General features: G+C 36.0%; 1 protein-coding gene across 5 annotated transcripts; it reads left to right on the top strand.

Annotated features, from left to right (window-relative positions):
• Positions 1-1,798: 1,798 nt before the first annotated feature.
• Positions 1,799-85,918, top strand: nup93 (nucleoporin 93). 5 transcript variants are annotated; one of them, XM_039762986.1, is made up of 22 exons: positions 1,799-1,928; positions 3,242-3,422; positions 7,862-7,979; positions 45,594-45,656; positions 53,853-53,981; positions 54,599-54,673; positions 57,130-57,222; positions 57,310-57,449; positions 60,895-61,027; positions 62,623-62,780; positions 65,246-65,411; positions 66,684-66,777; positions 67,604-67,795; positions 69,594-69,720; positions 76,468-76,540; positions 76,784-76,828; positions 77,233-77,349; positions 80,760-80,878; positions 80,986-81,103; positions 84,759-84,842; positions 85,132-85,257; positions 85,689-85,918. In XM_039762986.1, the coding sequence occupies exons 2-22, from the start codon at positions 3,244-3,246 to the stop codon at positions 85,797-85,799; spliced, it is 2,460 nt and encodes an 819-aa protein (XP_039618920.1). In that variant the 5' UTR covers positions 1,799-1,928; positions 3,242-3,243; the 3' UTR covers positions 85,800-85,918. The 5 variants fall into 5 exon arrangements, with proteins under 5 accessions (XP_039618920.1, XP_039618921.1, XP_039618919.1 ...); XM_039762987.1 differs by having other exon boundaries at positions 1,799-1,933; positions 3,237-3,422; XM_039762985.1 differs by having other exon boundaries at positions 1,800-1,928; positions 3,237-3,422.
• The last annotated feature ends 19,844 nt before the right edge of the window (positions 85,919-105,762 follow it).

Below are 105,762 nucleotides of genomic sequence, written 5' to 3'. Positions count from 1 at the left end.
TAGTGTTGACCATTTCCTACAGTTTAATATGGTAAACTCTTTGACAAGGACTGTAAGCAGCCAGAGAAAGAGTGATGTGCACCACTCCTAAAATTATTGGTTGCCATCTGCAAATTGATCATTCACTCAAGTCTTCCAGAATGAAACGTAAAGATATTATACTTTTTTTAAAACTATTACACCCAGTCCATCCTCCGTTCACTCCACTTTTAATTTGAATGCTGTACTGAAGTAATGGCAATAAAGTTTAAAATAAAATGTAATCCCCTCTCACTGGAATATGTAGAATTTGTACTTACTCCCATTGTTCATGTAAGCTTTCTCTGGTTACTTTGACTTCTTCATGCATCTTAATGACATCTCCATTTTTAAATGACAAAATGACCTTGTGTAGCACACAGACCACAGTCAATGTCTATATGAAGTTTGCATGCCAGTCCTGTGTTCATGTAGGTTTTTTCGGGTCCGTCATTGTTTATTTTGCATGGAGAAATGAACAGATTACGATATTTGCAAGCACTTGTTTTGTAAGTCAAACATGGATATATTGCAATATCAAAAATATATCAAACCATTTTCGATAACATATTACACTTAAATGCTAAGATGTACATAAAAATAAACTAAATTGTGGAGTGGAGTAGATGAACACCCTGAGAAGAAAGCTTTTTTTTTATTGTAATTATATTTTATGTCATAGCTTACAGGATTAAAATGGGGCCATACAGTCTTTTTTTTTCTCCTTTTTTTAGTATCTCCCTTATTTTGCAGATAGCTTGCTTATAAAAATTATTCACATTTTATTATTATACAACATTGAATCAAATTGGATTTTTCCACACTGCTCAACAGTGAAAGACTGTTTAGGGTCAAAATTAAAGCATTATAAGTATAAAACACACAATAGTTGATCAGATCAATGTTATGTAACATCAAACTAGCAACTACTATAGATATGCATTTCTAATTTATAATAATCGTAAAAGCTGTCTATGAAGCAAGTGTTTGTAATTATGATTGCTTTGTAAAGTGGGTCTTTCTTGAGATATGATGAATTCAACTATAATGAATATTTTATTATGGAAGCACAGAATGTGATGACTTCATCACTACTTTCAATGATTTATTTTTTTTCTAATTTCCCTATCCTTTACTTAAACTATATTAAATACAAAGTTCAACAAATTACTTATTATAAAATATATAAATATACACATACGTACGCCGTGACATAGTTTCTGGGAAAGGAGAGTTTAAAAAATGTTAATGCCGTTTTAAAGTTTATACTTTTATGATTTGTAACTAATGGTTAGTTTTGAAGGATTCGGATATATAATTCAAAAACGAATTCGTTGAGGTTTACATTTTTTCTGCTTGAATATAAATGATTAGCTAATACAATGTCAAGACCTATCAAAAACAGTAATACAGAAAGTTCTGCCATTTCAGTAAGGTATTAATGACAGAACTAGATGCCCAACGAATGTACTATGTCATTTCTCCCCAAACATTCAGTGAAAACGAATATTGCAACCGTATAAGTTGTATCAAACGTCCAAATGAATTATTATCATATAATTACTATAAAATAATTAGATACCAGTAAATACTTCGAAGAGTTTAATGAGATTTTTTTCTGTTTTAACAATCGTAATCGCACTTCTTCTAGCTTTCCAGCCATCAAAGTTCCACAGTGTTTTTAAGATTTTGTCTATTTACAGTACAGTATCTTCATTCGTCAAGTGTTAATAAAGTTTTTCAGAATGCCGCGGTGGCCTATGGGAAGCGATTTTCACACCAATCAGAAGGGGGCTTGTGACACGGTGCTTGTAGGGCGGCAATGTGCTTTTTCAGGAGGAAGTAAATAAACATCTGTCTTGAAATATTCACTATATTGGAGATCTGGGAGTTCGGAGCCCGACGACAAGGTGAGGTACACTGAAGCTTTTATCTGGAAGTACTCTTGCATACCATCGATTATTGGAAAGGCAGGGCTCCTCTGTGCATGGGCGCTCTGACACACACCTGATGGGTATATTAGTCCTTAAGGCCCTGCTACTTTGTAAGAGAGACTTTTATCCACTCAAGTTACAGTGTAACACAATTTTCACTGTTGCCAGCAGCTGTATTGTTGTATTTAACAATTTAGCCGTTAATGGGTCAGTCCCCTTTTCATTCCTAATGTAACGGTCCAGTTAACCAGGATGTCTAAAGGTTAGTAAAGATGTCAGGGTTTTTTCAATTGTATGTTATGTGCACTGCCGCAGCATTTATATCTTTCCGCTTTTCCTTTTTAAATTTTAGATCGAAGGGTAAATTAAAATCAATAACAACCGCAAGGTAATGAGCGATGATTAACATGTTAGAACACATAATCTGTCACGCTTTAATTATTTCTAGAATGGAGACATTTCATTGCTTTTGTACGAATATGTTAATAACAAAAGGTTTGACTAAGAGGTCAGTTACGTTAATTAACAGGGGACATCTTGCATTAGCATCTCTCATCGGATTTTTGCTCTTAACAGATTATCTTGTATTGAAAGATCGTGTATTTTTTATGTTGTGTATCTGAGGTGTCCTTTTTTTCCAAAGTGACTTGTGATTGTTCCAAAACAGCATATTGTGTAAAGAGTGATTAAGTATTTAGTCCAGCCCTATTTGCCCCCCATTTAACTGTAAAGTTAGTTATAAAACACAACATCGTGCCCTTTAAAATAGATTACCTTCCTACAGGTAAAGTCCTATGACAGGTGCAGAAGCCTGTGTACAGAGCCAGCAAACCAATTACTTTAAACCAGTGATCTTTACCTGTAGCAATAAGGGTAGGAGCTTTTGTGCCTGCATGTTGATACAAAGTAGATTTGATAAGGCATGTTTACATTTGTTATGTTCAAATCAATACTGAAGATCATAAAATTGTATTTTAACTATTTAAACTTAAGGCAATGAAAGCAATGTGAAAACTGTATGCACCAAAGTTGCTACCCCTTTCTCACATAAAATATCTCACAAACAGTTGTTTAGGTAAATACTGAAAACATACACTTCTGGAGAGATGATAATTTTATAAATATTAAACGTAGAAGCTCCCTGAAATTTTATTGACATTCCCTATTGTAACTAATATATGAAAGCACCATTTTTTTAAAATCCAGGGTTAGCTACTCTGTCCTGAGATGGTTCACATAAGTGCATTGATCTGATGTAATGTGGTCAATTTGTCTAATTTCTAGAACAGGTATGGATGTGGAAGGCTTTGGGGAACTCCTCCAACAAGCAGAACAGCTTGCTGCAGAGACAGAAGCAATCTCAGAACTTCCCCATGTAGAACGAAACCTCCAGGAAATACAGCAAGCAGGAGAACGTCTGAGATCTAGAACTTTGACACGTACTTCACAGGACACGGCAGATGTTAAAGCGTAAGTGTAAAATATGCAGCACTGTAGTTTATTGAACAAGATGTCAACTTCAGTCAACAAACAGACACTAAAAACTGTTTTAAAAGTAGTGTATAGAAATAAATTACAGAAAATGTAGTGATGAAATTGTTAACTAAGCTTTTGAAAGGGCTTATGACATCATTATTTATCCATTTAGATTATTCCTGGTTTTGATTTACTAACACTATCAAGCAAAAGAGAAATGTGTGTATGTATATATGTATATAATTATATATCAGCGGTTCTCAAACTTTTTTAGAATTTCTTGCGTGGCAGTCCCTTTAAAAACTGTTCGATGGCTTGCGGACCCTTTTATTAAAAATTGAAAAATCAAAATTATTTCAAGAAAATTTGGGGCGCCAAATACTTTGCACAAGGGTGCCACATAACCACTGTGCGGCACTTCATAGGTACAGGCTGCTGTGAATAAAACATTTTTTGACAAACAATTATTTATTCAGAAAATATTACGTACATCTTAGTTATTAAATTTAAGTTAAAATTTTAATGGGATGGATGCAGTTGCGTTGCCTTAACGAGTTCTTATATGTTTGGCTTTGTTTTGGCCAGTGCAACTCTCATATCATTTATCATGTCTAATCTGTTTCGAGGTTTTGTTTTTATAATAAGTAGTGTGGAAAAAGTCATCTCGCACTCATAGATGGTTGCGAATGGAATCTGCACTCTTAGAGCCATCTTTGCAACATTGGGATATGGCTGTGCCATTTCAATCCAAAAATCAATACAACACATTTCACGGAAAACCATGTTTTGCACTCCCATCATTTATCAAATCAATAAACTGTTCTTGAATTAAATTGTCTAAAATATACAAAAACTGTTCCCGAGTGTTTTGATTCTACAAAAGAACCTATAATTTTTGATTATGATAAAAATAATAAGGGCTGGTTTGTGCTGAGCGATAACGGTGGGAAAACAATGCAGTAGCAGTGAATAGCAGAACAGCGGATTAGTGGTTGGGTCTAGGTGGTGGGAGTAACGACAGAGCTTAATCACTTACTTCCCCTCGGATGGTAAAGGTTAATAATTATAAAAAATATAAATAGTATAAATATGCAATCATTTCTCACAGTCCCACCGAAACTGCTTAGGGGACCGCAGACCCCAGTTTGAGAACCGCTGTTATATATATATATATATATATATATATATATATATATATATATATATATATATATATACACAAAAACACATGCATACAGTGGTTATGGAAAAGAATCACCCCTTTAAAAATATTAACGTTTTGTTGCTTCACAGTCCAAAATGAAAACACACACAAAAATATTAGTTTTATTTACTTAATGCAACCTATAATATCCAAGTCAAAGATATAATAGCAACAGTTCAGACAGATAAATAAAAAACAAGAATTACTGAGATTGATAAAGGAAGAGAGGAAGGAGATTGTAAACTCAGTAAGGTGGAAGTAATCACCTTCTCCATTGCACACCAAGGTAATTGGGTTCCACCTGTGATCATATGTAATCACTGTGATTAGTTTAGCATAGAAACGGCTATTGACTGGAGCATTCTATTGCTTGATAGTGCAACTGAAATCAAATTGTTGATTATGGGTGGCAAGGCACTTTCAGAAGATATCCAGGATAAAGTTGTGGACAGGCACAAGCCAGGAAATCAATACAAAAGGATTTCAAAAGCTTTATCAATCCCTAGCAACACAGTAAAGTCCATTATATATATATATATATATATATATACACACAGTATAATGTATATACTGTATAATATAAAGGTGGATATATAATTGCCGTTAACCATTAGTTTGACATGTTAAATGTTTCTACGATTAAATTTTTTAACGCAACTACTGAATGTGTTAATTTAGTGACTTTGCAACAACGTGTTGTTACTGAAACAGTGTCAAATGAATCCAAGTCTGTTAATAGTGATAGCAGGTCACCAGGGTTAGCTTCACTTTCCTGTGGTATTCCTTGATGATGATCTTCATAGTGATCCACACCCACCTAAATAACCACCGCAAAAGAAAATGTGAATGCACAAACTGTCATAATACTCTGAAGATGAGCTACTGTCTCACTCATCCTCCACCAAATCAGTTGTTGAGTGATACAGACTTGGGCAACAAATTGACATTAACTTGGTCCACTACAGTGGGCAAAGCTACAGGACAAATACCCAGCACTGGCTAAATTAGCCCGAAAATGATTTTGCATCCTTGGCCATGACAGTCCCTTGCAGTGTTGGGGATAACAGATAGAAATATAATTGTGTTATACAGTCAAATTACTTTTTAAAGTAATGAGTTAACTGATGCAATACTTATTTTATTGAATACCTGTGCTACTTAAAAAAAAAAAATAAAATAAAAATATAATTTTTTTTTACTGTGTTTTATTTTTCAGAAGTTTTGTTGGTTTTCCCAAAGATTGCATGCTGTTAGGCATGTAACATCGTGCACACAGGTTTTGCAGTTGTCTGGTGATAGCTAGTAAGGAAGAGATTAAGTACGTGTGTAGCATTCAATTGAGTGAAAAGAACAGAGGAAAAGGTATAGGTCTTGCATGTGCCGAAAGCTAAATTTTTCCTGCCCAGTTTAGGATCACATGAAATTAGTGATCACCTCAAGACAGCATGCTGTGTGCAATCCTGTAACAGAAACCCTTTAATAAATTGTCAGTTTAGTTTTAATCCAGCTGTTTGCTGTAGATGTATTGAAACAGTGTGATCGGAAACATACCTCTCAAAGGTTAGAATGTCTGTTTTTTAGCAATTGCATGTTTCATGGGTTCTTTTAAAGTTAAAAAATTTGTAAGAGTTTTTTGTTGGGGAATAACCATCTGTTCTAAAGTGAAATGTTAACAGTTAAGAATGGTTGAGTAATCTTGAACTGCTATTTTCAGTAATTGAAAGCATTTTTTTTTGTTTTGGTAGTTAAAAATGACTGTGACCTGATCTCTGAAGCTATAGTATCTACTTCACATTCCCATAAAGTGCTTATTAGTGCCAGTTAACATTACAGGGTTTTTTTACGCAAATGAATTTGTGTACTTCCTATATCAAGACCAGCCTGCATCCTCCATCCTCCCTTACCTGTTTAAAACATAAAAAATGGATTAAAAAATTTGTTTTAGTGAGGAACATAGTTGTCTTTGGTAGATATTACTTTAATGGCTTGCATTTTCACGCTAATGAAACAGAATGCACCAGTTACTAAGCAAAGGGAAAAAGTGAAAATTTAGGAGTGCTATATACTGCTATGAAAATGCAAGTCATATTTAATAAGTGCTGTTTTCTGCTATTTGCTAGCATTTTATGTCAGAGTGTCATAAAGAAAACTTTAACATTTACACACTTGAAACTCCAAGTTTGTATTCATTTTATTTATTCTTAGTTTTGTTTAACTCTAAAATAATTTTTCAGCCATAAATAATGCCTGTAATTTCACATGTTGTTTTCAGATTTGTAAAGAGTTATTAGATGATCAGAAGGAATTATCCTTCTAGAGTGACATGTTACCTCTCTGCCGCATTGGTGTTAAGTAACATAAATATTAACTTAGAGTAATGATATTTCTTGTGTCAGTAGTGGGTATAGCAATATGCTTTATTAGTGCGTGCATAATTACATAAGTAATAAATATCTGTGTATGTACTGTGTATTGCTACTAAGAGTGTCCAGTTTAGGCTTGATGTTAAATAAGTTGGCCACAAGCAAGTATGTTAATTCTAGCTAGGAATTCTGACTTTTTAAACTGTGGAACTAAGTTTCATGTATTGTATGTATTCTGACGGCTATAATACTGAGTGCTAAGTGTCCATTCTGGGTGTGCCTCTTTTCTGAGAGTCTAACGTTTGAATTCTATATTAGTTGTGAAGTTGTAACCCAGTCTCTCTTTGCTGAATTGTAGTTATTGTGTAACACTGTTTGTTAATTTTATTGTGCACCAGAGTGAGGCAGGCTAAAACTGAAGTGGTTGAATTATTGCAGCAAACAAAAATAATCCAATACTGGTTTCATAATGTGCTCCCCTCTCTTGTCTTTCCTGGCAGCTTTCAATGAACTAAACATTTGTCCTTCGGTTTTTCATCTAAGGTTTTCAATCTCATCAAACTCAACATTTGAAGGTGTCCAGTATGCCACTTTCAAGTACTTGGTCCTTTTTGTGAATAACTATTTTCTAATACTTAGGCAAATTTTACCATTGACAAACATCTGTCTGTGGTCTTGTGTCCTGGTTGAACACAATGAACTTATCCTGAAAATTGTTAGATGTTGCTACTTGCTAAGCCTGATATCGTCTTTAGTATCAAGGTCATAGTGGCGTTTTCCTAAATTAGTTCATGAATTAATGAATGATTTGTTGACTGCTGAATGTTTAATTGCTGTTTGTTTTAATCTTTTTTTTTTCTTTGCAGCTCTATTCTTCTTGGATCTAGGGGATTAGACATCTCTCATATCTCTCAAAGGTTAGAAAGTCTGAGTGCAGCTACAACATTTGAACCATTGGAGCCAGTGAGAGATACTGATATACAGGTATAACATCTCTGTTTCTCTGTGGGCTGTTACTTTTTAATGGTATTTCTTTGGCATAGTTGATTTTGGCTTGACAGGATATATTACATTTCTATATTTTTAGCACCTTTAAATTATGCATACAGCTTTTTGTTCTGATTTATTATCATCTTTGTGGAGTCAACTGTCTACTTACATTTTTCTCTAAAGCATGTGAGCTGCTCATTCAATAAAGGCATCCTGCAGACCTGAAATATCTTGCCCTCTTGTCATCTCCTGAGTGCTGCAAGCGAGAAATTGATGTCTTAAGCAAATGTATTTTATTAATTAAGCTTTTTGAACATCAGTGTTTCATTTTTGATTTTTATTTTTCTTTCTGCGTCTGATATTAGTATCACTGCAGTTTCGAAGGATGGCAATTTTGCCTATGTAAATGTGCATTTAATTCTTGCCAGTAGGCCTTGTTGTTGAAATCTTCATTAGTTAATAGGACCATTTGGTGCAGGTGCAAGTTCTCATTAGATGCTTGTTGTGTAATACATGAAATATGCTTATAATATCTGACTAAGAGGTTCAGAAAAATGCATACTTTTTGCATAAATTGGGGGGGTGGGGTGAGACAAACAATGGCATGTTGCAAATACCCATGCTTTGCATATCTTGAAATTAGTTTTCTAACTACGTTTTTCTATTTTTAAGTAAATTCTGCCATTGTGTATGGATATGGTATTATTTTATATAAAAAAAGTTATTTTTTTATAGCTGTAACACTTTGTCTTATTTATGCAATAGTGTCAGCATTCAAATATTTTGTTTTACATTTTATTATACATTAGCAAAATACCTGCGCTTCGCAGCGGAGAAGTAGTGTTTTAAAGAAGTAATGAAAAAGAAAAGGAAACATTTTGAAAAAAACGTAACATGATTGTCAATGTAATTGTTTTGTCACTGTTGTGAGTGATGAGTGTTGCTGTCATTATATATATATATATATATATATATATATATATATACACACACATCCACATATATATATATATATATATATATATATATACATACATATACATACACACACACACACACACACATATATACACACAAATACATATATATATACAGGTGTGTGTGTGTATGTATATATATATATATATATATATATATATATATATATACACTCACCTAAAGGATTATTAGGAACACCTGTTCAATTTCTCATTAATGCAATTATTTAATCAACCAATCACCTGGCAGTTGCTTCAATGCATTTAGGGGTGTGGTCCTGGTCAAGACAATCTCCTGAACTCCAAACTGAATGTCAGAATGGGAAAGAAAGGGGATTTAAGCAATTTTGAGCGTGGCATGGTTGTTGGTGCCAGACGGGCCGGTCTGAGTATTTCACAATCTGCTCAGTTACTGGGATTTTCACGCACAACCATTTCTAGGGTTTACAAAGAATGGTGTGAAAAGGGAAAAACATCCAGTATGCTGCAGTCCTGTGGGCGAAAATGCCTTGTTGATGCTAGAGGTCAGAGGAGAATGGGTCGACTTATTCAAGCTGATAGAAGAGCATCTTTGACTGAAATAACCACTCGTTACAACCGAGGTATGCAGCAAAGCATTTGTGAAGCCACAACACGCACAACCTTGAGGCAGATGGGCTACAACAGCAGAAGACCCCACTGGGTACCACTCATCTCCACTACAAATAGGAAAAAGAGGCTACAATTTGCACAAGCTCACCAAAATTGGACAGTTGAAGACTGGAAAAATGTTGCCTGGTCTGATGAGTCTCGATTTCTGTTGAGACATTCAAATGGTAGAGTCAGAATTTGGCGTAAACAGAATTAGAACATGGATCCATCATGCCTTGTTACCACTGTGCAGGCTGGTGGTGGTGGTGGTGTAATGGTGTGGGTGATGTTTTCTTGGCACACTTTAGGCCCCTTAGTGCCAATTGGGCATCGTTTAAATGCCACGGGCTATGTGAGCATTGTTTCTGACCATGTCCATCCCTTCATGACTACCATGTACCCATCCTCTGATGGCTACTTCCAGCAGGATAATGCACCATGTCACAAAGCTCGAATCATTTCAAATTGGTTTCTTGAACATGACAATGAGTTCACTGTACTAAAATGGTCCCCACAGTCACCAGATCTCAACCGAATAGAGCATCTTTGGGATGTGGTGGAACGGGAGCTTCGTGCCCTGGATGTGCATCCCACAAATCTCCATCAACTGCAAGATGCTATCCTATCAATATGGGCAAACATTTCTAAAGAATGCTTTCAGCACCTTGTTGAATCAATGCCACGTAGAATGAAGGCATTTCTGAAGGCGAAAGGGGGTCAAACACCGTATTAGTATGGTGTTCCTAATAATCATTTAGGTGAGTGTATATATATATATATATATATATATATATATATATATATATATATATGTATATATATATATATATATATATATACTGTATATAGTGGCTTGCAAAAGTATTTGGCCCCCTTGAACTTTTCAGTTATTTATTTGTAAAAATTGTTTGGAATCATGTATGATTTTCGTTCCACGTCTCACGTGTACACCACTTTGTATTGGTCTTTCATGTGGAATTCCAATAAAATTGATTCATGTTTGTGGCTGTAATGTGACAAAATGTGGAAAAGTTCAAGGGGGCCGAATACTTTTGCAAGCCACTGTATATACATACACACACACACATATATAAACATATATATACATATACATACAGTGGTGTGAAAAACTATTTGCCCCCTTCCTGATTTCTTAATCTTTTGCATGTTTGTCACACAAAATGTTTCTGATCATCAAACACATTTAACCATTAGTCAAATATAACACAAGTAAACACAAAATGCAGTTTTTAAATGATGGTTTTATTATTTAGGGAGAAAAAAAAATCCAAACCTACATGGCCCTGTGTGAAAAAGTAATTGTCCCCTGAACCTAATAACTGGTTGGGCCACCCTTAGCAGCAATAACTGCAATCAAGCGTTTGCGATAACTTGCAATGAGTCTTTTACAGCACTCTGGAGGAATTTTGGCCCACTCATCTTTGCAGAATTGTTGTAATTCAGCTTTATTTGAGGGTTTTCTAGCATGAACCGCCTTTTTAAGGTCATGCCATAGCATCTCATTTGGATTCAGGTCAGGACTTTGACTAGGCCACTCCAAAGTCTTCATTTTGTTTTTCTTCAGCCATTCAGAGGTGAATTTGCTGGTGTGTTTTGGGTCATTGTCCTGTTGCAGCACCCAAGATCGCTTCAGCTTGAGTTGACGAACAGATGGCCGGACATTCTCCTTCAGGATTTTTTGGTAGACAGTAGAATTCATGGTTCTATCTATCACAGCAAGCCTTCCAGGTCCTGAAGCAGCAAAACAACCCCAGACCATCACACTACCACCACCATATTTTATTGTTGGTATGATGTTCTTTTTCTGAAATGCTGTGTTCCTTTTACGCCAGATGTAACGGGACATTTGCCTTCCAAAAGTTCAACTTTTGTCTCATCAGTCCACAAGGTATTTTCCCAAAAGTCTTGGCAATCATTGAGATGTTTCTTAGCAAAATTGAGACGAGCCCTAATGTTCTTTTGCTTAACAGTGGTTTGCGTCTTGGAAATCTGCCATGTAGGCCGTTTTTGCCCAGTCTCTTTCTTATGGTGGAGTCGTGAACACTGACCTTAATTGAGGCAAGTGAGGCTTGCAGTTCTTTAGACATTGTCCTGGGGTCTTTTGTGACCTCTCGGATGAGTCGTCTCTGCGCTCTTGGGGTAATTTTGGTCGGCCGGCCTCTCCTGGGAAGGTTCACCACTGTTCCATGTTTTGCCATTTGTGGATAATGGCTCTCACTGTGGTTCGCTGGAGTCCCAAAGCTTTAGAAATGGCTTTATAACCTTTAGCAGACTGATAGATCTCAATTACTTCTGTTCTCATTTGTTCCTGAATTTCTTTGGATCTTGGCAAGATGTCTAGCTTTTGAGGTGCTTTTGGTCTACTTCTGTGTCAGGCAGCTCCTATTTAAGTGATTTCTTGATTGAAACAGGTGTGGCAGTAATCAGGCCTGGGAGTGGCTACGGAAATTGAACTCAGGTGTGATACACCACAGTTAGGTTATTTTTAACAAGGGGGCAATTACTTTTTCACACAGGGCCATGTAGGTTTGGATTTTTTTTCTACCTAAATAATAAAAACCATCATTTAAAACTGCATTTTGTGTTTACTTGTGTTATATTTGACTAATGGTTAAATGTGTTTGATGATCAGAAACATTTTGTGTGACAAACATGCAAAAGAATAAGAAATCAGGAAGGGGGCAAATAGTTTTTCACACCACTGTACATATCCACATATATACATATACATACACACACACTCTTTGGGGTGCAAGCAACTGTTGCTGGGGGTGCCAGAATCCATCAAGGAAGAAAAATGAAAAACATTATTTGTACAAAATCTTCATTTATTTATCCGTTCCTAAATAATTAAATGGGCAGGCTATTTCGTATCAGTGCAATACGCTCTTACGTGCAAGTCTGCGTGGATATTATGAACTATCGTATCTGTTCAAGTTCTATTTAAATTTTAAATAGAAGGAATTTTTATTTAGTCGACAGAAATATCTTTGGTAGGAATGTAAGTTAAATGTAGGCATCCTTGCATAAATTTTTCTTCACCATACAAATGTAAAGAGTAAATTCGCCTTGCATTCCAACCAAAGATATTTATGTCAACTAAATAGAACTTGAAAAGATATATTTTTTCGAATGTGATCGCGCAATTCAGATCGAGTTGACGCACATCGAGCCGGCGTGCTATTGTGGTTTCGCCTGCGTGCCTCAATAAGTCACCCTCCCCTCGCTCTTACTTTTTACCGTTCATCTAATGAATACACTGAGTATGGCTTTACCAAAACAATCATTGATGGCGAATAAAGTATCCATTATTCATAAAGCTTCAATTGGTGATCTGTCTTTTTGCGTTAACCACGTATTTTTTCATACGTCTCAAACCAAGGGGATGCGAGGGTAAAATGAATCGGGAAGCGCGTACATACTCAGTGCACCCCCTCTCGGGAATCGAACCTCGGACGTCGGTGCTAGAGGCAAAGCCTCTACCATTGCGCCACGGCGTGTGGTTTGTCTATTTGAGAGTATGTAGATCGAGGTATATATATATATATATATATATATATATATATATATATATATATATATATATATATATATATATATATATATATATATATATATATATATATATATATATATATATACTGCTCAAAAGAATTAAAGGAACACTTTTAATCAGAGTATAGCATAAAGTCAATGAAACTTATGGGATATTAATCTGGTCAGTTAAGTAGCAGAGGGGTTGTTAATCAGTTTCAGCTGCTGTGGTGTTAATGAAATTAACAACAGATGCACTAGAGGGGCAACAATGAGATGACCCCCAAAACAGGAATGGTTTAACAGGTGGAGGCCACTGACATTTTTCCCTCCTCATTTTTTCTGTTTCTTCACTAGTTTTGCATTTGGCTACAGTCAGTGTCACTACTGGTAGCACGAGGTGATACCTGGACCCTACAGAGGTTGCACAGGTAGTCCAACTTCTCCAGGATGGCACATCAATACGTGTCATTGCCAGAAGGTTTGCTGTGTCTCCCTGCACAGTCTCAAGGGCATGGAGGAGATTCTAGGAGACAAGCAGTTACTCTAGGAGAGCTGGAGAGGGCCATAGAAGGTCCATAACCCATCAGCAGGACCAGTATCTGCTCCTTTGGGCAAGGAGGAACAGGATGAGCACTGCCAGAGCCCTACAAAATGACCTCCAGCAGGCCACTGGTGTGAATGTCTCTGACCAAACAATCAGAAACAGACTTCATGAGGGTTGCCTGAGGGCCCAAATGTCTACTGCCCTGTGCTCACTGCACAGCACCGGGAGCTCAATTGGCATTTGCCATAGAATACCAGAATTGGCAGGTCCACCACTGGCGTCCTGTGCTTTTCACAGATGAGAGCAGGTTCACCCTGAGTATATGTGAAAGGCGTGAAAGGGTCAGGAGAAGCTGTGGAGAATATTATGCTGCCTGTAACATCGTTTAGCATGACTGGTTTGGTGGTGGGTCAGTGATGATCTTGGAGGCATATCCATGGGCGACTCACAGACCTCTACAGGCTAGACAGCGGCATCTTGACTGCCATTAGGTATCAGGATGAAATCCTTGGACCCATTGTCAGACCCTACGCTGGTGCAGTAGGTCCTGGTTTCCTCTAATGCACGACAATGCCCGGCCTCATGTGGCAAGAGTATGCAGGCAGTACCTGGAGGATGAAGGAATTGAAACAATTGAATGGCCTTCACGATCCCCTGACTTAAACCCAATAGAACATCTGTGGGACATTATGTTTCGGTCCATTAGGCGCGCAGGTTGCTCCTCAGACTGTATAACAGCTCAGGGATGCCCTCATACAGATCTGGGAGGAAATGCCACAAGACACCATCCGTTGTCTCATTAGGAGCATGTCCCGACGTTGTCAAGCATGCATACAAGCTCGTGGGGGCCACACAAGATACTGAAAAGCATTTTGAGTAGCAGAAATTAAGTTTTTGAAAAAATGGACTAGCCTGCCACATCTTCATTTCACTCTGATTTTAGGGTGTCTACACAATTGAGCCCTCTGTAGGCAGAAAACTTTTATTTCCATTAAAAGACTTGGCATCCTTTTGTTCCTAAGACATTGCCCTGTTGTTATTTGTATAGATATCCAACTTCATATTGAGATCTGATGTATCTAATGTGTTTCTTTAAAGTGTTCCTTTAATTTTTGTGAGCAGTGTACATATATATACATATATACCCGCGCTTCGCAGTGGAGAAGCAGTGTGTTAAAGAAGTTATGAAAAAGAAAAGGGAACATTTTAAAAATAACGTAACATGATTGTCAATATACAGTAATTGTTTTGTGAGTGAGAGGTGACATTCCAGCTCTTCACCCTTAGCAGAGTCCTGGAGGGTGCATGGGAGTTTGCCCGACCGGTCTACATGTGTTTTGTGGACTTGGAAAAGGCATTCGACCGTGTCCCTCGGGGAATCCTGTGGGGGTGCTCGGGAGTATGGGGTACGGACCCTGATAAGAGCTGTTCGGTCTCTGTACAACCGGTGTCAGAGCTTGGTCCGCATTGCCGGCAGTAAGTCGAGCCTGTTTCCAGTGAGAGTTGGACTCCGCCAGGGCTGCCCTTTGTCACCGATTCTGTTCATAACTTTATGGACAGAATTTCTAGCGCAGCCAGGGTGTTGAAGGGGTCCGGTTTGGTGGATTTAGGATTGGGTCACTGCTTTTTGCAGATGATGTTGTCCTGTTTGCTTCATCAGGCCGTGATCTTCAGCTCTCTCTGGATCGGTTCGCAGCTGAGTGTGAAGCGGCTGGGATGAGAATCAGCACCTCCAAATTCGAGAGCATGGTCCTCAGCCGGAAAAGGGTGGAGTGCCCTCTCAGGGTTGGGGAAGAGATCCTGCCCCAAGTGGAGGAGTTCAAGTATCTTGGGGTCTTGTTCACGAGTGAGGGAAGAATGGAGCGTGAGATCGACAGGCGGATCGGTGCGGCATCCGCAGTGATGCGGGCTCTGCATCGGTCTGTCGTGGTGAAAAAGGAGCTGAGCCGTAAGGCAAAGCTCTTAATTTACCAGTCGATCTATGCTCCTACCCTCACCTATGGTCATGAGCTATGGGTAGTGACCGAAAGAACGAGATCGCGAATACAAGCGGCTGAAATGAGTTTCCTCCGCAGGGTGTCTGGGCTTTCCCTTAAAGATAGGGTGAGAAGCTCAGTCATCTGGGAGGGGCTCAGAGTAGAGCCGCTGCTCCTCCGCATCGAGAGGAGTCAGATTAGGTGGCTCGGGCATCTGATCAGGATGCCTCCTGGACGCCTCCCTGGTGAGGTGTTCCGGGCACATCCAACCGGGAGGAGGCCCCGGGGAAGACCCAGGACACGCTGGAGGGACTATGTCTCCCGGCTGGCCTGGGAAGCTTGGGATTCTCCTGGAAGAGCTGGAAGAAGTGGCGGGGAGAGGGAAGTCTGGGCCTCTCTGCTTAAGCTGCTGCCCCCGCGACCCGACCTCGGATAAGCGGAAGAGGATGGATGGATGGATGGTTTTGTGAGTGTTTTGAGTGTTGCTGTCATCAAGGATTTGATTATCATTATTTCTTTCAATCAGGTTCGTATTTGTAGGATGTGTTGTGTTCAAGTTACATTCTGTGTTTGTCAATCGTTGTAAAGATAACAGGTTTCATTCATCGATTCGTTTCTTACTGCATCAATAAACAGCTCGTCTTCCTCTTTATCTGAGACATGACACACTGCATGGACGGGACGGGTAAGGAATGAGTCTGCCAAATTTCAGCCTTCTACCTACACGGGAAGTTGGAGAATTAGTGATGAGTCAGTGAGTCAGTCAGTCAGTGAGGGCTTTGCCTTTTATTAGTATAGATATTTGTAAACTATAATTTACAAATTATTATCTTTAGTAAATTATCCCCTATATGGTAACTACAGCTCTAAATGCTTATATGCTTGGAAAGAACATTTCAAGGATTGTATCTGTCTTAATGTGGTATTTTATAAGTTCAGTTTCTAGGGACTGACTTAAAATATATAGCAAATAGTGTGCTTGATGTCTGTAGCAGTAGTAATGCTTTGGAAATCATTCCATGCAAGGTTTAGGGAATCACTAATGTTCTGTTCCATATTATTATTGATTTGATGATGTTCTCTGGAAAATGAACTGTGTAAATGATATTTTCAATTTAAGGAATTAAAGGCTACAGTGCATCCTTAAAGTATTCACAGCGCATAACTTTTTCCACATTTTGTTATGTTACAGCCTTATTCCAAAATGGATTAAATTCATTTTTTTCCTCAGAATTCTACACACAACACCCCATAATGACAACGTGAAAAAGTTTACTTGAGATTTTTGCATATTTATTAAAAATAAAAAAACTGAGAAATCACATGTACATAACCTAGCTGTTGTTGGAATGCTTTTGGTATACACACTTCAAGCAAGCCAGCAGATGATCCGACCGCTTCTTTTTAGTCTGCATTCAGCTCCCCTCCCCCCTTTCACAATGCGAGCAACATAGACGCAAAGTGGCAAAAGGACAGCTGCTGTACAGGCTTTTAAATGATTGATGCGCAGTGCAACAAACAGAACAGGCAACTCACCAGCAGCAGCAGTAGAAAGACAGTAGCTGATCCGACAGCATCTCCTTAGCGTGCGTTCAGCCACCCCCCTTCACAACATTATACGTCCTGCAAGAAAGAGATTTAACCACGCCCGGGGCTGGAAAATAAAGGTGAAGTATTGTTTTTACAAACGTTTTAAAGTAAAAATAATGCATATGTAACAATTCCCATGAAAATAACAATCTCTTTAAATTGTATATCCAGTAAACCAAACCCAGGGGTGGGTGAGCGAAGCCCCCTAGTATACATACGATATAAATAAATCTGTAAATATTTGCAATTAACCAAAGAATATTGTGCAATTTCACACTGCTGTCAATATAACAGTGCAACATACAATACACATATAGACAGGACATTTGTAAACAGTCAAGTATGTTGGACATGAGGAAACAGAAGCTAGGTTATAAGCAGAAGTTCCTGAGATCAGTCATGAAGTTTGTGCTATCACAGATGTTTAAGCAGTCACAATAGGTAATTTTTATTGGAAGACAGTAGCAGCAGTATTAGAGGCTGTGTAGTGATTCAAATGTATTAAAAGAATTTGTTATTTCTACAATGGAAGATTCAAGAACAGAGCAGCAGAATACTGAAATCCACCCAAAATGTTTTGTGAAAGGTTGTAATTAAGAAGCTGATGGTTGTTTTGTTTTAGTAATGATGATACAACCGATTCAGACTCATGAATAGGCTGTTCCTAGAAGTAATATGCAAAAACACATCTGTGCAATATCAAAAAAAGTGAATCTGGAGTAATATAATGCTGAAATTATTACAAGAAAAAAAATCCAAAAAAAAACAACTTTTGTTTACCTTTGGTTGTCAATTTCTTTTCTTTGAATAATACATATTTTAGTTTTTCACACGTTCAAATTGTATTGAATGTGCTATAGTAATAGTCAGTCTGACAGACCTAGTGGAGCTTGTTTTGCCCTTTTGATTCCTTTATTTAAGGGTTTAGGTAAGACTTGGAATTTTCTGTCCACAATTTTAAAAACAGAAATAGAGCTTATACCTCTGCAAATAAATTCAGATATTTTCACAACAGCTTTTAAATTGTGGAGGATCTTTCATTGCTGCAACAACAGCCTAAGACATTTGTAGGAGTTATTAGTTTTAGTAATACAGACGGCAACTCTGGAATGCTCATTTTGCACCTTAACACTAAGGTCAAAGTTTTAGATAAATCACTTGCTACATATCTAGCAAAAATCCTGTCTTCTGTTATTTCATAGCACATCAGGATGGATTCTTTAAGAGCATGCATTTTTCAAAATTCAGTCCATGCTGTCATTTTTATGTAATGCAATCTTTATCAATGTTAGAGTACCCAGATATGTTATCCTTTCCAAATACTAAAAAGACTTTTGATAGAATTGAATTTGACTGTTTATTCTTTGCATCGTGTAGGTTAACATTTGATCCTGTACTGAAATATGTGTATAGTTTATAACAGGGTTTCTCAGCCTCTGTACCGTGATCCATTTTTGTGTTGCTGGCTGCTGCTGGTGGGTTGCAAGTTGCTGTTGTTGATCATGACAATCTGAAGGTCATGCTTGTCATTCCCCCTCAGATGATCATGCTCGATTAACTCCCCCAGCTTTGCTCTTGACAGTCATGCTCATATCATTAACAGTGACCACCCAAATCAGTGCTCCATACAAAAATGGGTCCACTAAAGGGGGTGCACTCTGATGATCACACTCTAATGACTGTGCTCTGTTCTTGAAGGCTGAACCACTACCCCTACCCCCAAAATAAGTTGCAAAGGCACTTAACTTGGGGAAAAATTGGGTCTAAACACCAGAAAGGTTGAGAAACATTAGTATATAAGATAGATACTGTATGTTTTATAATTAGGTCTTCTAATTATATATTTTATTTTTTTGTAAATAAGGTTTTACCCGAAACTTGTTAAAAATGTAGCTGTTAAAGGGGCCACATTACCCTCTATACATGATGTTTAGCCCTTAATTCGAAATACAAAATATAAAATGAATATGGACAGTGGGGAGTCCTCTGTTTATCACAGAAAATAAATCTTTAGTAAAAAAAAGAAATAATGAAATTACATGTGATCAACCGGCAAGCAAACAAGAATCTTGCAGGGAGAAAGCCAGGTCACAACAGCAGCATTCTTGATAGGAAAGAAATCACTGATGGCATTATACTGTACATTTCTTACCACAATATTTTATGTCTTTATACATGGCAGAAAATATAAGTAACCAAACTCAAATGTTTTTACATGAGACATTAGCAATATAACATGCTGGCAAACAAAGTTCACTTGTCTGTCGCCGTGATTACCATCAACTTAATTTCAGGTGAATTTCAATGACAGAGTCATACTTAAATCTTAAAAACTCAGTACAATAATAAAGAATGGACATTTCAAAATCTATGTCTATGATTTCTTGTGCAGTTTTAGGAGTATAGTTATTGTTCAGGGCTTCGAATGTGTATTCTGAGGTTGAAAGGTATGAGAGAAACATGACAAGTTTGTGTGGCTGTGGATGATAGAAACAATGGACATCAATGCAATGACTTTACAGAGATGGTCTGAAATGTTGTCTTTTGGGTGTTGCCTTCACTTCAGGGTTGGTGTGTATATTTTGTTAATAACATTAATTTATTCTTCTATTAATTTTCCAAACCCAAATGTATTAGATTGATTTAAATTTTAATATCTAAATGTATTTTTTTAAATAATAAATGCATCAAAAGGCAAACAAGCAATTCCTAGAAAGCAGAACTGACCAGAGAGGTGTGAGTATAATATAGGTTGTTATGCGTAGCTGTGTCTTAAGTCATTTGCCATGATTGTATTGTATATTCTCCTGGTTATGTTTTTGTATCATTAATTAATTCACATAGCAGCTTATTATTTGGTTTAAAAAGAAGTAGCGTATTCACTGCATTCTCACCAGCTTTTTATAGAATCACCCACCAGATTGGGAGAAAGCGAGAAAATTATTCAAAGAATTTTGGAGTAAAAGAGAATCTGGATCTAATTGCAGACAAAAAACAGGCAATTAGTACCTTCTTGGCAGGGTATTTCAGTTTGACATTTTTTGGCAGAGTTACTGGGCCTTTGAAGGAGTTCAGATGCTCGTTTAAGTTCTAGTTTATCATTGTCATCTGTATAAACTACAGTGAAATTTTTTGTAATACAACTTAAAAAAATAATATAATTTTCTTGGGACAGGGCACGTTGTATGCTGTACTCTACACAGCTTAAAATTTACCTATAGAGTCATCAAAGGTTAGCCCATGAACTGTTTCTGAGTAACAAAAAAGTAATGTTCAGAAAGAACCATCAATAAGAATGTAATTCCATGTCCATATAATGCAAGACAGCAGCTTGTTTTTAGATTTTATGACATTGGAGTGTTTTCCAAGAAAAATTTCCATAAGTAGACTTGTGCATGTAAGCAGAGGTTTTTAAGAAGCCAGGTTTCTCCCCAGACAGAGCTACTGTCCTTGTCCTGGTTTTGTGTGTGCTTGTAGACGCACACAGTGTGAGGTGTCATTTGGTTTTTCCCACCTGCTCCAGGAAGATTTGATTTAAGGTTTCTGTTATGCTAGTTCTTGTTTTTAATTCTTTAATGAAAGGCATTGTAGGCACTTATATTAATATTGTTGTAGAAAAGATAAGTGGCTAACCGGCAGTCTTGCCCTGGCTATGACCTTGTTTAGGTTATCAAGACCTTTTGTTGTCACCATACATTGTAATACAGCAAAATCAGTGGCATTCCGTCTTCTGTGATGCTTAGGGTGTGGAGAGTACTCATGAACGGCACCTCAGAGTTGACACAAAACAAGGAGGTTTCAGGTTTGGTTCTTTTATAAGCTATGAAAATTTTAAAATCAAAAATGTTATCAAAAAGTGCATTTTGAATACTGAGAGTAAAGTTTTGTAAATATATTTTCTGAAATTTTAAACAACTAGAGAGCCTGTGTTCAAAATGATCCAAAACAATGCCTTTTTCTATAAGTTTGCATACAGGATTTTGAAAAACTATGGTTGTTAAATGTTTGGCAACTGTTTCTAACAAACTTGGAAAAGTCATACAGCGTCAAGTTAAAATATAGGCTGAATGAGTTTTTAGATACTGTATAGGTTATTGCAGGATAGTGTAAGAAAAGAAGCAAACATGAAAAAGGTGTGGGGCACATGTGTGACCCCTTATAATGAAAATAAATTAAATTAATCTTTTTATAAAGATAAACATGATGTCGTACAGATGGGAGTCCAATACAAAACTGATTAAAAATGGCTGAACTTCCAGTCATATGGGCTTCAGGCAGGAAGGGGCGGGTCAAGGAGGGTGGACAAGCGAAGTGACATCAGTGGTGGAACAGCTGTCAGGCTTCCCTAATGCAGAGGGAAGAAGAGAGAAGGAATTAGCACATAGCATCAACTGCTTGTTTGGTGGGTAATTACCATCAACCGAGCCCTTAGGGTGCCTCCCAAATGCATGTGCTTCACAGTAGTTAATACTCTTAATACCAGAAATGTCTATAACATGCAAAGTTATTTGAAGAATTGATTGAATTAAAAAAAAAAAAAAAGATATTCCTTGTTGGATTTACTGTTCTGTTTAGAGTCACTTTCATATTCATATTGCAAGATCCACTTTTGGTTGAGGTTCAGTCTTTTGACAGATGGCTTTACATTATGCTCTGGCATCTGCTGATACAATAAAGAATTCATAATGGATTCTGTGATGGTAAGCTGCCCAGGTCCTAATACAGCAAAGCAGTCCTAAACTATAGCATTTCCACCACCACAATGCTATACTGTTGGTATTAGGTTCTTCTGGTCAAATGCTGCATTTTGGCTTTCACCAAACATATCTTCTGGTACTGTGGTGAACTAACCTATATGTTTGCCTTCTCTGTCCAGAGCATATTGCTCCAGAAGTTCTGTTTTACATCATAAGTGTTCATGGATGAAGTTTAGTCTTGCCTTCAAGTTCTTTTTGGAAGAGCAAGTTTTAATCCTGGCTCACCTCCCACATAGGTCTAATTTGTATGGCATACTTCTAATGGTAGACTCATGCATTTTGACATCAACAGTGGCAAGAGCTACCTGTAGGTCCCATGATGATATTCTGGGGTCCTTAGAGACTTCTTTCAGCATCTTGCATTTTGTGGTTGTCTTGAACTTGCTGGGACAGCCTGGCCCCGACAAGTTGGCAGTTGTTTGTCAGTTGTTTGAAATTTTGTCCATTTTGTAGATGATCTTTCATACAGAGGAATAGTTGATATTTATATCCCTTCTCAGACTTACAAGCATCTGTAACCTTCTTTCTGAATGACATGGAGACCTCTTTCATTTAGGCATGATGATAACACAGAGCAAACCAAGCTGAGTGTCTTGAGTTTTAAAATTAGACCGATTCCTTCAAGATCCTCTTTAATGATGTTCTAGTCATTTGCACGTGATTGAAATTTGATGTTGTAATAAAAGTAGGGATGTACTGACATGTGAAATTTGCATTTGTATATACTGTACAGTATATTTACATTATATAAGGGACCCTACAATGTAAATGTGGCATGAGGTTTGTTACAGTGCATCCGGAAAGTATTCACAGCGCATCACTTTTTCCACATTTTGTTATGTTACAGCCTTATTCCAAAATAGATTAAATTCATTTTTTCCCTCAGAATTCTACACACAACACCCTATAATGACAACGTGAAAAAAGTTTGTTTGAGGTTTTTGCAAATTTATTAAAAATAAAAAATTTGAGAAATCACATGTACATAAGTATTCACAACCTTTGCTCAATACTTTGTCGATGCACCTTTGGCAGCAATTACAGCCTCAAGTCTTTTGAATATGATGCCACAAGTTTGGCTCACCTATCCTTGGCCAGTTTCGCCCATTCCTCTTTGCAGCACCTCTCAAGCTCCATCAGGTTGGATGGGAAGTGTCGGTGCACAGCCATTTGAAGATCTCTCCAGAGATGTTCAATCGGATTCAAGTCTGGGCTCTGGCTGGGTCACTCAAAGACATTCACAGAGTTGTCCTGAAGCCATTCCTTTGATATCTTGGCTGTGTGCTTAGGGTCGTTGTTCCGCTGAAAGATGAACCGTTGTCCCAGTCTGAGGTCAAGAGCGCTCTGGAGCAGGTTTTCATCCAGGATGTCTCTGTACATTACTGCAGTCATCTTTCCCTTTATCCTGACTAGTCTCCCAGTTCCTGCCGCTGAAAAACATCCCCACAGCATGATGCTGCCACCACCATGTTTCACTGTAGGGATGGTATTGGCCTGGTGATGAGCGGTGCCTGGTTTCCTCCAAACGTGATGCCTGGCATTCACACCAAAAAGTTCAATCTTTGTCTCATCAGACCAGAGAATTTTGTTTCTCATGGTCTGAGAGTCCTTCAGGTGCCTTTTGGCAAACTCCAGGCGGGCTGCCATGTGCCTTTTACTAAGCAGTGGCTTCCGTCTGGCCACTCTACCATACAGGCCTGATTGGTGGATTGCTGCAGAGATGGTTGTCCTTCTGGAAGGTTCTCTTCTCTTCACAGAGAACCTCTGGAGCTCTGACAGAGTGACCATCGGATTCTTGGTCACCTCCCTGACTAAGGCCCTTCTCCCCCAGTCGCTCAGTTTAGATGGGCAGCCAGCTCTAGGAAGAGTGGATGAAGGAGGCCACTGTGCTCATTGGGACCTTCAAAGCAGCAGAAATTTTTCTGTAACCTTCCCCAGATTTGTGCCTTGAGACAATCCTGTCTCGGAGGTCTACAGACAATTCCTTTGACTTCATGCTTGGTTTGTGCTCTGACATGAACTGTCAACTGTGGGACCTTATATAGACAGGTGTGTGCCTTTCCAAACCATGTCCAATCAACTGAATTTACCACAGGTGGACTCCAATTAAGCTGCACAAACATCTCAAGGATGATCAGGGGAAACAGGATGCACCTGAGCTCAATTTTGAGCCTCATGGCAAAGGCTGTGAATACTTATGTACATGTGCTTTCTCAATTTTTTTATTTTTAATAAATTTGCAAAAATCTCAAGTAAACTTTTTTCAAATTCAGAGGAAAAAATGAATTTAATCCATTTTGGAATAAGGCAAATGGCATAACAAAATGTGGAAAAAGTGATGCGCTGTGAATACTTTCCGGATGCACTGTATATCACTTTCTCAATATGAAATGTTTAAATGAAGCTCAAATCTTGATATGTCCATAGAAAAAACATTTTATGGAGTGTTCTTAATTTTCCACATTACTGTAATATATACTGCATCGATTTTAGCCTCATTGTTAAGAGAATTAGATTGTCTGATGGTTACTAGAGCTTTTTAGTATTAAATTAAAATGCTGTATTAATTTGTATATTTTCATGACATGACCTTAAATTAACTGGAAAAACTGCAAGCAATTTTATCCTTGGGTTAATCATCTAGAGAAAATTTTAATAATTGAAATAAAAAAAATATAAAGGTCATGTGAAAATAAATAATTAATCTTTAAAATTTAAAAATAAATATGCAAATGAAGAAATTACAACATATGCATATATTCTTTTTTCTTAACAAAATGTATATAATAATCCAGGAGTTTTTAAGATATTTCTTTAGCATGTGCACTATAAACAAGCTCACCTCCAGTTGTGGGCTTTCAATGTTGGCTTATAATTGTGTCATCCTGGTATTATTTCTTCTTCCTCTTCCTCTTTTCCCACTTTTATGTCAGGTTGATGTGCTTAATCAACCTTCTTCAAACAGCTTGGTCCTACACCTCCTTGCCAGTCAAGCCTTTTTCCTTCAAATCTTCTTTTACTTTTTATATCCTCCTCTGCTTTGGTCTCCCTCAGTTTCACTTCCACTGTATTTCCATTCCCATCACTCTTTTGCCTACATATTGATTGTCTCATCTCATCACATGTCCATACCACTGCAATCTAGTTTCTTGTACTTTCTTAGATATTGCTCCCCCTCTTGACATCCCTCTGATTTTTTCATTTCTTATTCTGTCCTTTTTTTGTAACAAAACACATCAACTTCAACATTCTCATTTCTTCTCCTGCGCTCCCTTTACTTCCCATGTCTCAGCTCCAACATCATGTCCTACCATTGTCTTAAAAACTTAACCATTAACCTTTTCCTTAATTCTTCGATCACACAATACAGTACTTCTTCCAACTGTTCATCCACACTGTACTCTATGGGTTATCTCTGCATCTAATTTTCCATCTTGGGCTACCACTGATCCTTGGTGTTTAAATGTATCCACTTGTTTCAGTAGCTCACCCTGAAGGCTAACTTCTGAATTCTGATCACCATTAAACTTATATATTCTACCTTGTTCCTATTTTCCTTTAATTCTCTGTATTACCCTTCTTTATTCTTCTAACTTCCTCTGCACTTTCTCTTTTCTGGTGCTATGCAACACAATGACATCTGCAAAAAGCATGTACCAGGGAGATTGGACTTTTATGCCATTAATCAGTACAGCCATAACCAGATCAAAGAGCTCTCTTCCTAGTATTAATTACCGTTGTTAATCTCCAGGTAAGGGAGAGAGAGTATCTGGGGATTATTAAATAAAAACCTGTCAAAAACGGTAATAATTTTTGTAATAATTATGAAAACAAAATGTTATTTTTTATTTTATATTTTTATTCTGATTATAATATGACTGGTTTTAAGTCTACTCCCTTTTGTATGCCATCCTGTGCTGATGACATCTAACGTTGCAAACACTTTCTTCGCAGCAAACTGAAAGGGAGCAGAGCTGCAGGTATTCTGAGGTTTGGAAATGTCTTTATGTCAGTCAATCATTGTTTTACACAAAGCTGTTTGTTTCTAGCTGCTTTGCAGACATCCTCATTTAATGTTTTTGTTTGTTTGTTTGTTTGTTTTTGTAAGCATCTTTTGACGGTTTCAATGGCAAATCTGTGGAATTTTAACAGCAATTTTAGACGTATGTTAAAAAGTGAGTCAGCTTGATTACAGAGAGAAATTTGACAGCAATTTAGAAGAATTTTAAAACTAATTTGTCCATTTTTAAACGTGCATGACACAGATGAACTATACATTAAATGACATTTTGATGACAGTTTTAAGGTGATTGTATATGGTCAAAGTGCAGAAAAAAACTGAACTCCTCCCAACTGAGACCGAGGTTTAGTAATACTAAAGTATTAAATATATCTGGAACCCAATGTAGAGTTTACAGAACTGGAGTTATCTATTTCAAAAGTGCCTTATTTAAGGCAACTTACAAAAAATGAGCAGAAAGCAAAGATAAAGTTAAAAAGCAAAATAAGTTTGTGGTTTATAGATGTATGATCATGCTTTCCACTTGCAATCTATCCCACAGTATTTTAATTATATGTAGAATATTATAGAATAATCTGAACTGACCAATATTAATTTTTTACTGCAATTCCATTTCATGCTAAAAAGTAAAACTTGATTAGGCAGACTTTATGAGGACTTTAACTTGATGTAATATTTCCAGAATTGCCATCCTAAAGTGTTTAAATGTGAAGAAATTTTCTCACAAACTATTTCATCACAGTAAATAAGTGAACATTATTTTAGAAGACATATAATTTGGCTTTGGTTTTACGTACAACTTAGAGGTTTCAACATAGACATCATAATAAATATATTGCAGAATAACAAAAAAACCTGGCCAATTCTGAATGTCTTTGCTGATTTTCCCAGAGCTATACTGTCTAGTAGTGTCACTTGGACTATTCAGGTAATTTCAGGTCTATTTGTTGTTCATTTCATTACATCCAATAATTCATTGTTTGAACCCATTTTATCTAATACAAGGTTGAGTTGTTTTCTTTTTGAATTTTCCTTTGCTGGTGGTTAAAGGCTTGGCTTTTCAATTTTGGATGGCCAACTGAAAAGGCCAACAATGGGCTGCATTCCTCATCATTTCAAGGGGTTTTCAACACCAGCTCAATTGCCTTGTTTTTGAATCCAAAATTATGTGAAGCCTAGATTATTTTTTTTTCCATTTCATATTGCCAATTTTTGAAGCAAACCTTTTTCATTTGGTCAGTGACAGGGCAGCAAGAGAATTTAATGTTTCTGAGCCTTATGATTGCTACAATCAAAAAAAGCAAGTTAAATGAAGAGTTACTATATATCCTATGTGGTCTGTGTAGTGAATACAGTGCACTAACTGCAAATTAACATAATGAAGAAATACAATTTTAATGAAAAAGTTAATGTCTTCAAGTGTAGATACATGGTCCCCATATGCATGTTTTCAAGTCTGTTTGTGCTGGATTCCCACAGATTCATTGATTAAGTATTTAATAGAGAGAGAGAGTGAGAGAGTCATAACAGAAAGCTGCTGTGTGTTGTAAAATAATGGATTGATATCAGTATTTGAATTTATACATCTGCGACTCTTAGTTTTCTTATTTTTTACTTGTTTCTGAAGGCAAGTCTTAGAAGTTTAGAATGTTAATTTCATGTGGCTGGGGAGTTCGCAGGCTTGTGCCTTATCTTCCATACACAAAATGATGTGCAATGTAAAAATGCAATGTAAAAATTATACGCTGTATATAAGAGATAATCAAAAAAAGTTTGAGCCTGAACTTAAGAGGGATATTCTACTGTATTATTCTTCATAATGGACAAAAACTTCTTCCTGTATAATAAAATATACTCTGTGAATTGCAAGTTTTCATCATTTCTGCTTTAAAGTGTATGTTTCTTATTTCCATATTGATGTCAACATAGATGAATTTCTAATATTGGAGAACAATATGTGTTTGGAGATTCAATCAGAGCTAATCAACTTGTTCCAGGAGCATGTGCCAGTCAGCGATGGCACAATTGCTGGCATCTGTTTTGAAAAAACATATGCATTAAATCACAAATACTAGAAACTTGTAATTCACTTATCTTAGTAAACAGGAACTAAATTTTGGCCTCTTATGGAATCAGTATTGTAGAATACTGTTTTCAGGTTCAGGCTCCTCCTTCTGATCACCCCTTATACACTGGGTAATTTTTTGCTATTTGTTCATCTACCAAAACTTGAAGACGTGTGATGTCTTGCATCGTTTAACCATTGGGCTACAGTATGTGAAAATGACTATTTCCACTTATTAAGAAAGTATGAAAGCAGGCTGTTTATCCAATTGTGTCTGATGTTGATAAACAGCTTTACTTAATCAGAGGCAAAGCCAAAACTGAAACTCAAGATGTTCCCATAATGTCTTGCTGTCTTAAGAGTACCAACCTCTAAATCTAAACAGTGGGTGTCTGAACACGCAGGAGGCTCTCCTTAATTGTCTCATGGGGGATTGCCAACTGCAATTGAGGAGCAGATAACTGGCCAGGTAAATGATTTTTCTTACCTATACAGGCTAATAGTTCTCAAAGTGTGTGCAAAATAAAGGCCTCTTTCTTAAGAGCAGCAGTAAATGGACAATGCCTATTTTTAATACTGTAGTAAAAATACTTTTTCACAAAGTTACATTTGAAATGATATCCTACATGGCTGATTGTCCTAGAATCATTAATATGTATAAGCTTGCCTCATGTTACAGATGCATTTGACCTAAAGCGCCAAAAGATACTCAAATGGAAAAATTTCAAGACTTAAATTTAACTATGTAGTAGCATATTAGATTGGCCAGCATGAAATTTCAGCTGTGGAACAGCCCTTGATCTTTATGTTCTGACAGATATTAAAGAAAATTTCCACCATTTTCCATATTTTCTTCCAGGAGCATGCTTAAGAGTCTGCTTCTTTAAAATACCATGCAGTTTTCTTACAGGAAGTTCATATTCTAGCTTGGCAAAGGCTACCCTGTAAAAATTGCTAAGATGCATTTGACACAAAAGAGGAGGGAGAGGCGGTGAATAAAAGAAATGCCTTTTGTGTGTTTGAGTGGGGGGATGGTTTACTCATGCTAATGAGTTAATGGTATCTTGAAGCAGCTGCTAATTTGCCTTCCAAGATTGTTGCTGCAAAGTACAGAGCTTATTCTTATCAGAGCTGAAAATTACAGTATGATGCTGCAATAATAAGGATATCTTATTCTTAATTTGCGACTATTAAAACTTGACAATATTTTGAGTTATTCAGAAAATTAACTGTGACCTTAAAATAAATAAGTTCTAAAAATTGAATTGAGGTTCTGTGACATTTATAGATTTTTTGATGAAATTCAGAAATTTATCATCTTAGAAGGGAAAAAATCATCATAATGCTGGATATTTTTCTTTCTAATATATTTGTAATATTACTCACTTAATATTGCAAATATCTGTAATATATACGAAATATATTAATACTTTATATTTCATTTTTGAAAGCACTTTTTATATTTTTTACTACTATATGTATAATTAAGAAAGTGAAATTAAACTTTGCAGCATAAAGTTTAAGAAATATGAAATGGCTTTACACTTAGCTGCTATGTTTCTAAATATTATTTATAGTACTAGGGTGTTATACCTTAGCCATTATGGATGCAATGAGAAGTCAAGCAAAATGATATATTTTATTGGCTAACTAAAAAGATTACAATGTGCAAATTTTCAAGGCAACTCAGGCCCATATTGTAATATAAAAGGTGTCATTTTGCTTGACTAGTTATTAATATTGTTTAAAACAAACTTGCTCAGTTTCATGGTTTTGAAAATCTTGGGTGGATACACACCTTTTTAGTTATTTTCTTTACTGCATGAAAAACTACATCAGTATTAATAATTCACAGAATATTTAATGAAAAATTAGAGCACTGTGAAATGCTACAAAATAACAGGGCATTTTTAAACCAGACAGCAGAGCCCAGCAGCATTGGGTACCAGGAACCAAACATGTACAGGATGCTAAGCCATTATAAATGTCTTTGTAAATGCCTAGGAAAATGCTACTAGTGAATTAATAGGATTAAATATGTGTATTAAACAAGTGACACTTGTGTGAATACACTTGCTGAGGTTTTTGCTCAGAGAATAGAAAAGGAGGTACTGTATTCTTGTCTAAACTTATCAATGACAAAGGTCAGAAAACAGCAGCAAAAGATTATTCGTTCAGGTGGTATGTAGCTATGTTTGTATCTCCTAAAAACTGGACAGTGATCCTCAAAAAGTAGATATATTAGTAGTAGTAGTAGTAGTAATATTTGTGTATTTGTTAAACCTGCTAAGCTCAAAGTGACTGATATGGAAGCGAAGGTCTGTGATATGGTTTGCACATTTGTAGCTGGAGATCCACAAAGGGAGAAAACGAATCATGTATCATAAAGTAGTTTTTATTCCTGAGCTTTCTGGAAAGTTTTAATAACATGACAGATGGTTGCCCTGATTTTCTGTACATTTTAGTAATGCATAATAAATTACGTAAAGCGACACTTCAAGCTCATATTTGAAAGTTCAACAAAAGTATTCAAGTGATACTCTGTGTAGATTATTGAAATGAAGGAATCTTAAATTGGATTTGAAAAAGAAATGTGCTGCTTTCAGACATCGGTAGTTTTAACTTCATAAAAAAGTAAGAGCCACAGAAGCATTTGCATCTGTTTTATGCAAAAGAGAAAACAATTCTAACATATGTTTTATTGTCCAGTATCAGAGGATATAGAATTAAAATTTCTTTTTAAAAGTAGACATAAACACAGAAAGATTAAGGATTAAATTGGAGATTGCTAACAAAATATCAAGAAGCATATTTATGAAAGAAGCAATGTAAATTAGGTCAAACATTTCTTAAAATAATGTAGAAGGAATTTTGAATTATGCTTCATACCCATATCCATTATTAAGTCTGTGCCAAGCTGCATATAGTGTTTTAGCCTGTAAACTAGCTTTAAGTAGACAATAATAAAACATGATTTTTTTTATTTTCTAAAGCTTTCAGGTTGTGCTATTCTCTCTACAGAGATTCACTGACATTTTTTAATTACTTTTGTACTTTTTGGATTGTATTCAAATTTAATGGTAAATAATACATAAATCTTATCCAATATAATTCTTAAACAGTTTTATTTACATTAAACTAATACATTTTGAAACAAACTTTAAATATCGATTACACTTTTAACATATTTCAACCCATGCAACGTCTAGCCTAAACCTTTGTTTGTTAATTTGGTTGATCCATTATGTTTGTATTCCCTGCAGTGGTGCTCTAAATTAGTGAGGTACTGTATATTGTAAGTTTACATGTATTAATTATCTGTGATTGTAATATTATGCAGAGATCCCAAATAATGTGATGTAATGACTTAGGAAAAGTTATTAGATCATGCAGACACAGAAACAAGAAACTGATAAATGCACTTTTTACAGAAAGCAATTCAGTGAGGCGGTACATTGCTCAGCACCAGTGTCTTACATGTCCATGAGACTGGGTTACAATAAAGGCCTCGCTTTTGCATGTCCTCTCCTTTTTTTTCTTTTTTTTTTCTTTTTCTCTGGGTACTTTAGTTTTCTGTCGAATTCCAAATATTTATGGCTAGATTAGTTTGTAAATTTAAATTTACCCATTATGAATGAGCCCTACAGTGGAATAGTACAGCCCCCATCACAATCACATCTAGGACTGGTTTCTCCCTTGTGCCTGACACAGCCAGGATATTGTTCCTATCTCTTGTGAATACTGAAATGGATTAAGCTGTTCCAAAGACAGATTGATTGGCTGTGAATTGATTCTGTACTAAATTTCATAATTTCAGACTATTTTAAAAAATAAAGGCATTCGTTTAATATTCTGACTAAAATATTGATTTATTTATTATATAATAATTTGTATATTACTTATGCAAAACATTTATTTAAACTACTGAATATATTGTCACGGCATATATTATCATAGCTGTTTATTAAAATTATATAGAAATAGTATCATCCTGTGAAGAGGGGGGCTATAATTCCTGGAGTGCCTGGAGTGTTAGTTTGACTCACTGATGCTATAACACAAGCTTGTGTTAAATTATCCACTATATATCTAATTATCCTGTTCTGTCTGTATAAACCTAAATGTACAGATGCTATATATTATCAAGTTTATCATATATGGTGATACATGTATTAGTCTAAAATCTAAAGCTATGGTTGAGAAATGTTTTCATTAAGGTAAGTGATCTGAGATCAATTGTGTGTATTATTTTGGAAACTATACCACCATGCTATAGAGCATGAGAAATGAGGCAATAAGTGTCACTGTTCTCAAGGCAGCATAAACAAAAAGCTAAAAGTAGAAAAGTGTGATGCAAGAGCCTGGTGAAACTGATAAGAAGTAGCTAAGGGTTAAAAACAAATGAAATAGTAAGATTTTTACTGTACTCTGTAAATTTGAAAATAATAAGCCTATAAATAACCTGCTTCAGTTAAAGAAGAACGTAAGTATCATTGGCAGTTAGTATCTTAATAAACCTTAATAAAATGCAGGAGTGATGTTACTACTACAGTACACCTTCAACAGGAACACATATTGAGAACTGTTCCAACTCCTACTGTTCCAGCTCCTTTCCTGTTCATGATTTAAGAACAGCTTACCATGCACCTTCTTTCTTCTCCAAAAAATAATAACTGTATGTTTTACATTTCATTTATTTTTTTGTAAATATTACTGGGGGGCGTATGTATAATATCAAACCATTAGTATTTGTTTGTATGCCTTATTTAAATATCTTAGGTGTAGCCATAGTTAAAAATTTTATGCTGATTGATTTTTTTTTTAAATTCTACATACATTATACATATGAAATAAGTCACAATAAGAATTAAATATTTTCTGCATGAAGATGTGATATTAGGAAGAACACTGAAAACTCATGCATTTTTTTTTTTATCATATTTCATGTTTATAATGTCATCAATGCAAATAGAATGCCTAACTACTGTCTTAAAACTAAATGTGTTATGAAAGAGTAATTCATGTCATCAGTATTTTATAGTTATTATTAAATTATGTTACACATACGAGGAGTTGACCCATTTTTAAATAAGTTCAAAAATGAGGGACTGATGAACTCCCCTTGCATTTTCTACATTCAAGTGAATGAGATTCTTGCAAGTCATTCACTGGTAATGATGCAATGCAAGAATCAAGTTAATGAGAATTGTGCAGCATTTTTGCAGGCAATGATTCAGTTTGAAGTGAATGCAAAATAATCAGTAGATGTGCAGTCCTTGAGCCCAAAAAATGCGTAGGCTAGGGTCGTTTAGCAAAAAATGACAAATAACTTACAAATTAGAATTATATGTATATATTTTTTAATAAAATAAAGTTTTGTGTGAATGCAATTTAATTTGCGAAATGCACAATGAGGCACATCATAGTAGTCTTTTATATATAGAAGTTGCCCCAAAATGGAAAAAAAAAAAAAACCTAATTATTGTGTTACATTTTAATATAAGAATGCTCAGGGAATCATGAGGTGGTTAGTACTATCACATGCTTCTTTAAATATCAACCTGCAAATGTGTGATGTGCTAGCATTTTTCATGTAGCCTAGTAACCAGCTGATTAAATGTTGTTTGGAGTCCTTAAGGAATGAGTTGTTTCGGGGTCACCTATCACAAATGCAGTGTGTGTGTGAGAGAGTAGGGGGTAGGAGACGAATAGATTAATCAGGCACTTAAAAATGTTACACTAACAAGACCTACTTCTCCACTTAAATGCATTCGTTAGCAATGTCTGGAAGGTTCCTGGATTGTATTAGATTAGTTCATGGAGTTGGGGAAAGCGAGGGCAGATTGGATTGTCTCTAAACTCCAAGTAAGCTAGGTGAGGCAGAACCAGCAGCATGAACATGTAGGTAAGAAACATGGCAGAAAAAGATCACTGGGAAATGGGAAACTCTCATGTTAGAATCTTAGCTGTTCTTCATTACTCACATGTAAAATATTTTTGTAGAACTCCTTTAGATCCTAATTTCACACAAGTGAGACAACTAGAAAGGTTTTGCTTATATGTGCAGTTTTCTTGTGGAGATAACATGGGAATGATTGTGTCATCCTATGAGCAGCTAATGGCAGTTTTTGGTGTTAAACAATTTCTAAACCACTCTGGTTCCTTTTCAAGGTTACAGATCACCTGTTATAAAATGTTTTCCCAGTGTTCTCTGTGTTTCTTATTGTTAATTTTTATGCTGCAACAGATCTGTTAAAAGGCCTTTCTTGCAGTGTTAATGTGCCCTGCATTTGTCAGTTCGTTTATGTGCCTGACTAATATTAGTGTCACTCCTAATTATGCTATATTTTTTAATTTAATAGTTTAAATTAATAAACACATAGTGGAAATTGCACTGAAATTGTTATTCTTTAACATACAAATTAGTTTGCACATATGTCTGCTTATGTCAATTGCCATTAGATCTATAAAATAATTGAGGACATTTTGCAGAAAGTCAATTAAAAAAGCAAAAATTAATAAAGAGAATCCTGTGTATTAAAAGATATACCACAAAACAAAAACCTCAAAATGTGGGCACAGTAGGATTGACTAATGGAGTTAATTTTCTGGAATGTTAACCAATAACCAGAGAAATCACTGGATATTCAAGATTCTTTGCTGACAAAGCAGTACCAAAGCTGAAAGTGCAAGTGGTGGAGAGCTAAAAAAGCTCTACATTTTCTACATCTGTAACATGGCAGTAGCAAATTTGCTTGCTTTTCTGTGAATCTTATTTTAGTAAATAGAAGCATTTTCCATCAGCAGCAAAAGCAACATGCTGAATATCATGAGCATGTACCGAGAAGTCGTCTACTTAGTTTTCTTATCTTTACTTGTAAAGTAGCAATATGAATGTGCCTGTAATCTGTAGACGTGATACTATTACTGTTACAACTACTACTACTAATACTACTTTCAAAGTCTTTTAAAAATACTTAATTTATCACAGTATTAGAGCTGTTTTTCTAACAGATCCGGGACTGATTTTAAAGGTAGAAATCTAGATACATTGATTGAAATTGGGCTTTCTGCTACAACCAGCCACATAATAGCTTCTTTCAATTGGATGTATACAGCTAACATTGTCATTAGCCAAGCCTAAACCATTGGTCAGTTTGGATTTCAGCCATCCTTTTTTATCAATAGCTCAGCTGGAAAAAATACAGTTGTGGTCAGCATTATTGGTACCCATGCATTTTATGTATATCATGTGTAATATTTTGATGGAAACATAGACAGTGAAACAACTTTGGTTTATATACATGAATTTTTTTGATACAGAGCAGCACAGGATCAATCAAACAGCTACTGAAGGAAATTAGTGGAAATTGTATTATATCGACTTTTCAGTTTTTATACTATTATTGGCACACTTTTGAATGTTTCAAATCAAATTGACGCAGACAGCTGCATTTTAATTGCAGTGAAGTTAAACTCGCTTGCAATAAATTGCCAGTATTCACATAACATCAGTTAATCAATGATTAATCAGTGAATGATGGCTTTAATGCTCAAGAAGCGTTTCTTTCATTCCCTTTTTCCTTAATGACAATGAAAAATACAAGACATTTGAAGAACTCATAACTCTGTACATAAAGATGCAAAATGGAATATGGCCTATTCTTGAGACCTCTGCATTTCTGTTTCCATATTTTGCAGTGTTACTAAAAATTGAACTGCTCATGGAATTATCAAGAACCTTGCAGAACTTCATGGGTATAGGAAAACTGTTCAAAAAAAGTCATTAAAGATCAATATAAAATGCTGAAATAACAACATGTAAAATATCCAAAGAGATTAAAATTTACCTTGAGCGACCTGGAGTGATGGCTGCAACCCATGCGTACACACCACAAGCTAAACCAAAAAGGGCTTTGCAGATGAAGGCTAATTAGGACGCACCATTCAAAGACAAGCATAAAAAGGCACTACTGATCTTTGCCTAAGACTACCCAGACAAACTAAAATCCTTTTTGGAAAATATTCTATGGTTTGATGAACTCAAAATAGAGCTCTTTGGCAATGCAGACCAATGATTTTTATTTTTTTATTTTGTTAATTTCTGACAAAATATAGTTTCTAACGAAAAGAGCAGCCTACCGTTAAATGTGATGGAGGTTTCATAATATTGTGAGGCACCTATGCTGCTTCCGGTAGTGCCTCTGTACCATGCGCCTATTAATGGAATCATGAAATTACAGGAATACCAGGGCCCTTAAAAGTAGAATATGCTGCTCAGTACCAGAAAACTAGGTATGGGCCAAAAATCATTGGCCCTCCTGCAAGACCATGCCCCAAGACATACATTGAAAATCAAAAATGAATGATTAAAATGATAAAATTGGCTATATGCAATTAAATCCTATCTCATTCCCACTGGAAACAATTGGAATGAACTGGAAAGTGCTATTGGTAAAAGGTATCCTGCAAATATTCAAGTGCTAGAAGAACTTGAGATGGAAGAGTGGGAGGAAATACTATTAGAAAGGTGCAAGAAACTTACTGATGGCTATAAGAAATGTTTGGAACTGTCATCATTGCCAGTTGAGCAAACAAATATTAGGGATAGAACGTGCATTAAAATGAAAAACAATGTTAATTTGTCAATTGTTTCTTAAAATATTGTACGTTGTATACCAAACATACATGGGTCCAATAAATATTGACCTTTGCTGCATAAAAACTGCAATGACCAATGTACATTAAATGCTAATACCAAACATTCTAACTACAGTAACTAGACTTAGTAAGATAAACCCTGTTTGTTGCAGGGGTTCTACCAGCTTGAAGTAGCACCTGGATTGTTGATTACAAAGTAATTTATAAAGGCTACTGATACTTATATAGAATATATTTTCCCAGTTTTTATACGTGGTCTTTCTATAGTTGAGCTTTGTTGCCTTCCTTACTGGATAGCTATCATTTCATTTATTTCTGTAATTATCCATCCATTTTCAGAACCCGAATTATATTTTACAGTATCACAAGTGTTGGAGCATATGGAGCAAATGAGAAACCCAAACCTTAATGTGTTGCTAGTTTGTTGTCGCATACAACATACACCCATACATAAATAAATTAACATGTTTAGAGTTATAAGTGGAATGAAACCTTAAAAAATCCATAGATATGGAGAAAACATTTAAACTCCACACTTTTCATGTATATAGTGAAGTCATCATTTACACTGACCTACAGATCTTTTTTGGTGTAGTGCTACAGAATATCTAAATTGCAGTTCTATATAAATCTGTTAAATGGGTGATTGACTTCTTAATGGTTTTAAACCCAGTTACACAACTCTCTGAGGAAACTACTGTGTTTGTGAGGCTGAATCTGTCATGATGTTCAAACCTCATTTCAAATCTCAACTGATATGCTTTGCTGTATAATTGCTATCTTTACACCTCCAGGTTTGAATAATCCTTTTTACCATACTATGTGTTCATCTGTAGTGCTCATTTTTGAAAGCCGTACACTAAATTTATGTTGTTATCATTTCTGCTTACTTTTTCTATGTGAGATTTCCTCTTTGCCTTTAGTTTTATATTATAACACTGTTTGCTGTGTACAGTTACTTGCAGTTGTACATACATTTAAAATGGGTGCCAGTTATATTTCCTGTTGTCTGTTAATGCTGTATTTTTGTTTTTAAATGTATAGTATTTGCAAAGTTGACATTTAATATAATAGTACATTTTTCACATTTGATACTGTTTTGAAATTTTTGTTAGCTCTTTAAAATAACATATAGTGGTGTCTGCTTTTAAACATGTCAAATAAATATATTGTAGGTTGATTTACTGATTGATGAGTCTTACTTTCGTCATATCTGCAAGCATTTCTTGGCCTACTCTGAGGCTGGCCATTTCCCAGCTTTTGCTTATCTCAATTCGTCTCAATGTCTTGCTTAGTTTACTGAAACTGAGCTTAGTCTACTACTTATTACTACTACTAGTACTACTATTATTATTTTGTCATAAGACAGACTGTTTCCAAAAAGAATGAGTGTATTCAGTTGGTTATAATCAGTGCTGCCTGAGGGTTGTTTAATTAATTTTAAACCTTTGAAAATATACAGTATTGGTGCTTGACTAATCTTTGTACACACTGTTCGTCATTGCAAAGAATTTGGGCAACTTCCTGAAAAAAACATATTGGCTTCTACACTTTCGGTATTAGTTTTACTCATTAATAAAAATTTCCTGTTATCCACATCACAATCATTATTTCAGAGTTAATTTAAAATCTGTTTTTATAAATGGTGCTAAGACCTCATTAAATCAGACGCTACTGGATTTTCTTATGCCATTGTTTATTGTTGAGCCTATTAAATGGTCTTGAAGATTATTTAGAAATCTAATAAGTACATAAAGCAAATATGACAAAAATTTGTTCTACAGTCTTAGTTGATTTTTAAGTATAGAAAGTAAATGAATAATCAAAGGAAAAATATTCAGCCACTTTACAGAGTATAAAATACGTTCTGACAGTTGATAGGAACCTCAATATTTAAATTTTTGCTGGTTTTGTAAATCTCTAATGAATATTAAACAATTTATTTCACAATTGTATGCTGCTACCACATTGCTTTTTTTGCTTAATTTGCTAATAGTTTGGTAAATGGAAAAAAAAATGACAAAAGAAAAAATGGTGCATTAAAATGGCGGAATCAGGCGAGCCATAAAGGAAAAAATACATCTTAACCCAGGCCACCCTGACATATGCTAATAGAAGCTGCAATGTAGACTAAGCAAACTGCTTTGGATTTGATCCCACATGCTCCATCAGTGCATCGCTATGCAGCATAAGAAACAAAAAAAAAAAAAAAACACTTCTCTCATTAACAAAACATGACAGCTAAAAGGATTATTAGCCTAATTTTTAGGCAGGGCATCGGAAGCCATCAAAAATTCCCATTATCATAATTGCATTGCGCAAGGAGGTAGGGGGGTGGTGGTGGTAAAAGGACATAGGTTGAATTCACTGTCCTCCCCCGCTCTCCCCCTAAGTCTGCAAGTTAAGATGGTATGGTCCTCTGACAATAAAATATCACACTGTAACCCTGTGAAGTGTTACACATGAATTACTGGTTTGAGACCAGTGATTTTCTTCCTAGAGGTTTCTCAGTTTTGCAGACCAAGCCGCACCATGGATGCAGTGTTAGGTATCACTTTGGGGCACAGAAGAAAAAAAAAGAATTTAGCTTTTTATTATTTGGCTAAAGAATATAGCCTGAGCAAAAAGAAGCTTTGTTTTGTGACATAAAGAAACAACTTCAGCTATGCATCTGATCAGATGGAGACTGGCTAGCCTGACCCTTGAGATACAGCTTTAAGCTTTTAAGTAAGTTGTTCTTGTTAAGCTTTTTATTTGAAATTGTTGTGCTTACTGCAGATTCATTGGAAAATAAACTGCCTAATAGCTTCTAAGGTGGGAGGGAGGTGTAAGGGGCGGCAACTAGTTGTAAAATAAATCTTTTTATATAATTAGTTGGCAGACTGAAGACTGACTACCACATTATATTAATTTGCTTTAATGCTTATTCACCTAGATGTTAATATTTTTTTCTTAAACACGTTAATTTTTAATGCAGAGTGTTAACAGTTAAAGCATTTCATAGAATAATATGAAATTCAAGAGCTTTAGTAAGTGGGTTCTGTCTATAATTTTTAATGATGTTTGAGAACATTTTTTTTTCTTTATAATGTTTGGTGTTGCCATCTTCAAAAATATACTGTAGAGCTGTATAAAAAAAAAAAGTAATGTATGAATGTGGAGGAATTTATATAGTATTTTAATGAGTAATAAGCAGTACCATTTAATTTTAGTAGTCACACTAAATGTGGTTTACATGAGAGGGTATTCCTGTCTAGCTTTGCAGGCGGTGCCTGCACTCATAGAAACATACTGCAGAATGCAACACTGGTTGTCAGATGTGTAAACCACAGCATGGGACTTCAAAGGTATTGTCCTAAATGATAATTAGTCGGATTGTATTGGGGAGGATCTTTTCTGGGTGGGGATGATAAAATACCCATGATAGGCCTGCACCATTACTGTGCAAATTCTGATAACAAGTGAAGATTTAAAGACCGTGTTAGTTAATGCGTGTATTCCTGGACAAGAGGCTTAAGTGTTCTGCACAATACACATTTGGCTGATTTTTGAAGAAAGTCTTAAGTTAGACAAATATTATTTAGATTAAAGATTTGGTTAGGTGATGTTTCTCAACATAAAAAATAGCTTATATTAACTAAACATTTTCAAGTCTAAATGTATGTATTTAAATTACAGGTTTTTTTTTCTTCTATTTTGCTGTTATCAGGTTTTACCAACCACTCCTAGTATGATGAGAAATAGTGTGCTGTAAAGTATAGAGTGCTTGGCTCTTTGATACTAAATTTAATATCTTATTTTAAAAAGAGCCACATGCTCTGTTTTGTGCAGGCTTTGCAATAAGATTTGATTATTAAATATCAGCAGAATTATGAGAAAAATGGTTAAATGCCAGCATGTAAGCATACACGCATTAACGCATACGCCATGTATGTTTCTACTTATGTAAAAGGGTGTGGTGCCAGTACTATGGAGTTGAATTCCACCAGTGCACACATCAGGTGCCAATAAACCAAAATATGATTTACACTGCATCATCTATTTAAAATTTAAATTATATATGTAAACATTGTAATATGGATGTATGCATTCATATTATATATACTGAGTAACTCTGTTGCAGAACCAAGATTTCTTGTCTGGTAAAATTTCTTTTAGTCTTATTTTTTGATTTCTACGTTTAAATTACCATAGTGCATATTGTTTTCAACACAGTACAGAAAGTTAAATGATAAAATGGTTTTCTACTTTGCCTTTCTATATACTAACAACCTAGAAAATAGAATAGTGAATGCCGAAGATGTTTGTTCTAGAAGTAAAACTACAGCAAACCTTGCATGTGATTATGCAGAATAAAAATTATTTACATAATGAAAGAATCATAATTGGCATGATGATTCGCTTTTTGATTCTACTTGTTAATTATTTTTTTTTATAAATATGAGAAATGATTTTATGCAAAGTCATTGCCTAACCTTTAGTTTTACGTTTCATGTTTTAGAGGTTTTCTTTTGCCTCTTGTTTTCAATTCTTTTCATACACTGTTGTAATTTAAATAAGTCAGTCAATGAGCCTTGTTCTTGTGCTTGGCATTGTTTAGGATCAAATCAAAGATGTGGACTATGGGTTATAAGTCCAATGAAATTGTCATTGTGTTCTAGGTGGACCTGCAAAAGAACATAGAGTAGCATGACAAAAATCAACAACTCATTTAAAGTACTCAGTTTATATAGTTCATATCCTTGATTCAGCATGAATGACAGTGAAGATAATGACAAATAAAATATACAGCAAAACTTCCAAATGCTTAAATATCTTAAAGTAGATTGGCTTGTCTTATTGACTACATCAAACATCTTTTCTTCATTGGACTGCATAATAACACAATGGGTAGCATTATTGTCTTCCAGAACTGGACACTAGTTTGATTCTGACTAGGGTGTGTTCCATGTGAAGCTAGCATGATTTTTTTGTGTTTACCCAGGCTTCTTCTGGGGATTTGAATTTCCGTGTACAGTCTACAGGCCCACAGTTGCATTCATTGGCAGAACTAAACTGCCTTCATATTGATTGTGCTTTTTTGTCCAGGATTTATTCCTTTTTTGCATTAAAATTGCTATATCTGGGCATTTTTCTACACAACCCCATGCCTAAAGGCTTTCAAAGATATGTATATAGATTTAAAATATGACTAGGTTAGAATACTATCACATTTTAATAACCTGTATGTCCTTTTGAAGAAATTGTGCTGTTTGTCATGCTGATCTTTTTGGCAATACTGCCAAGTGGCTTTTGAATATTTTGAGAATTTTTTTGCCACCTAGAAAGCTCTCAGGACCTAACACATCTGAGATGGTAACTATAAGCAACTGTATTATAAATTTTCACAAGGCATGAAATTTAAAATAACAGATTTTATGTGAATTATGCTGTGTTGCATGCAGCTCATAGATATTAGATAGGATGCTTACATCTTTTCTAGATTTGAAAATGAATACTTAGTCGTTCAGAGTTATGAAGATTTGCGGCAACCTCCATATCTTAATATTAGATTCCAATTTTTTGTTATCTTGTAATCTTTGTTAATACATCTTTATGAAATATTACTTCTTTTGTTTAAAGTGTAAGTATGCTGCTGCTTTTCCTTCACAAAGCTGTTTAGTGTTAACTCCCTAAAGGAATGTTACAGCCAAAACTGAACATTTTTATTTGTTATTTCCTCTGTTTACTGTAGTGATGGCTTAAAAATATTTAAACTCTGGGTTTCATAGAGATAACAAACTAGTGAGTTATGGAGACCAGTAGGGTCCAATGCTGAACAGCAGCAGACAATCAATATTAAAACATATGAAAAAGTGTTACATAATCCTAATATCAGTTATCTAGTGGTTCAAAATGTATGTATTTTTTGTTAAATAAATATGTCTGGTAAATGAGAATAGTGCACGAAAGTGAAGCACATTTAAGTGAATTGGACTTTTTAAGTTGACGACTCGCCTTCCTGCCCCAACATTCAAGAGCCCTGTGTTCAGGTCAAAAGATCAATCCTGATTGATTGGGCTTCACCGTCATTTTTTTTTGCTTGAGAGTTAATGGTAGTCATGAACATCTTCTCTGCCACTCATAATATAATGGTTAAAAATTGCATTTAATCCATGAGTTACTGTAGCATTTATTACTTCCTTATATAAAAACTGTTTCCAAAAATGGTAGTTCTGCATATGGTCAAGACAAATACTTTGGACTACTTACCATTGGGCATATTTGTAATGCTGCACACATTAAAAATATAGTACATTCCTAGTAAAACACATAACACTATGTACATTTGATATAAATCCATTTTGGATTTTTTGGAAGTGATTCAGTGTTTAAAAGCACCTAAGGATGGTGTAGAGAATGGTAAAGAGAATTTGTGCACTTGACCATATATAGGAAATTGATGCAAGTCTGGTAGCATAAGAGAGAAGTACAACAAAGCTTAAAAATCTACAGATAAAAGGGACAGCATGTTTTGCTTATCAAGGCTGTAAAGACTCTCGTTGCACATTCTTCAATTTACTAAGGTGCAGACTACTGACCAAATTAAGGCAGAATCCTACTTTTAGTGTAATTTTAAAGCCAATGACACTGAAAACAGTAGCTTACACACAATTTCCTATACTGAAATAGCCAAGGGCCCATAGCTTCCCAATATCTATAGCCTGGTAGCTCTTTAGGGAGCAATGCTTCCTGACACCTCCCTTAAGCATTTTGTGAATTTTCTCGTTATTCTCTAAGCCAAGTTTTGATACCTAATTAAATACACAAATCTTGAAGACTATTTATGAATAATAATAGTATATATTAAGCAATATTTTTTAAAAACAAAAGTATAAGAAGTATGATGTTTTTCAAAAAATGATAACAGTCTTAGAAAATCAACTCTTTTATTGTTGTTTTACTATTTGTAATGGAATTAGGAAGGTTGAGAACGGGATGGAAAGCATTATGCTAAAACGTAATTTCAACATGATACCACAGCAGTTTTTTTTATGGAATCAGTTCAATTTTGAACAATGATTTTGTACTACTTTGTATGTATATATCAGACTTAAAACTTCTTGATTGATGATGGTTATCAGGCAAAAATAAATAAACACACTGAATTATTTATATTATTTGATGTTTTTTAAGACAATATACTGGAAATCCGTAGCCATAGTAAAATATGCCTAGTATTGCTCAAGCCCCAAAGCTGATTTTTAATAACGGGATACAACCGCTTGATGTCTATAAGGAGGCTGTTTTAGTTTTCCTATTACATTATTTGTCTTTTATGTCCACATATATATATATATATATATATATATATATATATATATATATATATATATATATATATATATATATATAGTTGCCGTCTGAGCATTTAAGGTGTAAAAAGAATGTATGAATAGGGTGAAATAAGCAGTAAGCTTTTTCGGGGTGCTAGAGGAGCAATGTATAGTAACTAAGTCAGTGGTGCTTATAAAGATAAATCAGTAGAAGGCGGAGATAGTTGTGCATTTAAAATCATTAGCTAAAAATGATAAAGAAGCTACAACTTGTAAAGTTTTTTTTTTTATTTTTTTTATTTTAATTGTGCATTAATTCCTGACAGTCTTCACTTGATGAAGCAGAAAAGGTGAGGGCATTTAGAGCTGAAAGAAGTCTGCAAACTGTAGAGTATATAAAAAAGAAAACATTACCGTTATTTGCAATGATAAGAGAAGAGTAACGGTTAATTTGATAAATTTTTCTGGTAATCATTTTTACTTTATCTGAACACATACTTATGAGCATTTAATTTTTAAAATTTAATTTCTTTTTTTTCTTTGTGCGTCTCTGATTTTATTAATTTTAGAGCATTTGTAAATCAGAAAGAACATATTTTTAATTATATTAGAATTAATAGCAACTAAAAAATGATGTTGCAAATAAGGTGTCTATAGGTCAAGACAGTGGTTTATCTTAGAAACTCTAAGAATTAGTATTTTTTAGATGAGAACAGTAGATCAGGAATTAAGAAGGTTTCAGTTACAGAACTTGAGCCAAATTCATTGAATTAGTGATCTAGAAATTGTTTTGAACAAACCAAACGTTAGGTGCTTCAGCCTTTCAGCCCCAAGTCTAAACTGGAGTGACTGTCTTAAATACCTCATGTCTGTTTCTTGTATTTTGTTGAATTAATTTTAACTAATTTGAACATTTCCACCAAATTTTTAAAAGTGACCCTTAAATGGAAGGAAAATGTCATTAACTTACTGTGCCATTAACAGTGTCATCATTGCATATAAAGACCAAAAGACCAGTGTCAGTATGATGTCTGCTTCAAAAATTGTGTTTCATTCTTTCATGAGGCAGGTTGAAGCAGCATGTCTTACTGTTACTTGTTTCAGGTAATATGCCATCACTAGAGACATCATTGTTTTGCATTGCTACTGTTATTACTTAAATGACTTACAAAAAGTAAGGTTTTAAGCTAGTTAAACTAATTGTGAGGAAAAATATGTTGCTGTGTAGGTGGAAGTTATAGACTATGTAAGAATAGTTTTGACTTTGATTTGGTTTCTGTGAATTAAGAGGTAGCCTAAGGCATAATTTTTCTTTAAAAAAATTAAAAAGATTAACTTTTTATTATTCACATGCCAAAATGTCAAATATAAGGGAATGCTTCATCTTTAGGTCATAAAGTTTAATAATTGAGTTTTTAAGAATAATTTGAATCCTTTATGGACTTGAGCCTATTTTCTGTATTTATCTGGACACCAAATTTAATGCGTATATACATATTTTTTCCCCCCCTAGGGTTTTCTGAAAAATGAACGAGATAATGCACTGTTATCTGCTATTGAAGAGTCACGAAGAAGGGTGAGTACACACTTTTTTGCTGAGGAACGCTTCAAGTTTTATATTCAACGTGACAACAGCTTCTTTGTAGTAAATACAATGTGCATGAAAAGAATTTCTGTTCTTGAAAAAAATGTGGAAAATCTTCCGATTCCATTACTTTGGTCAGTGTTCATGCAAGTACTTAGAACTTTTCTGTATTAGAAAAATTATACTATTAGTTTAGGTTTACTACAGAAGTACACTTGTATAATATATAGCATAAAACCGAGAATCTTCTATGTGAACCCTTTCAATAAAAACTGATTTATATGTACCTCAAGTTAGTTAGCATTGTAGGGATTGATTTTCAGTTTATGGTACAGCTTGGTGTTTTTGACTTTTGTGAGTAATGCATAAGATTTACAGGGCTCTCTCTGTTTTAGGTTTTAGCAAATTTTCTTGTGAATCATGATTAGCTGCATATATTTTGAAGAACCATTTTCCATTTATTGTAGCATCTTCTAATTATAAATTTCAATTTCTTACTCTGAATTTAGAAACTCATTGTCTTATCCTAAAATTAGTTAATGCAGAAATTCAGGCAAGACTAATTAGGGGTTTTGTAATTAAAATACGTCCCTAGGTAGATCAGAAAATAGAAAACTTCTTGAAATCTTTCCTTCTCACAGTCTGTTACTATATATTTGTCATTAACCCAAAAATCTTTAAAACCTAATTTGACCAATGTTATTTTCTTTGATCAAAATTGCAGTAATCATTGATGTAAATAGTTGGTCTTGTGTACTGTTATTAAATCATTGACAACATCAGATCAAAATATACAGTGGTTTGAAAAACTATTTGCCCCTTCCTGATTTCTTATTCTTTTGCATGTTTGTCACACAAAATGTTTCTAATCATCAAACACATTTAAACATTAGTCAAATATAACACAAGTAAACACAAAATGCAGTTTTTAAATGATGCTTTTTATTATTTAGGGAGAAAAAAAATCCAAACCTACATTGCCCTGTGTGAAAAAGTAATTGCCCCCTTGTTAAAAAATAACCTAGCTGTGGTGTATCACACCTGAGTTCAATTTCCTTAGTCACCCCCAGGCCTGATTACTGCCACACCTGTTTCAATCAAGATATCACTTAAACAGGAGCTGCCTGACACAGAGAAGTAGACCAAAAGCACCTCAAAAGCTAGACATCATGCCAAGATCCAAAGAAATTCAGGAACAAATGAGAACAGAAGTAATTGAGATCTATCAGTCTGGTAAAGGTTATAAAGCCATTTCTAAAGCTTTGGGACTCCAGCGAACCACAGTGAGAGCCATTATCCACAAATGGCAAAAACATGGAACAGTGGTGAACCTTCCCAGGAGTGGCCGGCCGACCAAAATTACCCCAAGAGCGCAGAGACGACTCATCCGAGAGGTCACAAAAGACCCCAGGACAACGTCTAAAGAACTGCAGGCCTCACCTGCCTCAATTAAGGTCATTGTTCACAACTCCACCATAAGAAAGAGACTGGGCAAAAACGGCCTGCATGGCAGATTTCCGAGACGCAAACCACTGTTAAGCAAAAAGAACATTAGGGCTCGTCTCAATTTTGCTAAGAAACATCTCAATGGTTGCCAAGACTTTTGGGAAAATACCCTGTGGACTGATGAGACAAAAGTTGAACTTTTTGGAAGGCAAATGTCCCGTTACATCTGGCGTAAAAGGAACACAGCATTTCAGAAAAAGAACATCATACCAACAGTAAAATATGGTGGTGGTAGTGTGATGGTCTGGGGTTGTTTTGCTGCTTCAGGACCTGGAAGGCTTGCTGTGATAGATGGAACCATGAATTCTACTGTCTACCAAAAATCCTGAAGGAGAATGTCCGGCCATCTGTTTGTCAACTCAAGCTGAAGCGATCTTGGGTGCTGCAACAGGACAATGACCCAAAACACACCAGCAAATCCACCTCTGAATGGCTGAAGAAAAACAAAATGAAGACTTTGGAGTGGCCTAGTCAAAGTCCTGACCTGAATTCAATTGAGATGCTATGGCATGACCTTAAAAAGGCAGTTCATGCTAGAAAACCCGCAAATAAAGCTGAATTACAACAATTCTGCAAAGATGAGTGGGCCAAAATTCCTCCAGAGCGCTGTAAAAGACTCATTGCAAGTTATCGCAAACGCTTGATTGCAGTTATTGCTGCTAAGGGTGGCCCAACCAGTTATTATGTTCAGGGGGAAATTACTTTTTCACACAGGGCCATGTAAGTTTGGATTTTTTTTTCTCCCTAAATAATAAAAACCATCATTTAAAAACTGCATTTTGTGTTTACTTGTGTTATATTTGACTAATGGTTAAATGTGTTTGATGATCAGAAACATTTTGTGTGACAAACATGCAAAAGAATAAGAAATCAGGAAGGGGGCAAATAGTTTTTCACACCACTGTAGCTGTTTAAAGCATTCAAGAAAATATCAAAATTACTGTGTATATCTGCAGTGCAGAGGAAGAATGGACAAGACTAAATATTTAAGTGGGATAAATATAGCATTGTGGTGAGTGACATAGACATCAGCGTGTCAGGAACGTGCTGGGGCTTTCATGCATTGACAGTGCCACATGTGTATTGATAACAGGCCATCACTCAAAATCCCCGAACCAACAGCAGTCCTGTTATTGGAAATGGGATCTGTTATTAAAAAGGCAGATAAATCTGATATGACTTGTGCAGGGTACATGATGGCCTACAATCTGCCAGTTAAATAGAAACGTGGTAATTTAAAAAAAAAAACAAAAAGCAATTGGATAGAGAGTGTAGAAACCACCAACCCCACTGACCTCCAATCCTGTCAAAAACAAAAATAATAAAAAAAACAAAACTGTGCAGTTGCGGTGGGTTAAGGAACTCAAGCTGGGTGTACCAAATGTTCGAAAAATAAACAGCTGACCCAATGAATCCTAGTTCTTCTAATTCCTGCTTATCCACACTGATGGGAAGAAAACTACAGTATAAGACTAAAACCTTATGGATCGATACTTCTGGGTGTCAGTAATGCAGACTGCTTTTGGCTGTGTAATTGTACGGGTTGTGTTTTTTTTTTAACACTTACTGTTGTTTAATACAAGTACTTCAATGTATCGTGATGTTTAAACATTGTTGTTGATCAAGCTCACCCCTCTCACAGCAGCAGCTAACTCCTTGGAGAACTGTTATTTTCAGCAAAATAATGTTACATACCACAAGGCTAGGGTAAGTCCCTGAAACATGATAGTGAATTTAGCAGACGCCTCCTCAGTCTCCAGACCTTGGTCCTGTTGAACCATCAACTTATAATTTGCAAAAGCTTTAAAATAACTTTAGAGTGAACATGGGAATTCTTTTTTATACTACATATTCAATTTTTTGAGTCCATGTTACCTAATTATTTCAAAGGCCTGCAAATATTCTAGAGTTTATGCAAATGTAAGTAAGCAAAAATAGGTACTATTTTAAAAGCATACAAAACATTTCAAGCACTAAAAATTGAGTTCTACTCTTTATGAATGTTGGTGTGTATCTTTCGCCTTTTGTAGTTAACATTTATTAAATCATCAAAATAACTTGCAGAAAAGATGTTTTGGCTAAGTTTCCAAAATAAATTGAATTCCTGCAAAACTTACCCTCCTTATTACTTTCATTTTAACATTCAAACCTATAATTATTTGTTTCATTATAGTGCCTGTGTCTTTGCAAACTTTCATACTGTCAAAAGACAGATGTTAATCGGTTTATAATATAAAACACCATTTTTTAAAAATTCATTGGTTTTGGAAATAAAATTCAACATAAAACGATCTCACCTGTCATAATTTATACTAATAGGTAAGATGCTTTAGGAAAACATGCCTTTGATCTACCCAGAAAAAATAGTCTAATGTAATATTATACTTTACTCTAATAGCCAAGACCATGTAGTTGATTGGTGATCATTCATAAATACGGATTTTTTTAAAAGACATCCAAGTAGCATAACATTTTTAAACCCGATTAATCTATTTGAAGAGGATTTAAAAGTTTGGTGTGTCGCCCACTCTCTCACACACACACCAAGACTTGATTTACATGTATTGCTTAGCTGACTTAGATAACACTTTTATCCAAAGTGTCTTACAAAAAAGTCGAGTAAACATCAGTATGAGGGACTGTTTGGGATCAAATGTTAACAGAACACGCCAGCCACTTCGTGTATGTGGATTTCACTTTCACCAAACAACAAATCTTTTAATTCTCGTGGATACACCTCTTCATTGGGAATAAACACTATTTTTCCCTGATAGCAACACAAATTATACAATCTACAAGTCCCCAACTTAAAATTTAAATCGGAACAATATATTTGGTCTGTTTTCGCTGTTCTGTTATTTCACAGAGTAATAATTTCCATTTGTCTGGGCTAATGCGATCTTTACTATCATTTTTTTAAGACTTTCAAATATTATTACTTTCATTATCTCTAACCTGCTCTGCATGTGTATCGAGCTAACGTTTTTGAATTCTTTACAACGTTCTACTTTGTCATCTACTCTTTGTCTTTTATTTACGCCCCCGGGTGTGGTTATATCTCTTGGCACAAAGTCTCGTTTCATGGGACATGAAAGTATCTCCTGAAAAAGAGAAGCTATTTGAAGGGACATGTAAGCAGAGTAAAGTCCGCAAGGACCATGAAATGGCTTTTCAGTCACTTTGCTTAAATTATTGAGAAAATTGAATAAACAAAAATGGAGAGGATTAGAATTAACTCATTTCTAGAATTTAACTCTTGCTTTACTGCACATGCATTAAAAGTTTGTGCATTTTTTGGTATTTTTTTTTTTTTTATTTATTTAAAAACTTAGTACACCTTTTTGGAACCTGAGAAATGTATAAAGCTTTTTATACTTTAATCATTTGCAGTCCTTCTCTAGTGTGCACCAGAGATCACACCCTGATGAGGCATTGATACGCTCCTTACATTCCCAGACTAGAAAAGTTCTAGCTTTGACAACTTTTCTATGAAAATTACAAAAAGTATGTCCATATTTTCTCATACTGGAAAAAAAAGTTTAATTATGTTCAAAAGAATCTGTTTAAATGTTTTACAGTACTTGGGAAGCGTTTGTTTATATACAGATAAAATTCAGTTACAACGAATATCTTTACAACGAAATTTTCATTACAACGAAGTATGTTTATGGTCCCGACAGTTACCCCATTTTGTACTACAAAGTACATTCAGCAGATACTTTGATTACAACAAAGTGACCTTGAAATGCCTGAATTAATCATCCGCAGAGCAGTTAGTTCTGAGGCCACAGCTCAGTTGTGCACAACGATCCCCAAACAGAAATATTGTAATTTAAATATTGTAAACGGCAGACACGAAAAAACGATAACCGTTCATATTAGAAAAAAAACTTTACATTTTTGCAGCTCTCGATTGCCAGTGAATTCGGAATTTCACCATCGACACTGTCAACTTTCTTAAAAGACCGAGCAAGAAAGGAAGAAAAAACTTGGGTTGCAAACTTATGTGAACTGCTGCATTTGAAGACGTCAAAAAAGCAGTTTTTATGTGGTTCAGTGATGCTCGTTCAAGAAACATTCCTGTTAATGTGGCACTCATTTAAGAAAATGTGAGGTTTGTAAACTCTCTTGGGACCTCCCACAACTAGACAGCACGCCGAAGAGCGTCCTGAACTCCAATCTTCGTGTCTATGGAAGACTGTTTATCTGTTGCCAGGGCAACAGCAGGCTGAAAGCTATGCTGTGTCTCTCTGCCAAAGCAAACAGAAAACTTATTGATGGGTGATGCAAGGTACATTGTAAATGCAGAAAACAGGTTTACTTAATCACTGATCTTGCCACCACCCTGCCTGACTGCCGTGTCTGTGTATAGCAGAGTGGCAGATCATGCTACAATAAATAAGTGTACCGTTCCTGTTTCAAGCTGAATAAAGCTGGTTTTGCTAAAGTACTGAGACTCAGCCTCGTGTTTTGGGGAGCAAGACAAGGAAGTATAGCGCAACCCCGATCTTTTATGATTTGCTTCTGTGTTGCTTCACTGCAGCGCTATGTTTTAGGTGGAACTCTCTATTTGCATTGCTCTGTTTGCCAGGGGTTGTGTTTTTTTTCTTTAAAAAACATATGTTGCTGTCATTTGTCTAACTGAGGTTTTTTCTGGTATAATGTTTATTTCCAAATAACAAAAAGAAATCAATAGTAGAGAAGAGGAGACAAAACACCCCTTTGGTGGAATGTCATACCTGAATTAAACAAGCTCAAATTAATACCAACGCTGCATCACAGCTCTTGCTATGCACTAAGACAGCAGCTTTTCAGTTCTATACCTGTTTGATACAATGGGGTACACAGTCATAACTTTTTCCAAGTCTGCGAAGTACATTTAGATATGATTGGCCATGTCTTCACCAAGGATTGTACCGTGGATGTAGTGGAGAGGTTTGGGTGCTGCAATGGGCTTTGAAGCTATGCTGCAGGGAACCATGTGCACATGTTAGGGTTGCCCAGGCCAAACTGGTCTAAGGAGACGGTCAGATAAGCAATGCACAAAAAAAGAATTTCATGATGGCTTTTATAAAGCTTCGTCAAAAAAGGGATACAAGGATAAACTCTCCTGTAGCCAGGTCTAGTGGCCAGATGTCCTACAAAGCCTAGTCAGGCTTACTTCGAAGAAGCTACCATGTTGGTTCCCTATGGTGAAAAGTACAGTGTGTGTAAAGTGCAAAATGATGTTGCAAAGGAATGGATCTGGACATACTAGACTTCCCACTGGTGTTTGAACTCCCTACCTTGTAGTCAGAATTACTTGAGTTTATAGTATCTCTCTATTATAAAAAAAAAATCCTGGAAAGTAAAAGCAGGGCGACGATACGTGATCTTCTCGGAAGTTCTCGGAAGACGCATAAAAGACCCATGAGACGCAAACAATATCAAATAACACTCAGTCGTGTAAAGGCACGTAGTGCACACAGATCCGGTGCTCTCAGCACATATAAAGTGTATAAGGACAATGCGTTCTAGATGAAACGTCAACGAAAGAAGAAGAAAGAGTAGCGTGGAAAAAAGATACCCAAAAGCAATGGAGAGAAAAAAGGCAGATAGATTATGAAAGTAGTGGAATTCAAAAGGCTCAAACAAATGATGGCGTGATACACATGCAGAGAAAGGTAAAGAATATGAAAGCAGTAAAAATCGAAAGTATTGCAGCGTTCCAACCAGGTTGAAGCCTTTTTTGTTTTAAGTGACTGTTAGGTCCGATTGGAGGAGGGCGGTAGACACCACGGAAGACTAATGGCAGTGCGATGGCACTTCCTTAGCATGCGTTCAGACGCAAACCCCACTCCACCCCCCTGGACATTCTGAGCCGTATTATACGTCCTGAGACAGAGATTTAACCACGCCAGGGCCGGAAATAAAGGACAAATATTGTGTTTACAACTTCACGCAAGACAAGGCAATGAGACACCATATTAAAACAAGTCCACGGACATCTAACCTAGCAGTTGTTGGACTGCTGTTGGCAGACACGCTTCATGTGCTCCCAGCTCTTAAAACAATGACAAGAGACAAGCAAAACACGCAGCTCGCCAGCAGCAGAAAGCCTGCAGATGATCAGAATGCTACTCCTTAGTGTGCGTTCAGCCAAACTAACCCTCGCCCAACCCCTTCACAACGCGAGCGACAGAGATGCAAAGTGGCAATAGGACAGCTGCTGTACAGGCAGTGAGACAAGCAGAACAGGCTGCTCGCCAGCAGCAGAAAGACAGCAGGTGATCCAACGGCATCTCCTTAGTGTACGTTCAGCCGCACCCCCTTCACAACGCGAGCAGCATTATATGTCCTGCGAGAAAGAGATGTAACCACACCCAGGGCCGGAAATAAGTATTGTTTTAAAATAAAAGTGAAAATAATGCATGTGTAACAATTCCCATGAAACTAACAATCATTTTAAATTTTATTTCCGGTAAACCAAACCCGGGGGTGGGCGAGCGAAGCGAGCAGGAGGTGGGGTCCCCTAGTAATAATAAAGATCAGGCAACCAAAGTTGCATATTATATTGTATGTTGATCTTCATCCTTGTCTTACAACAGTCCTGTTATATGAACAGTTTTTAATTGTGAATTCTAAATGCTTAAAATAATAGAAAATACATGGCTTTTAACTATTTATTCATACTACTTCCAGACTTTTATGATGGCTGAGGAATTTCATCGTGAATCAATGCTGATGGAATGGGAGTTGGTTAAACAAAGAGTGTTGCATACTCTTCTAGCCCCAGGGGAAGATGCTCTGGACATCACACAGGAATCAGAGGTGACATATGGAAGTTTAATTTTTCATTCAACTCCATGGTAATCTACAAAACAATAGTATTCCAGCAAAACTAGAATCTCCTTTAGAGATTTTACATTATTCTCTCAAAGATAAGAAATAAGCAAGTCATTGATGAGTAATAACATAAACTGTGCTTTGATTTGTTGTTTATGTTTCAAAATGTAAATCTGACTAGTTTTTGAATTACTGAAGTAATTTGAGGTTTTTGTTTGAAAATTGTATGAGATAATCCAGGAAAAACATTCTGACACTCAATTTAAAATGAATGTTGTAACCATAAGAAGGAATCTTCTATGTTACAAAAGCAAAAAAGGCAAAGGCCATTCATTTCAGAATAGCATTGCATTTCAGGATTACATTAGGTAGGAGAACAGTCCTTAACAGTTCCACTCCACCACAAGGCCCATTCACTTACATACCCATATTCGCACAGGACCATGACTTGGTTCACTGCTTCAGTTTTGCTAAGCATTGTAAAGTTTAACAAAAGAACAACTACTGTAGTCTTAAGATGGTTTATTATATATTGGATTTTCTTTGTATTTTATTTATACTAATCTGTTGTCTGTATGTTTTTTTTTCCTTCCCCATTTAAGCCTAGTTTTATCAGCGATATAGGCCCACCAGGACGCAGCGCTTTGGATAATGTGGAAGTAGCCTATGGAAAACAGGTACTGTTTCTGCTGCTGTGGTTTGCCTATATACTGATTTCTACAGAAGAGTGTGTCTACAAACGTAGATGAATGATTTTGACAGAATATGAAAGATTGTTCTTTTAGTCGTACTACCTCATGCCTTATTTTTCGTTCTTTGTGATACCGATTTGCTCAGTTAGAATAATGCTATGATATATAAATCGTGAGTATTTCCTTACCTTCAATGGTTCATTTGTTACTAGTCAATAACCTTTAAAGGTCACCTGACTAGTAAATAGATATGAGTATGAAGAAGCTCTTGTATTTTAATAGTGAGATGCCTGTATTATATCAAAGGAATACATTTATATGTACATCTGCCAGGTGCTCCCCATCCAGTTTCCAAGGCTCAAGTCCTGTGTCTAGTTGTTCTTTTTAGGCATTTGATATTGTCTTCTCATGTCGGTGTGAGTTTTCCTCGAGGTACTCGTCTTTCCTCCCATACACCCATAGACACATTTGTTAAAATAAAGTATATCCCCCTAAAAGAATTTAAAGATATAACCAAAAAAGTTAAATACTCGAAGTAGTCATATATACATAAAAGTGAAAGCTTTAAGTATTTTTTCATAAATATTAATTTACATAATGTTATGTTAATTAAATGAGAGCACAGTTGTGAACATGTGATGTTAAACAAACCACCCAGACATATCCTGTTCATATTTTATAACATACATTGCTCAGTTTTTATATTATTTTCTGTCTGTCTAGAGGTCCTGTATGCATTGGGGAAATATCTAGAGTTCATGCCCATGTGTATGAATTTTCAGTTTAAAGATGAAAGTTAACTTAATGCAAATGTCCTTGCAACTTCACAGAAGCTTGGTTTGACCTATGTGGGGGCATATGTCGAACTTGGGTCTTTGGAGATTTTAATGTAGCAGAATCAAACAGTAGCCACCTTTCCATTAAATTAAGTCCAGTAAAATCTATCCATGAAGCTGTTTATTTTAATCTGCATTTTGTGGATATGTGTGAGACACATAGTCCCTAGCTGGTTCTTACTATGCAATGTTCCTTTGGCCTCCTTGTGTCTCTATGTTAAAATAATAAATTAATGGATGGATACATATTAATAATTCAAGCTGAAATATTGTTTGTGTTGTACTTATTTATTAATTTTTAATTATTTAAATTTCAATTTATAGTTATTTAATTTTAATTATAGTCCATAAAAAACCTCACACTGTTCCATTCCATCTGAACTAGTGTGGTGCTGAGGTGTCACCCATTGCATGACTGTACTTGGGTCCTAATCTGGGGATCCTGAGTTAATTTGTCATGTGGTGCATGCGGCAATGCGCTGTATAAGTGCGCGCTCCTAACCTCTCTCCCTCTCTCTGGATGAGTACAGACAGCATTAATTCAGTACAAATGTGGCTGTATGTTGATTTCAAGGTTTGGCAGTGTGCATAGTGCAATATGCAGTATATTATCAATTGTTTTTTCATAATTTAACAAAGAATTAATTTAAGGTTTATGGTAATGTGTTTTTACATTGTTCCTTTAGGTATAGACTTATAGAATTTAATTCAATTAATTAGTTTCCAAGCCTAATAATTGGTGTTTCCTCATCCTTATGAACTACTGTACATGTCTCATCTGCAGCCTTGTATCGGTTGTTAAATGCTTAATTTTAGAAGATAAAATTCTAAGATGTATTAATGTGTTTGAATTGTTTCCTGAATAATTCTGTGATTGACAAACCACTGAAAGTTTAATTGACTTTCAACGTTACCTTATATAGTAAGTCTACCACAGAGACTTAGAGGAATGAATATTTTGAGGTACAGCTTTAAATTTTGAAAAACAATGTATATCGGTGCATGCACCCCATCTTCTCCAAGTGACTACAATTATGGAGACACCTCAGATTCGGTGTCCAAAAATCAACACTTAAAATGAAAAGTGACCATTGCAGTCTGTTGTTTATTTTATCTAATTCACAACTCAATAGAACAAAATAAGAGAACTGAAAAAACAAGTCATTTGCAGGGGTCCATGATGATTTAAAAAAAAAAAAAAGAAAGTGTAATGCATATCAAAGTTGCATTAGAACTGTGCATAGAACAGTTTATATTTTTAGCAAATAAACTAGTAGATTGGTGTCCAAGACTGTAAATATCTACCACTCATCAATAAAAGTATTATAGTATGTGTTAGAAATAACACGAAAACAACAAGTGATAAAAAATCTCCGGTCTGTAGGAATTTTACTTTATAAATAAAAAGTTATTAGTTATTCTCTACTATTCAGTTGTCGTTTATTATTTTATTTGTTATACATTTATTTTATAATCAAATAATTTCACTAATTGTCTTCTCTGTGTAAAACATTTAAAGCCATTTTGTGTATGGATTTACAAATCCATGAAAAGAAATGTGCTTGATCAGTAATCTGCATGTATATGTCCTTTTTTGTTTTTCAGATTTATGTATATAATGAAAAAATTTTAAACAGTCGTCTTCCACCCAATTTAGTTGAATTATGTGCCTCAGTAGCAGAACGTTTGGATGATAAGGTATTTTGAATTTAAGAGAGCTTTCTTTTTTTAATCTATCTTTAGTCACAGACAATTGCTAATAATGCTTTCTTGCCATATTGCTAGAACATCACTGATCTGTGGGCTATGGTGAAACAAATGACTGAACTGCCTTTGGTATCAGCAACAGATACTCTTGACCGACGTACTCGTATAGACATGCAAATATTTTTTGTGAAGAAAGCGTTGCAGTTTCTGGAGCAAAGGTAAGGACTGGATAGATAGATGGATACATAGAGAGATAAATACATACACTTTGAGACCTAGGGGAAATTAAAAGAAAGTATTCTTGTTTATTAAATTACTAAATTTCATTGTGCACTTTCATAGTGAGCATTACCTTAAAAAGAATCGTAAATACTTAGAAATGAGTCTGCTGTTGCCTTCTAAGCATAGTCACATCTGAGACCTTTAAGCAATCATCAAGCATCTCCTTGCTAAAAGGAAGACCTCAGACCATATTATAGCAAAAAGTATAACAGACTTTCAATATAAACTGTTGTGAAAAATAATTTAAATTTTATAACACAGTCAAAGATGGCTTGAACGTGGAACACTACATTGTGATAAAAATTTACATTTATAAATGCATTTGCAACCTTAGATCATTGACTATTCATCTTCATAGCAGCCTAATCTTATGTTAAATGATTTTTAAAATGATGTTGATTTTTCCTGGCAGTGCAGTGGCATATGGCTGTCTCATATTTGAGTTTGACTATAACTAGTGATGCCAATATGTGTTCAAGTTAGTTTTATGGAATTATTTTTTAAAAATAATAAGTAAATGTTTTAAAATTTGTTCAATTGAAGCCTCAGTTAGATGCCTTCACTTGCGGTAAAATTAAATTGAATTGGAAGGTTAAAAAGCGAAAGAAATAAAATTCAATCAATTTTTTAATATCAATGTCTGAGCCATTGATCAGTTGTATGCTATATTTAAAGGCACATAAGTATGATTTATCTTCGCAGTCCTTAATATAAAGCTGGGAGCTCGACCTTCACTTGTCAGTACAAAAACAGAGACAGCAACATCAGTAACATCATCAATCTACCAAAACAAAATGAAAAGTTGCAGGTTCAAATAAATTTTAACACAGACCAAAGTTTAAACAATTTTTACATAAATATATTGCCAGTCTTCCTTTTATTATCGTCATTTCCTAAACTATTCACCAGAAGAAAATATTTAAACATATTCCTGCTTATCAATGTTACTACAGTAGTAATTTTTACCTGTTATTTTTGAAACTTTGTCATATAAGCTGAATTTGTTCAGTTACCACATTGACATGCTTTGTTATTTCATAACACTTGGAATTTTGTTTTAGATATGATACATCTGTTATCAAGCCTGCTTAGCCTTTTTTAGGGTAGCAGTGAGAGGAACCTATCCAGTGGTATCTAGAGCTAGACAGGAGCTGACCCTGGATGAAAGCCAGTCTATTGCAGTGCACGTTCACTCTCACTCAACTTAAGTTAATGTTCCTACGTAGTCTTAACGTGAATATCCACACTTCACGCAATGATATAAGAATGTGTGTCCCTCTAGTAAATAGAGCTGTTAGACAGTAAAGAAAAGTCTGCAAAACTGCTTGCCACTACTGACGTACAGTGCAAGTTAGTTAACTTATCAGTTTAGCAAAGAATGAAATCTAAAATTTATTCAGTGATTTGTACATTTAGTTGTTTCAAAAGGTAGGGTAACTAAATAAGTATCAATTTGAATGTTAGTACAAAGGCGATAGATGCAAGATACTTCTTAGTTTATCTGTACTTCTTGGTTTATTTATTAATATATTAAATAGAACTAGCCGACGCCCGGTGTAACAATAGGAACGGAAAACGGTAAGAAAGGAATTCAGAAATGAAGAAGAAATAAATACTTCTTGAAAGACACAGTGTGCATTTAGAATTTCAGGTCAAGCAGTATTACATGTGAAAGTGATAAATAAATCAGGCTTTCCGAATTTACGTACTATGGCCATGGCATCTTGATAGTTTTTTTGCATTTATCTTGGACTTCCTGGAAATGTGGAAGGTAATATGATCATTTTGCATACACAAACGTTGTTATTTTCAGTATTTGCTTGCAGTGCGTCTGATAGTTCAACGCACAGATCTTGTTGATGTAATCTGAGATAGTTGAGACGCACGCCCTCTGTTTTAAAATATGCATCTATGACGTACTGTTTGAATATTTTGCCGCTGGAGTGCAAAATATTAAAAGTATTCCTCATTGCTAATCTGTACGTGTAAAATTGGCATTGAGTAAGCCTTATTCGCTTGGCGGTTCTTTTATCGGGAACATGTTGTAAATCTTTGTGCCAGCCAATGTCTCCGTAAGGAAATAAAAGTGGGTAAACCATAGGATCGCAATTCATATTGAGCGTGGAAAGCTGTTTACAGGAGTTGCCTAAGGGATGGATGCAAATATCCCTTTCGGCAGGCGTTTCACCATCTTCTCCGATGAAAATCACTGCAACATCAATGTGACATGTCGGGGCATTGTATCGTTGTAAATCTTGCCTAGGGGTTTCCTTGAAAACCATTCGTACAGATGCTGTAGGATTGGACTGAGCGATTTAATGCATGTGTGTGTATGATTTAGCGAAGGGGTTGATGGTTCTGAGCATGGAATCTAGCTGGAGAAGTACATTTTCGCTGCATGCAGAATTTGCTTTATTTTGTAAGTGTACTTTAGTAGCCTGCGCTGTGTCAAAAGTTGTCAACTGTCCATATCCTGGTGAGGTAGAAGTGTTAGTGTATAGTGGAGAGATTTGGTGATAAATTTGCCCATGTATTTTAAAACAGTATTGTCCGTGGCCAGGAGGTTGAGTTATCTGTGCACCCATGGAAGCAAACGCTAGAGAAGAGTTGTATTCTCAAAATGTGTTCACGATAATTTTTAGCTTCTGATGTTTGCTGTGTAAGAAGCTGTTGTAAAGACACAGGTGGTTCCCGCAAGGGTGGTAAAGCTACTTTACCGTTGTGGCAGCACCTCGAGTACTTGTTGGATGTATTACGCTCAGCAGGCCAGTATAGTGCATGACATTGAAGACAACGAATAAGAATCAAGAAATGCCTTTTCGGCTGTGTATGGGCGGGACCGGTTTTAAAATGGAAGCATGACGAACCAGAAGAGAAATATATATAAGAGATTGTGTTCAAACTTTGTTTTTTGGTCTCTATTACATATTAAACTTATATCTAATTTTCTTTAAACTGCTTGTTTTTAAGTCTACACTCAAGGTTAAATATCATACAAACAATATTGTCTTATCATTAATTAATGCAAATGATCTTCCAAAAAAAAAAGTAATTAACTGTTGGAAAGTAACTTAAAAAAGAGAGAGCTACAGTGCTGAGTCTGTGTCATTTAAATAAAATGTTTATTTACACACTCCACAAAACAGAGAGAACTTGGCCAATGATAACTACTTTACAGGTGCTGAGAGATTGAATGGAATATGAAGACTTTGGTACAGTTAATAATGTTTTCCAAAATGATTGTTGTACTCTTCTCATTTTGCAGAGGTTTTAATTACATTTCCTCTGAGTTTGTGCCCATAGCTGTAATTCATGGAATTTGAGCAATGAGAAACGTACTTTCACAGGTTATAAGCTGTATTTCTTTTTTGTGCATTTCAGTTATAAAAACTACACTACAGTGATGGTGTTTGGAAATCTCCATCAGGCTCAGCTGGGAGGAATCCCAGGGACACTGCAACTTGTTCATGGTTTTCTCAACATCAAACTGCCAGGGTCACTTCCAGGCCTTCAGGTACTTGAGCATACTTAAGTATGTTATTGTCAAATAGTAAGCTTTAACCTTACCCAAAATGAATGCCTCATATTGATAATAAATTTGGCTATGACAGGAGGAATTTATGAATAGATAGTACTTTATTTGTCCCAAGAGGGAAACTTCGCTGTTAACCTGAGCCAGTGTTCAGGTTTGTGATAATGGCAGCTGATCATTAGTAGTTTTGAAATCCAGTTATACAATTTCTGGTGGCTACTTTCATTGACACAGCATATTCAAGATCAAATCTTATCCAGAATAAAATAGATGTGGTAATTAATCAGTAAGTTAAAAAACACAAACGTTTAACAGAGAACACAAAGCTTCTGGAAAGGGTTGCTGCCTATACAGTGCCCAGAAGTAATATGATTATTACATATAACATAGAGTTTGTAAATTACAGGGTTCTCTATAGGAGGTATTTTCTCCAAAAAAAAACAAATTATAAAATTAAAATTTAATCTCTCTTTTGCAATTTCATTTTCAAAGTGTATGTCTAGAATGCTGCAAAAATGAAAATAACCTCATTTATGATTTCATTTTCATAGTCTACATGCAAGAATGCTGCAAACATTAAAATTAAAATAACCCCATTTGCAATTTCATTTTTAAAGTCTACAAGAAGCACAAAGAATTGTGGGAACTCAAGGGTCCATGTACTTTTTGGTATTTGAAATTTCATTTTAGAAGCGAAAATGAAAGGAATTTTCAGATTTTGATTTTTGATTAAAGAATAAAATAAGGGAAAATAAAGTATTTTTTAATTCTATGGTAACAAATAGTCATAAACTTAAAATTACACATACTTTTCTGGATTTATTTGTGATTCATATAATGAATGTGTAATAGCTCAAAAACAACAACTGATGCATTTTCATTGTCTGAAACCGGTCGGTGGTACTTCTTCTGCGCAATTTTTGGCGACAAAAGAGATTTTTTTTTGTGCAAAAGAGAGATTGCTTTTTCATTTCATAATTTTCCTTTTTTTTTTTTATTTTTTTTTTTTGCAGAAAATACCTCCCTTAGGTTCTCAAGTGCACAATGAAGTGCAAGATTTAAGTATGCAGATGTTTTCTGTCATGTATTTTGTTGATTATTTAAAATAATTAGGTTTAGAGCATTAAGCAGTTTAGTAGCTCCATCATAGGTTTCAGCAGCAGAATAAGAGATAAGAACAACTGACTGAAGTTAAGATTTTGGAAAATAATTCAACAGTTGAAATGGAACTGTAGTAGAATGTAATGGAAATACACTCTATTAATGTGCAATATCCAAATAAAGGTATAAAAATACAGTTCAGAAAAGTAAAATTTCCATTTTTCATGATCTAAAAATTAAATTACTTTGATTAAGGAGACTGTCTCTTACAGACTTTTATTTTTTTTTGCAGACAGTAACTCCTTTCACACATATTATCTTTCTTAGGAAATCCACGTTTCAATTTTAAAGCTTGTGGCACTGACTTCAGTGGTGTGTAGTGTGCCTTTTAATTATTACTGAATTCTATTGCTATGCACATCCTCGGGAATCTGAATAGTATTGATTTTTAAGTGTTTATTATTTAATCTTTGTAGGATGGAGAAGTTGATGGGCATCCTGTCTGGGCCCTTATTTACTACTGTATGCGCTGTGGTGACCTGGTGGCAGCTATGCAAGTAGTCAACAAAGCCCATCATCAACTTGGCGAATTCAAAAACTGGTTTCAAGAGTACATTAACAGTAATGATAAAAGGTATAAAAGGCAAAATGTTTTTTAAGTTATCTGGAAATGTTATACATACACTCACCTAAAGGATTATTAGGAACACCATACTAATACGGTGTTTGACCCCCTTTCGCCTTCAGAACTGCCTTAATTCTACGTGGCATTGATTCAACAAGGTGCTGAAAGCATTCTTTAGAAATGTTGGCCCATATTGATAGGATAGCATCTTGCAGTTGATGGAGATTTTTGGGATGCACATCCAGGGCATGAAGCTCCCGTTCCACCACATCCCAAAGATGCTCTATTGGGTTGAGATCTGGTGACTGTGGGGGCCATTTTAGTACAGTGAACTCCTTGTCATGTTCAAGAAACCAATTTGAAATGATTCGAGCTTTTTGACATGGTGCATTATCCTGCTGGAAGTAGCCATCAGAGGGATGGGTACATGGTGGTCATGAAGGGATGGACATGGTCAGAAACAATGCTCAGGTAGCCCGTGGCATTTAAACGATGCCCAATTGGCACTAAGGGGCCTAAAGTGTGCCAAGAAAACATCCCCCACACCATTACACCACCACCACCAGCCTGCACAGTGGTAACAAGGCATGATGGATCCATGTTCTCATTCTGTTTACGCCAAATTCTGACTCTACCATTTGAATGACTCAACAGAAATCGAGACTCATCAGACCAGGCAACATTTTCCAGTCTTCAACTGTCCAATTTTGGTGAGCTCGTGCAAATTGTAACCTCTTTTTCCTATTTGTAGTGGAGATGAGTGGTACCCGGTGGGGTCTTCTGCTTTTGTAGCCCATCCGCCTCAAGGTTGTGCGTGTTGTGGCTTCACAAATGCTTTGCTGCATACCTCGGTTGTAACGAGTGGTTATTTCAGTTGCTCTTCTATCAGCTTAAATCAGTCGGCCCATTCTCCTCTGACCTCTAGCATCAACAAGGCATTTTCGCCCACATACTGGATGTTTTTCCCTTTTCACACCATTCTTTGTAAACCCTAGAAATGGTTGTGCGTGAAAATCCCAGTAACTGAGCAGATTGTGAAATACTCAGACCGGCCCGTCTGGCACCAACAACCATGCCACGCTCAAAATTGCTTAAATCACCTTTCTTTCTTATTCTGACATTCAGTTTGGAGTTCAGGAGATTGTCTTGACCAGGACCACACCCCTAAATGCATTGAAGCAACTGCCATGTGATTGGTTGATTAGATAATTGCATTAATGAGAAATTGAACAGGTGCTCCTAATAATCCTTTAGGTGAGTGTATTTAGTGTTATTTATTTTGAGATACACAAAGGTATTTTAATAGGTAATCAGCTATTATATTGTTCTAAAATGGCCTGTGTGGTTAACTACAGAAACTAGTGAGCAGAAGGAAAAAAATGTTGCTTTAATAATTGGTAGTGGAATGCTGAGGGGTAAATGTGAAAATTCAAAACCCATTAATAGTAGTATTCAAAATGGCAGCCTATTGCAGTAAGATACTATTAATAATTAGAGGGCTTCTGGATTTTCATCCTGATGACTCACTAGTACTTCAGGCTATGAGGAAAGCAGGACTCTTCAGGTCCTCCTGCAGCACCCATGGTACCCAGCAGGACTGTGATGTTGACTCCAAATCCCATAGTGTCTTGTGGGAGTCCGGGGCACTGCTACGCTGCAGGGAGGTCCCCATCTAGCATCTTGGGGGAGGCATACTTCCCTTCTCTGGGCATCCTGGCCGGGTTGAGCTGCCAGCTGTCCCTTACAACATGAAGCTTCGGAAGATGCCCATCAGCAAGTGATTGCTGTGCACTAAACTTCAAACTCCTTGCCACAATAGCCATGCACTGAATTTGACATTATGGGAAAAGTAGACGAAAATCATTTGACTGGAAATGTTAGTTGACAATACCAGAAAAGGTTGTGAAGAAGAGTCTATCAAGAAAACATGATACTACGGTTGGACTGCCTAAATGTTTCAACTATTACTGAAAAACACAAACCTAGGCTTCCTGAGCAGTGAATGAAAAAAAGACATTTGAATCTTTCTCTGTCTCAACAAGAAGAGTTTATGTATGGCCAGAGTTATAAAAAGTACTATGAAATGACACTTGAGTAAAAGTCAAACTTTTGCTGAGTTAAGAAGTATTTCAGTAAAAAAAAATACTTGGGTAAAAGTAAAAATGTATCTGCTTTCAAAAGTACTCAAGTACTAATAGCAAAAGTACATTTTATAATAATCAGAAGGTGAGTGAAATTTAACACAGATTGGGTTTATTATACTTCACTGAATTAAAGGTGCATTTTAAAAGCTTGCTTATTACATTAAATAGTAATACAACAATTTCAAAATTGTTATTTATCTTATAACAAAAATCCAACTTCATACACATATTTAATATTTGTATTAAAATGCTGCATTTTTAGTATATTTTTATGGTGTTTCAAGATTATTTATTATTTGTTTTTGTTTCATTTTATTCTTGATTATTTAGATTGACACCTGTAACAGAAAATAAACTTCGCCTACATTATAGACGTGCCCTGAGAAACAGTGGTGACCCCTATAAAAGAGCAGTATACTGCTTGATTGGCAAATGTGACATTGCTGATAACCACAGTGAAATTGCAGACAAAACCGAAGACTATCTGTGGCTTAAGGTAAAATTAATTTAAATATTTGTTTAGTAATAGCAAACTATTGGGAGCCAGTTACAGGTAAATCCAATTTCTTTAATATACATTGTTTATCAAATTGGCCTTTAAAGTTAAATTATCTCAAAACTACTGTTGATGTATAATGAGGGTTTTGATTTAGTAAGTACTCTGTAGCCCTTAATATTCCCCCTTATACTTTCAAGCAGCCCAGTAATCTAAAGTTTAATTTTCTAGTTCACTTCCTCAAAATCTTTCATGTTAGCATTATTTTGTGATTCTAAATCAACTCCCTAGGTACCTGTGTGCCCAGTGATAGACTCTGCCCTATGTTTCTGCCTTTCACCTAATTGCTATTGGGATACATGGAACCTTATTTATTGTTTTGTTGTAGATGTTTTTTTTCCTGAGATTATTACTGTGAAAGTGCCACCCAATATGTGGTTATCACTTTATAAGTGCTTCAATTCATCTCCTAATTTCAGTTAACAGGTCATTTCAAAGCTTTTTGCTTAAAGACAAATATGGGCACATTTATGCAAGTTCCAAATCAATGATCAGACAGATTACTTTAAACATTGCAAAATAAGTGTTTAAATTTTACTTAAGAATGTTTACCTACAAAAGTAAATTAATTTATGATGATTGGTTTATTCTAGTCACCCCATTTTTAAGTTGTTGTTTGAACCTATAAAGAAAGTGTTTTTTTATATTCTTTAAAATAATGCTATCTGAACCATAATGTAACACAGATTTTAGCATGAGTGATGAAAGTGCAGGCCTTTGTCCATGGATAAATAACACAACATATGTCTGCTTACAAATTCGTAGTAGCAAGTGTACTAAAGCATGTGAAGTCGCTGACAAAAATAATCAGTTTTTAATATTATTATAGGTTAGTAAGCACACGCTGTGGCAACCCCTAACGGGAGCAGCCGAAAGAAGAAGAAGAAGAAGAAGTGAGCACAATAACATAACTCTTCTCTGCTTTGCAGATATGTGAGAGTAAAGCCATGATAGTGCTTCAGATATTTCACAAGCTCCAGAATAAGCAAATAATGCTCCCATAATGTTACTCTGGTTCAATTGCCCACAAGAAAAGAGAAATATGTTTTTGTTAACAGAACTAGTATACAGTACTTATTTTTTGGGAGGAGTCCTTTTATCTCTACATGTTTTCACAAACATCTGAAGTCAATGGCTGGAAAGCTGAATATAATTAGTCATCTGCACATTCCCACTTTTACGACTATAAATACAAATATTGTTTGCTTTCAGTTACACCAAGTTTGTTTTGAGGAAGAAGGTAGTGCTTCTCCACAGGACAGACAAACATTACCCCAACTCCAAAAGCAGCTTCTTGAAGACTATGGTAAGTTTATACAGTAATGTGGAAACATTAAAGTGTTTTTTTGTGTTTACACTGGAGGAATATAATTCGTTTTTACACAATTTTGTACAACCTTGATCACATAAAAAAAGATTTAAAAAGTGTAAATTGTAATATAAAAATGAAAAAGAGCTAAGTGAACCATAACTATAGGCATTTACCATTATAACTGTTGTAAAAGGATAGCACATTTGGTATTTAATGATGCTTTGCAAGAACTGTAAATATGATCCTTATCAATATGGAGCCTGTGAATGATGACATGTCTGTGTGTTACACTGGTAATTCTATGTACAGTGTCTCTGCAATAATATTTGAAGTCAATATGGCTATATACACAGCCAGGCATGCATCACTACTGAGACCCAATGAATACCACCCTGATATTAAAGGTAATATTTTGTATTTTGCCTGATATGCACCCTTTTCTCTCAAGTTCAAACTGCTTGTGGATAAAGCAAAATAATAGTCTCTGTGGTGTTAAACCTTAAATTAACATTGTGAATCAAGGTGATCTGTATTTTCTGTGGAACATAATGCATCTTGTTTATTGTTAGTGTTTGTGTTAAGTAGAGACAATCCAGTCACCCACATTCTATTTAGAAAAACATTCTTTAACATGTTGCAGACTCTTCTGTAGGTTCCTTCACCCTTGGTACTGAAGCTATGGTTTGATCAGGCTCTGCCTATGAGTCATAGTATAACTTTTTTTTACAAGTTAAAAATGGCTGTTATATAAAATTAATAGGATAAGAAGGATGAAAAATGTACATTCCTTTTCATTTTAATTATGTTTGTCCTTGTGCAGGTGAGACTCACTTCGCTGCTAGTCAGCACCCTTTTCTTTATTTCCAAGTGCTGTTCTTGACTGCCCAATTTGAAGCTGCCATTGCATTTCTCTTCCGCATTGAGCGTCTCCGTAGCCATGCTGTCCATGTTGCTCTTGTGCTATATGAGCTCAAGCTCCTGTTGAAATCCTCTGGTCAGAGTGCTCAGCTCTGTAAGTATTGTAAACAATTTATTTATCATTCTTTCAGTTTAATAAGTGACAAGATAGTATGTAAAAATGTAAACATTACAGGAGCTTTTCCTTTTTCGACTTAGGCAATTAATAAAGAGAATTATAATAGCTAAGAAAAGTAAATTAATTTGATTTGTTGTTTGGAAAAATGAGGGCTCCAAATATCTCTTCTTTTCACTTCTTAAGTGACAAAATATGATCTTACTTTATACTTTTATCCCATGCTCATACTACTCTATATATGAAAAATGCATTTTTGTTTCTAGCCCCCTTATATTTCACCAATATCCAAGCACATTCCTGGCCATTTAGCTGTAAAAATTGTAATGAATTTAATGTGTTAATGCCTATATGACATAACAACATATTATTTTTGAAATCTGCTTAATCCAGTTCATGTTCACTAGGGAGCTTTAGAATATCCTGGCAGCACTAGGCAAAGGAAAGGTGTCACAGTGCCAATGTTGCACTGTCAGACAAACTAGCTTGAACATTTTTGGGAAGTTGGACGGAAACCTGGAGTACTGGTACGACAACCCACACAGGCAATAAATGGGCAAAGAATCCCAGCCTGTGAAAGAGCAACTCTGACCACTGTGCCACAGTGATGTCTCTCAGTGCCTATGGGAGTTTTGAAACTCTTAATTTAGCCCTTCAAGCTTTTTTGGCAGCACACTAAAGAAATTTAATTTCCTAGTTTTATAAAACAGAACATTCAGTGTAATTTAGTCCAGAGATACAGCTAATTGCTTTTGCTAGTAACCTTCATAAACAGCCAGGTCTGTTATGATAAAGTGACCTGAACTACGTGGCATACTCCAAATACTGTAGAGTTTTACTAGTAAATTACAAAGCTTGAACAATGGTTTTCATTACTATGCATTTTTCATGTTTTTCTACATTTTTACTATCCTTTATATTCATTTTGCACAGTTATATAGTATAGATGCATCAACAACTACATATATAGAATTGGCTTCTTAAAGCTGGCTTTATCCAAACTTGTACTTAGAATTTATTTATGAAGTGCAAAGGTAACTGGCAGTAGATAAACTGAGTATAATAATGATTACAGAGGAAGTGGAAGCTTTTAGATATAGTTACCGGTATACTGCACCCAGTCTTCAATAACTGAACAAAGGCACAAAAGTCAAAACATAAGATCCTTAAGTAATGTGATGGAATATTTGTGGTGTCAGGCATACTACAGGGTGGTCCAGATCTAATTATGCAGATGCAGATCATTTGGATGACTTTGATTTATAATGGAACGATTCCAGTTCGGCGCTAAGACAATTCTTCATGTCATCAGTTCGCACACTTCTCGATGGTCCGGAATTTTTTGGGTGATTTTCTATGCAATAAACTTAATAAGTTTTAGCATAATTAGATCTGGACCACCCTCTCTCTCTCTCTCTCTCTCTCTCTCTCTCTCTCTCTCTCTCTCTCTATATATATATATATATATATATATATATATATATATATATATATATATATATATATATATATATATATATATATATATATATATTAACTTTGCTGTTTTGATATTTACATTTTGATGTAACAGTTGATTAATAGGGACTACAGTTTCTAGTCTTATTTTAAAACAATTCTATCTTTAGTTGAGGTAATTCATTCATACTCACTTAATATCACATGGGAAAGCATGCTATTTAGGTTAAATTAAATCTTTATTGGGGCTTGTGTTTCTTTTGGTTTGGTTAGCTTTTGGTTTGTAGTTTTTGTATACTTATTGATGTTTTATCCACAGTAAGCCAAGAACCTGGTGATCCCCCCATGATACGACGACTGAATTTCATCCGATTACTCATGTTGTACACACGCAAATTTGAATCAACTGACCCCAGAGAAGCACTACAGTACTTTTTTTTCCTTCGGTAATTTTTTTCCATATACACACAAAGGTGTTTTATTTATTTTTTTTAATGTTTGTTTTTATATATGTATTTATATATAATTTATGCGTGTGTGTGTAGGTATACAGTGTCTTTACAAAGAATTGAGACATAATCACATTTTTACATTTTGCAGTGTTTCAGCCTGGTGCTAAAATTATTTAAATACATTTTTCTGACATATTAGGCCACAGTGAATACCCTAAAATGATAAAGCAAAAACAGGATTTTAGAAATATTTACAAATTTATTAGAAATAAACTGGTTTGAATACTTTCTGAATCCTTTGTAGTACTAGGGGGCTCTGCTCGCTTTGCTCACCCATCCCTGGGTTTGGTTAACCGGATATACAATTTTAAGAGATTGCATTGAATTTTGATTCCATGTTGGACTTGCATCATGACAACGTAATGTATAGCTGCCTGTGAGTGAATATCGTTTTTTTTCTCTCTAATAAATAAAACTAAGTTTTTCGAATGTTTATCCATGCTCTTTCGTCATTGACGTGTCATCTAAAATTATTGTCCTGATAAAATTTATAAGAGCTGAGAGCGCAGGAAGAGTGTCTGCCAAAAGCATTCACACGACTAAGAGCTGAGAGCGCAGGAACTGTATCTGACAAAAGCATTCACACAACTGAAGTTAGATGATCGTGGTCTTGTTTGAAAAAAGTTGTAAGTAGGGCGTGACTTGAGAGTCTCATGTTAAAGTCTCAGTCTCACGGGACTTCAAACCACGCCAACGTTTTTTGAATCTTTTAAGTTCTCGCTGGCAACACGAATTAGATGATCTACAAGTCTCTGACTTAAAGTTTAAATCCAAACAATGTATTCAATCTCTCTTCACTGTTCCATTATTTTCACTGAGTAATAATTTCTGTTTGTTTGTGCTAATGTGATCTTTACTATCCTTTTTTTGAGACATTCGTACTTCCATTATCTCTACCCTGTGTACCGCACCAACATTTTTGAATTCTGATGTTCTATTTTTTCATCTACTCTTTGTCCTCTATTTCCAGGCCCTGTGCGTGGACTCGTCTTGTGGGATGTACAAGTGTCTCCCAAAAGAAAATCATATATTGTCTTCTTCTAAGATTTTTTTTTTATAAGAGAGATATAATACATATACAGTGGGTACGGAAAGTATTCAGACCCCCTTCAATTTTTCACTCTTTGTTATATTGCAGCCATTTGCTAAAATCATTTAAATAAATTTTTTCCTTCATTAATGTACACACAGCACCCCATATTGAAAGACAAAAAAATATTTTTTGAAATTGTTGCAGATTAAAAAAGAAAAACTGAAATATCACATGGTCCTAAGTATTCAGACCCTTTGCTCAGTATTTAGTAGAAGCACCCTTTTGAGCTAATACAGCCATGAGTCTTCTTGGGAAAGATGCAACAAGTTTTTCACACCTGGATTTGGGGATCCTCTGCCATTCCTCCTTGCAGATCCTCTCCAGTTCTGTCAGGTTGGATGGTAAACGTTGGTGGACAGCCATTTTAGGTCTCTCCAGAGATGCTCAATTGGGTTTAAGTCAGGGCTCTGGCTGGGCCATTCAAGAACAGCCACAGAGTTGTTGTGAAGCCACTCCTTCGTTATTTTAGCTGTGTGCTTAGGGTCATTGTCTTGTTGGAAGGTAAACCTTCGGCCCAGTCTGAGGTCCTTAGCACTCTGGAGAAGGTTTTTGTCCAGGATATCCCTGTACTTGGCTGCATTCATCTTTCCCTCGATTGCAACCAGTCGTCCTGTCCCTGCAGCTGAAAAACACCCCGACAGCATGATGCTGCCACCGCCATGCTTCACTGTGGGGACTGTATTGGACAAGTGATGAGCAGTGCCTGGTTGTCTCCACACATACCGCTTAGAATTAAGGCCAAAAGTTCTATCTTGGTCTCATCAGACCAGAGAATCTTATTTCTCACCATCTCAGAGTCCTTCAGGTGTCTTTTAGCAAACTCCATGCGGGCTGTCATGTGTCTTGCACTGAGGAGAGGCTTCCGACAGGCCACTCTGCCATAAAGCCCTGACTGGTGGAGGGCTGCAGTGATGGTTGACTTTCTACAACTTTCTCCCATCTCCTGACTGCATCTCTGGAGCTCAGCCAAAGTGATCTTTGGGTTCTTCTTTACCTCTCTCACCAAGGCTCTTCTCCCCCGGTAGCTCAGCTTGGCCGGACGGCCAGCTCTAGGAAGGGTTCTGGTCGTCCCAAACATCTTCCATTTATGGATTATGAAGGCCACTGTGCTCTTGGGAACCTTAAGTGCAGCAGAAATTTTTTTGTAACTTTGGCCAGATGTGCCTTGCCACAATTCTGTCGCTGAGCTCTTCAGGCAGTTCCTTTGACCTCATGATTCTCATTTGCTCTGACATGCATTGTGAGCTGTAAGGTCTTATATAGACAGGTGTGTGGCTTTCCTAATCAAGTCCAATCAGTATAATCAAACACAGCTGGACTCAAATGAAGGTGATCTCAAGGATGATCAGAAGAAATGGAAAGCACCCGAGTTAAATATATAAGTGTCACAGCAAAGGGTCTGAATACTTAGGACCATGTGATATTTCAGTTTTCTTTTTAATAAATCTGCAACAATTTCAAAAATTCTTTTTTGTCTGTCAATATGGGGTGCTGTGTGTACATTAATGAGGGAAAAAATTAATTTAAATGATTTTAGCAAATGGCTGCAATATAACAAAGTGAAAAATTGAAGGGGGTCTGAATACTTTCCATACCCACTGTATAGTGCACACATTCATAAATGAATATAAATCATCTGTGGTAATTTTACAGGCTACTTTCTATCTTTAGAATTTATGATCGGTGCGCAACATTCCTTTCTTAAGTTACTGTTTTGTGGCTTTCGATAGCTTAGTTGTGATTTAGAACACATAATGTCTGCAGTTTTTTCCTGTGTTGTCCCTTCCTTCATCCTTCTTCCATGGTATAGCCAACTGTATGCATGTTTTCTTCATTCTGACCTCATTCCATCTGTTTCAAAATATTTGCAGCTAAGAAGTGCATAGAGGCTGCATTGCTTTTTCTGCAAAGACTTACAGATCATTATAATTGGCCCCTCTTGTGCTTTGCTGACACTGTGCATCCTGTGATAGCCAAAAAGATCATACTACTAATTATTCTATAATGGACAATTGCTGAACAAGGGAATTATATATGAAGAGATTAAACTGTGAAAGTCACATGCAGGGATATTCCACCTGAGGAAAAAAAGTACTATATTAGTCAGGTGGCCATAATACAATCTTAGATATTAACATTATGTAGGTATTTTTTTGGCCAAGCTTATAAATCTGTTTCTGTGCTGTATTACATTACTGCAGTAGATTTATATATCTGTTTTGGTTAAATTGCGTTGTATAATTTAGATATTTTTTAGTTTGTGCCCTCACTATCATTTGTCTAATACCATACCTTGTATTTTCAAATAATAGCATAGAATAATCTTTAAGATTATTAATAGTTGAAGTAAGAATGTTGATAAGGAAAACAAGAAAAACCTTTAATTGCAGATTTCACTGTATGTTTTCAGTATTAAAAATCTTCGATGACAGAAGCCTATCATGGATTCAGAGTTTCATCACTGAAACAGTTGATACCATATCCCTTACCACCAAAACGCAAGAATGGGGTACAGCACCTAAGAAGCAATCATTCAAAGGCACTGAAATAGCCAAAATGATAGTAGTGGTTAAGCATGTCCAGTTAGTTGAGAACAGTGACAAAAACCTTAAAAAATCCTTATAAGGTAACACTTAGTTTTCACTTAAAAATTAAGTTTTACTCTTGTAGGTGGTTGAGGATTCTTCTAGGTGAGCAAGGTGAAACAGCATGATAACAGTATAGTGTAGATTCTCACATCAGAATTCCATATGCCTCTTACTTGAAATGGAGCTGTTGACAACCTTTTGTGTTGATCCCAAGACAGTTTGATAAATATAAGATTGTATGCCAGGGAGGGTGGCTTAACCACACCTAAAACATGTGTCTTAGGCATCCCTAATCTAAAGGGCTATCTCAGTGGGATACGATATGCCAGGGAAGAATATATCAAGTCTGCTACAAAAGAGAAGCTGACATGTTTTTTTTTTTTATCTTTAAAATTAGCTTAGGTTAAAACAAATATATTAGTGTTAATGGAGTTTTGTGTTTGGTTTTAATGATGTTAATAATAAAAATAATTCTTTACATTTATATAGCACTTTTCTCACTATTCAAAGCACTTTCCATGCAGGGAGTACCCAGGACACGAACCCATGATCTCCTTACTGTGAGGCCACTGTACGTCCTGCGAGGATGTTTACTTAATAGACTCGGCTCAAAATATTTTGACCATCCTGCTCCAAATTAACATTATTCTGGACAAAAATTTTTAATTACCTCTCAGACAGTCTTGGACTCACAATCCCTCCTAACCCATTAACAGCTGTGTTTGGGGTTCTTCCAGAGGGTCTTAAAGTGGAGAAAGACAAACAAACTGTGATTGCATTCACTACACTGTTGGCACGCAGACTTATTCTGATAAACTGGAAGAACCCAAACTCTCCTCTTTTAAGTCAGTGGGAAACTGATGTGTTATATTATTTAAAATTGGAAAAAATCAAATACTCAGTTAGAGGATCTGTGCAGACTTTTTTCAAAACATGGCAGGATCTAATCAGTAATATTTTGAAATGATTTCATAAAGCACATAGAATTTGTTGATTTAGGTATTTTTAAAAGCCTTAAATTTTACACCGTTTGGCTTGCTCTCTCTCTCAAGGGTGGGGATCGATCTGTTCTTAGCATAATTCTTTTTTTTTGTAAAAACTTGATTGCTATGTATTGATTGTAATAAAATTAATAAATAAATAAATAAAAAAAAAATATTTTGACCATCCCTTACATAATGTTACCAAAAATAATCTTACATGTATATATAATACACATTGAATTAATGATAGATAGATAGATAGATAGATAGATAGATAGATACTTTATTAATCCCAGGGGGAAATTCACATTTATAATGAGTGTGAGTCAGTAATTTAAAGGACCATGTCATTACTGGAAAAAAAAATCCACATCTCAGATTGTATATCCTAGTAAACTGCAAGAGGTACAGTGGTGAGTAAAAATGTCGATTAAAGGATTTGTGTTCTGCTACATCTTAAAATTAAGATTTGTCTGTTTTATTTTTTATTTGAATGATGCTTCTAGGCTAATTTTAAGCCATGCAGATATACTGGGTCAAAAACAAAGTTTGCGTATCTCAGTAGGTCATTCCATTCGCTTGGCCAAATGCCGTTTCTGTATCCAGGGCTAATAAAATCTCAGGGGCACTGATACATCTGGTGTATATTTTATGTTAAAAATACATCAAAGATTAGGTACTAATTATGTTTCTTCGACAAACCCAGTTTGACTATGTGAAATAAAACAGCACAGTGTTTTATATTTGGTTTATGAGATCTTTGGCCAGAATTTTGCTATTGGTGTACAATGAGATATGGAATTTAAATGAGAAAGACTGATCTGGATCCTGGTCTGACATTGTAGATGGGGACTCCATCCATCCATTATCCAACCCACTACATCCTAACTACAGGGTTACGGGGGTCTGCTGGAGCCAATCCCAGCCAACACAGGGCGCAAGGCAGGAAACAAACCCTGGGCAGGACGCCAGCCCATCAGAGGTTGCACATACACACACACACACACACACACACACACTAGGGACAATTTAGGATCCCCAGTCCACCTAACCTGCATGTCTTTGGACTGTGGGAGGAAACCCACGCAGACATGGGGAGAACATGCAAACTCCATGCAGGGAGGACCTTAGCCAGGGACTCCTTCTCTGTAATTCCAGGAAGCTAGCTAACATTAACAGAATTACTTTAAGAAATTTACAAAATGTGCAATATTTCTAAATCTTGACTGTAACAACACACAACTAATACAATTTATAGGAATAATGTACATCTATCTTATGTGCATATAGCATATTTAGAACCTTGCAGATATGTTTCTGCCAAGGAGTAACCAAAAACAATTGCCTTCATAAACTCACGGTAAACTGCCTTTAGATGTTATGTTTTTAGATATCAATTCAGTAGCTATACAGAATAAATACAAATGATTTTGAACCCTAGCCTGATGAGAATTAGAATTTTCTTCTGCACCTGTGTGGATTTTCCTCGATACTCTGGTTTTCTTTCTTCAATTGTGAGATCTGTGTGCTGGGATGACTAGAAACTCCAAATTAGCCTAGTTTGAGTTCACCCTGTATTGAATTACATCTAGGGTTGGTTCCTACCTTTCATCATGAGCTGATAAGCCTAAAGTTTGGATTTAGCCTGTTCAGGGTGATGATAAAATGGATGGAAGAGAAATAATAAATGTATTTCAAATGTATTCGGCCTATTCATAGTAAAAGCAATCCTTTACAAAGCCACTGCTTATCACTGCAGTGTAGAACACTTGGCAGTTAACATTAGCATTCCCACAAAAGTCTTTTCTAAAAAAATAATAAACTAAATTAAGTACTCTATCATTTGTAGTAGTTTAAATTATTTTACATAATTAAGTTTTATTTTATAAATTTCATTGGACTAAAAAGTTGTTCATGTTCTCCTGTAAGGCCTCAGTGTAACCTCAGAGTTTTTGGTAGGTGATCCTTGACTCAAAATGGTTGATTTATTTATTCCTTTTTCTTTTGCTCTTTCTAGAAATGAGAAAGACAGCCAAGGGGAGAGCATGTTCATGCGCTGTGTCAGCGAGCTCGTCATTGAGAGCAAAGAGGTACATATCCAGATTTGAAAGCTTTTTGCATTTTTTATGAACTAGCTTTACCTGATTAAGAATAGTTGCACTAGTGTTTTAGTTTATTTCCATTATGTTATATGGAAGATGTAATCATATGGTACGGTGGTACCTGGAATCAAAACTCCATATGCACATTGTGTTGTATATAAAGTGTCACAATATGTTTAAAAAATATTTGTCATATATGCATTTTTTTTATCCATATATATCTTTTTGCAGTTTGATATGCTTCTTGGACGATTAGAAAAGGATGGGACCAGAAAGGTACAATCATTTTATCATCACTAACTTAAAGAATGTTCCGCAAATTAATATATATTCTACAATACATATAGTTTTGTATTTATAGGCTACTTTACATTGGTCTACTTTTTTCTTAACAATTATAGAAGATGTGCATTATAATTATAGCAAGTAATTTGATAAACTTAAATATGCACAATATTAATGCTGAATGATGCAATTGGATAATACTGCAATTCTACATTTTTATAGCTTGAAAAAAATACGAAAGTTTAATTTGTGTAGTATAGTTAATAAATGAAAAGGTTTGATTTGAGTTGTTAAAATATTTTAATTATTTTATAGCCTCCAGTTTTTAGCTGAAATTTTGTATGTTGTATGGTGTGTAATACTAGTTTATCCTCTTTTCCTGTTTTCTTTATTAGTCTGGTGTCATTGATAAGTTTGTTGGTGACACAAAAGCTATCACATACAAAGTAGCACAAGAAGCAGAAAACAAAGGGATATTTGAAGAAGCTGTAAAACTGTACGACCTTGCAAAGGTAAAGTTCTTATTTTGATTGTGAGACAAGGTTTACAGTCTTATTCAAAAGATACTTTTATTAGACTTTGGGGGAAAAATGCAAAATTGGTCCAGTATGGGCACGTATGTCATGGTTTCCCCGAAATGTACTGCTGTTTAATTCAAGATTAGTTTATGCCTTATGTCAGTTGCTTCCTGTAACTGTGTACAGAATAAATTGGATTTATAAACTTGATGGGTGGATTAACAAACCAATTATTAGATCAGGCTCACATGGGTCAGACATTTCAGTACTGTAATATATGGATATTTCAAAAGGATTTTTTTTTATATACAAGTTTTTAAGGTTAGAAGACTTTCACATGAGCATTTTTAGTCTCTGATACTTTTTTCATTTAAGAAGTACCTGCTTCTGATTAGCTGTCATTATATTATATATTCCATTAATATTTATGAAGAAAGTAGCAAGACTACAAAACCAGATCAATTATGGATTTTGTGTAAATAAAAGAAAATCACAGAGTAAAAATGACTATATTGCATATTTAAATGACATTTATAAAACATTTGTGGAGAGCAAATGTAGGTGCTTGACTTTAGTTTTGGATATATTTCTGATTAATGAGTTTGATGCGTAGAATCATAAAGTCAAAAAATAAAAACTTAAAATTTCCACAATATTAGGTGAATACAGAAAATGTATTCTAAACATCATAGAGTATTTGACTAAATTTACATTTGATTACAGCTCATTAGGATTCAGCCTTTAGGAAAACAAAAACAGGTAAAAGGGAGAGGCAAACAGCACATCATTATTTCCCTCTAAACCTATCTAGGAAAACTAATACAAGGCCTTTAAGGTAATCTGTAAAGGTGTACTTCATCTCTTCATCCCTCCAAACTTCCTGCCTACAAAAAAGGTAAAAATGGAAGAGCAGTGAAAAATGCAAAAAAACAAAAATGTAAAAGATAAGCAGAAGGACATAGCAAGAACAAAAGACACACTGCAAAGAATGTCCTAAACATTCCACTAAAATCTGTAAAAAGCAGACTGCTCACCTTCGGCATATCACCTCTTTTAAACGCGGGGTAACCACAAGCACTGCAGAGCAGCTGCCTTCACAAATTCACACATCATACATACAACCCATGCAGACAGATATTTATAACAGCTGCAGTAACACAAGCAAATATGGGTGGCAGCCAGCAAATGTTAGCAGTGCACAATGATTAAAATAAATAAATAAATAAACACAATAAACTAATAAAGCCATCTCGGAACATTTAAGGATAAGGGTTAATGAATGACTACAAGGGAAAATTAAAGCTGTGGCTGAGTTTTTTTTAGCACTGAATGATGAACAAGGCTTCAGAAATATGCAGTACTTCCCTGAGACACCAGAGGGCAGGCTTCATAGATGTTAACACAGATGTTAAGTCTCCTGTAGTATCCTGAGTGAGCGCAGGCTGGAATAACAAAGTTGGGAACATCTTCTGGCTGCTTTAGGGCCCATGGTCCCAGGAAGAATTTTATAAATATAATTAAACACAGTTACTCCAGCAGCATATAGTTAGGAGTGTTCTGCTAGGGAATGCGGAGCAAATGTTGTCCTGTACCACAACCTCAGATGAATTCAAGGGTTAGCAACAGACAAAAGGTGAAGGTGTAGTGTGCTTATGTATGCTGAGAAGAGTGGCTGATCCATACCACCAGGGTTAAGTATTAATAAGTATTGAATGCATCGTTTTTCTCAGTAAATATATTTCTAATGGGGCTACTGACATGAAATTTTCACCAGATGTCAGTAACAACCCAAGTAATCCACAAATACAAAGAAGTCAAAACAAAAAAGTCCTTAAATTGTGTGTAATAAAGTGTAATGGTATGGAACAAGTATTGAACATGCTTATTGAAATTTATTTAATAGTTAGTAGAAAAGCCTTTGTTGATAATGACAGCTTCAAGACACCTCCTTTATGGAGAAACTAGTCACATGCATTGCTCAGGTGTGATTTTGGCCCATTCTTCCACACAAACTGTCTTCAGATCTTGAAGGTTCCTGGAGCCTTTTCTATGAACTCTGCTCTTCAGTTCTTTTCATAGATTTTCAAATGGATTCAAGTCTGGTGATTTACTGGGCCATTTTATCAGCTTTATTTTCTTTCTCTGAAACTAATTGAGATTTTCCTTGGGTGTGTGTTTGGGATCATTGTTTTGCTCAAAAAAGTCCACCCTCGTTTCATCTTCAGCATCCTGGTAGATGGCAGCAGATTCTTCATCTTTCCTTAATTTTATGAAGTCTGCCAGTACCATATGCTGAAAAACAGTCACACACCATGATGTTCCCATCTCCAAACTTCACCTTTGGTATGGTGTTTTTGGGGTGATGTGCAATGCCATTTCTCCTCCAAACATGGTGTGTGCAATGACATCCAAAGAGTTCAATTTTGGTCTCATCTGATCAAACTATATTCTCCCCGTATTTTATTGGTTTGTCCAAATGTCGTGCAGCAAACTGTAAATAAGCTTCAACATGCTTTTTCTTCATCAGTGGAGTCTTGCGCGGTGAGCGTGCATAAAGGCCATGGTAGTTGAGTGCATTACTTATTGTTTTCTTTAAATCAACTGTAACTGCTAATTCGAGGTCTTTCTAAAGCTGTCCATGAGTGGTCCTTGGCTCTTGGACAACTCTTCTGATTACTCTTTTGACTTCTCTGTCAGAAATCTTGCGAGGAGCGCATGGTCGTGGCCAGTTTATGGTGAAAAGATGGTCTTTCCACTTCCGGATTATGGCCCTAACGGTGCTCATTGGAACAATAAGGTTGCAAAGGTCTTGAGAGCTCTTTGCTTTAACCAATCATGAGATGCTTCTTGTTTGACACCTTGGTAATGAGAAACATTTTATAGGTCATCAATTAGGACTAAACCAGCTGATATTAATTTGCATTGATAAGGGGGCAGGGTTGCTTTCTAAATACTGACAAATTTCAGCTGGTTTCTTGGCTTTCTATGCTTTTTTGCACCTCCATTTCTTCATGTGTTCAATGCTAGTTCCCTGTGTTGTTCCATTTTATTTGACATAACGTAATTTATGGACTTATTTGTTTTGATTTCTTTGTATGTGTGGATTGCTTGGGTTGTTACCAATGTCTGGTGAAAATTTCATGTCAATAGCTCAATTAAGAAATATTTAACGTTTTCAATGCTTATTTCCCCAGTGTATATATAGCTCAGTGACTACTATGCATGTCTTACTATTGAAAGGAAAGACACTCTGACAAACTACTTAAAAGTGTTTTTTTTCAGGTGAAGGTAATATTTTTGAAAATACACATACTGACATGGGAATTTCTAGGACTAGCTAAGGGGAAACCAGTCTCTCAAATTACTACTATAAATGTGTTTACTTTTCCCTCTTTCTCTTCCAGAACCCAGATAAAGTGCTGGAGCTGATGAACAAACTTCTGAGTCCTGTGATATCACAAGTGAGTGCTCCTCAGTCCAACAAAGAACGATTAAAAAACATGGCTTTGGCAATTGCTGAGCGGTAAGCAGAACAAAGTTTGTTCTTGTTGAATAATTTGTTTTTTAACAATAACATAATTTATATTGAAAAATTGTCTATTAATTTGTAACACAATTTTTCTCTTACAGCTATAGATCTCAGAGTATTTCTGCTGAAAGCTCAATCAACAGCACTTTCTATCTCCTCCTGGATCTAATAACATTTTTTGATGAATACCATGCTGGCCACATTGATAGGTCATATGATGTGAGTGTTTTACTTCTATAGATAAATACACTATAGGACTAAAAGTATGTGTATACCCCTCCAAATCACTTGAGTTTGCGTGTTTCAGCTGCACTCATTGTTAACATGTGCATAATTTCAAGCAATTGCCATGCTATCTCTGTTGACAAGCGTTGGCAGTAGAATGGGTCATACTGAAGAGTTCATTGAGTTTAAATGAGGCACTGTTACAGGTTGCCACCTTTGTCACAAGTCAGTACATGAAATGTCTGCTCTGCTAGATCTGTCCAGTTCAACTAAAACTGCTGTTATTGTGACGTGGCAGCATCTATGAGCAGCAACAGCTCAGGCACAAACTGATAGAATATGCAAATTCACAAAATGGGGCCACCAAGTGCTAAAGTGCATAGCGCGTAAAACTCTCGTAAAAGTCAAATCAGATATTATTTGTCATGTACAATTATCCATTCAGTACAATATGTAGTAAAAAAAATGCTTAGCTTTTAAACTCCAAAACTACAATAAGTAGAATATAAAATAACAATAAAATGTGACTTTATAAATTTAAAAAAAAGGAAAATGACAGTAATTGTATGCATTTTATTAATATTATGAAAATATGTAATAAATAAGTATATAATAAATAAACAATATAAGAGAATTAACAAATAAGGGTATTATATAGCTCTAGACACTGTCCTCATTTAGGATGCAGATGCACCGTGGAAAGAAGCTCCTCCTCATTCTCCCTGAAGTGATCTTCAGGCAGAAGTTGCATTTTCCTTATTGCAGCTCAGACAAGAGGTCATTGTTGCGATGGCTAGCATCCCCATATTAGTGACCGTGGTCTTGGAATAGAATAAATACCCAACAAACTCATAAATGTGTAATTGTCAGGTGTTCACAAATGTTTAACTATATACTGTATATTAGCCTTTTGGAAACACGTATTTTACATTTTCAAGACTTTGTGCTCATTTAATAAAGCTATTTTGTGCATTTGAAATTTTTGTATTATTATTATGTTGACATCAGTTCAAAACTTGAAGATAAAGGTTGCTGCTTTTTTGCTTGCATATCTAAAACAATTTTCAAGAAACTGCAAAGTATGAGAAATGTCTTTGCCTTTTATTTTATAGTGACTCAAAACCCCAAAATAGTAAGCAGATACAATGTATGTTAAGGCTACTCTGCTTTAAAGCAGTGAGAACCACAGTTGCCTGAGGAAATTGAAACAGATTTGGTTTTCTCTAAAGAGGGAGAGACAGTATGATCAGCATCTATGTATATGTGGGTATTTCTGAACCTACCTATTACTAACTGCTGACCATTTGACCTTTGGCTGCAATCATCTTCTTTGGTTATTGAGATAGCTTTTATATGCTTTATGTGAGCCGAGAGCCCTGGATCTATGTGTGCTCAAATCCTTTAGACGACTGAATGTTTTGCTGCCTCTTGGCTTATTTGATATTGATTGTAAGTAGGGCGTGTCTTACAAGAACCTCATGTTCCACGTCATCGCGAGACGGTCCTGGGTCAATCTCTTGGCACAAAGTATCATGTTTAAGGTCCCCGGCGAGACGTTTTGTGGCCATCTCATGGTTTCTTTTAAATGTCTTCTGTGATCTTAATGTGAAGATCACGTCTCGACGCCCTTGTATTTCTCTCCAGGATTTTTTTTTATAATAGAGAGAAATAATTTGATTAATGCATTTGTAACCTAAATGTAGAAAATTCTTATTTAATAATATTTAACCTTGAACATTTAGAATTCCAGCAGGGAATTTTTAAGGCAAAACGTCTTATAATTGGTAAACAAGTAAATATTCAGTGACTGGATATCTTCAGAGGCCAGTAACTAAAATCAAAAGGTGTGGCAGAAAAGTAATGAGACTGATTTTTTATTTACCAAAGTTTTTATTTTTTTCAAACATCAATGTTATCCCCTTCAAAGTAGTTCCCTTGGGCAGCTACACACCGATGGAGATGTTGTTCCCACTGTTGGTAGCAGCACTGGAAGTCTTCAGCTGGTATGGTCTTCAGCATGTCTGTTACACTCTTTTGGATATTTTCTAAAGTCCCGAAATGACGTCCTTTGAGGACATTTTTCAGTTTAGGAAAAAGGAAATATCACACGGACTGAGGTCAGGTGAATAAGGGGGCTGGGGAACCACAGGAATGCCTTTTGAGGTAAAAAATTCTGTGATGGAGAGGGCAGTGTGACATGGGGCGTTTTCATGATGGAGCATCCATTTGCCTGCAATGTCTGGTCTCACGCGAATGATCCTTTTTCTGAGCCTTTCAAGGACATCTTTATAAAAAACTTGGTTGACAGTTTGTCCTGGAGGAACAAATTCTTTGTGGACGATTCCCCTTTTGTCAAAAAAACAAATCAGCATTGATTTAATCTTCGATTTGCTCATTCGAGCTTTCTTTGGTCGAGGAGAGTGTGCAGTGTGCCACTCCTGACTTTGCCTCTTGTTCTCAGGATCGTATTCAAAAATCCATGATTCATCACCTGTGATCACACAACTAAAGAAATCTTGCTCATTAGCGATTCTGTCAAGAAGATCAAGACACTTGTTTTTTTGATTGTCCTTCTGCTCAATTGTGAGGTTTTTCGGCACCATTTTGGCACAGACCTTTCGCATGTGCAAATGTTCAGTCAAAATCTGATGAACGGTAAATCTGTTCAAATTTAATTGTTCACTCAACATTCTTAATGTTAAACGACGGTCTGATCTTACAAGAGTGTTCACACGTTCCATGTTTTCATTGGTTTTCGAAGTTGAAGTTCTGCCTTCCAAAAATGATTTGTGCCAGCGAAAAACTTGAGCTCGGGATAAAGAATGTTCCTCATAGGCCTGTTTTAACTTTTCAAACGTCACACTTGCCGATTCTCCAAGCTTAATACAAAATTTAATGGCACAACGTTGCTCCAAATTCCGCTGTTCCATTTCGCGTGACGCACAACCAAAAACACAACTTCGCTAATAGCAGTTACAAAAATCATGTAGTTAACGGAAGGAGTTGAAACTCGCACTGAGCTATGTGAGGGTACTGATACACGTGCTCTATCAAGGACAACAGTGCAGCGTTGCCAGATCGCTTGCAGTGTTGCCAGTCTCATTACTTTTCTGCCACACCTCAGTTTTCAAATTGCCTTATTATCTTTTATAGTGCTTGTAACAAGTATTCACTCAATATAGCCTGTCTGTTATGTTAATATAGACACTCAGCTTCACTACAAATTCACCAATGAACACCACTAACAAGAATTCCTACAGTTTTTGAAACTGTTGTATGTAATATCACTGTTCAATTTTAGTAGTTGGAATAAACCAACATGATCACTTAATGATAATATATTGCAGAAAGGAAAGCAAAGAAATATGATCAATAATTCAGATGTTCATCATTCAAAAACTATACAGAATCTTTAGCACAGTTGCTCCAGATATGTTTCTAAAGTAACTAGATTTCTCTTAAAGACTACCTGCTAGTTGTACACAAAAGCTTCTCATTATTCTTATTAGTCCATTAGTTAATGTCACAGTTTCTATTTACATATTTAATTTATATTATCTTGTTAAAATTATAATTGCATTTAAAAAGTACAGTTGATTACATTAATTATTCTTTTATGTGATATGCTTTTTTTTTATAATTCTTTAAGGTCATAGAGCGACTCAAGTTGGTCCCACTCAGCCAGGACAGTGTGGAAGAAAGAGTGAATGCTTTTAAAAATTTCAGTGATGAGGTAAAGTTTAAGTAAAACCATATGTGATATTTTTGAATTAATTTGTTTTGTAAATTATTAATTTTTGATTTCATACTAATTTCTTAGTACAGTTGGAAAATATGAATATAAACTCTCCAACTATGGCTGTATATGTGTTCACACAACAGGTGAACGTCTGTATTTCCACAGTGTTAACATGTTGTGGCAAAGTAATTTGTACAAAAACAAATCTGGGAAATTTTATATCACTTTTTTGTTTTTATTTGTTTCCCAAAGTGAATAAAAATGTTGATGTTTTTGAATACAGATTCGTCATAACCTTTCAGAAGTACTACTTGCCACTATGAATATTTTGTATACTCAATATAAGAAATTAAGAGGAACAACAGCCACTCCAGCAAGGACTCCAAGAGCAGTGGAAGATAGAGAGACAGTAAGTTCAGAATTTTAATTAAACTTGAGCCAATAAAACATACTGCTGACAGATTTTTTTGTAGTTATTTACTCATTTCATGTTTATGATCTCTGGAGAGACTAGTAGAGCCGACACCAAGGTATAGCAATATTACTTCAATTAATTCCTACAGGCCTTTGCACTAAGTCCAGTTCACAGATTATAAAATTTGCTAAGGTATCTACTGTCATTCCTTTAAAGATTTTTCTACATTAGAGATGCCAGAAGCAATATGTGATTTTTGTATCAATAGGTAAACATAACCCTGCTTATTTCTATTAAATGAAAACAATAAAAATTTGATGCTGACATTTTTGTTTTGTAGGTAAATTGCAGTTGTGAACCTCTACTTCTTTGCAAAATTGAAAGAACATGCTTAACAAAGCTCTTATTTTTTTTTCCTTCTGTAGCAACTGCGAAGCCAAGCACGTGCTCTGATAACTTTTGCAGGGATGATTCCTTACCGCATGGCAGGAGACACAAATGCTCGACTTGTACAAATGGAGGTGCTCATGAACTGAAGCAGTAGCCTACAGGAGACTTACAAATTCCTTAGGTTAAAGACAGCCATCTACATTTGTCAATTTTTTATTTGTATTTTCACTTGGTTGAAATAAAATACCTTTAGTTTACATTTATACTTTATTTTGTTTGTTTCATTTTTTCATTTTTTTGTGTTTTTATTTTTTTTTTTTTAATTGTTGTAAGTTATTTTTTGTTGGTATAGGTAGACTGAACAGCCATAAAATATATTTATCTTACAGTTGAATAGAAACTCAGACCATGACTCATTGGTTTGATTTTATGCACCATTACTCTCATAATTATTTTAGCATAGTACTTGCCTTAGAGTTTAATTTATAGTGGATATCAAATGTCTATACACCCTTATTGAAATTTCAGCTTTCATTGTTGTAGAGGCTGTGTTTGACTACAGCAGTGAGTAACTCTGGATATGTCTTTATCAACTTAACAAGTCCTTCATTTTCAATATTCTCTCATACCACATTGCAAAAGCTCAATCAACTTGCTAGAAGATATCCTGTGTAGAATCCTCCTTAAACAACTCATCACATTTTCCAAAGGACTGCAGTCTGGGCTCTGAATTAACTAACTTCTGTAGAATATTTATTCTCTTTGAAGCAATTGGTTGTTTGATTTAGTTGTGTGTTTTAGGTCATTGTCATGAGGAAGTGTGAAATCAAGCAAAATTATACATTTTTTACGTGAAGTGTGAAATTTGCCTTCCCAGCCTTTTTTGCCAACATGTTGAAGGTTTTGTCCCAGAATATCTTGATATTTAGAGGTGTTCATTTTCCTCTATATCCTGACCAGAAGCTTTGTTCTTTCTAAAGAGAAGCAGTCTCCAACTGTTATGTTAGCCCCTCTGCTACTACAGTCCATGGTTTACATTAGGTAATTTGTTTAAGATGATGAACCATGCTGGCACTAAACATTATCTTTTAGAATCCAGGCCAAAATGTTCTTGACTTCATCAGCCTATAAAAAAAATTCCCATATTGGTTTGAGAGACTAAATGTGACCTTTTACTCCACCCTTAAATTTATGGAAAATATGCAAAATAGTTGTCATTGACTTTTTGGTAGCATCTTTGATGAAGTCTTCTTTTTTTCCTGGGTTATCAGTTTTTTTCTTGTGATGTACTAACTCCTCCACTAGCTAATGATAAACTTCACCGTGTTTAATAATACAGGTTATGTTTTTGTATTGTTTTTATATCCATTTTCTGAAAGCAGTAACCCTTTTTGATTTTGTTAACTCAGTGTAGACCATAATTATGCAGTCAAGAAACCTTACAGAAAAATCTTTCAGAAACAGCTGATTTTAAAGGCAATCATAATTGTTACATGCAATGTCAAGTAAACACATATTACATTTATAAAGAATTTGCAGTGTGTGATTAAATGGGAACACAGCTTTAAATGGACTGATGTATTGTTTCCTATAAATGTTGTGTTTTTCACTTAAATATTTTCAGTGATAAGATCTCAATAAAAATGAAAAAGTTCTGATATATCTTGACATTTTTTCAGGCTTTATACAACAAAAAGCTGAAATTTAAATAAGGGTGTGTAGACATTTGGATTCCACTGTTAGTAGAATTTGTGTCTAATTTACTTTTTCTAGGAGCCTGATGATATCTGAACTTGATGTACTGTGGTGTGTGTTTAAGGGGTGTCTGGGTTTGAGGTATATTGGCAAGTTTCCAACTTTAGACTTCAAGTACCAGGCCATTGAGCATCCACCAAAGGACAAAAAATTGTCTTTATGGCAATTTTTTTTAAAATAGGAAGGAGTAGATTCAGAATCATTCAGGTAGTCAATGACTGAGATTGTATATAATTTTAGATAATTTTATTTCATATGTTTTATTCTATGTAGGGAAAATATCCTTTAATTATTTTATTTAAATATTTTGAATCTAAGTGTTAGGTGTTCTTACACTAATATTCCTTTCATATTTACATCTGAATTTGCACAGTAAAAATGGTCTGTCATGAGTAACTTTTTAAACATACTGCGATTGTACAGTATAATTATATATGTATAGAAGCAAACTAATAAAAAAAATCAGGCATAAATATTAATATGTAAACCTCCAGGGGGCACTCAAATGCTTTTTTTTTACACATTTAAATAATTTGCAAATTTTAAATGCTGGAGGGGATGAATTTGGACACTGAAAATTACAATATATTTATACTAAAACTAATTAGAACATAAGAAATTAGATTAAACTGTTTCCTCTTGTTTGTCATTCAAGTTTGTTTATTTAGCTGATAGCTAAGCTGTCCCAATATCTCATCCAGACATTTAATAATACATAATAACTAATTTATCTTAGCTAATATAATCTAGCATATGTGAATGTACGTTTGTAAGATAGTTGTGACCTTGACAACGTTTTATCCTGAACTGTAGATTCAAATATTTTTATTTTTCAATTCCTTAATTTGTAATTCATTTCATGCACTGATTTTGTTTGTTTTCTTGATGTATTTGTGGAACTTTTGTTACATAAGACTTCAAATCCACTTGTTCACATCATCCAGCAGTGGAGTTAAATGTCAAAGAACAGACAAATATATAAATATGAAAAACCAAACCAAATGTCCTTATGAAAGTGCTGTCTTATATTATTTTGTCACATATACAAATACTATTCCGTGTTTCTAGTCAAGTACTGAAAATAGATGTATTTTGTATGTAATCTGGACTGATTTTTTTATGGTAAGCTTGCTTTATATCTTTATTAATTCTTGATATTTTAATGTAGTAAATAAATTATGCAGTTTGGTTATTTCAAATCATGGTTATTTTAATATATGCCTATAGGAAAGTGCCACTATTATTAAGTGAGTCATAGTGCACTTGACGGCTGTAAGCATCCTGTGTATAGGATATAATAAGAGAAAAAAGACCAGACAGGTAAACCTTCTGTAACTATAGAAGTGTCGAGGAATGCATAAAATTACATTTGAATTCTTCTGTCACCACATGAGATGTCAAGTATGTTGTGTTTATATTATTTATTGTAAATCTAGAAATACTACACAACATAAAAAGCGTATAACCTATTTTTTAATCTTTCTAATGGTTAGATTAGTAGTTAGATTGGTAAAGTATGTGGAAAATCCATTTAAAAGTAGTTAAATTGACTTTTAAGGCAATTTTGGTTAGCTTCTTAATGCTTGTTTTTTTATCTGAGACAAATGTTTGGTTTTTTAACATTTAACACATGGAAAGGGTTAATCTCTGCAAAGCGTTTTCTTTTTAAATATTGCCTTTTTATACATATATCTCTTTGTTTTTACATATTTAGAGAGCAGACTTTACAGATTGTCTTATTTCAATTTAAGTAAAAACACATTACAATATTACTAATATGAATGACTTTTGAGAGACAATTTTTTAATGATCATTAAGGTCGTTCCTGTCAGTGCTTATGTACTCTCCCATTGAAGACATTTCCAAAGTTATCAGATTTTGATTGCAATATAATTACTTTAGGGTTTGTTTTTTTTTTCCATTTTATTTCTGTTAACTTGATACAGGTTTACTGATCTAGGCCACAACTGTTTCAAACCTGCTTAATCTAATTTATTTCCACAGGTGGCTGGAAGCTATTCCAGCAGCAATGGACAAGGCGAATGGACAATTGCAGGGCACACTCATGCAAACAAATACCCACACCGGGTCCATTTTGAAATGAGTAGTTAACCTAGCACGCATGTCTTTGGGGATGTCGATGGATGATGAGCATACCCATCAGAAAACCCTTGTACACATGGGGTGAATGAGCAAGTGCCGTGTGTAGTTCTTTTGTTCCCATGTTTTATTGACAAAACTAGACTGGATGCTATGTCCATTTTTTCTAAACTATAGGTTTGCATTTTCCCAATTGTGAATGTTTTTGTATATCTGATGTTTGAGCAATTCATTAAACAATAAACAGTAATTTTACAGATATATTTTCTAACCCATCTCCACTTTGTCCTATGTTCTTAAGGCAGGCAGGCAGGCATAGACCAGGATGTTGGCTTAAAGGAATTTCCAGTTTAATTAATAATGGATGATTTTTTTTGACACTTCATACAGGTCTCTGTATCTCATGTTCACCCACCAACCGTTTAACTCTAAAATGTATGCAGTCCATGTGTCAATAAACAGCTTATATCACTGGCAGTTGATTTTTTTAATTGCTTGCATATATTTTAAAAGACTACCAAAAATTTCAGATAGGTTAAAAATTCTGAGGTCTTTTAAACTTGAAATTTTTATATTTTAAAAATAAACATTTTCCCCTTGTTCTAATTCTATTTGTATTCTTCTTTCAGATATATAAATGTAAAAAGTTGTTTTCTTTTTTATGTTTTAATACCAAGGGAAAAGTGTTTTTTTACTCAAAGAAATCGTAATGGCTGTAAATTTAGGCACAAAGCCCATTTTCTTACCTTGTATTAAATAATTTACTCTCATGTTCATTTATTGGTTCTCTGGTAACCTATAAGGTACATGTAGCTGATTTTATTTTTTGTTTAGTGGCTACATTTCTCTTAAATAATGCTACAGTAATTTAATTTTCTTGCTCTGTTAGATGTTTGAAATTTGACATTTAATATTATTTCTTTACTAATCTGCATTGTAGGTAACAGTTTTTCCTATGCTTTCTTCCATATACATGGCATATATCTACATCTGCACATTATGTTTTCTGCATCTTGTAGAATTTGCGCTTTTCAGCAGTGAGCACTTTTAATTGATGTTCTCTTATGTACGTTTTTATTAACTTTAACATCTAAAATTGTTTAGTATCCCACATCACCTCACTTTTTTTGGTAGTCAGGCTTTCTTGTTATTTACTGCATCTTTCTTGATTAGTTTATGGAAATTCCTTTTATTTAGATTGCTTCTTTTTTATTTAAAGTTACTTCTACTTCAAACTTTACTTTCTTCTTTATCACTTTTTAGGTACTTTTGATTTTTATGTGTTTATGGTTGTTTTCAGCTGGTTTGAATGAATGTATACAATATATAAATGCAATGAGACTTTTATTGCTATTTGGTATGTGTAACCTACTAGATGAATTAATAACCATTTCAACACAGAGAAGATATTTAGGATCTGACTAATTTGGACAGTATGTTAAAAAAGAAATGATGCAGTGTTCTGTGAGTTGTATTGTCACGCATGATTTAAAATGGTTGACTGCCAGGCAGGTCAAAGAATACATTAGTCCCTGTGAAATCTCCAGTGTAATTGCTTGTTGTTTTGCAAGACTCTGATAACAAAAAATGTGTGTTGTTGCTGAAATGGCTGTTATCCAGGTAAGTAAATTACTGTTGCTTACATTTAATCTCCCTCTTCAGCTCCCTCCTCGGATTTATTTTTTTTTTATCTAACATCCACTTCATCCATTTTTCTGAATTTGCCTATTTCCATTCAGGGTCACTAGAAAACAGTGTCTGTCTTTGGGTGCAAGACAGAAACCAGTTTGTAAGACTCATGGGGGGGTGGTCATTAAATATAATTAATAAGTATACAAATATACTGTGTTTAATATTCTTACTAAAAAGTATCTGGAAGAGAGATTGGGACAGTTCAGCTGTTAGCTAAACAAACCATCTGATGAACTGACTGAGATGTTTTACTTAATTTTATCCTTCAATATGACATTGCTGTTTTTCTTCAAGAAGTATTTTAAAAAGATCATTATCTCTTTACACAATTGCATGTAAGAAATTAGATTTCTTTTATACATTATTGGTAGGTAATATCTAATGATGATTTAGTACTTGTACCCCCAGCAATTATTTTAGATGATGGATTTCTCTTGAGAGCTCAGCTCTTTACCTCCTAAAGGTAACATTTCTAATTTAACATTTTAGACAGAAAAACAAAACTTTGAAGAAAATTTTTTAGACATCGAGTCACAGTCAAACATAATAGCACCTAAAAACAGAGCCCAACATACATTTTATAATACCTTCCATTAGGAATAGGTTTGAAGAGCTTTCAAAGCTTTTCAGTAACATCCATCTGTTTTCTAAATGACTTATGGTTGACTCCTAATTGGTGGAGACTGTTAGATTGGTGAAGAATAGAAAAAAGTTTTAGTATTACTTCTGACCATTTCTTTTCTCTCAGTCACACTTATATACCTAAATAACTATATTTTTTTATAAAGAAGCTGAGAAAATATGAATAATAAGGTATTGTTCAAAAAAGAGGAAGCTTTAGGCATTTGTTGTACAAATGAATACTAAAGTATAATGTATATCTGCAAAGCAGTTTTAGCTTGATTGTTATAAGCAATTCTAATTCTACACTTTGCCATACCAACAAATGCTGAATTCTTCCTTCCATTTCAACTAACTATTATAATGTCCGCCAGTTTCATGTGTGTGCCTTTAATTTTTTCCAGTTCATGAAGTGGCCAACGTTGTGATGCAGAATTATCAAAGTGTCTGTTCTCCCTGTGTGTCACTTCTTGATACTTACAGAGGGAACAGGGTCAATATGTAGTTTAGGAAATTTTAAAAATTGTACTGCAATCAAAATGGGTTTCAACTATTTTGTCTCAAACAACTTTTAAAGAGGTGGCAAAAAATATAGGGTATATTCACATAATTTCAATCTTTCCAATGGGACATTTAATGCTCAGAAAGTGAGATATTGAGAAAATGATGTATAGTATGATGGTATACTTTTGTGTGGTGTATGTTACATATTCACTAAAACAAATCTAATAATGCAAAAAAGAAAGCTTAAATCATTGGAAAACTTGGACCTCCAACTTTGATTTTTGCTTTACTTAGAACTGCTGTAATGTTTGCATTTTCTTCACCTTCTAAGCCAGTGCTGGCCAAAGACCACCTTATCAGCCATATGCATGTGTGATGTTCTGAGGTCCAATGCGGTTTATGGTGTCCGGTATTGTTGCAACAGCTGGTGTTGTGAATCAGGCCGACGAAACACACTTGCTAAAATCCGGCTATTTCATAACACCAGGGTTGCATCGTACCACAAGCTTCGAGACCAAAAGCAATGGTAGTGGCGCCTCTGTGAAGACTCTACACCTTCAGCAAACAAGTGACTTTTTATCATCAACTTGACTTAACTGTCATTGTCTTTAAGTTTCCTGTCTGATATGCTGTGATCTATTATAGCCAGAAATTGTGTGACTGTTATCTAAGCACTTTATTTATGAAGATAAAATTAAAATAATAGTAATAAAAAGCTTTCTGTTTGTCTGATCTCCTAAGTCATCAGTTTATTTTCATCAAGCTACTCAATTTCTAAATCAAGTTAGGGACGCTGGAAACCTTTTGGAGATTATCAGACAAAAGGAATGAACCATGTCTATTTGGACTGACTGTCCATCACATGGCACACTCAGCCATCTAGTATTGCAAGAAGGCTTGTGAGGAAACCTTTACAGTGGGACCAAAATTCAAACCCAGTAGCACCATGACAGAGTAATGTGATTATAATAACCTCCATGTAACCATGGAGGAGTACAATGAAACTCATTTCAGCTGCTTGTATTCGCGATCTCGTTCTTTTGGTCACTATCCTTAGCTCATGACCATAGATGAGGGTAGGAATGTAGATCGACTGGTAAATTGAGAGCTTTGCCTTACGCCTCCGCTCCTTTTTCACCATGACAGACTGATGCAGAGCCTGCATCACTGCGGACGCTGCACCAATCCGCCTGTCGATCTCACGATCCATTCTTCCCTCACTTGTGAACAAGACCCCAAGATACTTGAACTCCTCCACTTGGGGCAGGATCTCGCTCCCAACCCTGAGAAGGCACTCCACCCTTTTCCAGCTGAGGACCATGGTCTCGGATTTGGAGGTGCTGATTCCCATCCCAGCTGCTTCACACTCGGCTGCGAACCGATTCAGAGAGAGCTGAAGATCATGGCCTGATAAAGCAAACAGGACAACATCATCTGCAAAAAGCAGTGACCCAATCCTGAGTTCACCAAACCAGACTCCCTCAACGTCCTGGCTGCACCTAGAAATTCTGTCCATAAAAGTTATGAACAGAATTGGTGACAAACGGCAGCCCTGGTGGAGTCCAACTCTAAACTGGAAACGGGTTTGACTTACTGCCGGCAATGTGGACCAAGCTCTGACACCGGTTGTACAAGGACCGAACAGCCCTTATTAGGGGGTCCGGTACCCCATACTCCCGGAGCACCCCCCACAGGATTTCCCGAGGGACACGGTTGAACACCTTTTCCAAGTCCACAAAACACATGTAGACTGGTTGGGCAAACTCCCATGCACCCTCCAGGACCCTGCTAAGGGTGTAGAGCTGGTCCACTGTTCCGCGACCAGGACGAAAACCACACTGTTCCTCCTGAATCCGAGGTTCGACTATCCGACGGACCCTCCTCTCCAGAACCCCCAAATAGACTTTTCCAGGGAGGCTGAGGAGTGTGATCCCTCTGTAGTTGGAACACACCCTCCAGTCCCCCTTTTAAAGAGGGGGACCACCACCCGGTCTGCCAATCCAGAGGCACTGTCCCGATGTCCATGCGATGTTGCAGAGGCGTGTCAACCAAGACAGTCCTACAACATCCAGAGCCTTGAGGAACTCCGGGCATATCTCATCCACCCCCGGGGCCCTGCCACCAAGGAGTTTTTTGACCACCTCGGTGACCTCAGTCCCAGAGATGGGGGAGCCCACCTCAGAGTCCCCAGGCTCTGCTTCCTCATTGGAAGGCATGTTAGTGGGATTGAGGAGGTCTTTGAAGTACTCACCACACCGCCCCTCCCCCACCGACTCACAACATCCCGAGCCGAGGTCAGCGCACCATCCCCACCATATACAGTGTTGACACTGCACTGCTTCCCCCTCCTGAGACGCCAGATGGTGGACCAGAATCTCCTCGAAGCTGTCTGAAAGTCGTTCTCCATGGCCTCCCCAAACTCCTCCCACACCTGAGTTTTTGCTTCAGCAACCACCGAAGCTGCATTCCGCTTGGCCTGCCGGTGCCTATTAGCTGCCTCTAGAGTCCCACTGGACAAAAGAGTCCGCCAGTGTCCACCAATGGGTTCGGGGATTGCCGCCACGACAGGCACCGACCACCTTATGGCCACAGCTCTGGTCAGCCACCTCAACAATAGAGGCATGGAACATGGCCCATTCGGACTCGATGTCCCCCACCTCCTTCGGGACATGGTCGAAGTTCTGACGGAGGTGTGAGTTGAAGCTACTTCTGACAGGGAACTCTGCCAGACGTTCCCAGCAGACCCTCACAACACGTTTGGGCCTACCAGGCCTGACCAGCATCCTCCTCTGCCATTAAAGCCTACTCACCACCAGGTGGTGATCAGTTGACAGCTTCGCCCCTCTCTTTGCCCGAGTGTCCAAGGCATGTGGCCGCAAGTCCGACGACCCACCACAAAGTCGATCATCGAACTGAGGCCTAGGGTGTCCTGGTGCCAAGTGCACATATGAACACCCCTATGCTTGAACAATCCGTGACAAGCACAGAAGTCCAATAACAAAACAAAGCTCGGGTTCAGATCGGGGGGCCATTCCACGCCCTTCCAGGTTTCATTGTCATTGCCCACATGAGCACTGAAGTCTCCCAGCAGTACGAGGGAGTCCCCAGAAGGTATGCCCTCTAGCATCCCCTCCAGGGACTCCAAAAAGGGTGGGTACTCCAAACTGCTGTTTGGTGCATACGCACAAACAACAGTTAGGACCCGTCCTCCCACCCGAATGCAGAGGGAGGCCACCCTCTCATCTACCGGGGTAAACCCCAATGAACAGGCTCCAAGTCGAGGGGCAATAAGTATGCCCACACCCACTCGGCGCCTCTCACCGGGGGCAACTCCAGAGTGGTAGAGAGTCCAGCCTCTCTCAAAGAGATTGATAGATTGATTCCAGAGTCCACGCTGCTTCGCGGTGAGCCCAACTATATCTAACCGGAACCTCTTGACCTTGTGCACTACCTCAAGCTCCTTCCCCTTCAGAGAGGTGACATTCCATGTCCCAAGGGCCAGCTTCTGTAGCCGAGGATCGGACCGCCAAGGTCCCCGCCTTCGGCCACCACCCAACTCACACTGCACCCGACCTCCTTGGCCCCTCCTACAGGTGGTGAGCCCATGGGAAGGGGGACCCACTTTGCCTCTTTGGGCTGAGTCCAGATGAGCCCCATGGGTGCAGGCCCGGCCACCAGGTGCTCGCCATCAAGCCCCAACTCCAGGCCTGGCTCCAGAGAGGGGCCCCGGTGACCCACGTCCGGGCGAGGGAAAATATCGTCCAAGGTTTTTGTTCTTCATAGGTGGTTTGGTTGAACCACTCTTTGTCTTATCTCTCACCTAGGACCAGTTTGCCTTGGGTGGCCCTACCAGGGGCACAAAGCCCCAGACAACAGAGCTCCTAGGATCATTGGAACACGCAAACCCGTCCACGACGATAAGGTGGAAGTTCGAGGAGGAGAATATGAAATATGAAAATATAATTTATATGAAAATATGCTTTATAAATTATAAAACTCATGACACGTGGCTTCATTTTATAAACACTACATTAAGAAATTAAAATATTCACTTCTCATGCCTGTGCGCATCTTTTTTAAATTTCACCGATTCAAAACAAACTTATAAACACTACATTAAGAAGTCTTAGCAATAAGATTCACAGACATTGCAGGTAATTAAAACAAAGTGTAACGAACCTGAACGATCATATTGTTAAAACAGATTTAAATCTGGTGTATACACAGTGGAATACATTCGATTTGGCAACTTCCTGTGGGGAGGTAATTGCTGCAACGTCAGTGAATCTTATTGCTAAGACTACTACGGCAGCTATGTGTTTTAGTGTTAAGACTTGTCTTATTCGGCAGATTTTCTTAATTGTTTTGAATCGATGAAATTTAGAAAGAGGCGCAGATGCATGAGAAGTGAATATTTGATAGTTTTTTAGAAAGATACATACATGCTTGGCTTCGTATTACATGCAAGATAAGAGTATATTTCGTTTAATTTTAATTTCTTAATGTAGTGTTTATAAAATGAAGTCACATGTCATGAGTTTTATAATTTATAAAGCATATTTTCATAAATTATATTTTCATATTTCATCAATCATATTTTGGGGCGGGGCTTAAGGTCATCATTCATCCCTTTGACAGCTTGACAGTTCCTTTCTGATAGTACTACACAACTGTAAACCAATTGTGGCACTTTGAGCCTAAACTCATTCAAACTGAAATAGAGATAACAACCATTGATGGACACGAGGGGAAATTGTACATGTACTGGACAGATTTTAAACAGTAAATGTTGGAATGCTACAAATGTAGAACAGCTGCAGTATGAAAAAATAAAACAGGATATTTGACAATAGTGAGAGACGAGACAACACGAAGAAGCTGTGATATGTTCTCAAATCTAGTTGAAACTGTACCTCAAAATCATTCACATTCAAAGTTGTTTATGTATGTGCTTAAAGCTGGGCATTCAGAGCTTGTAGAGTTGAAATAGTCACTACTAGGCTGTCAGTCTTGGTGTGGGCAAATAACTTTTTGGTCAATTAGTGAGCTGTTGTGCACACCATAAAAGGCACATTATAAAATAATTTTCTCAGACATATTATTGGCAAGGTACATGATTTTCTTTATTATAAAGTTTGGAATTTCAGCAACTAGCTTTGGAGTTTCAAGTCCAATTCCTAGGTGTTTGAGTCACACTGCCATTCATTTAATATTTCTGAACGTAGCTGCCTCCTTTTTTCCCCTTGGTTTCTAGTCCTTCAGACATTTGAAGCTTCAACACTTCTACTATTCAAGGTTAGCCATCTGCCACCTTATCACCTGTGCATTGACAGTGAGTCAGTCGAGCTATTGGCGCGTGCCAAGCTGGACAAGTTAATGAAATACAAATGCCTTTTAATGTTAATTCAGGGCATCTCAAGTGAACTGGAACTTCCTTTCCAGTTCACAATAAAGTTCTTTCTCCGGGCAATTACTTCATCACTCAGAGGCCTTTTTGTACAACATTCATTTAGTGCTTCTTACTGATAAGGATTTAAATTGGAACTGCAAAAACAGTTTATTCCTAAAGAGTACCAAAAGACATACAGTACATAATGTGTTGTTCAGATTGTGTAATCCTATTGCTACATGGAATTGTTCATTGCACACTTGTCGGTTCTTGGTGATTTGAGAATGTTTTTCTTATTTAAAACTCTTATTTTATTTGTCTTAACAGCTTAAGAATAATTGTGTAACACTTACCTTGAAAAGACTTGAGTAAGAATTGGCAATTTTTAACCAATCCCTTGAAAAGACTTGAGTAAGAATTGCCAATTTTTAACCAATCTGTAAATTTGTATTGTTTTCAGATCATGTAAAATGTGGTATTCCACACACTAATTATTTTCAGCCCTGTGCTTTGTCTGTCCAGCATTATAAATGTAATTTCTACATTTTCTAGGATTTGGGTTCTGGTTCTATCCAGCAAGCTGGTTGACCAAAACACTACTTGAGCTTCAGAATAATCAAACTAAGCCAAAAAAACCTCCCCTTCTGTGCCCTAAAGGCTAACTACTGTTAGGTACAAACATAAAGATTCTTCAAGATAACCTTCCACGGTAGCCGAAAAGTAATTTAAGGATTTTGGCACATTCCTGTTTAAAGATGGAAATCCCTGCCATGTCTTGTCAGACTGGCATTTGCTTTGAGGTTCCCAATGGTAGAATATGAATGGCTTGTGCACACAAGCTGGGGAGCATATCTATGAAGGTTCCAGGGAGTTAGACCTCCACATTGACCTATCAAATGTTACAGTTATTGACTTTCTTCTATGCAGCATAGGCTTCTAAAGTTTTGATTTGTTGAGTAGACAATCGAATGTAATGTAATCAAATATTAGTGTTTAACTGAAAAAAAACAATGTGTGGGTCATAAAAGTATACTTAACAAGTTTGTCTAAACTTTTACTGGTCCCTGAAATACTGAGCAGTACTACATGTTACTCTTTTATGTATAACCATCCCACCGCGAAAGAAAATCGGGTAGCCTTTTGGCGTCATCAAAGGCGAAGATCGCCAATTGTCTCCCATATTTATCAATATGAATCTCAAACAAAAATCTCAAGAGAAGACGGTAACACTTGAGCTCCTTTTAAAACCCAGAACCCATTCCTGCTCACCAACTCAAACTTGCTTTGCTGTGTATGGACTCCGTAATGCGGGACAGACTTTATTGTATAGGCAACATTGGGCAGTCTTTTCGGCAAAACCATCTGCACACGCCTATTCCCTTCGTGTACGTGTGCAGTAATCTGGCCATTCTGAACTGACCTCGTGTGAGTGCATGACTGACCCTGCGCCTCGTACTTCGGTGCTTCATATCGTGAGCCTGAACAGGCCCTAGTCGCCCGCGGTCAACGGATTGGAGAGTTTTATGCTATCATGGAGCCCCAACATTCTTAGACTTCCGTCTCTGGATCGATTAGTAATGCGCGTTTAAACGTAGATTCTTAAAATACCCCAAATTGCAGTAGTTACTGGTTTTATCCTGTGTACCCGAAAGCATTCTTGTGACTTATTTTTATAACGGGACTATCTTACTTTAGATCTCCAACATATAATAATTAACACGCTCACGAGGCGGAAGACATGGTGGCTTTGTGTGGCCAGAGGCGAAGCAGGGGAGCACAGTTACACGGCGGAATATATAAAATAGGCTACTCGCTGTATTAAAAAAACAGTATAATTAAAAACCTCAGTCATCTTCCACAGTCGCTTTTCTCACTCCTTCCTACAGCACCACTGTCACTGTCACCAGATGACCAATGACAATTGCTAAATAACCAATCATTCATCCATAAATCTACTTTAAAATCCGCTTATCCAAAGCAGGATTGCGGGGAAGATGGGACCTATCCCAGCAAGTATCCAGGGCAAGGCAGGAACAATCCATGGACAGAACGCCGGGCTATCGCAGGATGAACACATACACACACACGGACCAATCGCCAGTCTCCCTAATCTGCAGGTCTTGGACCGATGGAGAAAACCAGGCAATTAAATATATTGTAACGTAAGAAAATATACTGTATGTAAATACGTACTGATAAATATTTCATACATTGTTCGTTTACAGTATTATTTTTGGTTAACGGTTCTGAGGCATGCAAGTACAAATTTCATTACACCATCTACCCATAACAATAAACTTGACGTCACTTGAAATAAAAGTGTTCATTTTTAGATTTGCATTTCTGGATTGGAAAAAAAAAACCCGGCAAACTCACATTTTAAGTATTATTTATGAAGAAATGCACTTGTTTTACCTGAAATGCATTAGATAACGAAGTGTTATAATTAAAATATAAGTATATGTAATAAAAGTATATGGACTATAAACTTTGCGAGTATTACGGCAGATTATTTTCCAAACTTTAAATTAACTTTCTAGGCTGCGAGTGTTCCTTCTAATTCGTCGTAATCCAGTCTTTCTTTTCAACGAGGATCATAGGTGATACATTCAATTTTCTGACTAGTTATTTTTAAAGACTCGCGGAAATAAAAGTGTCCCAAGGCGATTTAACTATTCAGAATGACTGTCAACCAAAACACGCGAAATTGTGTTAGGTTTATCAGTGTCACACAGTGGGAAATGTTACCTTTTGAGTTACCTTCAGGTTTATAGACACACATCAGCGCATGCATTTTAAAATACTGGCTCTTCATTTTACCACAGACCTGTAATAAGCAGCTGCGATTAAGTCGCTAATTTAAGCCACTTGAAAAATCAGCCAAATATTATACGGCCAGCTGATAATGAAGGCAAAAACCGAATAAACATCAGTTAATAGTGTCACTCCTGAAAACTTAAGTTGGATTTTTCGCCACCCAAACCCACCTCACCCATTCTTTCAATGCCCACACAGCGCCTGCCCCGGCAACATGAAGCGCAGTAGGTCCGCTTTATATAAGCATTCAGGCCAAGGCCAATGACTCCAACAGAACATAAGCTATGGTACATTGTCAAGGAAATAGTTAAAGATGAAAATTTCCATGCACTCTTAATAATCCTGGTTCTTTACATGGTTGTGTGCATTCTCGTTAGAAATTTGCATATGAAGTTGGTTCATTGTACTGTCTGAGGCTTAAGTGTACATTAAAAAACATAATTAAATAAATTTACATTATATATTATATAGTATAGTAAATATACTATATATTTTTTTAATTGTATGGTTGGCTGCCTAGCAGGAAACTAACAGATTAAGAAAACCATATTTTATAGATGTACAGCAAGAGTCCTTTTAAAATTATGAGCCATCAGTGTTTCACAAATCTGTTGCCATCTATTCATTTTATTTCCTGTATGGAGCCTGTTATGGATCTAAATATTTTTTTTTTCTAGAATTTAATGTGGAAGGGCTTTTTGGGAACCAAAAATTGTTCCCCTATGGCACTGCATTTAAGTACCACTCTGGCACCTTTATTTTTAAGAGTGCGGGGGTGAATAGCAAGAGATGGCTGGTGTATCTTCTGTTGCTTTATGTGGTAATTTTACTGGGTGGTGTATATGCACCTCACCTCCAATATCAATCAGATACCACATATGCCAGTCAAGATCTATACAGGGTCCTATTGAGCCAAATTCAACTCTTGTCTGCATGGCAAAAATAAGAAAAGAAAACCTGAGTAGGTCAGTAAGATACTACATTTCTTCTGCATGGTAATTTAACTACCGTGTGGCGTATATTATTCACATTGCATTTTTCATCATCCATTAATGTTTTTGCACAAGTGAATGTCAGTGTGGAAAAAATAATTTGTATTAAATGAACTTGGTCACTTTTGGCAGCATATGCAGCTCACAATAATTAGACAGTTGTCAGTAATAATCACACCACAACAATAAATTCTGAAGAAGTGATAGTTTTTCCAAAATAACATTTCTACTACTTAAGGTCCATGTCCCCTTTCCTGGGTTATTCTTTGGAAATACTTGATGACTCTGCAATATGTGACACTAGCATACACATGCATTATATGTGCTAATGGCTTGACTAGTTACACTGAAAAGAGATCATTCTTTATGAAAAAGAGAAAAATGTACATTAACTTTCAATTGTTTAGCAGATGTTTTTATCCAAAGTGACATACAAAAGAGTCAACTTAATTGACTAAACATCATTTTGGGAAACTGTTTGGAACACGTGTTACTTTTCCCTAAAGATAGGACATGTGTTTATTGTAATTGCATATGTTTGCCCATATCAAACAACCAAAAATTAGGGAAAAGCATAATTACACAATTTTTTTCTTGTAAGGAAATGCTTTAAAATTAGTCAACTTGTTTGGGAAACCATCCCTCTAGAAGTGCTAAATTTTAACTAACAAAGCCAATGTTGGACATAGGCATCTTTATGCATTCTGTTTCCCCTCTGTATCTTAACCTTCACAGGCTAATGGTGCAACTGTATTTTGAATAATGGGAGTCGGAATTCTGAATTTGTTATGTTAGATTGCTTTCATTGTAGAAATCATCAATATAGTCCTTCTTTAATCATCCATAAACTTCAGAAAGAATCGCACTGCCATTTAAGTGTTTAGCACTTCAAAGATATTAAAATTTTCTCTTATACACAACTGAACCCCACTGCCTTTCCATTCCTACATGTCTTTGTAAAATAATGTTACCTCTTCTGGTCACTCATCCCAAACACAGGTTTTCTGTTATCAATGTAGTGTTGAACTTGTATGTTGCTACACGGCTTTACTGAACTGGATCTGGCACTAAAATAAAGAATTTTTGAGTTTCTCATTTTCTAATTCTCTCTTATTCCATTTGGTTTCTGTTTTTACTCCTGTTTATTGTTATTAGCTGTCTGCTCCCACACCATGTCCTCCTATCAAATGTATGTTGACAGATTCATTTACTTGACTTGAGGAAATGAGGGGACAGTAAAGCCTTCATAATGGCATGACTTGTTTGTATTAATCAGCATACATTTGTTTGCTTTTATTGTCTATTTAACTTAATACAAGTGTTCATATACAATAATGTTGTAAGAAATGTATTGTTAATGTATTATTATTTGAAATTGGTGCAAGTGAAGCTGAACTCAGTGAAGAGCACTATGTGCAAATAATTAGAAATTAATTCCTTCATATATGGCAAGAGTATTAACATCAGAATTCCAAATTCCAAATGCTACAATTTATTTGTTAAAGCAAAACCTGTACCTTTATACTACTGGCCTGAGGGGCTTGGAAAGCTCCTCCACGGCAGTCAAGTATGTCAAAGACATTCCTCTAACCTCATCCTAGGAAGTTACTGAGGGGACCCCAACTGCTAGTAAGGGTCTGCAAATTTAAAATGTTGGACAGCAACTTACACCTCAACAGGATTGCTACACAATGTGTCAGTAACACAAGTGTATGTTAAGGAGGCTAAGAAGTGTTAATGTTTCTTCCAGTGTCCTGCAGATTTAGGGTCACAAAGAAAGCATAATGACCATCTCGGTCCTGTATTACAGTATGAATCTATATGGAGACCAAGAGGGAAAGGACAGAAATAACCTGTTCACTGCCAGCTTGTCATCTACATCAATGTTTGGGGCTATATGACCAGTTTGGCACAAAGGCAAAAAAGAAAGCAGCCAGGATTACAGAGGACCCCACACACCTTCTTTCCTCCCTATATCTACAATTTAGAACAGAAATAGAGCCTTTATCTCTCCTGTATTCATTCCTGCTTGTGAAGATGAATATCGCACAACAGTAAAAAAATCAGCATTCAACCACAAACATTGTGGTGGCATAAGCATGTTTAAAAAAGGATGATACAATACAACACTTTAGTGTGTCTTTAACCTGCATGTATCGAGTCTATAAATGTGCAGTATGTATATATTACTGCTCATTGCTGTTTCATGTGGCCATCTAGAATAAAGCAAACTTATTTTTGGATTAGAAAAATAGTTGTGTATAATAGTTATCTATCTATCTATCTATCTATCTATCTATCTATCTATCTATCTATCTATCTATCTATCTATCTATCTATCTATCAGAGATTGAAACATTTAAGACCTTCTCCTCAAACAGAAGCATTATCACAAATTGTCCCTTGATTGTCCATCTACCAAGAGTCATGCATTACCTGGATTTACAAAGCCTTTCATAATTCTACATACTATTTGAGAAAAAGTAATTGACTATCCAAACTTGTGCAAATATTCATGACTACTAAGAATTCTATTTAAAAGACTTGTTTTACAATTATTGCCATCAATAAGTATTGCCTTCAGATTCATGCACTTATTGGTGAATGTCCACACATCTAGTTTATGGATGCCTAGCGCCAAGCCAACAAGGATGCCATTCCTTCTCAGAGCACAATCTCATACACAAACTCACTGATTCTCGGGTAATAAACACTTCACATACCCGAACACACGTCATCATGAGAGGGAAGAATCATAAATGCCCGGTGAAAACCCCACACAAACCCTGGAAGAAGCAAGTGACCTCTTCACATTGGCGGTGACCCAGACGATCAGTCAGTTGCCCACTCAAGTTTATGCACGTTATTCGTCAGGAGTTCAAAGTGCAAAAACCTTGTATGTGAACAAACTTTGAGAAATACGGTTTTAAAGATTTTAAGAAATGACACTTTGAAAATATCAACATCTACATGTATATGGTGATGGACGACTCGTGTAGTGGAAAGGCGAGTTAAAGAAAAGCAGATGGATATTGCGTGGATATATACACAAATGCGTTTTGTAATTAAAAGCGTAGAGAGCAAATAAATAAATAAAACCGGTGAGCACAGAAGTACCCACTATGTGTGAGTCCGCGCGTGGGCTACATATGTCAGGGCGCTCTCGTGCGTGGTCCGTGTACGCCCCGGCACCGGTCACGTTGCGGTTCCGTAAACAGTGCAGTGCAGTGGTTATGGCTACTGCGGAGCTGTTCGTTCTGTAAAGATCTGACCAAACCGTTTTCGTTTTATATTTAGTGAACGTTTACTCACAAACTGTGATACAATGATTAACATCTACAGTAAAATGTAATTTCAGACAACTCTCATTTTACATAAATACTTTTATTCAAATTAATTCTCTAACGATGATTCAGTTCGGATCACATAGCGGTAATACTATCAGACATACTGTACGGTGTATCGTGCGACAGAGCGTGGTGTGCAGTCCGTAAGTTGTTTCGGCTTTTCAGCGGATGTTGCTTGTGGCGAGGAAATTGGGACCCGAAAATTAATGGAGGAAGAATGTAATTACCAATATAATTACCAGCTTCACAACATTGTACCGTGGCGTTTCCGTCAACAATGTCCTGGCGGGTTTTCTTTGGGTGTTTAGTTTCACTCGGACTTTCCGAACAATAGTATAATGGCTCAATCAAAATTTGACATATGCTGGTGTTGGATATGACTTTGTGTTGGCATCCCGTTCAGGTTTGCTATCGGCTTTGCGCCTACCAGTACAGGATGTGGCTCCACGCGATACAGTAATAGAGGCCGCGTTTCAAGTCCCGGGTATTCCTTGCGTTGAGTTTGTATGTTCGCCCAACATGAGCTCGCGAGTTTCCTGCTGCAGTCCAAGGACATGGGCGCTAGATGAAATTAGCGTTACTAAACTGGCCCATTTGCGCGCCCGTATGTGGTCGCCCTTCGCTGGACTGGCGCCCTGTGCATGGGTTCTTCCCGCCTTGTAAATCGTTCCCGGTGCTTGCTGGGATTGACTCCAGCTGCCCTGCGACCCTGCTATGAATAAGCGGGTTTAGAAAATGGATGGATGGTACACACACAAACACAATGGCTGTACGCTAGGCTTTACAGCAGCGATTCCACTTTTGTTTCGATGTTACTCAACAAAAAGTGTGTAGGGTGACATTAGCCCAAACTTAAATTTTGAAACATGGTTATATTTTAGGTGGAATTCAG

Source organism: Polypterus senegalus, chromosome 9 (genome assembly GCF_016835505.1).
Source record: "Polypterus senegalus isolate Bchr_013 chromosome 9, ASM1683550v1, whole genome shotgun sequence".
Classification (NCBI taxonomy): Eukaryota; Metazoa; Chordata; class Cladistia; order Polypteriformes; family Polypteridae; genus Polypterus; species Polypterus senegalus.
Note: the sequence above shows the minus strand (reverse complement) of the source record. Positions and strands in the feature narration are given on the sequence as shown.

Bases quoted from the DNA above. Each gene is read 5' to 3' on its own strand.
- nup93 (XM_039762986.1), top strand. From the start codon at position 3,244: ATGGATGTGGAAGGCTTTGGGGAACTCCTCCAACAAGCAGAACAGCTT. The intron at 69,721-76,467 runs GTAATTTTTTTC...TGCTCTTTCTAG, and splicing joins CAGTACTTTTTTTTCCTTCG to AAATGAGAAAGACAGCCAAG. The intron at 85,258-85,688 runs GTAAGTTCAGAA...TTCCTTCTGTAG, and splicing joins CAGTGGAAGATAGAGAGACA to CAACTGCGAAGCCAAGCACG.